The 143,139-nt window shown below is 45.8% G+C and overlaps 4 protein-coding genes across 5 annotated transcripts in view; all 4 read left to right on the top strand.

Moving 5' to 3' along the window:
• Nucleotides 1-22,742: 22,742 nt before the first annotated feature.
• MMP13 (matrix metallopeptidase 13) lies at nt 22,743-35,556 on the top strand. The gene is made up of 10 exons (XM_058686531.1): nt 22,743-23,973; nt 24,061-24,302; nt 25,241-25,389; nt 25,550-25,675; nt 27,603-27,764; nt 29,509-29,626; nt 30,616-30,749; nt 31,682-31,841; nt 33,456-33,559; nt 34,224-35,556. Exons 1-10 carry the CDS (start codon nt 23,857-23,859, stop codon nt 34,322-34,324), a joined length of 1,413 nt encoding a protein of 470 aa, XP_058542514.1. The 5' UTR covers nt 22,743-23,856; the 3' UTR covers nt 34,325-35,556.
• An 11,665-nt stretch (nt 35,557-47,221) lies between these two features.
• Nucleotides 47,222-97,406, top strand: MMP12 (matrix metallopeptidase 12). Of its 2 annotated transcripts, none has more exons than XM_058686530.1 (10): nt 47,222-47,318; nt 79,836-80,083; nt 80,690-80,838; nt 80,926-81,051; nt 83,333-83,494; nt 84,009-84,132; nt 94,354-94,487; nt 94,853-95,012; nt 95,754-95,857; nt 96,767-97,406. In XM_058686530.1, exons 2-10 carry the CDS (start codon nt 79,866-79,868, stop codon nt 96,865-96,867), a joined length of 1,278 nt encoding a protein of 425 aa, XP_058542513.1. In that variant the 5' UTR covers nt 47,222-47,318; nt 79,836-79,865; the 3' UTR covers nt 96,868-97,406. The 2 variants fall into 2 exon arrangements, with proteins under 2 accessions (XP_058542513.1, XP_058542512.1); XM_058686529.1 differs by lacking the exon at nt 47,222-47,318 and adding an exon at nt 78,540-78,686.
• Nucleotides 97,407-111,926: 14,520 nt separating this feature from the next.
• On the top strand, nt 111,927-120,995 carry LOC131486618 (stromelysin-1). Its single transcript, XM_058686527.1, has 10 exons — nt 111,927-112,196; nt 112,960-113,204; nt 113,297-113,445; nt 113,570-113,695; nt 115,770-115,934; nt 116,122-116,269; nt 117,205-117,338; nt 117,767-117,926; nt 118,996-119,099; nt 120,602-120,995. The coding sequence occupies exons 1-10, from the start codon at nt 112,092-112,094 to the stop codon at nt 120,700-120,702; spliced, it is 1,437 nt and encodes a 478-aa protein (XP_058542510.1). The 5' UTR covers nt 111,927-112,091; the 3' UTR covers nt 120,703-120,995.
• Nucleotides 120,996-138,787: 17,792 nt separating this feature from the next.
• LOC131486612 (interstitial collagenase-like) overlaps nt 138,788-143,139 on the top strand; it is a 7,168-nt gene continuing 2,816 nt past the window's right edge. Inside the window, exons 1-7 of the mRNA XM_058686515.1 lie at nt 138,788-138,973; nt 139,404-139,648; nt 139,742-139,890; nt 140,119-140,244; nt 140,404-140,559; nt 140,690-140,807; nt 142,835-142,968. Coding sequence (XP_058542498.1) covers nt 138,863-138,973; nt 139,404-139,648; nt 139,742-139,890; nt 140,119-140,244; nt 140,404-140,559; nt 140,690-140,807; nt 142,835-142,968 — 1,039 coding nt within the window. The 5' untranslated portion in view covers nt 138,788-138,862. The remainder of the gene's footprint in view (nt 138,974-139,403; nt 139,649-139,741; nt 139,891-140,118; nt 140,245-140,403; nt 140,560-140,689; nt 140,808-142,834; nt 142,969-143,139) is intronic.

Here is a 143,139-nt window from a genome sequence, read left to right as displayed (position 1 = left end):
TCTCCCGCTTCCGGCACTGGGAAGAACGAACCGTTCTGCACCCCCCCTGAGGTTATGTTTTGTAGACAGAGTTACAAGTAGAGAAAACCTCCAACTTTGGTCTAAAGTATAAGCACTTCCTGTGCCGTAGGAGCCTTAGCCCTGAATGAATTCATTTGAAAAGTTCAACAGGGAATATGCTACGAGCTGTGAGGAAGCGTACGTGTCCACCTGCCCGTGGACTGCTGAGCTCTGCGGGGAGATGGGCATATCTTCAGAGAGCAACACTGCAGCCCAGAGAATGCAAAAAGGAGGTGCGCATAAACAGTCTGTAAGAAGTGGTCCTTAAGCTGGCTGTGGAAGCTCTCGACAGGCAGACGTGGACGGACGGAGCAAAGTCAAGCATAGGGCGTCACAGGAACAAAAGTAGGCCGCAGTGTTGGAGCATGTTGTGTGTTGGGAAGGAGCACTTACTTGTTTAGAAGAAGACCTGGGTGGAGAACTTGCAAGGGTTCGCCTCTGCGAGGCCTCGTGGGCCGTGGCGGAGGGCTTCACGATGTCTCAGAGGTAATGGGGATGTGGGTCGGCCTTCTACGCAAGGCGGTGGCGTGGTGGGGATTTAGCTTCGACAGGGCGGCATCAGTCAGGCTGTGGTCTGGAGCATAGACCTGCGAGACGCTTGGGGGCCTTTGCGGTTGGACAGACTGATGCTGACTTAGGATGACGGGACAAAGCAGAGAGGGGCTCAGGACGCAGTAGGCAGGCCTTGATGGAAGCCCGAGTGTGGAGCTAACGGAACAGTCAAGGTCAGGACCGCTTGGGAGCCAGCATGTGTTGGTGCCTGTCACTAACCCAGGGAACGCCCGTGATTTTCACCGTGAAGGGAGGGGTGAGCCCAGTCCTGAGCCTGCAGACTCTCGCGTGCCTTTGGGTGCTCAGGCGGAGGAGCATCGCCTATTCACTCTCTCACGTCCCTCAGGTCTTTGTGCCAATGTCAGCCTCCCAGGGAAGATTCTCCACGCGCCACTCACCCCGGCAGTGGCCGTCCCCTCCAACCTTCCGTGCTGTTTCCTCCATAATCATCACCACCCTCCCCATACTGGTTATTCCTGCCATTATCCAGGTTCGCTCATCTGCCTTCTTTCCTGAAATGTAAGTTCCTTGAGGGCAAGTTTGGTCTAGTATTCATTCACTGTTATATTTATCCCTGGAAGAATGCCTGAATCACTGTCGGCATTCCACCAGCATTTGAGATTTGAACGGGTGGGGTCACCGCGGGCGGTTGATGTGAGCTGTTCAGGGGAAGCTGAAGAGACACCTGCGGACAGTGGCTTCTGTCCAAGCATCCACGGGGGAGGGGGGGGGCGGGCGGGGGGGTCTGCCACCTTTGATTCCCACGGACACGTGTGCTTCCTTCCCCCCTGTCCTCTCACGATGAGCTTGCCACTTTCCCTCCTGACCGCCAAGTTTCATAATTTTACATCCACTGTGGTTCTGATTCCTGGCAAAATAAAAACCTCTGGGAACCAAACCTATAGTTTTCTAAGTGTACAAACAGACAGCCTGGCCAACGCAGTTACTCTTTCACAGCTGGGTCAGATTGGAGTTAAATCAACACAAAAGGAGGTTGTTTGCTTGGAATCTGAGCAGTTGGTCTGAATACTTTCCATCACAACCTCTGAAAAAGAGCCTGTTGAGTCAAAACGTGAAAAGGACCTTTTAAGTCATGCACATCTGAAAGGTGACATGACGTGGGGTTATCGTTTGGTTTCATTTCCCCAGCCCACTGCGCGATCCTCTCGATCCCTGCCTGGCCCGTCGCGATTGCTTTCTGTGCAGAGTCCTTGCCTCTGGTCCCCGTTCCGACCAAGGGCTCTCCCTGTCACCAGAGGGCTATTTCTGACACGTGCCTGATGTGTCACCCTACGCCTCCACGCACGTGCACGTAAATCACTGCTGTACGTGTGGATCCTGATGAGAATACGAATGCTTGGGAGGCTGGCCAGTGACTAGTATGGCACTTGCCATATAATAACTGTTCAAAACTCCTCTCTTGCTTCCTGTTTTCTATGGAACAAACTATAAACTCGCTTAAAGGTTATTCCGGGCGGTCAGAGACATTTTGACCAATCCACTTTCAAAATGGCCACATCATAACATCCATCATTGTTTTTTCATCATCCAGTCACCTGGACAACAGATTCTCCCATCCCTAGTTCTGGTTCCCACGTCCCTAATTGAGTCTCCCCCAGCCTCGAACCTAACCCTGTCCTGTGTCATGAGAAGTCCATTTGCCCATTGCTCAACAATTTAAAAAGTTGAAAGAAGTTTGCTTTTTAGGTCAAGCCCGTAACGGTCCAGATGAAATTGGCCTCCTGAAATGACCCCGTCCATTCCTCTGGATACTTGTGTCTTTAGCTCTCCAGGAGCGTTCACATGTGAACCTTGAGTCACCTTGCTCTCTGTGCCTTGCAGTCTGCCCCTCCCCCCACCATTGCTGTCCTGGTCAAACCTGTCCCAACCCCACTCATCTTTTCCATGCAGTTAGACAGCCCCCTCCTCTGCACACAGTACTGCTCCCCCCGTCAGCATGGATTCCTTTCCTTTCTGTGTCTCCAAAGGGCATTGCTTATACCACTTGTAGAACAGAAATCATAGTCAGACCGGAGGTACAGAGTTGTGTGTATGTCTTCGTGGGGGTGAAGGTTTCTTTTCCACTCCTCGTTTCCACCAAGAAGGATTTTTCCCTTAACATTCCTGGCTCCTTGCTGCTCCCCGACTTTCTTCCTCACGGAGGAAGTCCTGCTCACTGGGTGCCAGTTTTGGTCCATGTATCTTAGCTGGACGGAGTGCACCTACCAGTGGTCCTGAGGGTGCCTGTTTGGTCTCTTGTCTCGTTTCCTGTCCACTTGGACCAGTGGGAGGTAAGACTTGAAGTGTGTGTGACTACTTTGCAGGCTCAAGCTTCCCCTCTGTTGGGCTGTTCCAAGGTCTAGACTACAGGAGAAAGGAATGGCAGAACGCAGTGAGAAAAAAAAAAAAGCTGCACCCAGTTTGGTTCTCAACCCAGTCTTTGTTGTTGATACAGCTGACACATTACCTACCTACTTTTTATTGTTGATGCTATTTCTCAGTTTGTTCTGAAGCTTCGCAGAGGAGACGTGCCACTTACTGGGCTTCCTTCATTCCTGTCTTCTCAACATTATTTGTTAACTTTCAGAGCTGAGACTGTGTCAGAGTCATCTTGTCTCTACTGCATCTGGCTCAGGGATTAACATGGTAGGTGGTCGATGTATGTTCTCTGGATGGAATGAAGCAAATGTGACCTTTAAGCTGTGCTGGAGCACTGGGCACCTGGGGGGGCTCAGTCGGTTGAGCGTCCGACTTCAGCTCAGGTCACGATGTCACAGTTCGTGGGTTCGAGCCCCACGTCGGACTCTGTGCCGACAGCTCAACTGACTGAGCCACCCAGGCGCCCTCAAAACTTTTATACCATTAAGCTTATTTGTCTTTTTCCATCATAATTTCTTCTTTTCCCTCTAGGCTGAGAGATTCATCCTTTTGAAGAGGTCTGACTGAATGTTCAATTCTATATTTTTTCCAGATTTTTTATGAATTGATTCATCAGGAATTTATTTTTAATGGCTAAAGATTTGTTATAAGGTTTCTTGTGGGCAAATGAGAAGTTATAATTCCTGGTTTCTCAAAATGAGGAATATGCAGACTATTTTTAAAGGGAAAAATATTTGGGCTCTCTAATGATGTTTTAAATTATTTTTATTGTGTGATTTCCTGTTATAGATAAATTGTGACCCTCCCCCCCCCAATCCATTTGGTGAAGTCCTGATGCTGGTACTTCTGAGTGTGGCCTTATTTGGAAATAGCATCGTGGAGGATGTAATTAGTTAAGATGAGGTCATGCTCAAAGGAGCAGGGTGTGTCCCTACTCCAGTGTGACTGGGCATCCTTCTAGAAAGGGGGAATTTGGGGGCAGACGTGCACACAGGGAGAGCCTCATGTGAAGACCGGAGTTACGCTATCATAAGCCAAGGAACTACGAGATTCAGGAGGCAGAGCTGGAACAGATCCTTCCCCGACGCCTTCAGGGCCGATTCAGGGCCAACGCGTTGGTTTGGACTTCTAACCCCCTGAACTGTGAGATGCGATGTTCTGTAGCCAGAGCTGCTGACCCCGAGCCACTTCGTTAGAGCCGCTCTAGCAAACGAGTACATTTATGGCTGCACAGACTGGTACTGGTCACACACTCCATGTGCTTACGGCCCTTTCATACCCATCAAAGCAACACAAATGTATAACATGCATGCACTTAACGTTATAAGTCCAACCAGTTCTAAATAATCTACATTAAATTAGTGTGACAATTGGTATAATTTTGCCGCAACTATGTCATGACGCCCCCTCTATGTTTCTGACTTTCCTCAGTGTACGGGGCGGGGATGCATTTCTGTCACCTTTCTGCTCCCCTCGAAACTTCCTCCATAATGCTCCTGACACTGTTTGGCCCTATTCAATTCTCCCTGTTCTTTTTTTCAACGATTCTCAGTCATTTGTAAGGACAGCTTCAAACATGGGCCCCGAAATCCTGCCTAGTTCTTGGTTACGGGGCGGTCAGTCATCCAGATCATCCAGGATATACTTATGCTGATTACTTTTAGGTGCCCATTAAAATGAACACACACACAAAATCTCTCAGGGACCTTGCAGACCCCTAAGAACAAACCAGCGAGCATGCAGTGAACTCAGTTTGACAACAGTGTGGTCCCGAAGGTTTGCATTGGGGGTGACTCTCTCTCTTCCTGACTTTTCAGTTCATGAACGAGATCATTGGGATAGAGATACCTGGTGTCATCACTCTGCTGTGCTCGTCTGTGTTATGTTGACCTCTTCTTGTCCTACTCCCTGCTCAGAGAATCCTCAAGATGGTGTGATTTCTCCTGCAAACGCAGCTTTCTTGCTGCCAATGGTCCTAAAAACGTGAACCACGAGTGGGGTTTAATGCAATGTTCTCGTAACCTAGTGAAAGGGTTTTTTTCTTTAATCACTTCAGTTCAGCCAAGAATGTGAGTTGCAAACTAGTCAAAAGCCAACAGGAAAGGATGGATTTGTACAGAATTTACTGAAAAAAACAACAACAAAAAACCTCCCAAAAATGTAAATCTAGACTCTGTGGTCTCACTTCCCAAAATGCACAGAGCAGGAACCGGAAGCCAAGGAAACCACTTCTCACGCTCTGTAATTTGGAAGACAGAAACTAGATTTCACAGTGTTTGGACACCTTTGCTCAACTATATCCTAAGCACATTTTTTCCCCTTCAAGTTTCTGGGAAAACTAGCATTCTTCTGAAGTAAATGCAAGATTTTGCCCAAATCTGGGCCTTCCCCAAAAAGCGATCTAAAGAACTTATTCCCAGGTTCTTGTAGAAATAAGCATTCAGTCATAGAAACATTGCAAACTAGTTTTAGCAGTGTTTGCGAGTGGACCAAGCACACAGGGAACATGCTGACGTATCCCCCTGTGTGATGCCACATCCTGGGAAAAGATGGGGGAAGAGAGGTCTACAAGCTTGGGAGCTCTCGGCCAGGTATCTTCTCAAGATGCCTCTGAAGTCGAGAGGATTCCGTAGTCTGAACCAAATAGACCCTGCTCTCGGCTCCATATGGGGAACCAAGAGGGAGTATGTGACCCGGGGCTGGAACTTGGAATGTGAGAGATAGACAAGTTACTGTGTTTTCCCAGCTCTTGTTTTCACACGTGTACCTTAGAGAAACTGACCGGCCTGATGGGATGTTGTGAAAAGTCACTGAAGTAAAGGATGCACAGGGCTTCCACCTCACACACACGTACACGTGCAAACACACACATTATATAATCCGTACACAGGCTCACCCACCACCGGCACTGACCCTTTTTTACCTAGGAAACATGGCAATTTTGTATGTTTTGACCTAATATGTGTAGAAATAATGATGGGCAGTAGTGAGAAGGTAAGAAGGACTGCCTCTTTGGGCTAAAGAACTCACACATCTACAGTTGAGGACGTGGCGGAGGGTGTCTGACCCAATGTGACACACACACACACACACACACACACACACACACACACACCGTAGTGTGCGAAGAGAAGACACAAAGGCGGAGCAGTAGACTCCTGTCTGTCCCTAGTACACGTTTAACAAAGGGGACAAGAGAACGGAACCAGGAACTAGGGCCATTTTGCTGTATAGACGTTGTGTTCATGTCAACTCTTCAAAAAAGAAAGTAATTCGTAAGATGAGAATGAGAATACGCCCAACCTGCCAAGGCAAATTGAAAATACACTATGACATTGCCTGAGTACTTGTTTTTTATTTCCTTAATTAACCCTGAGGTGTTGTCTAATGTTGATGCCAGGATGTGAGTCATAACCCTTTGCTCTGTAACCTTTCTTTGCTATCTCAATGGAATGGGCCAACCCCGAGACAGGCCCCATTAGACTGTTTTTTAGGTCTTCAGACTTGCAATGAGCAATGTCCTATCAGTTGGCCACCCCCGTGTTCAGCCTCCTGAAAGTGACTTGCCACCCCCAGGTTTTGTCTCCTGATTGATGGTTCAGATCCTGACTTTTCCCCCGGGGGACTTTCCTACCCAGTGGCTGAATGGATCTCTTGTGGCTTTGTCCAGTGAGAAGACAGGTGACCTCTAATAGGAACTGGGTCAACATGGTGAAGATTCGGGTCAGGAATGTTTTGTTTTTCGCAGTTAGCAGGGCTAGGGCTAGAATGAGGTCAGGAGATCAGTTTAGTGTCGGTATTGAATTCTTACCCTCTGGGCTTAAAAAAAGAAAAGCCCAAGGAATGTGGCCTCCCAAGGGCTGGGACAAGAGGTGAACCGTCAACAGGGAGAGCTGCTGGGTGGTTTACACCCCAATTTCCATTAGCTTCATCAGTTGTCTGGAATCAGGAGTTCAGAGAGACCCTCCAATGGTTTAGCAAACACAGAAATTTTGTCAGGTTTCTTCCCAGACAAACAGAGACCCATTGCATTGCTCAATGTCTGTATGGTGACAATTATATGCTGTAGTGTATGGGAAAGAGGAAAAGCCATAAGTGGGGGGCATCTCATCCCGCAGTACAGTGATGCCAGGTTTTCGTGGCACAGTGGCTTCCAGGAACCTAAAGAAAAATATTATGTTAAACTGTTTCCCTAATGTGACACTTTCTTCAAAACAGAAGCAGTGAAATGTTTGACTCAGTAACAATATTCTAGACCTTGTAATGGGACCTTGATGAATCTTTCATGCTTTTTGCTTGTCGTCAGTCTCGTGTTTTTCTCCTGGTCGGTTTGTTGCTGGTGATTTTACAGAGAATGGGACCTGGGCGACAAGCCCTCTTTATTTTGACTTGGAATTTTTTTCTGCCCGGAGTTGGAAGAGCTCTTACCTGGTGATTATTTGGGGCAGGTTTCCCCAAAGGCTGACAGGTAGTGTTGTGTGTCATTGCCACGGGGGATGTTAATTTTGATGTGGACACATTTGGCTTCCTACAAGACAAAATCTGATGTAGGGAAGACACGATCAAGCTCAGAATTATGCAGCACACTTAGGTGTGCATTATGTCTTCAAGACAGCTACTTGTGATCATGGTAAAATGCGTTAGTGTATACCCGTGGGTGCGGGGTACTGGGGTAACACCTATTAGGGAATCGTGAATCTGGGACACATTTCATTTTTTCGCAGCTTGGCCGTCGATGCGGGCTGTTGTTTGCTGCCTCAGGACTCTCAAAGCAAACGGGTAAGCGAGTCACCCGTATACATTGTGGATCATGAGCACAAAGCGACTGGACTGGTGTTTACCCCCGACCAGATCGATGGCGCTGACCAAGTGTTGTGGAGAGATCTTTTGAATCTCCCAGTCTTGAGTGTTTATCTCTTCGTATTCCCCCCCTTCGATCTCTAGTCTCAGGTTTCTTCTGTGAGATATGCTCCCCCCCGCCCCCGCCATATTCTTCCTTTCAGCTTCGAAACACCGTAAGATACCGATTAAGCCCGTGGGCTTCGGTGCCAGAGAGAGCGAGGCTCAAATCCTACACCTGCACTTGTTAGCTTTGACACGTGTGACTGACCTCTCTGAATTCCAGTGTTACTATCCATGAGAAAGGAACAAAAGTAATAACAAAGTGCAGTTATATGTTGTCACATAAATAGAATGAGATTCTCTGGCCTAGTGACTAAATAAGCATCAGCGGCTATTGTCATCACCCTTATTTAATTTCTATGAGTGTGTCTAACGCAGCACCACTGTGGGGACACATTAGACAATGAGAAAATTCCTCAGCACAAACGAGCCTGGTGTAAGGGCTGTCTCTCTAGGAATTGTTAACCTGACCCTCCCTCTTTGGTCATCTTACCCCATCTTCTGTATTCTAACAGGAAGACCAGCCAGCCCCAGTGAAGACTGAGAAGCCGCAGAATCTTAGGGGAGTTCATGACTATGCCCAAGAGCGGCCTGCCCAAGACTGATGCCCAACAGAGTCATTGCCACACCTTATGTCGACCGCCATAACAGCATCTGGGCCGCCTGCTTTAGCAGGACCCTGAGCCAAAGGGAGCCATTTATAAGCTTGTGGAAAACTTCATGCAGGAGGAGCGATTCTATGTTGGAGACTATCTAAAAGAACCAATCGGATTCTCTCAGAGTATATCAGGGAGGGACAGAGAGCTCGAGGGGGAGGGAGAGAGAGAAGGAGGGAAGGGAGAGAGAGAGAAAGAAGGAAGGAGAGGGAGAGGGAGAGGGGAAAGACAGAGAGAGACCGTCAGTCTCTGGGTAGTGCTGGCCCTCAGGTGACCACATTCTGTAATTTCCTTACTTCCTTTCTTTGGCCAGCAGACTGCCATCGCCTGTGGGCCTCCGTGTTCAAGCATCTGGCAGGTACACCTAGCTGACCCCGACCTTTAGTCACCTCCCGGATTGGCCTTGGCTGAAACCCCCGTGCACCGTGAGCTCAAGGTACAGACTGGGAGGAGAAAGGTCAAGGGGGAGACTCCTGTGACTGCCTTAAAACAAGAAAGCATGTGATTTATCAACCGGAAGACATCTCGTTTATCTCCGTACATGGCCACGTGTGCCGTTTTGTCCACCTAAAATGCTCTTGGCCCTTTTGTCCGGCGGTCCAAACCCCCCTCCAGATCCCCGCAGAACGTGATGGGAATTCACAGCCTCCAGCCGGCAGGCCTGCCCCTGCGTGTGCCAGCTCTTGGTTATTCCTGCCGTCCCGTATCAAGGAATGTGGTAAGAGAAATCCTGCTTTGCAAAGAGGATTCTGTCCACCCGTGTTTTCCCTTGTTTTGTGTCTGAGAAGCTCCATCTTCTCTTTCGCGCGTGGCTTCTGAAACCTCAAGTCCCGTGCTTCGTGCATGATTGACGCCCCACGTGCAGTGACCAGTGTTCGCTGTAACGGATAGCAGCAGTAAGTGACACCAACGACGTAACGTGGGGACCCTGCCCTGTGTCAGATATGCTGCTTGGCTCTACTTACCTCGTCTCTGTTCCTCATGTTGATCTGAAAGAAGGGTATTTTTCATTCCTAGTTTGCAGATGGGGAAAATGAAAGTCAGAAAGGTTCCGTGATTTTGCCAAAGTGGCACAGCTTTCGAGTGCCCCGATCGAGAGTAAACTCGGTGCCTGCTTCTCTTGCACACTGATGGCTCACGTTTTCTGTGCTCTTCTGAGGGGACTCTGTGTCTCAGGTGCTGCTGTGACTTGGAGACTGAAATGTGAGCTAAACAACCTTATACGTTGTTTTGAAACTATTCTGCCTTTCTGAGCTAAGATGTCTCTTCCTTCAATGGCTTTGAAGGAAACAGAAAATCATTGATTTGTTATCTAGAGGTCTCTTCCTATTTTGCAGTTCTGGAAAGTCCAGTGGTGATTCAGACACATAAAACCAACCTCAAAGTTTCTACTAAAGGTGTGCAGCTCTGTGCTGCCTACCCCAAGGGCGCGGCCCGCAGAGTGTTCATACCTGCCTTCAGTGCAAACCACAAATACTGTCTGGAGCCGAAGTCACACAACGTGACTCATATTGTGCGGTGACTCTGGGTGCCTTGAATCTTATCAACGTACAAGACATTATAGACAGCTTTTTCAAACCGTACGTGTTCGTGTCAATAGTGCAAAACCAGTATTTAGGTCACGAACACTCTCATCAAGAGGGTTACTTACAATTGGCTTACTTCTGGATTGATCATTTTGACTTGAGTCTGTTGACGCACAGGGTCACAACCGTTTCGGGCGTATGACATAGTGGTTCGCACGTGTGCAGGCTATGCCGTACTCACCACCCGTGTGCCACACCTGTCACCGTGCAACATGCTTCCAGTACCACGGACTGTGCTCTCCGTGCTGTGCCTTCCGTGCCCCTGACTTCATGCCGTGACTGGAAGGCTGGGCCTGGCACTGCCCTCCACCCATGCTGGGCAACCCCCACCTCCTTCCCTCTGGCAACCCTCAGGTTGTTCTCTGTATTTATAGGTCTGAGTCTGCTTTTTGTTTGTCTATTCATGGTTTTTTTTAGATTCTACTTTACCAGTGAAATCACATGGTATTTGCCTCTCTCTTGGTCTGAGTTGTATCACTTAGCCTAACACCCTGTAGCTCCATCCATGTCGCAGCCCATGGCGCAATCGCATCCTTCTTGGTAAGGATGCATATCTGTGTGTGTGTGTGTGTGTGTGTGTGTGTGTGTGCGCGCGCATGTACGTACATTATCCACTCCTCTGTTGATGGACACTTCGGTTGCTTCCATATCCTGGCCATTGTAAATAAGGCACACAGAGGGGTGCATGTATCTTTTTGAATTAGCGTTTTTGTTTTCTTTGGGTAAATACCCAGTAGTGGAACTAATGGATAGTATGGTAATTTTACTTTTAATTTTTTGAGGAACCTCCATACTGTTTTCCAGAGCGGCTGCACCAGTTTGCCTTCCCACCAAGTGTGCAAGAGGGCTCCCCTTTCTCCGCATCCTCACCAACACCTGTTGTTTCCTGAGTTGTTCATGTTAGCCACTCTGACAGGTGTGAGGTGACATGTCATCATGGTTTTGATATCTCTTTCCCAGATGATCAGTGATGTTGAGCATGTTTTCATGTGTCAGTTGGCCATCTGGGTGTCTTCTTTGGAAAAATGCCTATCCAGGTCCTCTGCCCGTGTTTTAATCGGATTGGGTTATTTTCTGTTGAGTTGTATAAGTGCCCTATATATTTTGGATATTACGTTAATTACAGCTTAAATGGAAATTGGGCCTAGGTGATTTTTACGTTTAATCCATCTATCGACCAAGTCCTTCTTGAGCACCGACTTCATAATTCAAGACTTAAAAAAATAATTACAAACAGTATACAGCCCATGGGAAGACGATTATGAATCATCAGGAGGTTCACAGAGGACTCTCTTCAGACAGCAACAATCAGTCTCTCAGACTCCTGCTGATTACTCGTGTCTTGACCAGGGAGCTGTGTCACAGTCCGCTGTCGGTTTTCCTGAAGCTCACGTGTATGTGCACCACACGGGCGGTCACACTTCTGTGGCAGGGCACGTAAATACGCTTCTGCACAGGGAACGTAGGTCAGGCTGGTCTAGACGGGACCTCAACATCTTCTTGTGTCTCCTCTGCTCTAACATCCCTTACCCTGAAAATCATCTTCACATCATAGCAGCGCAACGTGGACCCGAAATATTCACCAGCAGCTGACAGGTCAGCACCTCAGTGTTCATATGGACCGAGGAATGCAATTGCTAGGGACAAATACGACTAATGGAAAATTCTATCCAGTAATCTGCATGTTCTTTTCCACTGACAGATACATATGTGAGAAATAGAACCAAGAGTAGGGTTTTTATAGCTTATCTGAAGGCAGAGGAAAGGGCCCTGCATGACCTTATGGGATGCCTCCTTCAGACCTGATCTTCTCCCTGACAGACTAGGTACCTGGGCCGAAGACCGCAGCTAATGCTGCAGGCAAATTTGCCTATATATAAACCTTCCTCTTTAAAAATGATATAGAAGGAATAAGATTTGTAAAGCCCAATGGAACCCAAGAGATTAGGAGGATCCATTAGCACGTGAGAGGTTTCAATAAATTTCTAAAATGAACAAAATGAGAATACTTGGTTTGTAAAATTCTGTTTAATACTCATATTTTTAAAAATGTGTTCAGAATTCATAACATTTAAAAATCATTGAAATTAAATAGTTAATGCATTTTACTTTAAATTTAAAAAAAATTTTTTTAACGTTTATTCATTTTTGAGAGACAGAGATAGAGTGCGAGTGGAGGAGGGCAGAGAGAGTTTAAATTTTTTTTTTTTACATTTATTTATTTTCAAGAGACAGAGGGAGACAGAGCACAAGTGGGGGAGGGACAGAGAGAGAGGGAGACACAGAAGCCGAAGCAGGCTCCAGGCTCTGAGTAGCTGTCAGCACAGAGCCCGATGCAGGGCTTGAACTCACGAACTTCAAGATCATGACCTAAGCCAAAGTCAGACACTTAACCGACGGAGCCACCCAGGCACCCCAATGTATTTTACTTTAAAAATGTATGAACATTATAGAACATAAAATGTATTAACACTGAAATATGTGCTATCTTTCCAAAATAAATTATCAAAATAAATAGTTTAAAAGGGCATTATTAAAATAAAAGACCAAATTATTTGCATAGCCTTTCATTTCACCATTTATAGATCAAGTTTTCCCACATTGATTTTCAATATTCTCATCTTCATATCCTACATTTTGGGGGAAATCTTCCACTTTGATGTTGGTTATAATTCAATACGTTGTCTCCATTAATTATGTGAGGTCAGTCATGGGGAATAATAATAATGAAGTGCTGACATTATAATAAAATGACTGACATTTTAAAATTTGTTGTGTCATTTTCTGGGTTATCATTTATGATAATGTTACTGTCACTGCAACGGAGAGAAAGAGGCAGTGCCTTGTACAGTTCGAGGAAATGTGCATCTGACCGTCTGCCGTCCCTTGGGACGGCAGAAAATAGGTTGAGAATGGATGAGTGAACCCAGCTCTCACCAGCAAGCCATGTGTGACCACCACTGGTTTCTGGGAACCGCTTCCTGATTTCATGCCTCACTTTGGAGGAGAGGGTCATCTTAATTTGGGGGCTTGTGACCTGCCTCCATCCCTATCAACTGACGTGGTTCTGTAATAAGATCCTGGTTAATGATGGGGCACACGGGTTCAGATCGTGTATTTAATCCGGATATGGAAAAATACCCTGGGAGCAAATGAAATAAATAGGACGAATATTTCCATTCTTACAAGTTATGCAACATATTTGACCCTTCGAGCTGAAAGCACTCACAAGGTAGCTGGAAGCCAGCGGGTGTAGAACTTTCCAAAATGTGTAAGTGTGTATATCATTGGAAGAAGAATAGATCAAATTCAGTATTTAACTTCTTTCTTGATCAATCTCATCAGCTGGACATTTTCACTTAATCATTTGTGTTTGTCAGTGTTTTGGAAATTCTGGAAAGAATTTTGGTTTTGGAAAAACTTGACACATAGCCTTAACGATGCTTTACCGGGCAAATGGCTCATTTCCTACATCTGGATGAAGTTATCCCATTGAGGGCTGGGCCCATGGTGAAGATGGTCCTCGCAACAAGGTGATTAGATGGGGTCCATGTTGAGCCACACTACCAGTGACACTTGCTGGGACAGTTCCTCGAGCCCTGCAGTCCTGTCTAGTTCCTATCCTCACCCGGGTGCTGGGACGGCCCCACTCAGGTTCTTGGCCACTCTCCAGTGAGTAAGAGGGAAGACAGAAGGACAGTGTTTGGCCCTTGGCTGTTTTGGAATAAATGCCATTTCTTTTCTCCCCTCCCTTCCTTCTCCCTTCCCTTCCTCCCTCCCTTCCTCCCTCCCTTCCTCCATCACAGAGCAAATAACAAGCTCCCTGTTGCATAACCAATTTGACAGATAAAATCCTCCAGGAAAAAAAAAAAAGCAGAGCTATGTTCTACAATTTAAGGTCATGAAACAGGGACTGAAGCCTCTGTATTTATTGATAAGCTTCTCCTTTGGATAAAAACAAATGTGCTAGACTTGCCCCGTCCTTGAACAGAAAGTAATGCAAACAAAATCTGGACAAGAAACAAATCATATGCTAAGTTTTGACCCTGTAAAAGCGGCTCAGGGAGGCGGCTGTTCAAGTTCTCTCCCCTCAAACCCACACCCCCAGACAAAGGTGTCTGCAGGGTGTGGGACAGCTACGTGCCACAGCCCCTCTGTGCTGGGTTCCTTCTCAAGCGAGCTAAATCACACCTCAAGGGAAGCAAACAGTTAGGACTGAGATAATTCAGCAAGAAAGCTGTAGATAATCACCCTGAACCTGTCTTTTATCTGTGTCCACTCATTTTTCTTTTCATCTGTTCATCCATCGACACATCTTAATTGAGCTTCTAACGTGTGAGAAGCATGAGCCAAATCCTTAAGGATGTAAAGATCGGTAAGAAACTTTGTGTTCAGTTTCAAATGCATCTGAAAGATATTTCTCTACTGGTGAATGCCTTTTAAAGTAAACCTGCATCGACTTAAAGGCTGATAACATAGTTAAATACATACATTTAAATCCATACATAGTTAAACACATAACATGGTTACATACATTTACACACATAGTGTGTGTAAATCTCAGTCAGCAAAATGTTGGAGAAAGAAACACGTCAGTGTCTTTATGTGCTAACGTTTCGTCGTACTTGAAAGGGAAAGTGAGTGAGCGTTCAGGAGCTGATTCTTTCTAAGAATCTATAAATGGAAAGATTTTCAGCTTTTTAAAACAGTATTTCTTTGAGATGGTGACTCAGAACTCTAGGACCACCTGTTCAGTCTTCTAATGTATCACTTACTGGTCGTGGGGTAGGTTGAAGACTAATTTATTAGTTGTTCTCAGTTATCTCTGGCCTGACACCTTGATGAAATTAAAACAAAATTCACATGTTTTATCATAACTGGAATTTTCCCATTCTTATTTAACATCATTAATGTCTCACAGTGGTTATATCTTGGATGATGACAGTACAGTTTGGATTTCTTTTTAACCAAGAATACTTGTAAACACATCAAACTTGAGGCCATCTTTACTATACCGTGGTATATCTTAGATTTTTGATTCCATAAGGAAATAAAAAAGAATCATCAAAAGGATAGATGCTCAAAGCGCAACTGTCTTTAAAAGGTGACACTCGGGGGCTTCCTGAAACGCCTCTGTGTGCTCGTGTGTTTGTCAGAATAGCGAGTGGCATTCCAGGTCTTTGCCGTCCAAGCATCGAGGTTGTGGAGATGAGACCCAAGCCAATTGCTCTAGAGTTTTCCGGGACACTGCCAGCATCAACACCTTCTTTGGAGACAGAGAGTAATGGTGAACGGATTGTCTTTATTGAAGACTTCCCAATTTTCTAACGCACTCTCCTCGAAGAGATAGGTTATGTTCTTGTTTTGACAATTCTCCCAGCTGCTTTCTGAGTTGTGTTCCTGTTACAACATGGAGCTTCCTGTCCCATTTGGCGGGTCCTTTGGACAGCCGGCTCCCACCTTTCCTCCAGGTGCCCCCCTGGGAGACAGGGTTCACTGGGATGACAGTGAACTCCAGACAAGTGATTCCTCAGGTAACAGTGAACGTTCTTCGGTTAAGACTGTGTGATCCCGGTCACTGGGCTTGGGTAGTCACCGAACATGGAGAATGGTCAAAGTTACAGATTCTCCCCCTTGGGAGAAAATTGCTTTGCTCGTTTCATGTACATAAGGGGTCAAAACATTGTGTTTTCCCTCTCCTGTCCCCAAACAGCAATAAAACAGAATCAACCCACATGCTCTCTGGGGTCTTGGAGGGTCGAGCTGACACCAGGAGGTGTGTGGTCACACTCGAAAGTTCAACCTGACCCGGTTTCCCCCTGTGGTTGAAAACAGTGTAACAGAGTTTACCAATTGTTGGTCATTTAAACTTCATGCGGTGAAAATTATTTATAGCGATTTGCTAATAGAACATGTCATTCAGACATAAAACGAGGATATTTATTGCATGTTTCGCTGCTATCACTTTCCTTCCCTTCATCAAATATTGACTAAATATTATATTATTGAGAGTTAGGCAATAGAGGCATTAAATGTCTCCCTGCGACCTCTCTACTTGTTTGTTAGAAACAGAACGTGTCATTGTGGCCCCAGCTGGCACAGAAGACACATCCCACATAGTAACCTAGCCAGCTTCAGGAAACCGGGTATAAAAATTTCCCTAACTTGGGCAAGTGTGGAATTAGGAAGGTGTGTGTGTTTTTATCCACCGCGTACTAATATTTATATTTGCCAAGTGCTTTCTGCCAGAAGGCTTTCCTGAATCAACAGAAATTCTTGCAATTGGCATGTGTATCATTTTTATGCAAATGTTAATGTTGCTTTAAAACATAGCACCAAAAAACCGAACTTTGGAGAAACTCCGTAGTCACTCAGTTCGGATTTTAATCTCTGCGGACAGTTTACACTGAGCATTTACTAACTGCCAGGTGCTTTGGGTATTAATAATATAGGTAGCAACAAAAGCTAATTGAAGTCTTATAATGTGCCGTGTGCTTGACAACTAAATCCCGTCACTAATCCTATAAGGCTGATTTTATTATCCCCCCTGCACAAATGAGGAAATGCACTCTGGCCTCCCTGGCTAAAGGGCCCATACCTGTTACCAGCACAGGGTTGGCTGCTTCTTTTACATACTTCAAACGAATTCAGTTTGTTTAAATATAATTTAAAGCTTGTGGTGCCCATGTGGTCCACTTTTTCGCTGGAAGTAAAGCGGCCATGACCGTTCTCTCGTTCACTACTGCCTAACGACTGAGCCGTCCGGACACACACCTCAGCGATGCAGTCTCAGCGGCTCCAACCTGCACCCCTTGGACACTATGCCGGGTCAGGGTCACTCCCGCAGGCCACCGAGGGGGGTGTCCTTACAGGTTTTGCCTTTTGTCCCCCTTCCCTAAATGTGCAATATGGGAGGGCCGTAATTAAGGCCTGGAAAAGACGTCTGAAAGTATCTTTTAGAAGAGCTGGTTTTGGGTGGCTTTTGTGTAGATCATCCACGGTGTGTCTGTGGACTTATACCTGTTGGCTGTTGCTGTGCTTGGATTTGGCCACGCCGTGGGCTCCCGTCACTGCAGGGACCACAAGGCTCAGAGGTACCGCTCGGTGCACACGCACCCTGGCAAGAGAAGGATCTTCTCGGGGTTGATGTCAAAGGCCTCTAGCTCTCTGTGGTTTGCTACCGTTTGACTGTTCCCATTCTTGAAGATTCATTTCCCTTGCGAATCCCCTAAAACAGCTTCCTCCGGTCTGTGTGCCGCCGGGCCCCAGTGCTGCGAGAAGCTACCTGGAAAGCGTGTTCCAAGCTCTCGCGCCCTCCTAGATTTGCACGCCGTGTTGAAAGCATGTTCCAAGCTCTAGCCTTCTCCTAAATTTTCATGGCATGTTGAAAGCATGTTCTAAGCTCTAGGCCCCTCCTAGATTTGCATGCCGTGTTGAAAGCATGTTCCAAGCTCTAGCCTTCTCCTAAATTTTTATGGCATGTTGAAAGCATGTTCTAAGCTCTAGGCCCCTCCTAGATTTGCATGCCGTGTTGAAAGCATGTTCCAAGCTCTAGCCTTCTCCTAAATTTTTATGGCATGTTGAAAGCATGTTCTAAGCTCCAGGCCCCTCCTAGATTTGCATGCCGTGTTGAAGCCCTGAGGAGTCCTCTAGGAAAAAACTGCTCATGGTTGTGTGACTGAATACCTCCTAAACTTGCTCGACCATAGAAATTCCCCTCTTCCTTTCCTCCTACTATCAATATTAGCAGAACACCTCTGACATCGCATGGAACTGGGGTTCAAAGCACCCCTGTGGGAAATGCAGTCCTAAGACATACACCAGTGAGGAGTCTTTCTCCCTGACTTTGGGACATCTGGATCTGAGGGAATCAGGCTTAGCAGCTTGGCCTCCATTTATTTTTCCTCCCAATTTTTAACTAGTCTCAAAGAACTTATTTTGTACTCATTAAATGATCTTTATACATCTGGTCTAAGTCTCTCCGAGTCTTTTTCCCATCTCAGGAATGCATGGCTGACTTAATGTGCAATGTTTTTACTGAGGAACACGGCCTCGGTCTTTGGCCAGACCAGGATGAGATGTTCCTTGCTCGTATGCTTTGGGGATAAGGTAGAACAGAATTATATTTGAATTCAAAATAAAACCTTTATTTCATATTGTTTTCTCACTCTCTGAAATTTAAGAACAGGGAGCTATTATTATCCTTATTCATATCTGAAAATAAATCTATAATTCCTACATGAAGATGTACGTTACATTATACAAGAAGACACAGTAAGTCAGTGCTGATTGGGACTGAAAACGTACCTCTGTTTCCCATTTTATTCCTCATTTTGTCACCTGTATCAGTCGGGATCCAATCAGGACCAGAAGCCACTCTAGGCATTAAACAGAGGACTGAGTTTCACAGGTGACGGAAGAGCTAAGAAGATAAACAGGAAAGAGTGAATCAACCTAGAAATTAGAAACGTCAAAAGCCCCAGCAGCCCCTGGGGCCTCGGGGACCTGGGAGCAGGTGACATGACCAAGTCCAAGGCTGAGCGATCTGCAGGTGGGGGGCATGGGGGGTGGGGTGGTGGTGCTGGACCTACGGATGTTCAGGGGAGGGGTGGGGGGGGGCGGACCTGTGGATCTGTAGGTGCGGGTGTTGTTCCAGGCTTGGTTGTAAACATACCTCCTTGAACTATCTCCCCGCAGACACTGGTGATGATGTGGCCCCTGTGCTGAGCCCAGGTTTTGCTGGGTGCTCTGTGGTTACTTAACGCAAATTAGTTAAATGTATCAAGCGCTTACTATGTGCCAGGCACGGTAGCAAACGGTCTTCAGTCCATACGTCCTTCAATGATCATGTAACCTGTAAGATAGGTCCTGTGATGATCCCATTTGTAAAGTGAAGAAAATACCTTTCCTCCCCACTCTGCTCCAGCCACACTGGACTTCCTGACGCTTTCCTCAAGTATGCCAGCCGCATTCTCACCTCAGGGCCTTTGCACTTGTCTCCTTTCTGCTGAGAACATTCTTGCCCCAGATCACTCAATAACCTTCATCTCCCTCAGATTCTTACTCACAAGTCCCTTTCTCAGTGAGCCCCTTTGCCACCTTATATAAATTGCAACACTCCCCCTCGACCCCCGACTTGCGCTCTCTCTCTTTCCTGCTCTGTTTTTCTCTCTAATTACCTCTCTCCCCCTAGTAGAGTGTTAGCCACTTAAGGACCGGGATTCCGACGTGTTTTGTTCACTGCTGTATCAGTGACAGCCAACAAGTGGCACGTGTGACAGGGCTAATGCATGGCAGGGTTGGGTTTGGGGAGGGTGTAACGGTCGTCAAGGCCCCTCTGCATGGTCTCTGCAGACTTAGCGAAGAGCGGAACCGACGGAGAGGGAAAAGAAACAAACACCCATCCTGCAGTCCATGGCTCAAAAGGGTTCCTTTTCCATTTAGATGTCAGCTTATAATGTTCCTTGCCTGAGACGTGTTTTAATTGCTTGGTCATAACCTTCCCGCCAAGTTTAAGGCCTTTCTTTGACTCATTGTCATTAACAGGGAAAAAGTTGGGGGCCCTCACATCGCGCTGATGGACGCCCCAAGGAAATGAGTGAAGTTAGTGCACACCCGAGGCCCGGACGCTGGCCCCGATCCTAAGGCCGGGATGACTGCCTTCTTCCTTCGCATGGAGGTGTGAAACCAGCCTGGTAGCGGGACTCACGGGGAGTCACCGTTGACAGTGTATACTTCCTGCCTACGGTTTTCCGGAATTATCCAACTGGAGCTTATGAAAACTTTTCAGGTATTAACCTCTTTAACACATAGTATTGTTAAGATACATCGTGTGCAGTTTTGAGCTCCTTCTCAGTTTTGTGACAGGTTCAGGGAAGGGCGAACCAGGGAGCACGTACCTGATTCATTCCCATCGCCTTCCTGGAATTGAAAATAAAGGCAGATTCAACAAAGCAACAACATGGCAAGTTTTTCTATTCCAGAAACTACTGGTTTTTTTTTTAAAAAAAAATCTTTAAGATTGACTATTGTCTAAATAAATCAACTTTCAGAATATATATGTAGGGGATTATCTAAAAAATCTCGAGGTATTACGGTAATATTCCCTTCTAGGTTTCTCCTTAGTTTCCAGCCACCATGCGGTAAGTTTATTTACTTTTTTTGTGTATTATTTTTTAAATCAGAAATTCTGTTTTTAAAGGCATGGAACCCATGCCGTGGGGCTGCAGGGGGGTCAGAAACTAGGCAACCATCGGATGTGTTTCCACCAACCATTGCTTCCTGCTTCTGCACACTCAAATCCTTAACTTGCAGAAGAATAAACACACCAAGCGTCACCACCAACATTGTTGATTTACCACGCTCTAAACTGAAACCAGACTTTTTGTCTTAAAGATTGTTTGACTTCTAGAATTTTCAGAATTGTAATCCAACGCAGCTGACCCTTTGTTCCCGGTTTTCCTGTTCTGGAATCTTCCTGTGCTTTACTCAGGGGTTGGTCATGGACATCTCTGGTTCTGTCCTGGGTGATGTCTTGAGCTTAGATGATGATGTAGGTCTCAAAAAGTCCCATATTGCTTCTGTCTGAATCAGCAGTAGATACACATTTCTCACTGGGTTCACTGTTGTTTGCTCATTCTACAGCTTTTCCAATTTCCAGTGTCCAGCAGGCTCGTTAGAACCACTTGTGAATACCAGCTCAGCTAATTGTGTTAAAGGTGTCATTTGACACCAATAACCACTTCACCGGTGGTTAGGACTGGCTTTCATTCCAACGCTTAACAGCCAGAGATAAGGACTCGTGTTGACAAGCAATTTGCCCACACATTTCCCTGTGATGACACATCCTAATCACCGGCCAAGTGCACTCCTCTGTGAACAGTAGCCCACGGATAAGCAGTCTGATTGTTTTCTTAAGGAATCAATTTCTATTTTAACCTTCTGAGCAATTTTTATTTACCTTACCAAGAACACTACAGAAAGTGAACAGTGTGTTCTCATCAACCTGTTTCTTATTTTGTGCTGTTTATATTCTTAAGTGGAATGAGACCAATAAAATACTAATGTGTTTGTAATTAGCATTATTTGTGAAGTTGAAATACCATGACATTTACTTATTGTCATTTCTCATTAAAAAATGTGTCTTTGCAGGGAGGTGATATTTTAATTAACCCAAGAAAAAGGCTCTTATCTTCATTCTACCTTCGCAGGGACTAGCACGGTATCCCGCAGAGTTGATGCCCAATCAGTAGTCGCTGGTTTAATAACTAAAGTGGCTTTTTAAGACATTCTGGTTTATTTGTTTGTTTGTTTGTTTGTTTGTTTCTTTTTTTAAAAGTATAATTTATTGTCAAATTGGCTAACATACAGTGTATACAGTGTGCTCTTTGTTTTGAGGGTAGATTCCCATGATTCATTGCTTATAGACTAAAACACTCTACATTTTTACTTTTAACGTTTATTCATTTCTGAGACACAGACAGATCATGAGCAGGAGAGGGCAGAGAGAGAGGAAGACACAGAATCCGAAGCAGGCTCCAGGCTCCGAGCTGTCAGCACAGAGCCCGACGCGGGACTCGAACCCATGAGATCATGACCCCAGCCGAAGTCGGCCACTTAACCGACCGACCCGGACACCCCTACATACTAAAACATTCTAGCTTAACGTGGTAACATGTCTACAGATATACGAGAACCTGGAAGTACTTAACCTATGTGATGTGTCTCTCCCCCTTCCACATGTTACATAAAATGTCATTTGTTTCCAGAGGTCTTTCGGGCTTCTTTTTAAATATCTGAAACTTGAAAAGCCTTATTTTATTGGTAAAAATAAATGGTACCTAATGAACTGATTTCCTAGATGCTTAGTAGATGAATCAAAGTTTTGGATAATTATCACTTAATCTAAAATAAGCTGTTGTAAAGAGACTGAAGTTATTGTTTTGCATTGCTGGTTGAGCCCAAACCTAATCTTGGACTCATTAGAAATATTTATTGTAAGGATCTATTTGGCTCTGTTTTGGGAAAAGCATAAATTTCCCTCAAGTGGAGCAGCTGGGTGGTTCAGTCAGTTAAGCATCTGACTCTTGATTTTGGCTCCGGTCATCATCCCAGGGTCATTAGATCGAGCCCCACATGGGGCTCTGTGCTGAGTGTGGAACCCGCCTAAGACTGTCTGTCTCTGTCTCTGTCTCTGTCTCTGTCTCTGTCCCTCTCTCTCTCTCTGCTCTTCCCCCACTTGCATGCACTTTCTCTCTCTCTCTCAAAAAAGAAAACAAATTCCTCAACTGATCGCCCACATTTCACAGGCTTTCTGCTCACCCTGAGGTACCGGCCAGTGGAGGTGATGGCGTTTTTACTCACACGCGGGTGCCCCTTCCTGACCCACCCGAATCTGTATTCACGCTCCTTCTTTTTCTCTTCCTGTTCCAGACCTGAGCCCTGACTCTTGGTCACTTAAATTAACGTGCATCAATTTCTGTCGTTCGATCTGAAGATCATGACTCATATTCTTCCATCCATTTACGTCGCCGGGGGACCAAAGGCAGCGTTCTGATTTCATGGAACTCACTGTGTGAGGTTCTGAAGGGGATAATAGAGGTTCTGAAGGGGATAATAGAAATAGACCTCGTGGACGGCTTTCCTGAGTGTTGGACCTAACGCACTTCTACTGTGCAAACTTAAAAATAAAAATTGAGAAACTTGACAATGGCCATGAGCTTCCCTAGCCCCCCCAGTTTTCCTGGATACTCCCAGACGTGTGGGAACAAAGCAGTTCGGTTTCTGAGAATTAATGGGGTAGAGGCCGGGCTGGATGGTGGTGAAGAACACGAAGTCTTGAGTCTAGTGGCTTGGATTGGAATGCCGAGAGCACCGTCTATTAACTCTGTGACCCAAAGCAAGCATTTAACTTGTCTGTGTCTCAGATTATTCATCTGTACAGCGGAAACAAGCCTTCCAGCGGTCCCTACTTCACGCGGCTGTCATACGGATTAAATGAGATCACGCCTTTTAAGCCTTGCAGGTAGTGATCCCTCAATATGTGGTAGCCATTACGCTGTCTTCCAGTATCTTCTCCTCCCTCGTCCTGGACCTGCCGGGCATTTGAGTGGGACTCCACGTCTGTTAGGGGTCACACCAGAGCCTTTAGATTTCAACCGTCGCATCAATGCCGTGGATGTCCCCTGGTGCCTCCAGGGCTCCGAGCGTGGGTCTGGTCCAGTCTGCGGCCTCAGGTAGACAGCGTTGCCCTCTGTAATTGCTTTGGAGACAGTGATGTTTGCAGGTCACAGGGGTACAGATGCTGTAGAAGCAGGACTCAGTGTGCCTGTAAGGAAGGAGTGCAGCGTCTTGATTTTCTTCTCCGAAAAAAGTAAAAGTGGCTGCTTTCCTAGGAGGGAACAACCTTTTTCCCAGTGGAGTGAACAACTCACTAGTCTGTTTCTTCCCACAGCATCCCTAAATGTGCTGAGGCCGTTTGTTTGGCCAGATGGTTTTTGGGCCCCTGGTGAAATGAGAGATGGCCTCGTTTCCTATTTCCCTCAAATTCTCCCACAAACCACACTTCTTGGGAGGAAAGCAAAAGTCGCCCTGTAAGCATGTTTACTTTCAGCTCCCTAGGAAGCGGAGCGTGTCCTCAGACGATGAGTCACCCCTGCAGGTCTATAAAATAAAGGTGCGCGTCTGCGGGCGACCAGCAACCTCCGGGCACAACCGTCAGGATGCACCGGGCCTTCCTCGCTGCCCTCCTCCTCTGGAGCTGGGCTCGCTGTCGGTCCCTGCCCCTTCCCAGCGATGGTGACGACGACCTGTCCGAGGAAGACTTCCAGTTGGCAGAGGTACAGTATCCGGCCGGTCCCAGCGCCGCGCCCCGTCTCCCCGACGCCCTTCCCTTTTCCAGCAGGTGCTTTTGTTCTCTCTTCCAGCGCTACCTGAAATCCTACTACTACCCGATGAATCCCGCTGGAATCCTGAAGAAAGCGGCCACGAGCTCCGTGGCCGACAGGCTCCGAGAAATGCAAGCCTTTTTTGGCTTAGAGGTCACCGGCAAGCTCGATGACAACACCTTAGACGTCATGAAGAAACCGAGATGTGGGGTCCCCGATGTGGGCGAGTACAACGTTTTCCCCCGAACGCTCAAGTGGTCCAAGACGAACCTAACCTACAGGTACGTCAGAGGTTATCTTTCTTTAAGATTTGCTACTTTAGAAAACAGCATGAAATGCCTAATTTTCAGCACAGGTTGTAGAGGACAGAACATGTTTGGTCCTGTTTTTTAAAGATAGGCTTTAAATATTTAACTAGAAGTTAAAGAATTCCACTGATGACGTTAATACTATTGGTGAGAACGTCCCCTAACATCTATTATTGTTTCGTTAACCCAGCATTACTGTATGTTAAAAACCTCAAAGTATTTTTTTTTTAGAAAAGAGATCAAATTAGAAGTAAAAGTAGGTTTAATAAATTATGCAAATGTACTACATCAGGCATATTTACTAATAGTGCTTAAAAGTGGAGAGTCCTGCTGTCTCTAGGAACTTCACAGAGCTATTGCATTTTTGGGGTATAGCGATACAATTGCAAACTTGTATCATTCAGTATAAGTTTTATTAAGTATATGAATACTTTGAGATGCCTGGGGGGCTCAATCAGTTGAGCATTCAACTTCAACTCAGGTTATGATCTCACAGTTCGTGAGCTCGAGTCTTGCCTCGGGCTCTGTGCTGACAGCTGGGAGCCTGGAGCCTGCTGAGATTCTGTGTCTCCCTCTCTCTCTGCCCCTCCCCTGCTCATGCTCTGTCTCTCTCTCTCTCTCTCTCTTAAAAATAAATAAACATTAAAAAAATTTTTTAATTAAATATGTGAATACTTTAAATGTAAGATTCCAAGTGGTCAGATATTTGGAGATAGTCAAATGTCTGACTGAATTCATTTTGTTACCTTTGTACGGCCTCATAATTGCTAAGTTCTTTGAAATGATGGGCCTCTACCAGAACTTTCAGAGAAGGCATGGCATTTGAGTCAAAAAGCAGTATTCCAAGAAAATACGTTATCAAATACCCTTTGCCTTCCAGAAATGTAATTGAAACTTTCTCTGTTAAATAGGATTGTGAATTATACCCCTGATCTGACTCATTCTGAAGTCGAAAAGGCATTCAAAAAAGCCCTCAAAGTTTGGTCTGATGTGACACCACTGAACTTCACCAGACTCCATGACGGCACTGCCGACATCATGATCTCTTTTGGAACTAAAGGTGATGACATTGTGGAGACATTTTTACATGCTGCTCCTTACTTGTCTCCATTCTTTTTTCCCTCCTTTCGGTCATTCATCTCTTTTTACAGAATCCACCCAGCATTGTGCCGGGCACTAGTGGGTATAATTAGATTCTGAACTCTTGCTTTTGTGTGTAGAACATGGCGACTTCTACCCATTTGATGGACCCTCTGGTCTGCTGGCTCATGCTTTTCCTCCTGGGCCAAATTATGGAGGCGACGCCCATTTTGATGATGACGAAACATGGACAAGTACTTCCAAAGGTAATATTTCTGATGAAGATATGTCACGATTACTAGATTAGATGAGACAGTGATCCCATTGACAAGAAATTACGGAGCATACCGTAAATTATATTTGATAGTTGCTTCTATTTTTCAAAACCATTACAAATGTGTCTTATGTTTATTAGTCTCTATAAGTGACATTTCTACAAACCTGTGTGAAATATTAGAAGTGAGCAGTTCGGTTTAGTGGCCTGAGGGATACTAGCTAACTTTAAATTAGGACCAACATGTCTTTCTGTCAGCCAAGGTGGTGTTACTACAGATTACCTTTTGGCATGTTAAGGAAGTACAGTTTGTTACAAACACGTACCTAAAAACTATTAGGGCTGGATAGGCAAGTCATAGATGAGTTGGATGTGAGTCGAAATAGTTTTTTTTTCCTTGACAGAAATAGCACAAGTGCAGTCAATTTTCTGTTTTCTGTTATATGCGTTACTTGTTTGAGACATGTGTATGTCACTGATTTTACAAACACCCTTACAACAGATCAAGATATGTCTTACTCAAAACGGCGTGAAACAGATACATATACAGAGCATATAAGAGCAAAATGAAACCCATTGTTGAATGAATTCAGTCGGTAGTTGAATCTTCAAAACTGAAAAGAATTCAAAATATTAATTTAGGAAGAAAAGCCAGATTGTTCCAACTAGGACTTAAGTATGGAGCTATATTGACTGTTGGTTGTGATAATTAGAGGTAGTCCTCATAGAGGCTAAGGTTCTTCACTTAAATCAGATGGATTGTTTTTCCAAAGAGTAAAACTGGGCCTTGCCTGACCAATGCCTGAGCTCCAATGCCTCCAAGCTATCTTTGGAAGGAAAGGTGAGACTTTGCATATTTGTGTTCTGAATTATTACACAGGTAAGAATGATTTTAGGCAGAAAGAATAACATCTAGTGCTGTTAAGATAGAACCACACTGAACCTGAGTTTTGGGTTCCTGCATAAATCCTGGGTTTGAAATATTTAGCTGAAATGAAGGAAAATATTCACACACAAACCACGATTACTGTTTCATGGGAAGGCCAGGAATGGCTCTACCGCTGGTCGTTTCAGTGAAGAATTTCTTGTCACTCAGATCACGTGAGCTTTCATTGCTCCTACGGTCTGCACGTGTTACTAAGTTGGTTGTACCTTTTCTTTGAGTACAGGCTCTGATGGCAAGTGGTGTTTCAGGTCAAACTGAAACCACCGACTCCAGCTTCCATGTGTTTTTTCCAACCTTTTATATATATATATTTTTTTCCAGTTTAAAATACTAGTACGAAGAGGCTCAGATATTGGCAGAAAGAATGACTAGAGGAAGTCATGTAGAAACCGTGACACAGTGGTCTGCTAAAATAGGGGACAGCGGACCGATCATCTCCAGGGCCTGTATTTCTTAAATTGTAGCGTCTACAGACATTCTGGAAAGGATCGTTTGGTTAGGATTTGTTCCCAAGTAGATTCCCAGAGACGCTATTTAGTGCATCCGCCATACTTGGCCGTCATCCCTTGTCATGGTGCCTCTTGTTCTGATGATGTTCTAGAAACACCCTTGATCTGTACCGCCCTATGTGACTTCCCGTGACTCCTCCTTTAAGGCCACCACTGTCCCCTTTCCTCACCTGGCCTGAGAGAACAATGATTTTTAGTGTCTTCGCAGTAAATCCTCACTGATGACTACTTATTCGAGAGCAGTCTGTTGATACTCTAATTATGTAGGCAGCGATAATCAAAGAAAACACTCAATTCTTTATAAGGATTAAATCCATATTTTGAATCTTCCTTCAATCAACTGAATATTAATGTTAAAAAAACGGTAAAATTACCAAGAAAGAGAAATACGTGAAGAAAATAGCATTCTGTCCACTGGTCATCAGACGACCTGGTTTTCTCATCGTTTCCTTGTTTCCTTACAGGTTACAACTTGTTTCTTGTTGCTGCCCACGAGTTTGGCCACTCCTTAGGTCTCGACCACTCCAAGGACCCAGGAGCACTCATGTTTCCCATCTACACCTACACTGGCCAAAGCCACTTCATGCTTCCTGATGACGACGTACAAGGGATCCAGTCTCTCTATGGTAACTCTTAATTTATCAGTTTAGAAACAGAATAGGTACAGGCACTTATTTTCAAAATCATTAGTGAATTTCTCATGACCAATATTACTGTCCTGGTTCTGTTTTGTTTTTTTTTTAACGTTTATTCATTTTTGAGAGAGAAAGGGGGTGCAAAGTACGAGCAGGGGAGGGACAGAGAGAGAGGGAGACACAGAATCTGAAGCAGGCTCCGAGCTCTGAGTATCAGCACGGAGCCAGAACCCACAAACCGTGAGATGATGACCTGAACCAGAGTGAGATGCTTAACTGACTGAGCTACCCAGGCACCTCCTGGTTGTTATTACAACCTGGAAAAACATACCCTTTTTTTCTTTTTTTTCTGAATCAGACTACCTGCTCAAGTAGAAAATGTTCTATTCTCCAAAGATTTTGCAGATTCTTATTTGTATTTTGTATTTTGATACCCTTAAGACACCTCTGACATAAGGAAGGAAAATATTTAATTAATTCCCCATTTGGCCAATGAAACAACTAAGCCCCGGAGCTTAAATAGAGAATCTGCAGGACAGGGGCCAGGGTGACAGTGAGGTCTTGACCGACTTCCGTAAATCTTGGGCGTTCCTTCAACCCCTTCAGTTTGCCACCATAGAAACCATTCAAGTGGCCTGTGGTGACTTAACCAACATCTACAGTGACTGTCGTAAGAATCTCCTCTTTCTCCCTTCCAAATTTTCAGCCACGTTTACAAAGTAATTAAACCTCTCCTGAAACAAGCACACTTCCCTGCTGTAAAGAGGGCTAAAACGGGGCACCTGGGTGACTCAGTCATTTAAACGTCCGACTTCGGCTCAGGTCATGATCTCGCGGTCCATGAGTTCAAGCCCCGCGTCAGGCTCTGGGCTGATGGCTCAGAGCCTGGAGCCTGTTTCAGATTCTGCGTCTCCCTCTCTCTCTGCCCCTCCCCTGTTCATGCTCTGTCCCTCTCTGTCTCAAAAATAAATAAACGTTAAAAAAAAATTAAAAAAAAAATAAATAGAGCTAAAGCCGCAGTGGAGGGTCGTCGGTGTAAACGCTTCTGAGCACGGAGCTCGGGACACTTCCTGTTCCCCCTGTGTGCTCAAGTCTGCGGGGGTAGCCAGTGTGGGCGTGGGCCAGCCTTTCTCCTTACTTCTCCAGGGTTGGGAGTGAGGCGCTTGATGGGGCAAAGGATGAACTCAGTGGGGAGAAGGCAGCTCAGAGTTGTCACTGTGCCCGGCATGCACGTGAGCCGGGGGATGCGGGGGCCCCACGCTCGTGGCACGCGAGTGTGGCCGGGGGGCCTGGCTGGGCATGCAGAGCGGTGCTGGGGTGGACTGGGGAGGCAGCCAGCGCGGACGGGACGCTGCCAGCAGGTGACAGCTGGGGCGAGGCTCCCTCGGGGATGACGAGCCACCAGGAGTGGCTTGAATGTGTCTCTCGGCAGCAGCCCGTCTGCAGCTGGGGCAAAGCCCACGGGGGGTGCCCTCCCGCAGCCCACCCATCCCTAACACCAGCCTCAAACCTGAACTTGTACTTGAGAAGGGTGTCCAGGGGTCTGGAAGGACGAGAGCAGGAGGAGCCGCAAGAGTGGGGGCAGGGAGCAGGGTCACATCGTGTGTGCATCATGACTCAGAGGCTGAGAACCTGTCGCCCTCCCTGGAGGGGACCCGCCTGCTGTGTGTTAGCGGGGTTGGGTCATCCGAGAGGCCATCCTCGTCACCTTCTGCCCTTTGTGTCACGACTGCAGGCCCGGGAGATGAGGACCCCAACCCGAAACATCCCAAAACGCCGGACAAATGTGACCCGTCCCTGACCCTCGACGCCATCACCAGTCTCCGAGGAGAGACCATGATCTTTAAAGACAGGTGCTTGCGGGTCACAGACGTTCATCAGCTAGACCCGTGCATTGCCGCACATCCAGGCAGATTTCCACACGTGAAGTTAACAGCGAAAATAAGACATCTTTGGGCAGTTTGGTTTTTTTCTTTTTCGGTTTTTGGTGTTTTTTTTACGTGTTTCGGATGAAATGAATGACTGATAGATATACACCTTACTTTTCAATGGGGATTCTTGGCCTAACGCAGCCTCTCTTTATGACTTTGGTTACATTCGTTCCTGCAAAGGTAACCAAGTAAATGTAGAAAACCAGGTTGTTTATTTTAAAAACACACATTTTGAAATCAATCCCTATATTAGTAAGTGGTTACAGTGTCCACGTGAATTCCTTTTGGTTTGGGAAGACTTTTTTTCTGGTAACGTATGTGGGAATTTGGGAGAGCGAGTTATTTAAAACCTAGACCTCCCTGTGGGGAGCGAACAATGAATTTTTAACTTCACCTTAGAACATTGTTCTCATATGCTGATTTGTTAACTTGTTCATTTATTCATCCATCAATTAACCGATCCCTTATCTGTGGTCCAATAGCCTTCCTACCTCCCCTAGTAGAGCTCTGGTTACACTGTAGCCCAGGCATTTTCTCAGGCATCTGTGTCTAGGCCACAAAATCTTGGAAGACATAGTTTTTGTAACCCCGGGTTTCTTTCTGGAGCCTAACACAGCGCCTGGCGCATTCGCTCACCACTTGCACCATTTGCAAAACCGAACAAAGCGTGGCCGTAACTCAGGAAGGCCGCGGGGCCTTCCAGGGTCTGTGAGATTTCAAACCTTCCTACTTTAGACAGCAGCTTTTCCAGCTGGCACGGAAGGGAAACGTCTACAAGTGAGCGGGATGATCGCCCCGACTTCCCTGTGTGGATGTGGAGACGGGGGCGGGGCGGACGCGGCTAGCAGGACCAGAAATATCTACACTTCAAGACTGTGACAGCAAACTGTGTGCTTCTTCTTTTCCGTTAGATTCTTCTGGCGCCTGCACCCCCAGCAGGTGGACGCAGAGCTGTTTTTAACAAAATCCTTTTGGCCGGAACTTCCCAACCGCATCGACGCCGCCTACGAGCACGCCTCCCGTGACCTTATCTTCATCTTTAGAGGTAAGCCTTTCCCCAGGGAGGCAGGGAGGAGCCTGATGCTGCGAGAGCCGTAGCAAAATGACCCTCCTCCAAAGTACCCCAAAGAAGAACCCACGGTAACAAAATAGGAAGCCGAACGTACCTGGAACCTTTCTACCAAGCGTCCCCAAATGCGACAAGTGAAAAGTCTGCGGTATTACTTATCGTTACAAATCTGTTTGTTTTATAGCAATCATGCCAGTTTTTTCTTATTTCCTCTTAGAAATTATTTGCTGAGCAAACCTGATCAGAAAAATGGGAAAAAATATTATCCATAATTCCCACTTCTGAAAAGTCGATTTATTTCATTTCCTTACTTGTTTTAGTAGTTCTTCGCCATAGGTAGTGTATATTTTTGAATATTTATTGTCATAGCGTATGTACATTTTAATATTTTACTTGTTCCCTTGACATAAAATCACAGTTTTTCAAACTACTACTCTGTCTTCTTGATCATAATCTGTAAAGGCTACAAGCATTCTACTAACATTGTTTCTGTTGTTTGACCATTATAATTAGCATTCTAATAAAGTCACTTTTAAGAGAAGGAAGTAACAACTTTCTATCTGGTATAATATTTGAGCTTTCAATCTAATGTACTGTTCCCACCATTATTCACGAAGAAATCTCAATGTTCTTTTCACCCAACTCCAGATTAACATTCAAAGGTAATAAATAACCAAAAATGATGGGGTTTCATTGCTAATTATACTCATAATTAGGAAATTAGTATCTTAGATCCTGTCTTTGTTTGGCAAATGCTCTTATTTCTATGCTTCATAAACATGGTGACCACAAATGCTAATTTATTTGTAAATGTATAAAATGAGTCTTTCTTTGTTAACATACGTATCTACATAATGTGTCCTAATAGATTCCCTTGCATAATAAAACCATTCTTTCACTTATTCTAGGCAGAAAATTTTGGGCTCTTAATGGTTATGACATTCTGGAAGGTTACCCCAAAAAAATATCCGAACTGGGATTTCCAAAAGATGTTAAAAAGATAAGTGCTGCTGTCCATTTTGAGGACACAGGGAAGACGCTCTTCTTCTCGGGAAACCAGGTCTGGAGGTATGGCCGCCATGTTTACTGATTTGCCTGGGGGCAAATCCTTTGGCAGGGATTTAATCGTCTCAGTGCTCTTGAAAACACACATCTATACACACAGTGCCCACCTCCTCGGAGCCGTTCTTTTCTCTCTTGGCCACTTGTTGTACCTCAGCCCTGCTGAAGCCATCTTTTACTTGGACATCTTCGTTCTCACTGGTCTTTCTCCTGGCTCCTCTTTCTTGTCAGCTTGTAATTCACAGGCAGCTCCACCTTCTGTGGCCGGAGAAGACACAAGAGCAGGTGGAGGAGAAGACTGAGAGAGAGAAGGCCGCCCCTTCCTCGTGTCTGCTCACCCAGACACAAGGGGAGGTTGGCCAGGAAGCTGCTAGGCCTACGATTCTTGAAGTCAGCCCCTTTTTGAAGGACAGGTGGAGTTAGAATATTTAGAACATACGTAGATATTAAGGCAGCTTTGATACTGGCAACATTGAAGATTCTAGAGCCAGATAGACAGATATATAGATATAGATATAGATATAGATATAGATATAGATATAGATAGATGAAAATATATATATTTCATATATATATATGATTTCAGGATGTCTTTAGTTGGCTAGGGCATGCCTATATATATATATGCATGCCTATATATATATATATATATAGAGAGAGAGAGAGAGAGAGAGAGAATATTCATATCTCACAGGGATCCCATACTTAAAATGTTTAAATCAGTAGCTCTACTTTATCTGGACTCACATGTGCATGCGCGTGCACACACACAAACACACACACACGCATTCCCTGTATATGTCCTCTTTGCCGTTTGACTTCTGTATTTCTGACAGTGACATTCACTACTCTCTAAAGTTCTCCTAGTGCTGCCATGCCAGTCCCCATGCCCGACACAAGGTCTGTGGTTCATTGAGGGCGTATCACTCACCAGATCACAAACGCACCGTGCTCTCATCCCCCCCTTTTGGCTGGAGGGTCTTTCCCTGCATCTCTCCCTTTTGAAACTCTACCCACTGTTTCGAATTAACCGGAAATACCATTTAACCTCAAAGTCTTTCTGGAACCCTTGAGGCTCTCTCCCTCCTCATGTACTCTCATGGCACTTTCTGCATCCTTGTCACAATGCCTAGCTTCTGTTGCTTAGTGTTGCGGTGTGCCCAGGTCCTAGCCGTCTCCATAGGTCAGTGGCTCTGGTCTCTCACCAATCAGAACGTCCCTCAAGGACAAGAGACTCATCAGCAACAGTAACAGTAGTACATGATGGACGGCTGCTCTAGGTTGACTTCAGGATGTGTGTGGTTGGCGGGGGTGCCCATGCGGGGGTGGTGAGTTTGGCAGATGGAGACGAGCTGGTAACTGTCTTTACAAAGATGGCCTTTGCCAAGTCAGCAAATACTCAGGAAACACCCATCGCGCACTCAGTATCGTAATTACTCATTTGACGCGCACTCAGTATCGTAATTACTCATTTGAAAAGGCTCCCGGATATTTTAAACGCGCCTAAAATGTTAATACTTTTGTCAGTTTTGAAAGGCGTCCTGATATCCTTTGAGTCATTTTTAAGAGAATTTCTAAGCAATGCGACCTACTGAAGAGTTCCTTTTCCTCGCCACCTAGCTATGATGACAGCAACCACGCCATGGATCAAGACTCCCCCAGGCTGATCGAAGAGGACTTTCCAGGGATTGGTGATAAAGTGGACGCCGTCTACGAGAAAAACGGTAACGAGTTCCATCACACGGACCTTAACGGGGGGCTTCTGTACCCCTCCTAATCATTTCTCCTACGCAGAAGTTTTATCCAGGACTTAGATGTGCTAGTAAATGTGTGGCAGGTAAGGAATTACTGTGACTACTCACACAGGCAGCAAACAAAACATAACACGCTTAGTTAGAATAAATGAAAATGGTGCTTAAATGACTGTGAATTCTCCAAATAAAGGGTGCCGAACTTGAAACATTATCTTGAATTGTGCTTAACCGTGCCAAGAGGCAAAGATTATTGTCATAATTTAAATCAGGGGCAGAGTGGGGTGTCGTTTATAAGGAAAATGACCCCAATCACTATATTGTTGTTTTTGCTTTAATCTTGAAAAGCGGTATTTTTCCCCACTTAAATAACTAATATCGACACGTGAAGCATCCACACTGGAGCTCATGGCAAGGTGACGATTTCAAGGTGACCACTCAGGAGACCCGGGAAACCTTGTACATTTTTTCCTCCCTGAAACTATAAGCAATGTAGTAAAGCATTAGAAGGGTTTAAACATAAATGTTGCCATGTTAAAAAAAATGGGACCCAACAGGTTGCACTTTTAACGTGAGCTGGCATAAACCCTTATTGTTTCCACACGGTGAAATTTTCTTTTTGGTCTTTTTCTTACAGGTTACATCTATTTTTTCAACGGGCCCATCCAGTTCGAATACAGCATCTGGAGTAACCGTATTGTTCGCGTCCTGCCAGCAAATTCCCTGTTGTGGTGTTAATTGTCGTTTAAATACTGTTGTTATTTAAATCCTGGAGAGCATTTGAGATAACACTTCCAGTGATACTGGGTGTGGGGGACGACGGGGTGTCAGGGGAAAGCTTCGTTCTGTGAACAAGCGTCAGTAACTTATCTTTGAATGGGTGGGATGTGTATAGCTAGACGTGGCTGGAACCACAGTGAATCTTAAAGTGATGGAACGGATCCTCTGTAAGGATCGCCTCATTGTTGCACACTGCAGAAGTCGTACTCAACAGTGCTTCCCGCAGCAGAAATGGGACATATGGGGTGTCAGAGTCAGTTAGCATCATTTTTAAAAATATATTTATAAGGAAACTTTGCAAAGGTATAGAAGTAAATCATAGTTACGTAATTAATGAATCATCTTTATGAAAAAGCATCAAAGAGTATGAAAGTGGAATTTGCCGGGAGCGTAAGGCACCAAGAAAAGACAAAAACCAGAGGGAACTATCTGTCATAAAGATGCTGTAGACAACTTTCCAAAGAAGCCATTTTGGGTTTGCACTGACAACATCTGAATGTGCATGGCCCCGTTCATAACACTAGGATGTATCAAAGTCACTAAAGAGGAGAGACAGAGGCCAAGGCTAAGGATAATACATGTGCCTGTGGGTTCTGTGTAATTTTCCCTTTGACCGTGATTCCAGAGCTACTGTCAAAGAAGACGTTTTTTGCCTGTTATAGAAGAGAGACAGTTTCTTTTTGTATCCAAACATTTCAGGTCTCTCAAAAATATCAGAGCATTAAAATTCTTATCACGATGATCTAAGGCCATGGTATCACTCTTTCATAACTCATCTGATTAAGACTAAAAGTCGTATTTTAGCCCTATTTCGCCCAGATCATTGTTTTAATCGTCCAGTTTACCTTGGATACACAGGCTATGTTCCGAAGATAGAGACTCGAACATATCTTATAAACTGGAAGTATGCTAAAACGGACACATCCAAAATAAAAGCATTCTGCATTCAACACGACAGCAGTCTTCTTGAGGGTGTGAACTAGCTTTCTCTCTCCTTCGTTCCCATTCCTGTGATCCCTCAGCACGTTTCCCTGCCCGGCACAGAGTTCACACTGAATATAGGAATGACCACCGAGGGAGGAACATCTTGTTCACAGAAGTTCAGGCAAAGAAAATAAAGTGTATTATATTTGCAGAATGTGTTAGGAAGCGTCTATGTTGTTTCTAATAAAAAACATGTTTTGAACAGAGAGCAGTGTATTTTGCCTTTCGGTGTAATTTTAGACTTTACTCACACAAAGAGGGTCCTTTTAAATCATTCCTGTTTCTTGCCCATTTCTCGGTGAATGTAGTTCGCTCACTGTTTTTGTTTTGTGTGTTTGTAGGGAGACTCAATCCAGAATTTAGAATGAACTGTCCCAGGCTGTGTTAACAAGATCCCTGGCGGGGTTGGTGGGCGGGCAGCTCCCTGCGTGGAGCACAGGATCCTCAGACTCTCCCTGCTGAGAGCACTGTTGGGAATGAAGTGTGAGGGTCCCTGGATCTGGAGCGAGGAAGACAGAGTTCTGCCACTTACTCTGCCATGACCCCTGGCGGGGGACCCTAAACAAGTCCTTGAACCTCTTGGGGCCTGACTGTCGTGATGTCTACCACGAGACCGGTGCCACTTGGTGAGGTTGTGGGAATACGGGGGGCAGGGGCCTCTCAGGAGGAGGGCAAACACTGCCGTCCCCAAACATTCGGTAAGGGTCCACTATAGGTCAGGCAGCCGAGACGTTGAGACTGACAAGAAAAACTTGCTCCCTACCCCCTGAAGAACTTACATCCTACTGTGGAGGCAAAATGATCAAAACTCGTAAGTTAAATGATTTTAGGAGAGCATGACCGGTGGCTGCGGGTGCAGAAGCAATGCTGGCTATTTCCTCCCAGGGCGCCCCTCAGAGTAGGACTTCATGCATTTTGTCTTCCTTGACTGCGCCATAGGGTTCCTGATTTCTAAGCCTTGCTATCGGAGTAGAACATGCCCGTTCATCCATCTGTTCGTCCACCTGTGTATCCATCTGTCCATCCATCCATCCATCCATCCAACTGTCCATGTGTCCATCCATCCATCCATCCATCCATCCATCCATCCATCCATCCGTCTATCTGTCCATCCATCCATCTGTCCATCCATCCATCCATCCATCCATCCATCCATCTGTCCATCCATCTGTCCATCCATCTGTCCATCCTCCCTTCTCTCCTTCCCTCCCTCTCCCTTTCCCTCCCTCCATCCACCCAGTAAATCTCACTTGAGCACCTCTGCTGTGTCAGGAACTTCAGTAGATGCTGTGGATACGATGCAGAGTAGAACCTTATTATTTTCTTGGGGCTCACAGTCTGGTTGCTGAGATGAGCATTAATCAAATAAGCATGAAATACAACTATGATACACGCTGTAAAGAAAAGACACACAGTCCTCAGAGACCCTCCAGGAAGAGGGATTTTACCTACTGTATGGATGGGGCAAGGGGCACAGGAGGGAAGCTCGGGGAAGTCCTCCCCGTGGAAGAGACGCCCAAGAGCATCCAGCACGAGCATCTCTGGGGTGGCGAAGAGACTCAGGGAAAGGGCTCCAGGTCAGCCCTCCAGACTAAAAAGGACTTGTTGGAGCCCAGTAGAGAGTCACGGGGGTGTTTATGATGAGTTGCGCAGCCCGCAATGGGTAAACTACACCAAGGAGCCCCTGGATTCCACCCTGTTCCTCCTACTTTTCCCGAAGCTACAGAGGAATCTGCACGTTTCTCTGTGACAAACATACAAGCAAGCAAACTGAAAGTTTATGGAGTGCTAAGGCCTGTTAGTTGAAAAAACAATACAGGGAGGTCATTCTAAGGATCAGCATATGACTGTCTACTTCTTAGTAATTTAGCCAGTTGATGGAAATCCTGACTTGTTGAGCACATGGGTGCATTTTCAACATTATTCTGGAAGAAGGTGGGCACCTGTCTCTGTAAGAAGCTTCGAGGTCTCTCCTGGTGGCCTCTCTCTAGTCCTGGGCCAGTGGATTGCCCTGGTGTGGTTCAAGGCCACTCACTGCCCCCGGACTCGGTCTTCAGCAGATGACTCCGCGCTGGGGGACACTCCAGCTCCTCTCTGAATATGAAAGGCTGCTTTAGAGAGTTCTTCTCTGATGTGTTCCTCAGGCCAGCAGATCATCATCACCTGGGAACTTGCTAGAAAAGCACATTCTGCACCACCCTAGACCTGCCGCACGAGGGACCCTGCCTGGGATTCGGAAATCTATGTGTGAGCAAGTCCTGGGGTTCCAAGGGCCCTCAGGAAGTACTTAAAGAAGCGCTCTGAGCAGCGCTTCTGAGAGATTGCATGACTGTTGCTGGGGCTCCCAGCTTCCTGGAAAGATCTTGAGATCAGTGTTCTACCCCTCTTCCAGAAGATTCATGGTGCGCGCTGGCGTATGAAAGGCTATAAGTGGTCTGTGGAGAATAAACTGTTTAAGTTTGTGGAACAAGATTTCCCAAACATATCTGAACATGGAAGGTCATTTTCTTTCTTTCCCTTTCATTTTTAAAGAGAATCTTTAACTTGATTTCAGAAAAAAACTTCCTCATTTGCTTGTATGTTTTCTCTTCTCTAGATTAGAGAGCTAGATGATAGATAGATAGATAGATAGATAGATAGACGGATGGATAGACAGATGACAGATAGATGGATAGATACATAGACATAAATAGATACAGACCTACTATCAGGATTATTTCCCAACTCCTGTCTCTGCTCCAGTCTCAGTTCCAAATTCCCAATTTGATTGGTGTTACTTGGATCAGTGTCCTTCTGTTGTGGCCAGATCATCAAATCCAAATACCAAATGTCTATTTGGAGCTTACCGATGGGGGTAAGCGTGGTATTTAAGAGAAGCTCGTTATGGTTTGGGCAGTTGGTCCTTGTAGGATCTGCTGTAGAATATGTTAGCTAAAGCACAGATAGCCGGCTTGTTCACACAGATATCCGTGAATGCCGTGAGGAACCAAAGCGACTTTTTCTTGAGAAGCAATATCACGTCCACAAACGTTGGAGGCCGAGTAAGAGCTACCGTCCAACATCACTCAAGTGGACTTGCGGCTAGTAAGACTCTGTGTAGCACATAATCGGGGGACAAGTCTGCAGAACCTCTTGACGTGAATCCGTAGGCCAGACGGTTTTGAAACCGGAAAACAACCTGATTTTAGGGACTCATCACGAGGCGGTGGGATTTACAATAGTTCCACTAGGTGGCACTGACAGTACTCTTTCAAAGACTGTAATTGGATTAAGTCACCAAAATAGTGCTGTGTTGTTTAGTGTGGGGATGAGAAGCACGGCCAAATCACGGATGGTTTAATTCCTGACACAATGCCATCGATTTTGGATAAGGTTTGTGCCCCTGTCACGGACCCCCTCAGCTACAAGGCTTCCTTCAAGGAGACGGGAGTCAGAGTGGGGTGTCCTGCCAAGCCACTGAGACTGTGGCCAACGCTTGGAGCCGGGACTTGTGAGTCACAGGCCTTGGAGGGTAGACTGGAAGGCGAACCACAAAAATATACAACGTTCGCAGAACCTGGAGCTGCCCGCTAAAGAGGAAACAAAGCAGCTGGCAGCAAAGAGGAAGAAGTCCCCAAACCGCTGGGCCGACCACCTGGGACAATCACTTCTCGGAGGAAGAGAATGCTTGAGGTTTCCAAAGTTTCCTTCTCCCACGTGACTTAGTTTTTCTCATTTTTTTGGACTTTTCATACCTGATGTTCCGGAGTGTGCCAAATGCTGATCTAGAATTCCTCACTGCTCATAGAGCACTTTGATTCCACCTGATGGGCAGAATTATGCCCTAAGACTACATACTCAGAGAAGGAAAATGTCCATATGTTTAAAATTCATTATAACCCACTCTGGAACCAATCTTTTCCTGATGTCACCACACGTCAACGGAACAAGAAACATCATTAAAGTACGCGGTATCCAGCCAGTTGCTGAGCGTCTGAAGTCTTGGTTGTAACGGAGCTGGGTTCACATGGATCCGCCTGCTAAATGTTAATAGTTGTTCAGGAATGAAGATATTACGGTTCCTGTTTGTTGAGCTCCACATTGAGTTCAAGACATCATCCAAGCTTCCCTAGCTATGTCCCTACCTCCTATGCCAAAAAGACTTAAAAAATCAGTAATGAAAGTGTGTTTTCATTTATTTGTTTTTTAATTATTATTATTATTTTTAAAATATTTATTTAGGGGAAAGCACAGTGAGGAGGGGCAGAGACGGGGACCGAGGATCCAAAGCCGGCTCTGTACTGACAGCAGAGGGTCCAATGTGGGGCTCAAACTCATGAACCACGAGATCATGACCTGAGCCAAAACCAAGAGTCGGATGCTTCACCGACCGAGCCACCCAGGCACCCCTGTGACCCTTCCAGTTCTATCTGAAAAGGACTTACTTTCTGTGGTTAAAGGCATGGACCTTCCGGGTCGTATGATTTAGCCCGCCTGTGCCTCAGCTGGCTGGGTCCCCAGTGGCTTGTGCTGGCAAAGCAATGAGAGGGAAAAAGGATTCTGAGAGCTCTAAGTACCTCTGAGCACATGGGGTACTGTGTGTATGCTTATGTTGGCTCTGTTTCTGGAAAGTCCTGGCCTGGACCATTTCAAGCTGAGCTGCGGGCCTGGACACCGAATAGAATCTTCGCCTCTAGCCACACTCACTTTTCGGAGTCCACTCATCAGGCTTTATCCCTTAATAAGTAAGATCCCTGCTAAGTAGCTTGTTCCCAGTTTCATAGGGAACTCATAAACTGATGTGTGGCTTGAGTAACAGCAAGATAAAATGAAGGCCAAGGAAGCAGGGCCACGCGGAAGTGAAATGCTGGGCCATATTTTACAGCAGCAGCAATGGAAGCAGGCTATTTGGGCGACACACGGACTCAGGACTTTCTGTAGGATTAGCTGGAGAAGGAACTCGTAAGTCAGCTATTTTACTAGAATTGTGTTGTGCACTGTGCACACGTGTTTTGTTTCTGTTTGATGTTTTACAGTTAAGTTTAAAACATTTCCTGAAATCTTCCAATGCGGCCAATTTGGGGGTGTGGGGATATGACAATATTGTGTGTCCTTTGTTTACTGAAGATGAAAAAATTTAGAGGAACCGGCTAGATCATCTGATTCAAGTCTGTCATTTTACAAATGAGAAACTGAGGCCCGGAGGGAAAGAATGGTCTCTCCAAGATCATACAGTTGTCTTGGAGACTTTCCATAGAAATCATCACCGCCCTATCTCCGTTCGGCTTGTCAATTCCCCCGCCTTCCGTGGGCCACATACTATGTGTGGACACACCCACGACTCGTCAAAGCTCACAAAACACACTTCTTTCTTCCGAGAGGAGACCAGTAATGCGATGTTTCAAGGGGAGCTGTATCTATATGACTTTGGGTAATTGTCGGGCCAGATTCTCAGCCTTTGTGGCTCATCATCTCCCCATATCCGAGGTCATTTGACCTTGACTGACCTTGGTCAGGAGCCACTGAGGGAGAGCCAGTTCAGCCTCCTGGGACCCAGCAAAATATTTTCTCTGCCAGGACAACTTTGGCTTTGCATCCAATTTTGACAGCTCGGTTTTTGTGTTCTTCTTGAGTTGGGGTCCCTACTTTGGCTGCAAACTGTACCCCTCTTCACTCCCCATACCATAGTCCCCACTTTTCAATACTCTGTGCCCAGCGCATTCTGTTTGTGATTTGGCAGACTTGGGTAACTCAAGTTCTGGTCCTTGCCTCCACCCTGAGGTTGGGTCCCCCAATTTATCAATGAGGGGTTGGCCTTTTCCTTCGGTGAAGACATAAATGCTGAGACAAATACATACACCTGTCTCAGCTTTGTTTGGTCCGTCCTGAACGTCTTAAATTTTTCGTCTCCCTCTTGCTCTCTGAGGTCAACTCAGCTTCTTCACAAAGAAAATAGCTGTCAGCTGCAAAGACCTGCCCCTGCTCGATGCTCGGGCACGCAACCTGGAGCCTTACTCTGGACAGCGTCAGCACAAAGCCGATCACAACCTTTGCTCCTCCCAGCTATCAGTGTCGGCTCCTAGAACTATCCAGAACTATCCAGGTTCTCTGATGCCCTCACGACCACCTTAAGCCTATACCTGTCTCTGACATCTGTGAGAGCCTCTCTTTCTAGCAGATTCTTTTCTCTCCCTCTCTGTGACTTTGTTTGGCACTCCAGGAAATCTCAACCCATAGGTATGGACGCCCAATCCTATGGACCACCCCACCCACTGTATGCAGCAGCCCCTGGGCCAGCACTCGGGACAAACACATCATTGAGGGGCCCATCCTGGTTGAACAGGCCAGTGCAGGAGCCCATCCAGGCCATGGCAGCAGGGAATTCAGGGGACCCATGATCTAGAGCAATTCTGTGCAACAAGAAATAAAACACAATTCACATACATAATTTTAAATTTTGTAGTAGCCATATTAAACAAATTAAAAACACACAGATAAAATGAGATTTCTCGATACATTTTATTTAATTCAATATATCCAAAATATCAGTATTTCAAATACAGTTCAAATTTTTAAAAATTAATGATGAGATATTTTACATTGTGTTTTTCGTATGAAGGCTTCGGAATCCAGTGTGTATTTTTACACTTACAGCACATCTCAGTCCTGATTAACCGCATGTCCAGTGCTCAGTAGCCTAGTGGCTGTGAAGGAGACACGGCAGGAAGCGTGTGGACGCAGGAAGGCCACGTGGCCGGCACCGTGGAAGACTGTGGCCTCTCACTGTCCGTCCTTTCAGTTTCTCTCCTCTATTAGCTGCCTGCTGTCTTCCAAGTTAGATTTGTGATTCCACATCTAATCCCAACTGATGAGAGCCCTCAGCTCCTTTGTCCAGTTTGTCACCCCAGCCTACCAACCCTTTGCTCTTCCCGAGGTCCCGAAGGGGCTGTTGGAGGGACCTGCACAACCATGGGAGTATGAAGTCCCCACCTCTGGAGGATGAGTGGGTGATGGGAACACTGTACCGGGGAGGCCAGAGCTGGTGCTGTAACGGGTACAGGTACCATCTATGAAACTGTGTGCACCCAGGCAGCGCCTAACCCACCCGGGGTCCTGGTGCACAGCCCGCAGGGAGACTCGGCCTCTCGGGTCTCAGCTATAGAGCACATCCCGTCGTAAAGGAGGTTGTACTCACAGTACTGGACGTTGATACTTTTCCAGGTGCCACAGCTGTTGAAGTGTTTCACGTGTGTTCGTTTACTTACTGTCACAGAAGTTCCGTTTCCCTTCCTACTTTAGAAGTGAGCAACCAAGCACAGAGAGGTTAAGGGCCTTGTTCTTAGTCATACAGCTGTTGGGGGAGGCTTGGGACTTAAATCCCGGATATTCAGACTGAAATAATGCCTGGTCTGGCCCTCCGTGGACCCCCAGGCACGTAGCAAGGACAAGCACCAGGCTGCTACTTGAACACCAGGGAAGACGGGGTGGCGGTGGGGGTGGGCCGTGGGCGGCGGAGTCACGGCTCCCGCTAAACGAGAGACGCGGACGTGGAGCTCATGGTCAGAGCAGGAACTGAAGTCACGCTTTCGGATTTGCAGCCGCGATTTGTAAGCACTTCCTGTTCCCACAACGTACAGGCCACTTCTCTTCGGTCTGGTTGAATGAGTGTTTGTGTATCTTCTCTGCTTCTTGAGGATCTGAAATTCTATTTTAAAACTGCCAAGAAGGAGCACTATGGAATTAACAATAAAAACATCCATCATCCACTTCTCTACAGTCAGAAGTCCTGCCTCCCTTTGGTTCTGGGCAAAGTGAGGGTTGTTCCTACGGTGGTGGAGACCGACTGGTGAACAATCGTGCAGTCTATACCGAGAGCATATGTCTGCACAGAAATGCACTATGCAGACAAAAGGAAAGAGTATCCAATAAGGATTTATTATTATTTGGCCATTATTTGTCTGTGAAATATGTCTTAAGGCTTATTGGAGGAAATAGGTTTGTTTTTTTTTTTTTGTTTTTTTTTTTTGTTTTTTTTTTTAACTAGATGTGTTATTTAGGCTAGTTTCAAATCTGATCTGTTATTTCCTAGATCTATCCTAGGGGAAAGACCCAGTGGCTTCTAACTGCACAGAGATGAGCCGGCCATGAAGGATTTCTCCCAAGGTGGGGTAAGGACTCGATGGGGTGACGGAGACGCTGACTCTGGGGTATGGCCCACCTGAGACTCAAACCCTGTTGAGCCCTCAGGACGGGCACACACGGGGGCTGTTAGCATCTGGTCCTTTACTAAACCCGTATCTTCCTGCACCCACACAGCTCAGCCATGCCCCGTGACCCGTCCGCAGAAGCACAAGGCGGTCACGTTTTCCAACCACGTGCCTGTCTTTATTCGCGCACCGGGAACTCAATCAACTGAGCATTCATGCCATAGCCCAAAACACCAAATCCGGAGTCTAATCCCATTGTCATAAAACCATGTGGAGTAGATGTAGTCATTCCATAAACTGCACATTCACACGGCCTCGCCCTCAGTTACGGCACGGGGAGCCTGTCTAGCGCTGCCGGGGAGATGTGCTGGCCCATCTCTGTGCCCATCTCCAGCCTTCGATTCCTTAATCCCACCTCCCTGGGAAGAGAAAGAAGAAGGTGTTTCCCTTGGCGGTACAATCACAGATGAGTCTTTACGTGCTGAAGAAGAGCTAAGGCTTTGGTGCCAGGGGCAGAAACACACCCAGCAGGAGCCTGGGTTTTACACCCGCTGAATGCCTGTTAGTGAACACGAAATCACAGTAATCAGAGTTGAGTCACGCTCGGCAAGGCCCTCGCTAGATGCCCTCCAGACTACCTGTCACCCACATTTCTTAGAGTAAAACTCAACGTCGTTCCTCTTCTGCGGTAACTCTGTGTACATAGCCGACTTCTGCTTTACTGAGGCTGTTGGTATATTTCTCAGACAGGAGCTGCAATTAGGTTTGGATGTAAAACTGAGCCAAGCCACCCAAGCAAGGAGTTCAAGTAAAAAGTGACAGAAACATAGTCAATCATGTGAATTGATGTGCAGGTTGGAGTCACAAAATATAGGTTTTTTTTAAAAAGAGGGTTTGGACAGCCATGCACAGTAGGTGAATAAAGCCCCTGACCACAGGGAACACAGTTGGTGCTCAAGGGGTGAGGAGGGTGGAAAGTAATGTGTCCCTGGAATTGATTGGGCCAGTGAGTCTTTACCCAGCTGCTCCCTGGGGCCCTGGAGCTGTCATGTAATGTCCAGGCAGTCACCAAATTCAGACTAGACACAGGTGCTTATGGTTTTATGTGGCACTGAGCAGTTTCAGTCCTTATCTGCAGCAGAGGACAGCAACTTCAATGTGTCTTCCCATGGGCGGTGGTCCCCATGGCTGCTGGTCCCCATGGCTGCCGGTCCCCATGGGTGGTGGTCCCCATGGCTGCTGGTCCCCATGGGTGGTGGTCCCCATGGGTGGTTGTCTCCATGGGTGGTGATCCCTATGGGTGGTGGTCCCCATGGCTGCTGGTCCCATGGCTACTGGTCCCCATGTCTGCTGGTCCCCATGGGTGGTGTCCCCATATCTGCTGGTCCCCATGTCTGCTGGTCCCCATGGGTGGTGGTCCATATGGGTGGTGGTCCCCAAGGGCAGTGGTCCCCATGGGCGGTGGTCCCCATGGCTGCTGGTCCCCATGGTCACTGGTCCCCATGTCTGCTGGTCCCCATGGGTGGTGGTCCCCATGGGCGGTGGTCCCCATGGGTGGTGGTCTCCATGGGCGGTGGTCCCCATGGCTGCTGGTCGCCATGGTCACTGGTCCCCATGTCTGCTGGTCCCCATGGGTGGTGGTCTCCATGGGCGGTGGTCCCCATGGCTGCTGGTCCCCATGGTCACTGGTCTCCATGTCTGCTGATCCCCATGGGTGCTGGTCCCCATGGGTGTTGGTCCCCATGGGTGGTGATCCCTATGGGTGGTGGTCCCCATGGCTGCTGGTCCCCATGGTCACTGGTCCCCATGTCTGCTGGTCCCCATGGGTGGTGGTCTCCATGGGTGGTGGTCCCCATGGGCGGTGGTCCCCATGGCTGCTGGTCCCCATGGTCACTGGTCCCCATGTCTGCTGGTCCCCATGGGTGGTGGTCTCCATGGGTGGTGGTCCCCATGGGCGGTGGTCCCATGGCTGCTGGTCCCCATGGTCACTGGTCCCCATGGGTGCTGGTCCTCATGGCTGCTGGTCCCCATGGACACCATCCTAAGGACGATGGTGAGTTGAGGACTGGACAACATCAATTTCAGGCCAGGGCTAGTCGAATCCGGCAGTCATTCTACTTGTGCGAGAATCAGACTGACTGCAAAGCCTCCCAGGCTCCTGGCTCAAACTCGGAAAGACCTTCGTATATGTTGTGTGTATATATAGGCTCAGTGGCCTGGAGGAGGGGCTCGCTCCCAGGACCCAGGGGGTCCTAGGGGTGGAGGGCATGAGGGTCCTGGAGACTAGAAGGCCTCTGTTCTTTGCAGCTCTTTATCCTGCTGGAGACAGCTGTGCCCAAATGACACCTGGGAAATGCATCTGCCCAAAGTGGGACAGATTCAACGGCACAGAAGTGGAGAGTGTTGTCGGGGGCGTGTTGTGTGTGTGCACTTTGCAGGGGAGGTGCTAGGAGCGTCTAGACCACAGAGTGGGCCACAGGAGGGGTGCGTACATCCTACATCCTCCGCAAGCTAAGCGCTTGGCTCCATGCACAGGGGAGGTCAGCGTTCATCCCGGGAAGTTAATGTTACACTATCTCACTCTGATGAGTTAGCTTCTTCCTCCCACAGTTAACCCAAGTTTTCCTCAGGAATCAGACCCTGACCGATTGGAAGCAAGAGAAACACAGCGAGCCCACCCACTGCATTTAGGGCTCATTTACTTTACAGAAGAGCACCTGGTGTATTGCCCACAGTGAGAAATATTCTGCCCTTTCTGTCTCCAGTCCTGCAAAACCTATTTCTGGAAAGCCCGCTGACTCTCGAGTGGGCATTTTGTGGTAACAATGAATTAGGGCAAGTTTTGTTACTGCATGATGGCTGAGCCAAGACAAACTGGACCGAGATGATACAGCCCTGGAACAGGCTGAAGCTTGTACCTCATTTGTAGTGTTAAAAGTGACTAATTTGGTAAAAAAGAAAACCAATGTACAGCATAAGCCAATTTTATTACAGAGATATGCTTTAAAGCAAATGCCTCACGAATAACCCAGACACTCGTGCTCCATGCTGCGTCTCTTGTGGCAGTCCACATACCTGACCTACCAGCCCGGAGCACGCGTTTTACCATCAAGGTCCCCTTCCAGGAGGGTGTAATATCATCCAGGAGATTCGGAATGACCAGGAGGGTCTTGGACAATGTGGGGGTTAGGGGTACCCTAATCAAAATCTGCATCTCACTTTTGACTCCCCCTCCCCAAAACTTAACTACTGATACCCTACCGTTGCTCGGAAGCCTTAGGATAGATCACATATGCAGTCAGTTAACAATCACGCAATGCAGTCAATTAACAATAACAACACGGTGCAGTCAATTGACCGTAGCAACGCATTGCAGTCAATTAACGATAACGCATTTTGTATGTTATATGTACTATATACTGTATGCTCCTAACGAAGTCCGCTAGAGAAGAGGAAACGTGGTTAAGACAACCCTAAAGAAGGAAAATACGTTTACAGTCCCGCGGGTGTATTTACTGGAAGGCGGTACAGCCGGGCTGGGCGGGGCTGGGCCAGACACTGCGCATGAGCAGAGGCGCCCACACGGCCAGTCCACAGGTGTAGTGGTCGCCTGGCGGCGGCAGCCCCGGAGACACCCAGTCAGGGAGGACCCGGCCTCCCTGTGCTGCCCTGTGCCCCAGCGTCTCCAGGCCTGAGCTCCCCTGGGAACCGGCCCCTGCAGCCCAGGCCCCTCCTCCCCGGTGCGAAGGGTCAGCGCACAGGACCCCCGCGCTCTCGGACTGGTAAGGTCTTGTGCGGACGGAGTGGGGAGGGGGCGCGGTTGGGAACTAAGGCCTTGTGGCTTCTGCCGTCAGCACTTACAGAAAGAAAAGCGTAGAAGTGGACCCGTGCCGTTCAAACCCAGTCCTTCCAGGACCGCCTGTGTACCCCTGTCTGGCGACCCTCCGGGACACCCCTCTTGTTCCAGGGGCCAGCACTCCTGGAGGAGCGCGCCGGGGCATTCAGCAGTCTTGCTGGCACACCGGCCTTCACGCAGCAGGACGGTGCCTGACCCTCCAGTCTGCTCCTCGTACCCCACGCACCTCGTAGTATTTATCCCTCATTTGTCCTCTGCCCTTCTGCTCTTGGCACAAAGCATGCTCGTGTCTGCCTCAGGGTCCTTGCACCTGCCGTTGCTCCGTGGAGCCCAGTCCCCTGGTTCTTCGCACTGCGGGCGGGTCCCGGACGGGCCACCCTGTCCCTTGCCCACCTGGTCTGTCACATCACAGCCCCAGCACCCGTGCAGGGCCGTGCGCCCTAACGGTCCACCAGTGGGTTGTGCGTTAGGGAACCTGGGCCACCGTCCTGCTGATCAGCTGTGAGCCCTGAGAAAACGCACTTTGCCTGTTAGGGCAGCAGTCTTACCTGGGAGGGATGGAGGGTGATTCCCCCACCACTCTGGGCACCATCCGGGAGGCCCCCTAAGGCACGTGTGGAGGGCGGGGCGTTGGTAAGAGGGACCCTCCCACCCAGCGCCACCTCGGCAAGGCCCACACAGTCCTGAGAGACGCAGGAGGGAGGGGGCCGGCGTTTGTCGGGCGGCAAAGGGACGATTCCACCCACTGCTTCCAGCCTCCGTTGCCCCACCAGGGAGTCACAGGCCAGGAAGAGTCCAGTTCTCCTGGCCTGAACCCCTCCGCCACCCCGGGCCCGAACTGACGCTCAGTTCCACAGCTGGGTGATCCCGGGGAGCAGGGAGCAGAGGTGCTCTGTACGAAGGAAGGCTGCGTTTTGCTTCTGGAAGGGGAAGGATGTTTGCAGGCAAACACAGAACATCGAACCGGAGCGCCGTCCTCTGCCCGCGACTGCTGGCAGGGGTGTCTTCGCGTCTGCCCCACGGAGACGGGTAGCACGCACCCCCCCCCCCCAGGGCAGGGTCCATTCACCAAGTCTGTTTGACCTTTCGACCTTCACAAGATTCCTGTTTCTGGAGAACACTTAGCACACAGCAAGCTGCGAACCAGCCGAGGGTCCGTCCTACGTCCCGCGTGTCGTCTGACTTTGGCGGTAGTTGTGTTACTAAGCCCCCTTACCCTGGAGAAAACCGCAGCTGACACAGGTTATAGGTGCGCTGGCCAAGATGTGAGGGAGGACAGGCTACCGACGGCGGCAAGGAAGCAAACGGTCGCGGAAAGGAAGTCTGAAAAGCAAAATGACCCTCAGGTGAATCCCCTCGGTGGCTGGTCCGGTGGACCCCATGTCTGTGGACTAAGGGACGTCCCAGGTTGTGAAAAACACCTGGGCTGTGCGTGGGGCCCTTCTGTAGACAGCAAGTCTCCGTGCACAGAGAAGACTGGGTTATTTTGACTCTCGGACATAGAACAGACGGAAATGTTAAGTAACAGCAACACGCTTTAGACGGATCTGGGGTTCACATGAAGATAAGGCCCTCGGGGGCTGTGTGTCCCTTTGCGGGTCGAAGGTGGTAGAGTCCCGGTCCCAGCCTCGACGCCACCTGGCTGGGCTGGAGGGACTCGGAACCTGCCTCTCGCCACGAGACTGTGACTCCTTCCCGGGGGGTGACACTGCCGGGCTGGACATGCCCACCTCAGGGACACCTCGCGTGTCACTCTTGTTCCTAGAAGGCGGGCCTGGGGAGGGGCCAGAGGCATCCGGGTAGAACCAGTCGGAAACGGACAGAATCCAGGTCGTTTGGGAATCCAGGCGACCCTGCCCTGTGCTCTGGCCTTCACAACTAACAGCCGTGGTCTCGCTCCTGGCTGCATCCCCGCGGGGGACAAACCTTCTAAAAATGTCACAGAGAATGGAACAGAGCGTTATTCGAGCCACGGTAGGGACAGGTGCCAGGGTTACACGGTTTTCACAAAGAGGAGAGGCTCCCGGGAGGGGACATTTGGCACAGGGTTATGTATGGCTCTTACATAAAGACTTACAAACCATCCTCACGAGGGACATTCCAGAAAGTTACACACTTTATGTTACGTTTTCAATACGTGCAAGTATGTTCAAGTGTCATCTTAGGGGAGCCAGGGAGGTTTTGGTTTTTCTCACCTTTGTGTTTAGAATGCTGCTTTTTGGTTATTTATTTTTTTTAACTAATAATAATAATAATATTTTTTAAATAATAAAAAAGCAGATCTGCAATGTGTGCTCGGGGCAAAAACAGAGCCCGTGCTGTGAGGTTTCACGGAATCATTTTGACCTTGGTAAATGTTAAATGTTAACGTAAAAAATTGGAAAATGTCAAATGTTAACGTAGGGCTTCCGTGGGAGCCCAGGAGCAGGGCCACAGACATCAAAAGTAGAAAATTTCCCGGGGCGCCTGGGTGGCTCAGTCACTTAACCGTCCAACTTCGGCTCAGATCACGATCTCACGGTTTGTGAGTTCGAGCCCCGCATCGGGCTCTGTGCTTGGAGCCTGCTTCGGATTCTGTGTCTCCTTCTCTCTGTGCCCCTCCCCAACTTGTGCTCTGTCTCTCTATGTCTCTCAACTAAATGTACAAAAAAAATTTTTTTTTTAAAAAGTAGAAAATTTCCTTGATCAGGGTTTCCTTCGTGACAGGTTGACCCACATCTAAAACAGGGGACGATCCGAGGGAAGGGAGAGGTTCCATGGAAGACTGTGGGTTCCTCCACAGTCTGACTCATCCCTCTCTCGTCCCGACCTGACCCCGCGCTCCGCTTTAACCATGGGAAAATGAAATCTTCACTCCTTCCTTTTTGTTTCCTGTAACACTTGCTAGTGGCTTTCGAAAGGCAGCGTGTGTCTTACATGGGGTCCTTACCGGGAATACAGATTGTAGGTGACACCCCAGGAGCTCGCGTCCGGTGGACGCCCATGGGCCTCACAGCAAGAGGCAACAACTCCTGCGGTGTGAGATGGGGCTTCCTGCCCGGAGGGTGCTTTCCTGGCCGGGCTTCCTTCCTCTGCCCTTCTTTCCTCCGATGACATCGTAATCTCCGATGTCAGGACATGCTTAGAGTCCTGAAGGTAGACCTCACATGTGCACACGTATGCCGGAAGGGTCCCAATCGGCCACAAGTCGGTAGAATCTGTTCCTTTGTGCTCGTCACGTGAATGTCAGGGCTGGGTGTGAATGAGACGGAAGTACCTTCTAGGTTGAAAGAACCTTTCAGAAAAACGGAGAAGGTTTTCCAAGTTTATATAGATTATTCAGAACACACTGGGAAACCCCCCCCCCATAAAACGGAATTTTAAAACCTTTTGTTTTCTCAGACATAGTTTTGCTCAGTTAATTCTACTTAGAACATGATCTAAAGAGGTGAAACTATTGCTTCCTTCTACTTTAAAATGAGGGCCTATCCATTGCTTTCTTTTATTAATAATTCACAGAAAAGCAAAATTTCAAATCAGCTCCAAGTTAGTCAGGAGTGCAAACACCAGAGGCCAAAGTCAGGCACTAGTCATAGCTTTTGTTCAGGGAGGAGAGGGGAGGGTCCGGGCACTTCCTCCTTCTTGAATGATGTGTCACTCCTTTGCTTAAAACCCACCGATGGTTCAAGTCAGCTGTCGGGACTAGACGCACACTCGCCCGTGTGGCTTACAAACGGGGTCTGACCCCGTGCACCTGCCGCCGTCTCTGGCTCCGTGCGCTCCATCCCCTAACGTCCCTCCCCCTTCCCAGCGCCCTCCATGCTTCTCTGATTCTTGCTTGAGTTTCCTGAAGACTCCACACATGTCCCCTACTTGCCATTCTTTCTGTCCCAGCTAACTCCCTCTTCAACCTTCAGATCTCACTTTATTCTTTTTTTTGTTAAAAGTTTTTAAATGTTTATTTCTGAGAGAAAGAGAGCAAGTGAGCAAGCATGAGCAGGGGAGGGGCAGAGAGAGAGGGAGACACAGAATCCGAAGCAGGTTCCAGGCTCCGAGGTGTCAGCACAGAGCCTGACGCGGGGCTGGAACCCATGAACCATGAGATCATGACCTGAGCCGAAGTCGGACACTCAACCGACTGAGCCCCCCAGGTGCCCCCGGATCTCACTTTCAATGTCACTTAATCTGGGAAGCCTCGCCTGACCTTAGGTCTGGGCTAAGGGTGTGACTCCCTTTTTCATTATAATTGCCTGTTTTCTGATGGGTTTTTTTGCATTTTTTTAAATTTAATTTTTTAAATTTACATCCAAATTAGTTAGCATATAGTGCAACCATGATTTCAGGAGTAGATTCCTTAATGCCCCTTCCCCATTTAGCCCATCCCCCCTCCCACACCCACTCCAGTAAGCCTCTGTTCTCCATATTTATGAGTCTCTTAGGCTTTGTCCCCCTCCCTGTTTTTATATTATTTTTGTTTCCCTTCCCTTATGTTCTTCTGTTCTGTGTCTCAAAGTCCTCATATGAGTGAAGTCATATGATATTTGTCTTTCTCTGACTAATTTCACTGAGCATAACACCCTCCAGTTCCATCCACGTAGTTGCAAATGGCAAGATTTCATTCTTTTTGATTGCTGGGTAATACTCCATTGTTTATATACCACACCTTCTTTATCCAGTCATCCATCGATGGACATTTGGGCTCTTTCTGTACTTTGGCTATTGTCGATAGTGCTGCTATAAACATGGGGGTGCATGTGTCCCTTTGAAACAGCAGACCTGTATCCCTTGGATAAATGCCTAGTAGTGCAATTGCTGGGGCGTAGGTAGTTCTGTTTTAAGATGTTTGAGGAACCTCCATACTGTTTTCCAGAGTGGCCGCGCCAGCTTGCATTCCCATATAATTGCCTGTTTTCTATTCTGTATTCTCGGCTAAGATCGTAAACTTGGATTATGGCAGGGAGGTGAGAGCCGTGTATATGCTCACACACACACGTGTGCACACATGTGCACAAATTGAACAGGAAAGAGGTAAACTGATTTGTGTCACTTCTCATGATCCGGTGCCCTGTCCTTAGGTCCCTCCGAGTGCTGGGTGCAGGAAAACCTGGGGTACCCCAGAGAGGGAGTTAGTTCATGGGGAGGTTGCTGTGGGCTGGAGGAGACGGGCACACAGCCAGTGCCACCGTCTGGGCCCCAAACTGGGCCCCATGCTGTCGGGAGTCTTGAATATGGAAACACTGAAATAGAGAAGCTTTCTTTCTACATGAGATCCCTAGAAGGTGTTTCGAAAGTCTCTTACCCCCTGAGTGAGCCGCATCTTGAAGAGGAACGCTCACATGGACGCGGCCCCCGCGTTGGGAGAGGCACGGCTGGGGTGTGGCTGTGTGTGTGAGTGTGGTGGCGAGACCCCTCGTCTCTGACGCGTGCATCTCTGCAGATGGCCCCCAGATACCTTCTCTCCTTTGCTCCTCTGTTGGTGTCACATAGTCTGGAAATCTTGAGTCAGGAAAGTGAGGCACTGGGGGGGTGGGGCCCGAAGTGCTCGGCCACATGAGCCCCCATCGCAGGTCTGGACAGGGCCCGCGGCTCCCAGGGTCCTGGCCAGAGCCCAGCTTCCATCCTGCCCCAGCAGACGTGTGCCGCATTCGTGCCAACAGACCGCTGGCACCTGTGGGGCCACGGCCCGTGAGCCCACCTCTGCCACGGGCTGTCGGGTGGGGATCAGAGCGGATTTATAACCTCTAAATGTTTAGACGAGGAGTAGGTGGGCGTCTACTGGATCCTCCCTGGTGCTCCCCCCTCAGGATTTCACTTCATAGCCCAGGACTCTGTGCTAGTTGGCTCCTTGGAGGCCACTGGGCATCATTACTCCGTGTCACCTGCTGTTCAGGGAGTCACTCGCCTTTGGACATGTGCTTCTGTAGATTCCACTCCCGCCTGAGCTGCTCACGTCTAAGGTCCCTCCAAGGGGATCCTGCCGGTTGGCCGGGCACCCCGCGTCTGGAGCCCCGCTGGGGCAGACCTCCAGTGCCTGTGTCTCCAGACCATCTGCCAGCCCGCGAGCGTCGTGGCACCTCTGTGGCCACAAGGGCAAGTCAGTTGTCCACAGCAGCATGGCGGCCTTGGCTGAGAAAACCATGCTGGGCGCTGGCTGCACAGGGGCTGTGAGCTGGGCATTCAGAGCACCCAGCCCGTACCTGCGGCCTCCCTTCGCCCGCTGAAGTCTCACTTGCTTTAAGTCATGTATGCAGTTATTCTCATCCCCACCTAAACCATGCCAGCTAAGCAAAGGTGTAAGAGTCTAAATTAGATCATTCGGAGTCTTCTGCAAAAGAGGAAGGAAAAATAAGAACTCTTCAAACTTCAGTACCCGCTGTAGAGTGTTTCAGATTATTTAGGAAGATGTGGTCAGCTTTTTCACTGTAAATTCACTCTGTTATCAGCAATGGCTCATGTGTCTGGGAATGGCTTCACTTCCTCTCCAATGGTCACCATAAAATTAAGACGGGGGATAAAAGCCATGTCTATATATAGACAACAGATTAATTCCTTTTGACACAATAGTTTGGGGCACTTGTAGTGACTATTTTTGTAGAATTCATACATAATGTGAGTTAGAGCTTCTATAATCCGCTCATTATGCTGCCCACAAACTCGTCTGCCCAGTTTTCAGCCCAGCAGTTTGGTCACAAAGACCTAACCATCCTTCGTAAAGCCGTGGGGCTCGTATCACTGTGAGTCCTGTGCCGTGCGTAAGAGTAAGCCAGTAAGTTGACCTCGGTCTTTCTTCGTGCTTGTCACTGGCTCCTGACTGCCCCCCACCTCCATGGGGGCAGCGGGATCGGGTCATGGGCCCCCCAGGACCCTCCAGGGTCGTGGTTCCCGGCTCCCTGCAGCCACTTCCACGGAGTGTGGATGTGGATGTCACCTGCCTCTCCACGGGCTACCTGTCCCCAAGTCTTTGCCTTATCTTGGGAAAAGAGGCAGAAACAGCTGAGAAGAGATGAAGCTTGGGTCTCCTGTCACTAGAGAATTCAAGTTCTCAGATCCGAGAATTTCAACATGGGATTCTCAACTCTGGTTATTCCCTGGGGCCAACCGCTGTGTTTTAGATGCCCACACTCTAGCACAAACCTGGAGGTTCTGAGGCCAAAGTCAGGGACGAGGACGGGCGAGTGCTCGTGTTCTCAGATTCTAGGGTTCGTGTTCCGGCTCAGGTGGGGTTGAAGCCAGTGATTCGGATGAGACGCTTATATTTGTTCTTGCTCTCCAGCCAGGAGTGCAAACCGTGTTTCCCTAGGTCGCAGGTGCACACATTGCTGCCATTCACGTCTTGTGGGGGAAGGATCTGGGCTCGGAGAGGACCGGACTCAGTCCACCGGAGACAGGCAAGGAAGAGTGTCTGGAGTCAGCAGACAGACTCATTCAGCAAAGTCTGCCTGACTTCAGATACGAGTTCCCTCCGAACCCGCTTGTGGCTCAGGACGGCTTCTGCTGCCCAGGTGTCGCGTTTGCTTTGGGGGACATCAGTTATCAGTATGTCTTTTGTGCACCAGTACTGCGATGTGAGGGCACTGAGCCAGAGGCGGGCGGAGTGATGAGCGTCCCAACCGCACCCTTCCTTCTCAGGGGCCCCCACACCTGTGCCCCTTCCTGCCAGTGCTTGGAGTGGAGCCAGACAAAGACCAGCTCCTTGGCGGCCCCCTGAACAGTGTCTAGTCTTTTTCTCCCAAGGGAGGCGCTGGGAGCTGGCACTTTTCTGCTTACCCGCCGTGCCAATCCGGGGAGGGGGGTCCTCTGGGGAGTACCTGCCAATTTTGCCCTCATTGGGATCCAGGAGCCACTCAGCTGCCTTCCGGATTTCTCACGAACAGACCTGGCCCGGGAGGTGGTGTTGGATCTGTGTCTGTGGGTTGGGGAGGGCGAGTGTGGGGGTGCCCCCGCTGCCGTCTGGCTGATATTGCCGCACACGCGGTTTACGTCCTCGTTGTGGTTCTGCTTTGTGTCCATTTCCCAAAATTCACCAAAATACACATGTTACTGTATGAAAATTATACATCAGTAAATGAGACGAAAATAAGTTTGTAAAAATTTAATGTCACAAAAAATTTGTAAACCAGCAGTATGTTGTAAACTGCTCCTAGAAACCGTCCTTCAGCACCAAACAATTTATATATCTGTCATTCAATTCCACTTAGAAAATAGCCTTACATAGACAAAATTTTCTGATATATAGGCTATACTTGCTTTTACTGTTCTTTTTTTTTTTCCTCTTTATTCTCAAAATTGATTCCAGTCACACTCTCTTTTTCAGGACGGTGAGGAAGTCACGTAGGGATCACCATTTCTAAATAAAAAGTGGGTTGAATCCTACATGTACCACTGCTCAGTGCCTAAACAAACGTCTGATACGTAGTGGACATTCGTTAACATTTCTTTGAATGAACGGATGTAGTTTTCTTCTTTGATAATCCACTGTCAAAAGAGTGAAGAAAACCAGACCTTAGAGTCAGATCCTTGATTTTGCCAGTTAGGGGCGGTGCAGTCTCAGACGGTCTCAGCCTCGTCTACCCCCCCGTGTCACCAGGGATGATAATAATCCAGCAACTCGTAAAGTGAGCTTTGAAAGAGCTAAAGAAAAAAGACAGCTTTCCATCGTCTGAGTGTTGTCACCTGGACAAGAATTCCCATTGGTTCTTCTCACCCGACAATCTTATCTGGCTGATTACTGAGCATTTGTGTCGATTCCAATCCACATTCGGGATGCTTGAAATGCCGACTAGACTGGTGTTTTCGACACTTTGTCCTTCTCCCCCCAACCTAATTGCATCACTCATTTCTACTGTCCATGGTTTGCTACAGCCTGGCAGTGCCTAACATGAACTAGATACAAACAGGAACCTTCAATAAATCTCCTGTAATCAGGAGTTTATGGCCCTTGCTTTCCATGTTTGCCAAGCTCTCTCCCTGGCCAACCGGGTGCCCGTGCGGCACATGAGAGCGGAGCCCTGGTGGAGGTGTGTCCTGCCACCTGTTTGTATCGTACTTTGCTTGTGGCTTAGTTTCCTCATGCTTCACCAGTGCTTGTACCTCTGGGCGGTGGCTTCTGGTTCCAGCCTCCGCTCTGCAGTCTCGACTTCCTCCTCGTGGGTCTCCGTCCCACCACCATCCACTGTCCAGTCATGGACCTCGCCTCTGCCACCCGTGATCCACTGTCACAAAAGGCAAGCTCCAGTTCATATCCTGCAAACCCAGGCAGTGGGCGTGTTGTTAGATACTCTGAGTTGGTGGTATTTGCCTCACGCTCTTGTTTTCTTTATTTTTCTAAAAACTAATCTATTATATATTTATATATGATATGTATTATGATGTGTATATTTAATGTATATTGTAATAATTTGTTGCATTCGTTATTTCTATAATTTTATGTCTACCCTAGTTAGTCTATTTATGGTAGAAAGAAAATATTACAGATATCACTGAAGCTCCCCACGTCCCAGGGATCCAGAGTTTTCTGTTTGAACTAGAAGTTGACTCACTGCTCTAGGGTAATGGCGTGCCTGACTGAAAATTACTTGGTAACATTTAAGCTCCCGAAGAGTATGGTTTGGAGATCAGCCTAGGATGCTCCTGTTCTCTCTTCCTTTGAGGCTGGCCTAGCAGAAGGCTCGCTCTCTGTCTCCTCAATCCTGGGAGGGCTGATACAGCTCAGATTTTGCATGACACCCAGCTCCAAGACGCGTTTGGCCGCTCTCAGCAGACCTGGAGACCGACACCATCACATTAGAAAGGCTGGCACATGACTCAGGGCCAGCGGACCCTAAACTTTTGTGACAAGACTGATTTCCTTCTTCATCCTTCCCTCTTTGGAAAGAAAGATTGTGTATGTTTTCTAGCATAATACTGTGTCAGTTCTGCCTCGAGAAAAAGTCAAAATTTGCCTGGGAGCATTGGACGTGGCTTGTCACATTTCCACAGGCTCCGTGACGTTGCCTCTGGCTTCATATTTTCAGTTCTCCTTCCAAAGCTCTGCCTTCCTGCACGGTTTCAGACTGGAGACTGGACTGAATTTTCCAGACCTTCGTGATGCCCCTTCTTATAGCCATGCCAGGTGGAGAGGAGCACTCGTCCCACGATGCTGCAAGGGGTAGTTAACGGGCCGTCTCTCCTTGGGAATGCATGAGCAACAGGTGACTCATCCTGTCCCTCTGTTATAGACCCAGTTACTTACATGAGACCTGCCACATGGCAAATGCCGTGTCACTGAAAATACATCTCAGACTTCTCCCTGTCCTCTCTGCTCTTTGTCACTGCTTTGTTTTTCTTCCTGGTATGTAAACGTCAAATACACTATACACTGTATTTTTTAAATTTGAAAAATTCTATTTATTATTCAGCCGTAAGGCATGTTTAGCTTTAATAGATATTACCAATTTTGTTCCCAGAATGGTTGTACCTGTTGACGCAGCTCCCAGGCAAGTAGGAGATTCTGACTATTCCAAACCATATCCAACCTTTGGAGCTATGAGGTTATTTTCTTTGTCTTCTTTTGAAAATTTTTTTAAAGTGTACTCTTTAATTCCCATACCCTATTTTCCCCATACGCCTCCCCTCCCACTACCCCTGGTAGTGTGTTCTCTCTCTCTTTTTAAATGTTTATTTATTTGAGAAAGAGCGAGAGCAGTGGAGGGGCAGAGAGAGAGCGAGAGAGAACCCCAAGCAAGCTCCACGCGTCAGTGCAGAGCCCAATGCAGGACTCAGTCCCACAAACCATGAGCTCATGACCTGAGCCGAAAGCAAGAGTTGAACGCTTAGCCAACTGAGGCACCAGGCACCCCACCATCAGTGTGTTCTCTATAGTTAAGAGTCTATTTTTTGGTTTCTCGCTCTCTTTTTTTTCCCCCTTTGCTCATTTGTTTTGTTCCTTAAATTCCACATATGAATGAAATCATATGGTATTTGTCTTTATCTGACTGATTTATTTACTTAGCATTATAGTCTCTAGCTCCTTTCATGTTGTTGCAAATGGCAAGATTACATTCTTTTTGATGGCTGAGTAATATTCCAGTGTGTGTGTGTGTGTGTGTGTGTGTGTGTGTGTGTGTGTGGTGTGTGTGTATACATACATACCACATCTCCTTTATCCATTCATCAGTCAGTGGACACTGGGCTATTTGCATAACTTGGCTGTTGTTGACAACACTACTATAAACATTGGACTGCATGGAGCCCTTTGAATCTATATTTTTGTATCCTTTGGGTAAATACCTAGTAGTGCAATTGCTAGGTCGCAGGGTAGTTCTCTTTTTAACTTTTTGAGGAACCTCCATCCTGTTTTCCATAGCGACTGCACCAGTTCACGTTCCCACCAACAGTGCAAAAGGGTTCCTCTTTCTCCATATCCTCGTCAACGTCTGTTGTTGCCTGAGTTGTTAATGTGAGCCATTCTGACAGGGGTGAGGTGGTATCTCATCGTGGTTTTGATGTGTATTTTCCTGATGATGAGTGATGTGGAGCATCTTTTCATGTGTCTGTTAGGCATCTGGATGTCTTCTTTGGAAAAGTGTCTTCTCATGTCGTCTGCCCATTGTTGTAATTGGATTACTTGTTTTTTGGGTATTGAGTTGTATCAGTTCTTTATATATTTTGATACTGACCCTTCATCAGCTATGTCATTTGCAAATATCTTCTCATAGTCCATAGGTTGTCTTTTAGTTTTATTGATTGTTTCCTTCGCTGTGCAGAAGCTTTTTATCTTGATGAGGTCTCAATAGTTCATGTTTGCTTTTGTTTCCCTTGCCTCCGGAGACTTATATAGTTGTTGCTACAGCTGATGTTAGAGAAATTACTGCCTGTGTTCTCTTTTAAGATTTTTATGGCCTCAGGTCTCACTTTTAGGTCTTTAATCCATTTTCAGTTTATTTTGGAGTATGGTATAAGAAAGGGGTCCAGTTTCATTCTTCTGCACGTTGCTGTCCAGTTTTCCCAGCACCATTTGTTGAAGAGACTGTCTTTTTCTCATTGGTTATTCTTTCTTATTCATCAAAGATTAATTGACCATACAGTTATGGGTCCATTTCTGCATTTCTTTTCCATTCCATTGATCTATGTGTCTGTTTTGTTTTTTTTTTTGTCAGTACTGTACTGTTTTAATCAATACCACTGCATAATATAACTTGAAATCTGGAACTGTGATGCCTCCAGTTTTCCTTTTTCAGGATTGCTTTGGCTATTTGAGGACTTTTATGATTGCATACAAATTTCATTGTTCTACCTCTGTGAACAGTGCTGGTGGTGCTTTGATGGGGGGTGCTCCAAATCTCTAGCTGGCTTTGGGCAGTGTGTTGAGACATTTTCATCTTAACCATCCTGGTAGCTTGGGTACTCGTCTTTCACTGTGATCTTAATTTGCATTTCCCGACTGCTAGGTTTTCATATGCTTATTGACCACTTAGATAGTCTCTGTTTTATGAAGTGTCCTAGGTTTTTGCCTATTTTTTAAAAAACTGAATTGTCTTACCAATTTCTTATTGATCGGTAGGAGTTTTTTATGTACTTTGTATATGAATTCTTTGTCATTTATGTAACACATGTATACATTTATTATATATACAAACATACAGATAGATTTATAAGCAACACAGGAAATCTAAAAGCCAAAAGAGAAAAGGTGGACAGATACCATCATACATCCCCCCAAAATTTTTGGTGTTCAGGATGATAAAAGACACCAAGACATCATATTATAGATGATACTATATAGATAGTATGTATAATTGACTATATATAACTGACTGTATATATCAATATACCGTATGTATAATTGAACCAGCCCAATCCATTCCTGAGTTCAGAGAAATGAGATGAGTTATATGATCACCCATACACATTTAGAAGAATGTCCATACCACCTTTATTCCCCATATCCCCAAACTGGACATAATGACATATCTAGAATAGATTAAAAAACTGATGACATGTTCATAAAATGGGATACCACACAACATAATAAATTTCAGCTCTGCGCGACAACATGAGTAAAAGAAGTCAGACACAAGATAGTACATATTATGATTCTATTGATATTGAGGCAAAACAAATATTTACTGATACCAATCAGGTAGTAGTTACATTGCGGGGGGTCTTTCCCGTGGAGGGAGGGAGAACAGGAAGCCTGGGAGGCTGGGACCATTCTCTCTTGCTATGGGAGGTGGTTACAGAGGTATATGCATATGTGAATGTTAAGCGAGCCGTGTGCTTGACCGTATATGGTATGAGGTAAGGATTTGTGTGTGTTTTGTTTACTGCTATATCCTCAGTGCCTGGGAAGCACCTGTTGCACAGCCCGTGCTCGGTGCGGAACCAACATTGCGCAGTGAACGTGCATTCACCCAGTGTCCACATTGAAACAGCACCCCTGGTAACCACAAAGCAGATGTTGATGTTTTATCTACTTTTCCTTCAAACATGTTGCTCGTTAGCTGAGTCATGTTTAGAAAGGGTTAACCTGTAGAAAGAGCCCACGTAGAGATGTATGTGGAACCGAGAACCACAGCGGTGTTATTCGGCCGGACAGCTGTATGGTCCCAGAGCTTCGGGGAAACCAGGCTTGTTTCCAGTGGACATGTCTAGACAGCTGTGAGTAGTGAATCATATGCACACTTACAGGAACCTGAAGAAACTCTGGCCTGTGTCCAAAATGGGGATTTTACAAGGGTTTAGGAATTAACCTATAACAAGATGAACGTTAAGAAGAGGCAAGCGTACAAGGGAACTTGGTGTAGGACAAAGGTGGCATTTTAATTCTATTGGGGACTTGATGGTTAATTTGAAAAGCAATCCTGGAACAATTGGCTGTGAGAAGAAAAACGTTAGGTTCCTTTTCATGCTACATATAGAATTAAATTCAGCTTTGGTTAAAGATCCGTATGTAAGAGCTGTATACAAGCAAATATAAAAGATGTTAGAAGAAAGTTTACGAGAATATGCCGGTCACTTTAAGAGTGGAGAAGACGCACTTAAACAATGTAGGAAAACTAAAAGCCAAAAGAGAAAAGATGGGCAGGTATTATCACATAAAAAACCTTCTCCACTGTTTGGAATGCTGTAAGATATTGTAAATAGACTCAAAATGATAACCAGGAGAAAATATTGGCTGTGAATATAAATAAAGAGTCATTTCCTTTATAATTATAAAAGAGCTTTTACAGATTTGTAAGATGAAAGAAATTAACTCAGTAAAAAAAAAAAGAAAGAAAGAAAGGAAGAAAGAAATGTGAAAACTAACGACCTGAGCAGGAAATGCAAAGGAAAGCATGAGTGTAAAAATGTTGAACCTCTCCAGTAGCCCTCAAATCAAGCCAGGAATAAGATGCCATTATTTTACTGCTAAGATGGGCGAACACGGGTTCACTTTCTCATTTCTTTGGTTCTTTGGGTGTGTTTTGGACGTTGCCTTCTTAAGTGCTTTTCAAAGTATAATGTGAAATTTATTATTTCCTTTGGAAGGTGGGGGCTACTGGGTGAGAAGGTCAAATGCATAGTGTAGGTTGGACACCTGACCGAGAAGGGGACAGCTGCTTAGACACGGGAAGGCAGTGCCAGAGCTGCACCCCACACCCAGCTCCCAGGGACAGCCGGCTCTCCTGGCTCCTACTTTTCAACACTTTGCCTCCCACACAGGCCCAAGAACCCATAGGCATTCTCACCTCTTGACATTTTTGGGAACAAAGCCTTTGTTTTAAAAAATGACAAAACTTATAACCTGGGCAGAAGACAGCATGTCCTTTTAGTGTCCTATCAGGGCATCATGTGACGGGTCCGCCCATGGGTTATTTAATCAGGTAGGAGAATGCAATTTTATTGAACTGTTATTCACTATTGATTAAAATCTAGGCTTAGAGAAGCAACGTGTTAATTTATAATCTTTGCCTCTCAGCACTATCAGTGGTTTCTGTCCAGTAGGAAAGATAACCCCGATGGTGGTGGTTTTATTGTCCTGTAGGACAATAAACCACGTCATCATTGTCCTCTGGCTAGGACAAAAGAGGACTAAAGCAGAAAAAAAGCATCTATTGAATCACTAAAAAGGAATCTAAGATTGTTTCAAATTGAAGTAAAAATAACTGATAAAAGCTTTGGTTCACATTGAGGAATGAGCCTTTAAGAGAGAGTATAATTTGTGAGCTAATAGGGAGATCCTCTGGTAAGTATTTAGGGGTTCACCTAGATGGAAAGGAAGCTTTCCCCCCACCCCCAGGAAATCACCCAGTACCGCCACACCCACCACTGGGGACACTCCCATCTCGGGTATTTCATACCCTTCCTGGGTCATGTGGGAGAAGTCCGCAAAAGAAGGGAGGGGCCAGATCAGAGAGATGTCTTTGTCATACTTTGAATGACCAAGAAATTTGACCTTGGAAAACTGGGCTACAACTCCGCCTTTCTCTCATGCACTCTCTACGCAGCCACCAGAAAGACATTTCTGATGAAAATTCAACCCTTTCCTGTTTCTGCTTAAATTCTTCATTTCCTCCTAGTGCCCTTAGGATTGAATTGGAGCCATTGCATCATCGACGCTCCTGATTTCCTCTGCAGTCCCATCCCTAGAGATACCTTCCCTCCCCAACACACATGCATGCACGCATACACCCACACACATGCACACGCACACACATGCACGCATGCATGCACACACTTAACATGCAAGCATGCATACACATGCTTGCACATACATAAGCACACACTCCCCTCAGCTCCAGCCATTCTCTCTGGCTTTGCACACTCTCTTCCCAGTTCACTTGCCTCAGCCCCTGCTTTCCGTCTATATGCTCGCCTGGTTTAAGACTCCCCTTACACTTCCTCTGGGAAGCCCTTCCTGCCCCTCCTGTGTGTTTCCCAGACTCCACGACAACATACTCACTGCTTGATCCCCATAGGGCCCCCAGGGCATTACCCCAGGACAGCCTCCCTCATTACACCGTGAGCCCCTTGGGAGCAAGACTGTGTCCCCAGAACCTAACACCATGCCTAGCATACACTCAGCAAATATTTATGGAATTAGTGGTTGAAAGAATATTACCTTTTTAAAAAAAACAATATGGGGCACCTGGGTGGCTCAGTCATTTAAGCGTCCGACTTCGGCTCAGGTTGTGATCTCGCAGTTTGTGAGTTCAAGCCCCATCTCAGGCTCTGTGCTGACAGCTCAGGGCCTGGAGCCTGCTTCGGATTCTGTGTGTGTGTGTCTCTCTCTCTGCCCCTCCCCTGCTCATGCTCTGTCTCTCTCTGTCTCAAAAATAAATAAAACATTTTTTAAAAATTAAAAAATATATACTTTGGAATTTTGAAATAAAACTTGTATTCTAGAAAATTTGGAAAGCACAACAATGCCCAAGGCAAGAAGTTCAAATCAGCTGTAATCCCCCCTACTCCGAGATAGCCCCTTTTAGTTGATGCATTAATCTTGAGAAAGAGGACACCACGTAAAAAGGAGACTGTGGGAACTTTCGGGCAACACCGTGTCTCACACAGAGAATGGGATTCAAAGACCAGTTAGAAGAGGGTCCAGACTCCAGGTATAAAATGACAAGCATGTGGACCAGATGGGATGAAGGGAGGCCTGAGATGCATGTGGTTACCAGGATGTTTGGTGGCCGGGCCTGGAAATTGATTCGGGGTGGTGGTGAGCCAGTGGGAGGACCGTCTGCTGACCTGAGGTTAATACGCAGCTAAATACATGGAAGATTTTGAGATTGGGTGAACGGAGGTGTCCTGCCCTCATCTCCTCCCTCATCAAATATTTATCAGGCATGTCTTCTGCGCCCGGCGCTGGTCTGCTCGCTGGGAAAGCAGAAGAACTGCCACCACACGGCCACACAGCTTTGTTTGCCCTTCGCCTTCACCCCTGCACTGGCCACGGTGACCAGGTTTTAAGCAACTTCTTGAGAAGTTGATGAGAGAACAGATACGCTGATTGTGGACTGGCGGTTGTGGGCTTTCTGGAGGAGCAGCCAGGAGTCATCACCGTGTAACACAGAACAGCTCAGTCCGTTGGCCCTGGTAGGAAATGGTTTTCCTCCAGGTCATGTAGCTGTGTCTTCCTTTTCCTCACACGTCCCCTTGCTTCCACCCTGCATGTGGGGGCACTGCTTGGGTTTCGATCTGGACCTGTGTCCCCCGAACCGCAGCCCCTCATCCTCAGGGTAACAGGTGCATCAGTGAACACATCAGCAAAGCCCCCAGCCTTGTCCAGAGTCAGCTCTGGTGGTGGGAATGTGGTGCCTCTGGGAGAGCTCTCAGATTTAGGCCTGGAGAGCCATCGAGGAACGCTAAAATGTCCTTGAAAGGGGTGCCATGGTGGCTCAGTAGGTGAGGCCTCAGACTCTTGGTTTTGGCTCAGGTCATCATCTCGTGATTTCATGAGTTCAAGCCCCATGTGGGGAGGGCTCTGCGCTGACAGTGTGGAGCCTGTTGGGCATTTTCTCTGTCCCTCTCTCTCTGTCCCCTCCCTGCGGATACTCTCTCTGTCTCTCTCGAAGGAATAAACTGAAAAAAAAAAGTCCATGAAAGAATGTTCAAAGCACAGACATATTCCTTCAATCCCCCCGAGCATATGCAGTGATGATGGGAGGAATGTGTGTTCAGGGCTGTGACACAAGTGGTGAGATGGCATCTTCCTGGCCAGAGACAAAGGAGACACTTGTTTGACACAGAGGCATAAAAACCCCTGATTGTGCAATGGCTACTTTTTCGTTGGTGCCAGATGTGAATGGGCCAGATTTCTTTGTGAGGAAAATTGGGAATCCATCTCACTAATAAAAAAGTCCCTTAATAGTCAATAGCTAGGAAATTTAAGAAACTTCAGAAGAAAAAAGCACTAAATAAATTAAATGGCCCCATTAGGGTTACATGAGTGGTACTTTGAGATCAATCATTTGAGATTTAGGATTTGGATACTTTTCTCTGTACATATATTACATAGCAATACAAATTTTATCTAAAAGCAAAATTGCTCTGGATACAGCATCTTCTAAAAAAAAAATGACAAGAACACAACAAACTGGGAGAATCCGTCTCTGTTTCTCTGATGAGGAGAACGGTTGCAGACTTAGGACAGAACCTTCGAGGCAGCTTTCCAGGCTTCAGACTCTGGGCTCGGTCATTGGGGACACACCACATCCTAATTCCACTTCACTGGCTGGTTGACCGCTGCACATTATTAAAACTCTCCGAGCTTCGTGGAACCCATCCGCAAAATGGGAATCATATCACTCTCTTGGGGTCATTACGGCTTGAACAGGATGACGTGTTTACAGTGTCCAGTCAAGGTTTTGCCGCACAGAACCCCCTCATGAATGTTGGGTCCTCACTCGCTCCAACAATGTCCCTCTTTCCCACCTTTATGGGCTTTCCTCTGTCTGAGCTCCCGGGGAAGCCAAAGGGAGATGCTAAGGGGCAAATATGCCAAGGACTGGGAGGCAGGAGAGGCCCCGGGAGGAGCCGAGGTCAGCCGGGTGCTGGCACTCGTGAATAAGAAGGAAAATGTGAAGGGATCCCTGTCACTGTCGAAACCCGGCCAGATGCTGCCGCCCGGGTGCCAACGATAACAAGAGAAGCTGAAATTAGAGTATTTGCTCACCGCGCAGATTTTCCCCACAGAAAACTAGGAGGAGTAGGTCAAAAAACGGCAATATGATCTATCAAAATAGTGGATTTTCCCAGGGTATGAGTATAGCAGGGAATCTGGTGTTACTTTTCGGTACCAGTCTTACAGGAACGTTTGGTTGACTCATTAAAATCCACTCAGTGGCAACTTTCGTGTGTGCCGTCTTCTGACATGGGGTTTTGAGGAATTGGGATATCCTGTCATTAGCAGCCTGTGACATGAACTTGCTTTTCTTAAAATGGTTTCCCCTGAGTTGTCCACTCTCCCTCGCATGGTGCCTAAGGTAACTCAATCAAGGTTCATCTAGCAAAAGAATCTGCACGGTCATTAGCTCTAAAACTTCCCCAGGTTCCTCCCTCCGTTTCTTCCCTGGGGACCCTCCTGGCCTTTGTCGTGTCTCCTCTTCTGTGCCTTCTTCACGTCAGATTTACCCCGGCCGTAGGCTGCAGATTGGTGTGCTTGAATGGTGGGTGACCTGAGGGATCCCTTCCTCGTCACACATCACCAGTTCGGTGGTCCCCCACTGATACCTCATCTCCTTGGGGTGAGGAGGTCGCTGTTTTCTTGAATACTGTGCCACCTTAGACCCCAGTAGGTGGCATTTTTCTCTTTGTGTATTTCTTATGTGGGGGCCAAGGGCAGGCTGCCCCAAAATGTGCCACTTTGGCATATCAGTTATTTGAAATAAGTTACTTAAGAGATAGCCTGTGCAGGAAGGACACCGAGACCCTCCTCTGCCGCCCTGGACACAGGAATACATCTCCAAGTGAAAGTTGCTGTCCTTGTACCAGGACGTAAAGACACATCCTCATCACCAGAGATGGGACGTTTAGAGCCAAGCAGCCTGTGTAAACAACCCTTGTCACTTTTTACTGATGTGCTCCCCCAGTCCAAAGTCTGTTGAGGATTCCTTACTAATTAAAAATCCCACAGTTCAGTTTTCCTTTCTCAGTCAGTGCCTCACAGATTTATGGTTTCTTTGTCTCGAAACTATGACAGGTGTCTGCATCAGTCACTTCTCTGGGTCTCAATTTCATTATTGGGCCTCCATGTACACGTTATACAACTGGTTTTTTCTATTGTTAATTTGTCTCATGTAAATTTAATTCTTAGTCCAGCTGGAAGACCTTGAAGGTCAGAGGCAGAAATTTTCCTTCCCTTCACTTCATTGTAAAGTAATGATCGATCCCACCAAACTGTGACTTAAACAGAGGACACTTGCTATTGAAAATTACATAGTGCTTAAATGCAAAAGATACTCCAAAGGTGATACCACATGTGGATACCAGGGTTCCATCCGTGGCTCAGTAGAACATCGGACCTGGTCTGTCCCTGATGCCCTTTGGCCTTGGGCCAGCCTCTACCTTTGAAGAGACACCTGAGGAAGGAGAAACATACAGAAGAGGTGACACATGGAGTCTAGTACTTTGACCTTAGCATCTCCAGTCCACTTGTTGATTGTTACTACAGAAACAGGGGCTGGTGCTCAGGAAGGCTCTTGGTCTCTCACCCATCAGTCTGTGATACAAGTGCTCCTCCTGTCCTATGGAGATGGGAACGGGGGGGTGAAGGTAGCTCTTGGCTGGAGTTTGGGATTACGTTTTGCCATTAGAACTCCAGCCAACAGGCAAGCATCAAAGGTGTGGGGAATTCAGATTGTGTGCATCTGTGGGGGAGAAAAATTTTACTTTGCCATTTAAGATTCTTCTAACTGGACTAAGAATCAGATTGACAGGAGACAGATTCACAGGAGAAAATAAAATTTAATTTCGTTTGTGTGGGGAACCCACACAGACATGAGATTCTAAAGGCAGTCAGGCACAGTGAGCTATAAATGTCATCCTGGAAAAGCAGAAGGCAGTAGAGGTAGGGGCCTTCAAAGGGGAGGAATGAATTCACAGGAGGATGAAAAAAAGGACATGTTTAGTAACAGAATTTTCTGGGTGATCAGAAAGAGTGGGATGCAGAGAAGGCTTTGAACAAACAGGCCTCGCCGGGTTCCTCCCTGTCCACTGTCACTCGTTCATATCATAACACGGTTATGTGTGGTGACCGTTCTCTTCCTGGAACAGGTCCTCTCTATTCTTTTAGGCAGTGAGGAGGAAGGTCAAAGTTTCTTCCTGATCATTTCAGCTCAAAATAATCTGCATGTCAAAGTGACCAGTGTCGGAGGGACCTGTCCTTGTCCCCTACACATCATTGAATGATCTGGGTTTAAGGAGTCATTATGCCCATTGTCGCTATCAGAATGAGAACTGAAGCAACGTCAACAGTGACAGGTGGCATGACAGTCTGTGAGAATAAAGGGACCCGCAAGTGATAAGAGCTTAATAATCAGGTTGCATGGAAGGCAGCAATCGCCTGCTAGAAGCCTCTAAGTTTACACATGTCAGGATGTGCAGGAACATTTGTCCAATGGCCTGTGAGGTCCCTTGCTCCTTCTACAGAGAAGGGGGTGGGCATCGCCTTCTCAGCTGCCTGCTTGTTCTGTGCTACGAGCCCATCATCTGCTACAGGCCACCATCACAAGGAAGAGGTCTGGAGATTTAGGGGATGATTAGGACCATGGCAGAATCATCTTTGCTGTGCATGATTTTTCTCATTTTCAAGAATTCTTCACCAGGGACCAAGGCCACTAAAATTATAAGTAATTTTAAAAAGGTGAGTACATTTTCCTAAGAGGTTTTATCACTTTGCTGAGGTTTTTTTTTTTTTTTAGTGATTGAATTTTATTTTATTTTATTTTATTTTATTTATTTATTTTTTAATATGATTTATTGTCAAATTGGTTTCCATACAACACCCATTGCTCATCCCAACAGGTGCCCTCCTCCATGCCCATCACCCACTTTCCCCTCCATCCCACCCTCCATCAACCCTCAGCTTATTCTCAGTGTCCAAGAGTGTCTTATGGTTTGCCTCCCTCCCTCTCTGTAACTTTTTTCCCCCTTCCCCTCCCCCATGGTCTTCTGTTAAGTTTCTCAAGATCCACATATGGGTGAAAACATATGATATCTGTCTTTCTCTGCCTTAGTTCACTTAGCCTAATACCCTCCAGTTCTATCCATGTTGCTAGAAATGGCCCGATTTCATTCTTTCTCATTGCCAAGTAGTATTCCATTGTGTATACAAACCACATCAGAGGTTTTGAAGACACTCATAATCTCCAAGTGTTCTGAGCTACTGTTCCACAAAAGTCACTAGACAGCCATATGGAGAAAACAGAAATTACTTCCCAAATCTGTGACCCAGAGGGAAGCCAAGTGCTCCGGTACTGTGGATTTAGGATCCCCTTCCCTTCTGCGGAGGGAAGAGCTGGAAACAGAGCACACATGTGCCAGTGAGCAAAGCCTTGAAGAGTGCAGTGCACCTAAACTTTGGAGTATAGTAATGGGATGTTTTAAGGGCGGTCTGAATCTATCCTGGAGGCCTTGGAGGTGTTTCTATGTGGCAGTCATTAGTGAGAAAAGCAAGAATCAGAGAAATGTATGTAATATAATTCCATTTCATAGAACAAATCATGACAAACTTCCTTCTCCCTTAGATGTGTGCGTGTTCTGTTAAAAGGCAAACCACAGGCCCACAGTGGCAATGGCATTGCTTACACTAACACCTCACTCAGTAAACTCAGACTTAATACCTAACTTAACTACAGTTTGAAGTGTGCCCGGAGTGTGACCTTAACCAGCCAGCCTGGAATGTCCTGGTCAACACAAGGAGGTAATCTGCCCCTCGACCCCTAGGAAGGCAACCTCGCCTAAAACAACACATCCTTTGCTAATACTTTCCTTTTTCCTACTCCTGGAAACACTTTCCTTTTCTGTAGCTCAACAGAGTTCTTCTGTAGAGCTCCCCTCTACATGCTGGATGGGATGCTGCCTGATTCATGAATGGCTTTTTAATGATACAATATGATCAAGAAGGAAAAATACAGAATATATATAGAAGGAAAAATATAGAAGTCTGTATCTGGATTGTTAATGAAGAGGAACCAGAGAGCAGGAAGAGGTGAGTTATTCAGTGGAGAGAGAAGAAACGAGGGGCACACGTGTGAAACACACTAAAAAACAAGTCCCCTGCCCTGAAAAAAGAAAGTGTCCGTAATATAAGTTGCATGCACAGTATGAAGTCTTCTGAATGGACTTAGCTGCATGTGCATTTACGCACGGAGACATGCAAAGCACAGCGACTACAGTAGCAGTGATCTCACGCATGGAATGTTGACTGATGTTCTATTCCTCATGTTTCACAAAGTTGAGCCCCATTCTTTTCCTTATATCTTTTGTAGTTCAAATATTTTATGACTCGCATGCATTATTATATAATCAGAGAAAAACATTTAAATTTCATTGTGATAAAATGAAAAATATTGGTTTATTTTTATTTCAGGTGGCAGTTCTCATTCTCGGTGTATAATTACAGTAGCCATTAAATTAATTATGTTCAGGGGGTGCCCGACTCTTGATTTCGGCTCAGGTCGTGATCTCACAGTCCGTGGGATCGAGTCCCGTGTCAGGCTCTGCCCTGTCAGCACAGAAATTCTCTACTTGGGATTCTCTCTGTCTCTCTCTCTGCCCCTGCCCCGTGCTTTCTCTCTCTCGAGATAAATAACTTTAAAAAAGTATTATGTAAAGAACTTGGACATAGAAAGCACATAAATCCTGATCTCTGTGTCATGTAACTTGTTTGGGCAGATTCAACAAGGATATGGCATGTCGTTGGCACCAACGGACTAGATTAAAAGTTGAGATGAAACCCACTAAGTCCACATTAGTGGTGTAGGGGAGGCAGAACTTCACCTCTATTCGCCTTAGGCGTTCAGCTGGAGCTCTTGAACAGTAAGAGAGACTTCCCAAGAGAAAAGCAGCAGCTGTGGACTGCACACAGCAAAAACCTAGAAGAGAAGTAACTCGGAACGCTGGCTTAGAATTCCAGCGTACGTCCATGTTCAACAAAGAACAGTATGTTTGCAGAGAAATGACAAGACAGAGAAAAACGGTTTTAGTGTTCCCAGGGTGGCAGGCTATGGGAAGGTAAATGTGGAGGGAAGTTAATGGAGTGAGGTTTGTGTGTGCGGGCTCCTGACTCCAGTAAAAGGAGGATTTGGATCTTGCCCTTAGGCAGAAAAGGGGGAACTTTTTCTGCCTTTGCCATTGCTTAATCGTCTTCAGCCCAAAACAGTTTTCATGCCAAAGAGACATATTTGGGGGTGACATAATCTGGTTTCCTCCAGTGGAATTAGGCTCCAGGAAAGAAGTCAGAAGGAGGACCATCTGCTCGGTCCCAAATGTGGAAGCGAGAAACAGAACGTGCTAGAGGCTTGAGCAGGGCTTGAAGCAAAGGAGTGGGCTTCGCGGGCAGTGTGTGACCAGAACATACCTGTGGACAGGCACCAGAAGGCCAGCTTCCCTGGGGCTGATGAACAGCAGGATTGGTCTTTCCAGAAGCAGACAAGAATGTGATTAGATGCATAAGGGACCTTCTTGAACTTCCTTGACGGATGCCTAAATCATGGTTGTTTAGACATTATTGTCACTCACTGTGAGATATTTTCCATTTGTAAAATGAATTCTCAGCATGATTCATGCTTCTTTGCAGGACTTATTAATCATCTGATCGAGTTGGTGGTGGAAAGGAGGAAGTTCCTTGCTGTCTCCACAGAGTAGATCTTTTTAGGGCGACCTTGGGTTGGAAATCCCAAGAGCTTTGTTATTCATAGTGAAACTAAGATATGAAACCTGACTTCATGAATTTCCTTGGTACTAAGGAAGAGCCTGTCTTTCTCTGTGTTTGTCTAAGTTACGTTAGGTAGCCGTCATGCACAGAAAGTGTTCCACACGGAATTTTGTAAAGCCATGCCCAGGTGGCTTCATTCGGTTCCTCCTTGTGTGTGTGTGTGTGTGTGTGTGTGTGTCCCCGTCCTTCTTTTTGCCTTCCCTTCCCTAGGTGCCCCCCTTCCCTTCCTCTGTGTGGGCCCATGTCATTGTCCAGCAGGATCCCATACAGTGCACTTTTGGTCACGACCCTGGCATATCCCAACTTTGGATAATAAGAGGGCTTCCAATGGAAGAGTCCTCACTCAGAAACCGTCTCCCTCATAGGCTAGCTGTGCTGATTCCGAATCTTCCGGTAGAGACTGGTTATGACTGCACATTTTTCCAGCGGAGAGTCTTAGGTCAATATTTTGAAGTTCTTTATGTCTTTTAGAGTGCTTTATGGCAATGAAAAGGTCCATTATACTGTAGCTCTTTCAGGGGACCTCGAACAATATCTGGTAGAAAAGTTTGTTGAAAGGCAGCTGAGAGCAAGAGAGGCTTCCGAGGGCTCTAACTTGTTTGGATGGAAACGGCTCAGGAATTGAGGTGGGCAGGCATCTCAATATTTCATTAAGTTTGCCTGGGATCATCCCTGATTTAAGGACATGCATAGACGAGAGACTCCTGCTGCGGAAATGTGAGCCCGTTCCTCCTCTAGGTCCGGGCTAGAGGACCCAGAGGACCTGGGCTATGGTGACGCCTCCATGTTTCTATTTGAATTCCTCCTCTAAACTCCGATGCCTAGGTATTGACTGTTTAGTAACACTATCCTTTTGTGTTCTTTGAGGGCTAAGACAGGGTCTACAACAATCGCTAGTTTATAAAATATATACACTTTCTGGAGAAGATAGACAAAACGTTCAAAAAATTATGCTGAAAGTATGCTGATAGCAGCAACAATGATGATGGTGATGATAGGCCACGCCCACTCTGCAGAAAGGATCGTGTTAAGTAGCTGGTGCATGTAGCCTGCATGAACCTCAGTCCAGCTGTGCCAGGTACGATGCGTTTTTAAATTTTTAACTTCAAGTCTGAGCTTCCACATCACTGGACTGGCAGGAAATTCAGTCAGTCATGCTGGCTTTCCGTGCCCTCCATATCGATTCGCCCAGCCCGCGTGCTCTTGACTTCTGCTGCCTGTGGCTCCTGTGGCCACAGGACCCGGACCCCTGAGGGGAGCCAGAGCCTCAGGCCCAGGGTTTCACTTCGTTGCTGCACCTTGCGATGATAGCTTCTGTGGTCCCACCTCATCCCACTGAGCAGGGCCCAGTTCATCATGGTGCCCGGAACCCATAGGCTCCCCAACCACCTCCGGCATTGGCTCGGTGAAGAAAACATCCCTCTCTTCCCAAACGGTAACCATTTCGGGGGATTTCGATTCTTGGGAAAAAGTCAGAATGAGCATAATATGTTCAACGTCACAAAGGTTGAGGCAAAAACCACAGAGTTGGCTAGCGGCTTGAGTGGAGCTTGAACGAAAGGAGAGAAACATAGGAGAACATCACGTAGTTTAAAAATTACCTTGTCCCACTCTCGAAGGGAACTGTGCGGATTGTCTCTAATCTCTTCCCCTCTCTCTCTCCACTGGTTGGTTTTCCCTCTGCGTTGATCTGGCCCACAAATACAGCCAATCCGTCTTTTCTGCAGATGCAGATACTTTTCAGTGATGCTTCAACAGCTTTGCCCTCTGTGGTCTAAAGAGTCTCTCTGAGATCCAGGCCTCTGGGCTTGATGTGCTCCTCCAGAGACTGCCTAGATCAGACGTGAGGTGTCGTGTCAGGCCGGGCAGAAGTGGTATCACAGGTCTGGTACCAACCCAGGAGTGTGGAGTATGTTGCATGTAGGACATACATTCTCAGCGGAGCAATGCACTCCTCAGTGGGTGAAATTGGTCCCTGGGGCAAAAAAATCTTATTTTTTATGTATAAAGGACAGACATCCATGTGGCATATGAACAGATACAGTTTTAAATTTTTTTTTAACATATATTTATTTTTGAGGGACAGAGAGTGAGTGGGGGAAGGGCAGAGAGAAAGAGGGAGACACAGAATCCGAAGCAGGCTCCAGGCTCCGAGCTGTCAGCACAGAACCTGACACGGGACTCGAGCCCACAAACCACGAGATCATGACCTGAGCCGAAGTCAGACGCTCAACCGACTGAGCCACCCAGGCGCCCCTGAACAGATACAGTTTATCTCTGGTGTGAACATTTCATGGGGAAAGGTCTCAACTGTCTGTTTATGGGGGGCCCTGCGTGGGTGGCACAAGAGGTTACGGACAGACCGTTCAGGTGCCGGGAGCAGTGCCCGGCGGTTCCATGCATCCTCTTATTTCATCCTCCCAACAGTCGTTTATGGATCTGGGAGCTGCATGTTAATGACTTGCCCAAAGCCACGCAGTGTGTAGGTCGCGTAGCCGAGGTCTGAGGCCAAGTCTCTTTCCCAAGCTTTGAACCTCCTGTGAAGCCAGGCCTTACAACTGAAGCCAGTGGGGAGATATCTGCGTCCTTATCTCCACCCCTGGGTATTTACCGTGTTGTTGGAGAGCAAGAACAGGAAAATAGACAGCTAACAGCACGCGTGTTTATGTTCTCACACTGTGTCTACTCTGTGATGTGCGCGTCAGACATTGGCTTCCTGCTGCAGTTTGTGCCTTGGCTTATGGTCGCTTGAGGGGGAGCCACTTGCAGGGGGAAAGAAAGGGACCGCGGAAAGAAACCATGGCGACCTTCACCTTCTGTGTTTCCTCCCTCCTCGCCCCTTCTGTGGGCTGCACCCCGTGGGGCCGGCCCCCCTCCCGAACCCAACACACTCTGGGTTTCTCACCAACATGCCACAACCTTCCGCTTGGGGTTGGTGAACTCGGGTACGATGCAGGGCTGAGCAGCCATTTGAAGGCAGCAGATTTCTGACCAGTCACTCTGACATTCTCTGCCTTAGGGCTTAGTAGCAGCTCCAGGTCGGGTCAAGTTCCGGGTCATTCTGGAAGAAGGTGGAGGGGACTCTTCAAGCTGTCCCCCCCACCAACATCCGCTCTTCTCCAGGCTGTTTTCGATTCAGTGCCGGATGTACATGGATAGTCTTGTGGGTGAAAATTGGTCTTTAGGTGAAAGGTTAGCGGGTCTAACCCAACCCTAACATGACCAACATTCAGGGACAAGAGGTAAAGGGTAAAGGCGAAGAATGAACATTTTTGAGGTGCTGTCATAGGAAGATAAATGCTTTTCACGAATTATGTCATTTGTTCTTCACACAACCTTAATATCGTCCCCACTTTACCCATGAAGGAAACGAAGCAGGGACACGGAGAAGTTAGGTTTAAGTGCACACAACTGGTTGACTCTTCATGTCGCGCTTCTCGGGGGTGCTCTGGGCCAGTTCTTGGGGGGCTCTGGCAGCTAGCCACCTTGGCAGTGACCACGGCCCAGGCCAGGGCAGGGGGGAGGGGCGCAGAGGTGATTCTCCAGGGATGGACGGGGCCTGCCACCTTGCTGGGCATCCAGATCCCCTACAGTGTCTCAGGCTGTCTGCTTCCTCCGGGCCCCACAGCAGCAAAGGGGAGAGCGTGGCTTCAACGGAAAGGACTGAGGGCATCACAGGGACACGCATAGTGGTTTGTGGTAGTAAGATAACCCTGGGAAGACAGAAATCTGCAGAAAAACCCGTGAGGTGTGACAGAACCATGGCTGTTGTGACAACAAGTCAGGACAGTCAGGAGACCTCCCTGAGGCAATCCTCAGGCAATTCACTTCCTTTCTCTGGACTCCCAGTTTTTCATCCATAAAAGGAGAGGATTAACTAGCTGAAGTTTTCTCCCCGCAACTGGTGAAAGGGTAAGCTGGGGGATTTTTTTCTATATTTGGGGAACGTGTCTCCTCCCTGGTCCTCCCCGATGACCACACTGCCCTTAGCCTCTAGATCCTTAGGGACGACGCCCCGAATAGTTGAAGGTGATTATATCGGGGACATGCCTCAGAATGTCCTGGTATCTGGCTCAGGAGGGAAACAGCGTAAGAGGGAAGCTTTGTGCTATTGGATCTGCTTTTCAATAAGAAGGTCTTTCCAGCAAGTTGTCCCCGTTATGAGGGTCTCCGACCTGGGGTACTTTCTGTACTTGTGTAGACGTTCTTTACAGGGAGCGTTGCCCTTGATTCTGACCCCCCTCAGTGCATCCCCTGGAAGCCATGTGCCTGCTGGGACCCTCAGCTCCCAGGCTGGGCCTGGATCACAATCTTTTTGTGACCCTAACGTGGGAGGGAGGTCTGGACATGCACGTGATTTCCCTTCTCATCCCCAATACCACCCTCTTTTCAGTGTCTCGCCTAAGCGTGCAGTAAAGGAAGCACGACTTCCTGAAGTCTCACTGAAACCATAAGGTGTGTCAGGCATTAGACTAAGTACTTTTCCCTGTAATTTAAGGTAATCCTGGCAACAACTCTGCAGGTAGCTGCTATTTTTATTCCAGTTTCACAAACGAAGACATTAAGTCCTAAAGAGATCAGTGATTGTGAAAGATCGTAACATGAGCTCAGATTCTCAAGCTTGTTGACTTGACCCCAGAACCTAAGGTCACACCCCCTGTAACATTCAATGGCTGCCCAAATGGCCCTTATTGCTCATACTTAACCCATTTGGGGCATTTGATAAGCCAAGACCAGAAACTATTACAATTTGAGTATAGGGTTTTGTGGGGTTTTTTTAATGTTTGTTTATTTTTGAGAGAGACAGATTGGGAGCAAGCAGGGGAGGGGCAGAAAGAGAGGGAGGGAGGGAGGGAGGGAGAGAGAGAGAGAGAGAGAGAGAGAGAGAGAGAGAGAGAGAGAGAATATCCCAAGCAGGCTCCACGCTGTCAGCGCAGAGCCTGATGTGGCTCTCAAAACTGCAAACCGTGAGATTATGACCTGAGCTAAAGTCGGACACTTAACCCACTGAGCCACCAGCTACCCCAGTTTTTTTTTTTTGTTTTTTGTTTTTAAAGACAGCTTCCAGTGAGGACATTTTTCACTTCCTTTGTAGTTGGGCGGCTTTTACCTTGTATTTTACATCCTACGCTTTCTAGACTTCCTGAAAGTCTTCCCCACACCCAACCCCTTCCTGCTTAGGAATACAATGGGTTCTCGTGTGCTTTCAGTGAGGTTTAGGGGCACACCTGCTGTGTAACAACAGCTCCCACAAAGACGGTTCAGTACTGTTGTTCTACCGGCCCTATTCTCCAACAAGATTGCTCCATACCTATTTCTTGAGCACCTACTAACCTCAAGGTGGTTTTAGGCACCAGAAATACAGGGCTGAACAATGCAACCAGACCCTGCCCTCGTGGGGCAATGCTCTGTGGCCAGAGAACCAGCCCCTCCCATGTTTTCTCTAAATCCCATGTTCTGCTGCTTCCTAGCCAGACCATCATGCTTCTCCAATGATTCTTAAGTTCAGTATCTGACAGAACTGCCTTCCAATACTTCTGCTTGATCCTCGTTTTCGTGGGGCATACAGCCTCACCTGGGTGCACCCTAAAGGTGCATGATGCTCTCCTTTTGGGCCGAGAGAAAGGACCTGAATATTCGTCTATACCACTATAGACGGATAATACGACTATGCGCTGGTATTTATGATACACCGTCTTGTGTAATCATCACAAAAGCATAAGGAGGTGAAGGTTATCAGCCTCATTTCAGACGAAACAGCTGAAGATCCTAGAGGTCAAATCAGAGAGCCTGAAAGGGCAGAGTTGGAGGTGGGATGCTGGCTGTAGGGCAGACAGATCCCTTGTTTTTCCGGAGCATCAGCCTCAGGGAAGTGCTGGGGACCCACTGGGAGGTGGGTGACAGCAATGGCTGAACCCTAACCCAGTGTCATGCGACCCCTCAACCACCAGACCGTTCACACAGAATCGGGGGACAGCCCCACCGCTCACGCTTCCACCATCGTGGTTTATTCCTGGATTCTTAGACAGAATCTAATGCTCGTCTTCGAGCATTCCCTACTGACTGAGAGGCAGATGCTGTGCGAACAGAGCAACCACATCAAGGGAAAAGGGGGGAGCTGAGCGGAGAGGGAGATCGATTCCGGGAGCAAACGTTTCCCCCTACACAGTTGACCTTAAGCTGCTGACTCCAGCCAGTTAGGGAGGCACGGGATCCGCCTCTGGGATCTGTCTCCACAGCCTGCACACAGAACAAAACATCAAAGCATCGTGATGTTACGGACTTTTCCTTGTTCAACACAATGTCTCCATACATTGCAGTTCTCTAGGGAGCTAGACTCAACTTGGAGAGGATTCTTCCAAGTTAGAAAAAAGGCCTTTATGCATCCAACTTTTTACATGTTTTTTAAAAAGCTTATTTTGCCTATAATAAATATAAGGAAATTATTGTAGCAAAAATTCAGACACTGAGCTTTCTAGACATAAGTTTCTAAGTTACTGTAACATTGTAGTGCTTAGTGGTCCTCATATAATGCCTTATTTCATAGGGCCTCTTTATTTTGAGGAAATATACTCTGAATTGCCTGAGTCATGAGTTCGGTGCTAATTGACCCATTGTTGGTCCTAGAAAAATATCTGTGCTTGTGTTTGCGGGTTTTTGAGATAAGTCAAGGGATGATATCAACTGTGAGTCACTCAGGATTTCATATTCACAGAACAGGGCCTAAGGGCTATATAAGCAGGGACATTTGAGGAACTTTGCACGGAGGAGGAACAGGGTTAGTTGGGGAGAACCCTCCAGAAGTGGAGAATGAAGTTTCCTCTATTGATGCTGGTCCTACAGGCCACTGCCTCTGGAGCCGTTCCTCTGACTAACTCCACAGGCTCTGAGGAGAATGATGTGCTCTTCGCTGAAGTAAGTACTGACCCCACAGCATTTACGCAGCCTGACTTTTGTCTTCAAAATTGATCGCATTGACCAGTTTCCTCTTGACACGGACTAGTTGCAAACTGGTTTAGGCGGCTCTTTGCTTTGAACACTGTATTTTTCTTTGCCAAAGACGAATGTAGGAGAAGTACTGGTTTTGAAAGTTTTATAAAATTGGGGGATGACTTTGTTTCTTTTGCTAAAAAGCTGTGGCCAAAGAGTTTTAGTTAAAAAATAATTGGAGTCGTACATCTGGTCTATGTTTTACAATCGTCGTTTAATGTCATTTAACAATCTGAGGTTTAAACAGTGGCTTCATTATTTAACCGCTTCCGCCCGCCATGATCTTTCAAGACGACTTGTTACCTTCAGTCATCCCAGCTGTTTCTTCATGAGCTTTTTTTTTAAAACAGGATTTTTTGGGGCGCCTGGGTGGCTCAGTCAGTTAAGCAGCCGACTTCGGCTCAGGTCATGATTTCGCGGTCCGTGAGTTCGAGCCCCGCGTCGGGCTGTGTGCTGATGGCTCAGAGCCTGGAGCCTGTTTCAGATTCTGTGTCTCCCTCTCTCTGACCCTCTCCCATTCATGCTCTGTCTCTCTCTGTCTCAAAAATAAATAAACGTTAAAAAAATTTAAAAATAAAAAACAGGATTTTTTTTTTCCATTTGTCTCTTTCCTCTGAGTTTGGATGCTCTCCCCGTTTTCCAAGACTCTTTTCACTTTGAATTTGTCGTCATTGTCCATTGTGTTGAGCTTTGGATTTGTAAGCAGGAAAATTTTATCCCAACTTAAACTAATAATTTGTGCATCCTGACAATGAAGGTCTTGCTCTTTACTTGATGCTGTGATGTGCTAGATGCTGAAATATATTTTAAAAAAATAGAAGCCCGTTCAGAGAGGTAGGGAGACATCAAGGTGTTTTCAGTGGGCTGCCAGCAATCAAAATCGCTAATGGTTTATGACTCACCTTGACGGCACAGAAAATAAAGATTTTTTTCTCATTATAATTAATTGCCTGATACCTGGTTCAGAAGCATCAGTGTACCGTTGAGTCATATATACAGAGGTGCCTCAGAAACCTTTCTGTGTAGTAGAACGTCTAACTAAAGTAGAGCGTCTAACGAAGTACATCTTTCCAGAGGTACCTGGAAACCTTTTACGGTTTTGTCATGGATGGAGTTCCAGTGACAAAAATGAAAGTCAGTCCGAACTTGATGAAGAATAAACTTCAGGAAATGCAGCAGTTCTTGGGGCTGAAAGTGACTGGGAGACTGGACGCCTCTACTCTGGACATGATGCACATGCCCCGATGTGGGGTGCCTGATGTCCACGAGTTCAGGACACTGGCAGGGAGGCCAGTGTGGAGGAAACGCTTTCTCACCTACAGGTAACGTCGTGGCGGTTTTCTCCTTTCCCTGAGGTCTGACTTCCAGAAGCCTGAACCATTTAGATACAGCCCCAAGTCTGAGAGTAGGTGAGAAGCCTCTCTCGATTGTCAACGCCATCCCTGTGTTAAAATTCGTTCTTTCTGGAAGGGGGGATTGTTCACTCAAAGAGGGACTGTTTGGCTTGTCCACCCAGAGCAGAGTAGAAAGCCTTCAAATAAAAGGAGAATTAAGCTATATCTATGATAAACAAGAGACAGGAGAGCATTTTATAGGATAGTCAAGATGGATAAATCCAGACGTCTGGGAGTGGGGACAAAAGGCATAGGCTTCTATGAATGTAAGTCCTTCGCAGAGAAAACCCATAAATCATAAATGAGAAGAAATCCAGTTAGATTCTGTTTCAGGAGGAAGCTGTCCAAGGATACACGTTTTAGTAGTTAATGATGTGGGGTTTGGTTATCCAGAGTATCGATTTACGAGAAGATTCTTTCTCCAGCGATGCAGACAGAAGTGAGGTGTCACAATAAGAACTAACACATGGTTCCCATATATTTCTCCCTCTCCCTCTCCCTCTCCCTCTCCCTCTCCCTCTCCCTCTCATACAGAATCAACAGTTACACTCCTGACATGAAGCCTGCAGATGTTGACTATGCCATCCAAAAAGCTTTTCAAGTATGGAGTGATGTGACTCCCCTGAAATTCAGGAAAATTCACTCAGGAGAGGCTGACATTATGATCGGATTTGCATCTGGAGGTAAAGGAGGTGGACTTCTTTCATCTGTGTCATTGGCACGACCTGTTGTCTATAAAGAAGGACTAATTGTCTTTACTCTTTCAAAAGCTCATGGAGACTTCAATCCTTTCGATGGCAGAGGGGGAATCATAGCCCATGCTTTCGGACCCGGACCCGGTATTGGGGGAGACACACATTTTGACGAGGCTGAAACCTGGACTGCGAACTACAGAGGTAGGCAAAAATAAAAGCTCACCCGGAGTGTGAACTCAGGAAGCTGAGAAGCCATAGTTTGGAAAGGTAAAAGCATTTAGGCGGTCAGTTCTTGACGGCACAGTCCGTGAAGTCCAGCAAAAGCAGATGCCAACCCTGGGCATACAGCAGTCCTCACGTACGTGGTCATCCACACATGTCATCATATGCTGACGTTTCCTTAGGTTTCTAGTGGCGCAGAAAGATGAAGTTCTATAATAGAAAGTTTAGAAATGCCTGTCGCAAAACACAAGGTTATATGGTCACATAGTCTCCTGAGCTTCCGGGATAGAAATTTCAGGATGCCCAGCTGACCCTTGAACAAAGCGATACCTTGTGTGTATTTACGGAGGAGGCTGTAACTCACCATCCCTCTCAGGCAGTTGGGGAAGAGGAACAACTACTCTCCCCTGTTTGAAGGAATCACTACCCATTGGAAAATTCAAACCATCCTATCACAAGCCTTCCTAATCTCTCTGTGGGAAATTCTATGCTGTATGACTGACTCACGAGGGAAGTCATTGGAGAGAAGGTCTTCAAGAATGAGCTCCTCTCAGCATCCCCCTCTCTCTGGCCGATACTACATGCATCGGATGGCAATGTTTTTACAGACCAAAAAGGCTGTTTGTTTTAGTCTGATGCATGCCCCAAGGCTTATTAAGTTCTTTATCGAGAAGAGGAGTTTTGCACTGAGACAAAAAGCACACAATGGGGTGGGAAACAGAGGACAGACAGACACCCGGGATTTTGAGATAAGGACTGGTGGTGGTCTTGTGTGCAACACATTACAGGGATGGAGACTAGGATAAATTTAGGATTTAGGTCAAAGTGTAATAGGTTTTGTTTACTTTTCCCGCTTTTAGGCAGAATGCAGAGAATGACAGTCTTTGGTTCTTTCTCGTTATTGGAGAGAAGTGAGTTAGTTGCTCAGCCCAGTGTTAGAGGGAATGCTTAGGGGGTCTGTGTTCCTGAAGACCCCCCCAGAGATGCTCACTCTTGGGTACTGGCCACACCCTGCAGCTAAATGGCGTGTGACTCTGGGAAACTCTATTTTTCTGAGCTTCAGTTGTGCCGTAGAAAAAGAAAGACAAAAATGAAGGCATGGGAGTAGAACAGAGATTTAAAAAAAAATCCTAACAGTCCAGGGCTAGTGAAATCTTCTGAAAACTGAGAAATGTGAGAGAAAGGACACGCCCCTTCTCTCTTCCCTACAAATGTGCATCTCTCTAGAACATACAGAAAAAATGAACAGGTGAGACTGTAACTTGGTGACGTCACTGTGTCTACATTGTAAGCATAGACTTTGCCTTCATTTTGAGTCATGTATAGCAAAAAAAGGAGCTTTTGAGCCAAGACATTTAGATTGGATTCTTGGTTCAAGCCCTTAATTTGGTCCATTAATCTTGCTGATACTGTGTCCTCGTCCGTAAATAGACTGAGGGCTGGCTTCCTTTCAAGTTTCGCAAGGAACAGACAGGGTATGATACATTCCTTGGTGGCTCAGAGGACCTGGAACTTAATTTGGCCTTTTATTTGGGTTTAGTAAAGGATGGTTAGTAAAGACATTTCCATATCCACTGAAGTCTGATCAAGCGTACCTGCGGAATGGAAAGGGAATGTTGTAGAAGTGGTGAGAACCAGTAAACACAGCTACAAGACAACATTCTAGAAGTGTTCACAACAGAACACGTCATGTGAGCTGCTGCTGTGATCCTTTTTGCCCCCAACGGGAAATTTGATGTTGTGGAGAGACATTTTTGGTTGTCAGGGTGGAGGGAGTGTGCTACTTGAATTTAAGTGGCAAACCCGAGGGCGCCTGGGTGGCTCAGTCGGTTAAGCGTCCGACTTTGGCTCGGGTCATGATCTCGCAGTTTGTGGGTTCGAGCTCTGCAAGGGGCTCTCTGCTGTCAGCACAGAACCTGCTTCAGATATTCTGTCCCCCTCTCTCTGCCCCTCCCTTGCTCACGCTCTCTATCTCTCTCTCAAAAATGAATAAATGTTAAAAAACAAGAAAGAATTTTAAGTGGCAAACCCAGAGATTTCTAGACATCTGTGATACACAGGACAGCCCTAACAACAAGGGATTATTTGGCCTATAAAGTCAATAGTGCTGACATCAAAAACCTTATGTAAGAGAGAAAGGAAATAAGTAAAGTATTCGCAAATGCGTCCCCTTTCATTGTGTCAGATTTCAGTTGTGTCATTGTCCTCTGGATGCAAATATATTTCACTGCTCTTTTCCCCCCCTCTGATTTCCTCTTAGGCACAAACTTGTTCCTAGTTGCTGTTCATGAGCTTGGCCATTCCTTGGGTCTTGGCCATTCCAGTGATCCAAAAGCCATAATGTTCCCTACTTACAGTTACGTTGACCCCAACACCTTTCGCCTCTCTTCTGATGACGTACGTGGCATTCAGTCTCTCTATGGTGAGTTGAATTTCTTTACCATTTTGCTTCACAAAGATACTCACTCTCATGAATAGTCTCATAACATCTGCATCTGAAAAAACTTTAACATGGATCTTTTCTCTTGAGCCCCCTGAAAACCCTGTGAGGTAGGTCACCCAGATATTATCTTCATTTTACAGCAAAGCACAGAGACCCGGTGTGCTAATGCCAGTGACAGGGGCAGATTCTGAGTCTTCTGGCCTCAAGCGTGTTCTTTCTGTCCAACATACCATTGTCTTTGATGAAGGCACACAGAGAAATAACTGACCGGAACAGGAAAACTGGAGTGGTCAGATTTTTCTCCTCCCATGATGTTGCAACCACATGGGAGAAAGATCTTTATTGTATGCTTCCTATGAATATTATAGGAATCCTAAGTTGCTTTTTATGCATTTCTCATCCCGAAAAGTGAATGTTGTAAAAGAATGATTCTTCCCTTTAGCAGCTAAAATGCAATTTTTTCCCCTAATGCTTCTTGAAATGTATTTTACAGGAGGTCCAGAAAGGCACCAACCCCCATCACATCCTGACAGTACAGAATCGGCCACCTGCAACCCCAGTCTGAGTCTTGACGCTGCCACTACTGTGGGAAATAAAATCATTTTCTTTAAAGACAGGTAGAATCCTCCTTATATCTAGCCAATGTGGGAGGCTCTGTCCTTGGATTTATAATTTTTTTTTTGGTCAGAGAATCGTGGAAAATGATGGAGAATGATGTAGATGAAAATGAAGAGGGACTTGGACTGAATTCTGTAGGAAGTAGACAGCCTGAAGGTTTTGAAGGAAGAGAATGGTGTGATTGCATTTGTGTTTAATGATAAGATTAGTAAGTAAAAAAAAAAAAAAAAAAAGGATTTACAGTACGAATCTGGGGTGAGGAAAGACAAGACAGGAAGAAGTGGAACAAGGCTATTTTAATCACAGGTAAAAATGGTTAAGTCTGGGACTACAGGTGTGACAGTACCTATTAAAAGTCTTGATTCTTGATTACAGAGAAAGTAATTCCAGGATAACTTAATGGTTTCTGCCTTAGAGCATAGATGGAAGCAGGTATTGGAGGTATGAGGAGTGGAGAAAATTAGTATTTGATGGACGGGACAAATATTCTCCATTTTTTAAATGGAAGAGTAATTGACATACAACACCGTATTAGTTTCACGTGCTCAACACAGTAATTTGATATTTATGTATATTACCAAACGTCACCAGAATAAGGCTAGTTACCATCTGTCACCACTTAAAGTTCTTACAACATTATTGACTGTATTCCTTATGCTGTACATTACCTGTCTGTGTCTTACTTATTTCATCACCGAAGTTTGTGCCTCTGAATCCCCTCCAGCTATTTTGTCTACCCCTGACTGACTCCCCTTGGCAACCATCAGTTTGTATCTGTGAGTCTGCTTCTCTTCTGTTGTGTTTGTTCATTTGTTTTTGTTGTTTTGTAGACCCCACATCTAAGTGAAATCACATGATGTTTCTTTCTCTGCCTGACTCCCTTTGCTTAGCCTGATATGCTCTAGGCCCCCCGTGTTGTCGCTAATGGCAAGATTTCATTCTTTTTTTGTGGCCGGTATCCCATTGTATACATACCACATCTTCTTTATCCATTCATCTATCAGTGGACATTTAAGTCGCTTCTGTATCTTGGCTATTGTGAATCATGCCGCAATGACCGTAAGGGTACGTATGTCTTTTCTAATGAGCGTTTTGTGTGCTTTGCATAAATACTTAGAAGTGGAGCTGGTAGGTCATATGGCATTTTTTTATAACTAATTTTGTAAAGAGGCTCCAGACTATTTTCCAGAGTAGCTGCACCAATTTGCATTCCCACCAACGGTGCTTGAGGGCTTCCTTTTCTCCACACCTTCACCACCACGTGTTATTTCTTGTCTTTTTGATGACAGTCATTTTGACAGGAGTAAGGTCATAGCTCGTTGTGGTTTTATGTGCATTTCCTGATAGTTAGTGGTGTTGAGCATCTATTCATGTCTCTGTTGGCTATCTGTAGGTCTTCTCTGGAAAAATATCTGTGCCAGGCCTCTATTTTTTTTTTTTATCAGATTGATTTTTTTTTTTTTAAATATCAAGTTGTATGAGTTCTTTATATATTTTGGATGTTAACATTTTATTGGATATATCTCCGGCAAGAGTCTCCCATTAAATAGTTTGCCTTTTCCTTTTGTTGATGGTTTCCTTCACTGTACAAAAGGTTTTTAGTTTGATGCAGTCCCACTTGTCCATTTGTGCTTTTGTTGTCCTTGTGTGAGGGGACAGATTAAAAAAAAAAGAAATCTCTAAAGCTAGTGTCAAAGAGCTCACTGCCTATGTTTTCTTCTAGAAGTGTTATGGTTTCAGGTTCTACAGAAAAATCCATTTTGAGTTTTTTTCTGTATGTGGTGTGAGAAAGTGGTCTGGCTTCATTCTTCTGCATGTAGCTGTCCAGTTTTCCTGACACCATTTGTTGAAGAGACTGTCCTTTCCCTGTTGTATGTTCTCAGCTCCTTTGTCATAAATTAATTGACCATATAAGTGTGGGTTTATTTCTGCGCCCTATACTCTGTTTATTGATCTCTGTGACTGTTGTTGTCTAACACCATACTGGTTTGATTAATTTTTCTGTGTAGTATAGAAATCTGGAGCATTTTACCTCCAGCTTTGTTCTTTCTCAAGTTTGCTTTGGCTACTTAGGATCTTTTGTGGTTCCATACAGATTTTAAGAGTCTTTGTTCTAGTTCTGTGAAAAGTGATGTAACTATTTTGATAGAGATCTCACTGAATCTGTAAATTGCTTTGGATAGTATGGATATTTTAGTAATATTTCCTCTTGCAATCCATGAGCATGGAATAGATTTCCATTTATTTGTGTCATCATCAATTCTTTCATTAGTATCTTAAAAGTTTTCAGAGTACAGGTCTTTCACTTCCTTGGCAAAATTTATTCTGAAGTGCTTTATTTTTTTGATACAATTATAAATTGGAATGCACTATTAATTTCTTCTGATAGTTTATTATTAATGTACAGAAATACAACAGATTTCTGTGTATTGGTTTTTTATCCTGAATCTTTACTATGTTCACTTATTAGTTGTACCGGTTTTTTGGTGGTGTCTGTAGGATTTTGTATAGGTAGTATTATGTCATCTGTAAATAGTGACAGTTTTACTTCTTCCTTTCCAATTTGGATGTCCCCCTTTTTTTTCTTGCCTAATTTCTGTGACTAGGACTTCCAATAAGAGTGAACTTCATGGTCTTGTTCCTGATGGTAAAGGAAAAGCTTTCTGTTTTCACCATTTAGTATAATGCTAGCTCTGGGTTTGCCATGCATGGCCTTTATTATGTTGACATATATTTCCTCTATAACCATTTTGTTGAGAGTTTTTCTCGTGAATCACTGTTAAATTTTGTCCAGTTATTTTTCTGCAGCTATTGAAACGATCATATGCTTTTTAGCCTTCGTTTTGTTCATGTGATGTATTGCAATGATTTGTGGATATTGAACCATCCCTGCATCCTTGGAATACATTCCACTTGATGGTGGTGTATGATCCTTTTGATGTATTGTTGAATTTGGCTTACTAATATTTTGTTGAGAATTTTTGTATCTATGTTCATCAGGATTATTGTCCTGTAATTTTCTTTTTTTGTAGTGCATTTGTTTGATTTTGGTATCAGAGTAATGCTGGCCTTGTAGAATGAGTTTGGGAGCATTCCTTCCCCTTCATTTTTTTTTTTTTTTTTGGAATAATTTGAGAAGGGTAGGTATTAAGTCTTCTTTCATTGTTTGGCAGGATTCACCTTTGAAACTGCCTGATCCTGGATTTTTGTTTCTTGAGAGCTTTTGATTACTCAATTTCATTTCTGGTAGCGTCTGTTCAAATTTTCTATTTCTTTCTGATTCAGTCTTGGAAGATTGTATGTTTCTGAGAAATTATATCCATTTCTTTTGGTTGTCCAGTTTGTTCACACATAATTGTTAATAGTAGTCTTTTGTGATTGTATTTCTTTGGAATCCATTGTAACTTCCCTTTCATTTCTGAATGTATTTATGTGAGCCCTCTTTTTTTTTTTTTTTCTGGTGAATCTGGATAAAGGCTTATCAATTTTGTTTATCTTTTGAAAGGCCAAAATCTTACTTTCATTGATCTGGTAAATTTTTTCTCAGTCTTTATTTCATGTATTTCCACTCTGATCTTTATTATTTCCTTCTTTTAACTAGCTTTGGGCTCTCTTTGTTCTTTTTCTAGTTCCTTTATTTTTTTTTTTATTTTTTTTTTTTTATTATTTTTTTTTATTTTTTAATATATGAAATTTACTGTCAAATTGGTTTCCATACAACACCCAGTGCTCATCCCAAAAGGTGCCCTCCTCAATACCCATCACCCACCCTGCCCTCCCTCCCACCCCCCATCAACCCTCAGTTTGTTCTCAGTTTTTAACAGTCTCTTATGCTTTGGCTCTCTCCCACTCTAACCTCTTTTTTTTTTTTTTTCCCTTCCCCTCCCCCATGGGTTTCTGTTACGTTTCTCAGGATCCACATAAGAGTGAAACCATATGGTATCTGTCTTTCTCTGTATGGCTTATTTCACTTAGCATCACACTCTCCAGTTCCATCCACGTTGCTACAAAAGGCCATATTTCATTCTTTCTCATTGCCACGTAGTATTCCATTGTGTATATAAACCACAATTTCTTTATCCATTCATCAGTTGATGGACATTTAGGCTCTTTCCATAATTTGGCGATTGTTGAGAGTGCTGCTATAAACATTGGGGTACAAGTGCCCCTATGCATCAGTACTCCTGTATCCCTTGGATAAATTCCTAGCAGTGCTATTGCTGGGTCATAGGGTAGGTCTATTTTTAATTTTTTGAGGAACCTCCACACTGCTTTCCAGAGCGGCTGCACCAATTTGCATTCCCACCAACAGTGCAAGAGGGTTCCCGTCTCTCCACATCCTCTCCAGCATCTATAGTCTCTTGATTTCTTCATTTTGGCCACTCTGACTGGCGTGAGGTGGTATCTGAGTGTGGTTTTGATTTGTATTTCCCTGATGAGGAGCGACGTTGAACATCTTTTCATGTGGCTGTTGGCCATCCGGATGTCTTCTTTAGAGAAGTGTCTATTCATGTTTTCTGCCCATTTCTTCACTGGGTTATTTGTTTTTCGGGTGTGGAGTTTGATGAGCTCTTTATAGATTTTGGATACTAGCCCTTTGTCCGATGTGTCATTTGCAAATATCTTTTCCCATTCCGTTGGTTGCCTTTTAGTTTTGTTGGTTGTTTCCTTTGCTGTGCAGAAGCTTTTTATCTTCATAAGGTCCCAGTAATTCACTTTTGCTTTTAATTCCCTTGCCTTTGGGGATGTGCCGAGTAAGAGATTGCTACGGCTGAGGTCAGAGAGGTCTTTTCCTGCTTTCTCCTCTAAGGTTTTGATGGTTTCCTGTCTCACATTCAGGTCCTTTATCCATTTTGAGTTTATTTTTGTGAATGGTGTGAGAAAGTGGTCTAGTTTCAACCTTCTGCATGTTGCTGTCCAGTTCTCCCAGCACCATTTGTTAAAGAGACTGTCTTTTTTCCATTGGATGTTCTTTCCTGCTTTGTCAAAAATGAGTTGGCCATACGTTTGTGGGTCTAGTTCTGGGGTTTCTATTCGATTCCATTGGTCTATGTGTCTGTTTTTATGCCAATACCATGCTGTCTTGATGATGACAGCTTTGTAGTAGAGGCTAAAGTCTGGGATTGTGATGCCTCCTGCTTTGGTCTTCTTCTTCAAAATTACTTTGGCTATTCGGGGCCTTTTGTGGTTCCATATGAATTTTAGGATTGCTTGTTCTAGTTTCGAGAAGAATGCTGGTGCAATTTTGATTGGGATTGCATTGAATGTATAGATAGCTTTGGGTAGTATTGACATTTTGACAATATTTATTCTTCCAATCCATGAGCAGGGAATGTCTTTCCATTTCTTTATATCTTCTTCAATTACCTGCATAAGCTTTCTATAGTTTTCAGCATACAGATCTTTTACATCTTTGGTTAGATTTATTCCTAGGTATTTTATGCTTCTTGGTGCAATTGTGAATGGGATCAGTTTCTTTATTTGTCTTTCTGTTGCTTCATTGTTAGTGTATAAGAATGCAACTGATTTCTGTACATTGATTTTGTATCCGGCAACTTTGCTGAATTCATGTATCAGTTCTAGCAGACTTTTGGTGGAGTCTATCGGATTTTCCATGTATAATATCATGTCATCTGCAAAAAGCGAAAGCTTGACTTCATCTTTGCCAATTTGGATGCCTTTGATTTCCTTTTGTTGTCTGATTGCTGATGCTAGAACTTCCAGCACTATATTAAACAGCAGCGGTGAGAGTGGGCATCCCTGTCGTGTTCCTGATCTCAGGGAAAAAGCTCTCAGTTTTTCCCCATTGAGGATGATGTTAGCTGTGGGCTTTTCATAAATGGCTTTTATGATCTTTAAGTATGTTCCTTTTATCCCGACTTTCTCAAGGGTTTTTATTAAGAAAGGGTGCTGGATTTTGTCAAAGGCCTTTTCTGCATCGATTGACAGGATCATATGGTTCTTTTCTTTTTTTTTGTTAATGTGATGTATCACGTTGATCGATTTGCGAATGTTGAACCAGCCCTGCATCCCAGGAATGAATCCCACTTGATCATGGTGAATAATTCTTTTTATATGCTGTTGAATTCGATTTGCTAGTATCTTATTGAGAATTTTTGCATCCATATTCATCAGGGATATTGGCCTGTAGTTCTCTTTTTTTACTGGGTCTCTGTCTGGTTTAGGAATCAAAGTAATACTGGCTTCATAGAATGAGTCTGGAAGTTTTCCTTCCCTCTCTATTTCTTGGAATAGCTTGAGAAGGATAGGTATTATCTCTGCTTTAAACGTCTGGTAGAACTCCCCTGGGAAGCCATCTGGTCCTGGACTCTTATTTGTTGGGAGATTTTTGATAACCGATTCAATTTCTTCGCTGGTTATGGGTCTGTTCAAGCTTTCTATTTCCTCCTGATTGAGTTTTGGAAGAGTGTGGGTGTTTAGGAATTTGTCCATTTCTTCCAGGTTGTCCAATTTGTTGGCATATAATTTTTCATAGTATTCCCTGATAATTGTTTGTATCTCTGAGGGATTGGTTGTAATAATTCCATTTTCATTCATGATTTTATCTATTTGGGTCATCTCCCTTTTCTTTTTGAGAAGCCTGGCTAGAGGTTTGTCAATTTTGTTTATTTTTTCAAAAAACCAACTCTTGGTTTCGTTGATCTGCTCTACAGTTTTTTTAGATTCTATATTGTTTATTTCTGCTCTGATCTTTATGATTTCTCTTCTTCTGCTGGGTTTAGGCTGCCTTTGCTGTTCTGCCTCTATTTCCTTTAGGTGTGCTGTTAGATTTTGTATTTGGGATTTTTCTTGTTTCTTGAGATAGGCCTGGATTGCAATGTATTTTCCTCTCAGGACTGCCTTCGCTGCGTCCCAAAGCGTTTGGATTGTTGTATTTTCATTTTCGTTTGTTTCCATATATTTTTTAATTTCTTCTCTAATTGCCTGGTTGACCCACTCATTCGTTAGTAGGGTGTTCTTTAACCTCCATGCTTTTGGAGGTTTTCCAGACTTTTTCCTGTGGTTGATTTCAAGCTTCATAGCATTGTGGTCTGAAAGTATGCATGGTATAATTTCAATTCTTGTAAACTTATGAAGGGCTGTTTTGTGACCCAGTATATGATCTATCTTGGAGAATGTTCCATGTGCACTCGAGAAGAAAGTATATTCTGTTGCTTTGGGATGCAGAGTTCTAAATATATCTGTCAAGTCCATCTGATCCAATGTATCATTCAGGGCCCTTGTTTCTTTATTGACTGTGTGTCTAGATGATCTATCCATTTCTGTAAGTGGTGTGTTAAAGTCCCCTGCAATGACCACATTCTTATCAATAAGGCTGCTTATGTTTATGAGTAACTGTTTTATATATCTGGGGGCTCCGGTATTTGGCGCATAGACATTTATAATTGTTAGCTCTTCCTGATGGATAGACCCTGTAATTATTATATAATGCCCTTCTTCATCTCTTGTTACAGCCTTTAATTTAAAGTCTAGTTTGTCTGATATAAGTATGGCTACTCCAGCTTTCTTTTGGCTTCCAGTAGCATGATAAATAGTTCTCCATCCCCTCACTCTCAATCTAAAGGTGTCCTCAGACCTAAAATGAGTCTCTTGTAGACAGCAAATAGATGGGTCTTGTTTTTTTATCCATTCTGATACCCTATGTCTTTTGGTTGGCGCATTTAATCCATTTACATTCAGTGTTATTATAGAAAGATACGGGTTTAGAGTCATTGTGATGTCTGTATGTTTTATGCTTGTAGTGATGTCTCTGGTACTTTGTCTCACAGGATCCCCCTTAGGATCTCTTGTAGGGCTGGTTTCGTGGTGACAAATTCCTTCAGTTTTTGTTTGTTTGGGAAGACCTTTATCTCTCCTTCTATTCTAAATGACAGACTTGCTGGATAAAGGATTCTCGGCTGCATATTTTTTCTGTTTAGCACACTGAAGATATCGTGCCAAGCCTTTCTGGCCTGCCAAGTTTCAAAGGAGAGATCAGTCACGAGTCTTATAGGTCTCCCTTTATATGTGAGGGCATGTTTATCCCTTGCTGCTTTCAGAATTTTCTCTTTATCCTTGTATTTTGCCAGTTTCACTATGATATGTCGTGCAGAAGATCGATTCAAGTTACGTCTGAAGGGAGTTCTCTGTGCCTCTTGGATTTCAATGCCTTTTTCCTTCCCCAGTTCAGGGAAGTTCTCAGCTATAATTTCTTCAAGTACCCCTTCAGCACCTTTCCCTCTCTCTTCCTCCTCTGGAATACCAATTATGTGTATATTATTTCTTTTTAGTGTATCACTTAGTTCTCTAATTTTCCCCTCATACTCCTGGATTTTTTTATCTCTCTTTCTTTCAGCTTCCTCTTTCTCCATAACTTTATCTTCTAGTTCACCTATTCTCTCCTCTGCCTCTTCAATCCGAGCCGTCGTGGTTTCCATTTTGTTTTGCATTTCATTTAAAGCGTTTTTCAGCTCCTCGTGACTGTTCCTTAGTCCCTTGATCTCTGTGGCAAGAGATTCTCTGCTGTCCTGTATACTGTTTTCAAGCCCAGCGATTAATTTTATGACTATTATTCTAAATTCACTTTCTGTTATATTATTTAAATCCTTTTTGATCAGTTCATTAGCTGTTGTTATTTCCTGGAGATTCTTCTGAGGGGAATTCTTCCGTTTGGTCATTTTGGACAGTCCCTGGAGTGGTGAGGACCCGAAGGGCACTTCCCCCGTGCTGTGGTGTATAACTGGAGTTGGTGGGCGGGGCCGCAGTCCGACCTGATGTCTGCCCCCAGCCCCCCGCTGGGGCCACAGTCAGACTGGTGTGTGCCTTCTCTTCCCCTCTCCTAGGGGCGGGATTCACTGTGGGGTGGTGTGGCCCGTCTGGTCTACTTGCACACTGCCAGGCTTGTGGTGCTGGGGAGCTGGCGTATTAGCTGGGGTGGGTAGGCAAGGTGCACGGGGGCGGGAGGGGCAGGCTTAGCTCGCTTCTCCTTAGGTGATCCACTTCAGGAGGGGCCCTGTGGCAGCGGGAGGGAGTCAGATCCGCTGCCGGAGGTTTGGCTCCGCAGAAGCACAGAGTTGGGTGTTTGCGCGGAGCGAGCAAGTTCCCTGGCAGGAACTGGTTCTCTTTGGGATTTTGGCTGGGGGATGGGCGGGGGAGATGGCGCTGGCGAGCGCCTTTGTTCCCCGCCAAGCTGAGCTCTGCCGTCCGGGGGCTCAGCAGCTCTCCCTCCCTTTGTCCTCCAGCCTTCCCGCTTTCTGAGCAGAGCTGTTAACTTCTGACCTCCCAGACGCTAAGTCGCGCTTGCTGTCGGAACACAGTCCGTCCGGCCCCTCCGCTTTTGCCTGCCAGACTCGGGGGCTCTGCTTGGCCGGCGAGCCGCCCCTCCGCCCCGGCTCCCTCCCACCAGTCCGTGGAGCGCGCACCGCCTCGCCGCCCTTCCTACCCTCTTCCGTGGGCCTCTCGTCTGCGCTTGGCTCCAGAGACTCCGTTCTGCTAATCCTCTGGCGGTTTTCTGGGTTCTTTAGGCAGGTGTAGGTGGAATCTAAGTGATCAGCAGGATGCGCGGTGAGCCCAGCGTCCTCCTACGCCGCCATCTTCCGGAACTCCCTTTCTAGTTCCTTTAGATGTCAAGTTAGATTGTTTATTTGGGGTTTCTCTTGTTTTTTTGAGGTACACCTATAACGCCATAAACTTCCCTCTTAGAACTGCTTTTGCTGCTTCCCTAAGAGTTTAGACTGTTATGTTTTCATTTTCATTTGTCTCAAGGCAATTTTTAAGTCCTTTTTTTATTTCTTCATTCTTCATTTGTTGTTCAGTAGCATCTTACTCAGGCTCCACATATTTGTGGGTTTTTTTTTTCCAATTTTCTTCTTGTAAATGATTTCCAGTTTCGTTATTCTCCATTTTTGAGATCCAAAAACTGGACATTTAGGTTGAATAACTTCATTTAGATTACAAAACTGGTGAATGAATTGTGGGTGCAGATGAAAACCTAGATCCCTTGAAGTATCAAAGCTTCCATATGGTGATTTGCCCATTCAGATCATTGTTATTATGAAAGACTTGATTAAGGTCCTTTCCTCATGCTCCTAGAGAGATATTCATGGAACAGAATGTAAGAATATTGAAAAACAGAGTTGCTTTAGGTCATTCCCACTGAACATTTCATGGCTCTTGAGTCTACAGTGATTTTTTAACATGTTTTAAATGTTTTTCATCAGATACTTTGGGTGGAGGAATCCTGAGAGTCCAAAGAGCAATATTAGTTTAATTTCTTCTTTCTGGCCAAACTTACCATCTGGCATTCAAGCTGCTTATGAAATTGGAGACAGAAATCAAGTCTTTCTTTTTAAAGGTAACTCTCATGTTTAGTTTGCTATTGAGTATACTTCAAGGAAGAGAATACATGAAGGAAATACTACTAATTTTTATAAACATAGAAAAAAGTACCCCAGATCTAATTAATGGTGAGTCTTAACTATGAGCCAAAAATAGCTTAAATACCTAGGTAATGTGTAAAAATTTCAGGAAAAGTTTGTCAAATATCGATCATAATATTTGTGAAAAATATACAGAACCACTGGAGACAGATCATGTCCAAGAACAAAGAGCAGTATGTTTTAGAACTATGGATAAAGAATGACATTGTTTGTAGTGAGTCAGTGTTTCTGTGACTCTTTTTATATGACTCCAGTGTATTCTTTTTCTTTATCTTCACAGATGATAAGTATTGGGTAATTAGCAACTTAAGACCACAACAACTCTATCCCAAGAATGTACGTTCTTTGGGCTTTCCTAACTTTGTGAAAAAAATTGATGCAGCTGTTTTTAATCCACTTCTCTATAAGACCTACTTCTTTGTAGGTAATCAATATTGGAGGTGAGCTTTAATGATTGGTTATTTGACTCCTAAAATTTGTGGAATGGGCAGGGAGTGGGGTTTTCCAGTAGGTAGTTTTTCTATTTAAATTCCTAAGGATCCTTGACCTTCCTAGAAGAGAGATCAAGAGAACATACGTCTGGAATAGTTAATTTTCATCCTGGGTCAGTTCTCGGGACTTCTGGATTCTGATTTGTAAGATGGCACACGATGTGTTTTTTTTTTTTTTAAAGGAACACTTTAAATAAAATGTTCCATTATTAATCATAGTGCAGACACATTGGGAAATAGTGGTATAATGTACGAGACCCAGAATTTACACAGTCTCTTTAGGGAGTGTGGGTATTTTCAGATTCCTTTTTATAACCTTGGCCCCGGGAAGACAAAATGAGGAGACCATCTTCTGAGTGACAGCAAATCCTGCAAGGTCTTCCCTAACAGGAAATTAGACAGTCTGGCTCTGTAACGCAAGACCAGGTCCTGGTGCAAGCCTTGCGCAGGAGCGAGGGAAGTTCCTGACCAGAAATTGGGACTCCTAGGGTCCGAGTCCTGTGGGGACTAGGAATAAATCAGTGAACTGCTTAGGTCTTTGATCTTCTTATCAGCGCAGTTTAAGCCTGTTCAGAAAAAGCCTTTCAAGAGAGAATAGGTGGGTTTTGTGGTTCATGTCATAAAATATCAAGGTCTACATCATGAAATCCATTTTTCAATGGAGGTCCTACTGATTGTTTTTTTGCTCAGGTACGATGAGAGGAGACAACTCATGGACCCCGGTTATCCCAAATTCATTACCAAAGCCTTTCCGGGCATTGGGCCTAAAATCGATGCAGTCTACTATAATAACAGTAAGTAGATTATGGGAATCCCTTTTTAAAACACTGAAGATTATAAAGGCTCCAAGGTCAGAGGATGTGGAATCAAATCAGAAAAGAACAGAACCCTGAATCTCTCCACAGGGCCACAGACAGAAAATTCATAGTCTGCTTAGTTGAGAATCGGTAGGCTTGAAGAATGAGGGAGCTAGAACCAACAGTTTATTTCTAGGGTGGTCTAGCAGGTGGGAGCATATGGTTGTTGCCGCATCTATGTGTCTGAGTCTCTGGAGTTGCTGTTCCCATCAAGCTTTGCAGTTGTGCAAGTGAGCACATGGCAAGACTCGGGCAAGCTGGACTCACACACTTATTTGTGCCTTGCATTTTTTTCCCTTCCTGGCAGCCCCCTCCACCCTTTGTGGGTTTTCATGGAGCAGGGCTAAGGGTGGGATAAAAAAAAAAAAAACGCTGAGCTTGTTTGCGTTTGTGTTGAGGAATATCCTCAGGCAAGGTCAGCCTAAGCAAATTGTTGGCTGGGCCAAGGCATTTGGCTTCTATGCCAATGCCCCTGTCTGTCTTACTTCTCCATCGAGGCCTCCGTGTGCCCTGCCTGGCCCCAGTGTTTTCCCTCTCACTCTGAGTTCTCCACCTGGAGTGTGACTTTTCAAAAACTCACCTCTTAATAGTCAGTTTCTAAGACCAAGCAATCTTCTCAATAAAATTGCTGAAGATACTTAATAGTGAAATGATGATAAACACATACCCAGGGACAGGATACCCAGTGCCAGGACCCAACATTTATATTCTCAAATGTCTAATATACACCATCTATAAAGTCTGGTCTAATATAGATATTCTGTAAAAACACAGATGTGTGTTACCTTCTTTTTTTTAAAAAATGCAAGTGGGGATTTAAGCTGTTCAATGTGTTTTCGTTTTCAGGACACTACTATTTCTTCCAAGGATCTGATGTATCGGAATATGATGTCCTATCCCATCGTGTCACCAAAAGGCTGAAACACGATATCAAGTTAGGTTGTTAGGAAGGGTGTAATTAGTAATGTTGGTCAATTCACTTCAGTTAAATAAGAATTTATTGCTTACTTGCTCTGTGGCCAGCGTACCAGTGCATGCTGGTGCATTTCATAAAATAAGGTAAAGTCTATAGGCCAGAGATAAATGATCATACACGTAAATGGTCATATAAATTGCGTAAGATTTTTCAATTTTGAAAACCCTCACTGTCAATTTTTACTTGATTCAACTATTCAGCTTCAAAACAGACACCTTCAAGGGGCCATAGACTATCTTGGTCCCTGACCATCCCACAACTGAGACATTATCATGATTTCTTTGCCTTAACTAATATTAAGAAATAATTTGTTTCTGTGGCCATTAAAGGTTTGAACAAGTACATTTTTTTAATTCTTTTGGAGTAAAAATAGAATATACCAGGAAATGACAATTAATGTAAGTAATATATAAATAAATTATATAATTATGGTGATAATGTTATTTTATTCTGTTAGTGTTGACTTTTCTAAATCGTATATGAAGTATACATATATATTTTTTTTTTTCTTTTGCTCAAATAAAAACTTTGAAAGAAAGTATTTGGTTTCTGGGAATTTTTTCATGAAAAACTGTATTTTGAAAATAGTTTTGGACCTACTCCTAAATAAAGAGTCTCTACATGACTGAGGTGTGAATGGGAATATGGCAAATGGGAGAGGTCATATTTGCCTTGGCCACTTATCTAAGGCTACCTAAATCCCTGGTCTCAAGGCAGGAAAGCATTCTCTGGACTGCGTGTGACCCCGAGGGGCACGCCCAGTGTACGACCATGCGCCTGGAGAGAAAAGATGTAATGGGAACTTCCTGGTCTCCTGTGATTCCCACTGTGGCTCAAGTCTCCCCGTGTGGGCCTTGTAATTACTGTGTCACCTTGACAAGGCATTAAATCTAAGCTTCCCCAAATTTAGTAAAAAGTATTAGAAAGTGTTACCTTCTTTCAAGGTTTTTATTCATTGAGAAAACAAGATACACGATGAGCACGTCACGCTGGTAGCTTGTTCTGCCTAGTGTCGATTTTGTTCGCTGCCTTGACCCACACTTTCCCTATTTCTGGATTGCATATACGCATGTTAAAGTTCCAATTCGTATGATACGGGTTTGTGGAATGCTTGTAGCTTTCCATTTATTTGCACACCATCACTGCTGATGGCAAGATCCAAGCAATAGTGAATCCCATTTAAGCTCAGATGATCCCTTTTGATTAGTGGGAGGAACTGAGGTCAGAAAATATGAGATGCAGATCGATTCTAGATGGGGATGGAGTTCTCTGTCCTTCGGGGCTTAGATCCATTCTCTAGTAAGTGCTTTTTCAGTATAATAATCCTGGCATTGTCTTTGCAAGGCACAGGGTCAAGCCATTCTGAGAAGGAATGTTATTTCCCCACAGCAAACTACACGCTGGACATCCTTCAAAAGAAGAAACTTCCCCACGGGATTAACATCAAAAGAAAACAGCGGTATCTGGGTTGGATTGTCTTTGGCCTTAGGTAATTCAGGGGCAGCCATTTCCCTTAACAGATGAGTGTGTTGGAGTAAAAGCCAAGAGCGTGCCCTTCTCAGTCTCAGCGGCACTCGTGACAAATGCCTCCACAGATTTACAGGTGGACCCTTCCTCCCTCTACCTCTGTTTGTGCTGCATCTTTAAATTTTGTTTAACAAATCCTTAGAATGGGAACCATGTGCCAGGCACTGTTCTAAGTGATGCATGCGCGTGCATGCACGCGCACACACACACACACACACACACACACACCTCACTGCTTTCATCCCAAGCTCCAGGCAAATGCTGTCTTTCTCTTTTGTTTCAATGAAAAGGCCAAGGCACCGAGAGGTAAACCCAACTCGCCTGAGGCTACACAGTCTTGGAGCTGAAATTCAAAGCCAGCCAGTTTGACTCCAGAATCTGTGTTATTAACCACCACAAACCCTGCCTTTTAAAATCATTACGTGGAGAAAAATCAAAGTACCCACTCTGTACCACTTTGTACCTCCACTTGACCTCTCAGTTACAAGGTCTTTAATACATCATAAGGATTCTTTGTCCAGTCCACGGAGTATCATTTTGCTTTGGGAAATGTAGTAGTGTTATCTTGCTAATGACAGAGAGCAAATACCCAAGACTTGGAAATGACAATTGTCTTTACGATACAGTGATTCACATCGTCTAGTAGATCCTCTGGAGGACAGCTGATTTTACGAGGGTGAGCACCTCTGACTTGGCACCGACCAGGCTATCCATAAATCTGTAAAGATAGAAATAGTATAAAAATGGCAATAATGCAAATTGTTCCTTTCTGTAGCAATGCAAATAAATGTTACCTCTTAGAAATTTAATTGAGGGGCTCCTGGGTGGTTCAGTCAGTTGAGCTTCTGACTCTTGATTTCAGCTCAGGTCATGATCCTGGGGTTGTTGGATCGAGCCCCATGTCAGGAATTCATTCTCTCTCTCTCTCTCTCTCTCTCTCTCTCCTTCTGCCCCTTCCCTGCTCGTACTCTCTCTCACTTTCTAAAATAAAAAAATAAATATAATTGATTTCTGCCTTGTAGAAGAGACAACCCCAAACATTACATTTCATAGCCCTATAAGATAAATTCATTATAGGGTCGTCTGGGGGGCTTAGTCGGTTAAGTGTCTGACTCTTGACTTCGGCTCAAGTCATCATCTCATTGTTAGTGGGTTTGAGCCCTGTGTCAGATTATGCTGACAGCATGGAGCCTGCTTGGGATTCTCTCTCTCCCTCTGTCTCTGCCCCTCCCCTGCTCTCTCTCTCTCTCTCTCTCTCTCTCTCTCAAAAGTAAACTTTAAGAAAAGAAAATTCATTTCAGCATATCTTACTGCATACGTATTTTTCAAATCCTTCTTAAAACCAATTCCCTCGCTAGTTAGTGAGTTGGATAATATCTCCAACGTGTTCATCTTTTATGTACACAAAAGACACTTTTAACTTTTTTGAAAATCACGCTTCGGCGCTAGTTAGCCAACAGGAAGGAGCAGAGGCTGCCCACCATTGGGGCCACCAGGTAGAGAAGCCCCCATGCCAGTAAACCAAATCCTCAACCCAGACAGAACCAGAAGCTAGTCTTCCTGATCCTGTCTCCCTCCTGCCCTCTAATGTAGCGAAGGACGTCACCACTGCCTAAGAGAAGGGAAAAGCGTGCCACTTGTGGGTGGCAGTCAGTTTGCCGGTTCACTTGTGTTGCCTTCGTTCATTCACTGAAGAATATTTATCATCTGCTGGATTCTCGACCCCGTGATGGGTATGAGGAGCCCAGAGAGAACTAGGAGAGTCTCTGCCCCCAAAGGCACAAAAGATGACAGACCAGATTGCCATGTTGTCAAGTGGGTAGAGTAACTGAAGTTTAAGCACAAGATGGAAAACTCAGTCAGTCTCTGCCCAGAAATTCAGGGACACAGAATGCCTGCTGTGGAAAACAGTATCAGAGCTGTGCTTTGAAATATGAGAGAACGTTGTCACGCAGCAGAGTGTTCGGCTGAGGGGACTGAGAGCAGCGGCAGAAGCCTCTTCAGAGGCCCCCGATGCACAAAGAGTAGCTTTTACAAAATTGGAGCGTGAAATATGAAGGAAGGAATGACAAGAGTTGAGACAGCAGATCATGAAGGACCTTTCCTGCCATGAGTTTGACCTTTGTCTCGTAAATGACATGGCCTTATTGGAGGGGTTTAAAATGGAAATGAGCAAATTGCATACAGAAGATTTTTTTATACATTTTTTTAATGTTTTTTTATTTTTATTTTTGAGACAAAGAGAGACAGAGCATGAGCAGGGGAGGGGCAGAGAGAGAGGGAGACACAGAATCGGAAGCAGGCTCCAGGCTCTGAGCCGTCAGCCCAGAGCCCGACGCAGGGCTCGAACTCACGGACTGTGAGATCATGACTGAGCTGAAGTCGGACGCTTAACCGACTGAGCCACCCACGCGCCCCTAGAAGATCTTTTGTGATGGAAGTTTCAAAAGTAGATCCGAAGGAATTAGGGCTAGATGCAAAGGAGAACAACTTCTCTGCTATCACCACTAGACCATGCGAGAGAAGTGAAGTCATGGGGAGGGTGGAAGTGACGTTCAAGAGGGGATATTATAACAGCTACAAGAGAGAATTACTAGAGTCTGGTGACTGCTTTGCATGTGGGTTATGGCTGAAAAGGACTAATAGAGGATGACCTTTAAGGATCTGGTTTAAGAAATTATCTTGAATAGGAAAGAGACCAGGAAAAGCGGGTCGTGGAGAGGGTAGAGATGTGGTTGGTGCAGTGGAGATCATTGGATCTGTTGAGTCTGGGAGCCTCAGGACATTCAGAAGAGGATGTCCGATAGACAATGGTATGGCATCCAGGCCCAGTAAAAAGGTCTGGATATTATGTGTACATAAATATGACTTCCAAGGAGCATTTTTGTTTCTGGCCATATTGGAGTAATTCTTTTTTTTTTCTTCTTAAGAATAGTGGTTATTGCGTCTATTAGGAAGCAAGAGGATTTTTCTGGGGTCTCTTTCTAGGATTTATGGCTGGGGCTTTTAGATGCAGAATCTCTACCTTGCAAATTGCTCAGGATTTAGTACCCTCAAGGTCCTTCTGACATAAGCATTTGACCGTGGAGAATTTCCCTTTTCCCCCATTTGTTCTGGCTAGCTGCTCACTTGTGTTTTCATCCTTAATTTAGCTTCAGCTCACTGTGTGCGTGCATGTGCGTGTGTGTAGCAGGGCTGGGGGAGCCCTAGAGATTTCCGATATTTCTTCAAGCCCAAGAAAGCCTAGAAAAGTAAGCTTTAATAAGTGTGAGGTTGTCTTACAGTGAAAGGACCCTTTGGAGTACATCATCTGCTAGGTTGCAGGAAGTAAAAGTGTGGCTTTTCTCTTGACCAGCTGCGAAAATCTTGGAAAGTAGAGATGTCAGCAGTGAATTGTTGTATAAAGTCCTTAATATTGATAAGTTAGGAAGTTTGCACTGTGATTCACTGTCTGATCTGAAACAAAGGTAATTGACCTCTTTGAGTCTCCAGGAAAACCGTAGATGTCTCGTAGGTCTGTTCTGAGGGATACTGTAGGCGAAGTTCCTGACACTCCGTAGTTCCTCACCTGAAGCTTGTTTCCTCCCATCTCAACTGCCCCGACCCAGAATCTCCCAGACTTGCTGCTCCCCTCCCCCATAGGCATGTTCACACCCAAGAACCTCTGTTTCAGGAAAGGCAGGGAGCTCACCGGGCCCCTAGTCCATTTTCTCCATGTTTCCTTCATCCCCAATTACTAAAGACCATTCAAAGTTAGAGCCACCTAATTTTGTTGTTATCACTCTAGATCTCCATTTTTTCATGAATAATAATGTTTATTATATGCCTAGAAGTTTATATGTATCTTCTGTCACATATCAAGCTCACAGGACAGATTTTTATTGCCATTTCTAGAATGAAAATGAAAAGGCATAGAGAAGACAGCAGTCTCTTTGGTGTCACAGAGCTAGTAGGTGCCAGACTAAGACTGGAACGGAGGGCCGTTCAGCCCCAAACTCATGCTCTTTTTAGTTCGGCACTCTCCTTCTCTTGGCTGATAATCTTTCAACTAACAAGGAGCATGATCTGATATTGTTTGGTCCCATTACTAACGGCAAGATAAAATAGTCAATAAGTTATCATCCAAACCAAAAATTCTAGTCTTCTTTTGTGCTTTTTTGGAGCAGCCAAGTTAGCAATAAAGTATCTTAAGGGAGATGTGAAAATAAGGTTCGAAGAGAAGTTTTTCCACTTAAGCTATGAATTCATGACTTAGAACAGCATGTTCCCCTCTCGTCGCTGAATAACATACAATTTTGAAAAGAAACAAGGATTGTGAAATGTGTTTTGGGACACAAAGGTATCACGCTGGGTGTTTATGCTCAGAACGTTAGAGTTGGATTTTTTGACAAGCACTCAGGAATTCATGGCCAGCAGGATTTTGCTAACTTTTTCAGGAATTGGAACGTTGACTAACCTTGGTGAATAAGGAGGCTTTGTGGATTTCTGAATCTTAGTGATGCATAGTGACTGCTCACAGATATGTGTCCTAACTGGGTCACATCTGGGCAGCATGAGTGAAGGAAACGAACAGGAAAGTCTGGACTTGAGAAGGGAAGACAGAAGTCAGGGGTCTAAAATCGATGAGAGCTAGCTGCCCCCCAAACTGAAGCCCCCCAAACTGAAGCCTGATTATCAGACAGACACCAGGTTAAGAGACACATAGAGGATTCAGTTTTCAAGAATGTGAAAGCTCGAGAGATAACATTTGTGGGACAGTTAAGTCCAGGCTCAGAAGGGTTTACTAACAGACGAGAGGCAGACACTGCAAACTCGTGTTCCTGTTTGTTTGGGTTTTGATTCGACGACATTTGCATTATCTCTGCCACTTAGTTTGCCTATGGACTTGAGCAAGTGTTTTAACTTTCCTGAGCGTCAAGGTTTTCACCTGTGAAATGAGGGTACTGATCTTGACCTGCAGTGCATGTGTAATGCCAAGACATACTCCGTGTAACACATGGGATGCATAGTAGATGATCGATATGCAGTTTCTTCCTTCCTTAAAGAATGGTTCTGAATAGACATCTGTTTGTATTACACGTGCTGGAAGACCCAAAGACATTTATTACCTAAAACTATATAAAATAATGGAAGTTCAGGGCCCTTGATTCCATCTTTGTCGCGGTATAGTTTTAATGGAGAATAAACTGGAACAGCCACCAGTGAGGCTGTGAGTCTGCCATGCCTTGGTAGCTATCCAACCTTCCTTCTAGCTATGACTACAATACAAAACTTCATTTTGTCATTCTTACATAATGTGACCCCTCCAAAGAAGTGTCAACATTAACAACTCATGACTCAGAAGAAAGTGAGGCATCTCGGAGCTGTGGCGAAGCAATGCCTGGGACCGCAGGTCCACAGATTTGTCAGGGCAGTGGGCATTACTGGTTTCAGGTATTTGAGAAAAATGTGAAGAGACCTACTCCCCAGAGTAAAGCACTTATGAATTCTAGGGTTCAAGCAAAGATATGTGGATAGCAAAAGAAGAGGCCATTCAGCCAAGGATGCATTCCCAAGACTTTGATCTCTTACAGAGCCACATAAGCCATAGGTTGGAAACAACTCTTCCACTGAGAGTCTGAATATAATATTACATGGACAATGGCCAGATCCTATATAAAAATAGAACTTTGGCCCACAATCCACAGCAACCTGCCAAGGAAACCCATTCTCTTATCTACAATAAACAACTCAGAAGCCAGCCCACTCATCAAATTTGCAGGAAGCCCAATTGTTATCTCTAGTAATAATCCAAGAATCTAAACAGTCACTTCTGTGACAATCAGTCCACAATGGCCGGGACTTAACTGACAACTGATAGCTTCTCTAATTCATTCCCTGTTTCCAAGTCCAGACTAGTCAGAAAAAGCCAAATACGCGCTCCAAACAAACAGCATGGGAGCCCGGCTTCTAGTTAGCTCACCTCCAGCCTCCTCATGCCAACAGCTCTGATCAAGGTGTATGTGAAGCCTTTTCTCTTTCTACAATAACATTTCCTGCTCTTCTGTCTGCCGTTGCATGTCTGCCAAAACACAAGTGATGGTGGCTGACTCCCTTGTTACCGCCAGCTCTGAACAAATAACCATTTCTTATTCTCATTTGGTTGGTCTTCATTTATTTCCACACCAGGCAAAAGTGTGCCAAGTCCCAAAGAGAGAACTCACCCTTAACCGCAGACCAGCTGGATTCCATATTTCTCAATTGACAAGATTCAATGCCATGTCCTGCCTTTTCCCTCCTGCCTGTCCTTTCTCTATGTACCATCCCTTTCCTTTCTCAGTTCTTTTCACTTGTGTCTGTGGTCCTTCAGGTGCTCCTTCTAGTTTGCTGGGATGATTGTAATGGCCCGTAACCCCATCGACCTCACTTTCCTCACATTCTGATCTACCTCAACCACTGCTACCAGATAAATCTTCTAGAACGTAGTTCTGGTGCTGTCACATACCTAGCCAGGAACTCTAACTGGGGAAGTGCTCAGTCTGGGAAGACGAGTGATCTGGATCAAAATCCCAGCAAGTTATTGTATAGACATTAACAATTGCATTCTAAAGTCTATATGGAGAGGAAAAAGACCCAGAATACCCAGCACAATATTTAAGGAGAAAAACAAAGTTGGAGCTGATACTACCTGATTTCAAGACTTACTTGAAAGTAAGTCAGTGTGGTATAAGAGAAAGAGAAGATACGCAGATCAATGGAACAGAACAGAAAGCCCAGAATAGACCCACATAAACATGGTCAACTGGTCTCTGGGAAAGGAGGGAAGGCAGTGCAATGGGGCAAAGATAACACTTTGAGCAAGTGGCAATGGAACAATGAAGGTCCACACGCAAAAAAAGTGAATCTAGGCACAGGTCTTACACCCTTCACAAAAATGAATGGATCACAGACCTAAGTGGGAAACATAAAGTACAAAACTCCCGAAAGAAATCACAGGAGGACACCCAGATGACCTTGGGTGTAGAATGACATTTTAGATACAACAGAGGCACAATCCATGAAAGAAAGAATTGTTAGGTTCGATTTCGTTGAAACTAAACATTTCTGCTGAGTGTGAGACAGTGTCAAGAGAGCAGGAAGACAAGCCACGGACTGGGAGAGAATATGTGCAAAAGACACACCCGATTAAAGGACTATTATCCAAAAGATATAAAGAACTCTTCAAACTCAACAATAAGAAAACAATCCCAATGTAAAAAGCCTTTAAAAAGCCAAAGGCCTTAACAGACATCTTATCAAAGGGAATACAGAGATGACAAGCATATGAGAAGATGTCCCACGTCACGTGACATCAGGGAGATGCAGATTAAAAATGACGAGACTCCACCACCCACCTATTGGAATTGGCCAAAATCCAGAACACTGCCAACACCAAATGCTGACAATGATGTGGAGCGATAGCAACTCTCATTCATTGCTGGTGGGAATGCAAAAGGGTATCATTTGGAAAACACGTAGTTTCTAACAAAACTACACATACTCTTACCATATGATCCAGCAATCATGATCCTCGATACTTACCCAGAGGTGTTGAAAACTTACGTCCCCACAAAAACCTCCACGTGGATGTTTCTAGCAGCTTTATTCATAACTTTCAAAACTTGGAGGCAACCCAGATGTCTTTCCATAGGCGATGGAACTGTGGTCCATCCAGACAGTGGGTATTATTAAGCACTAAAAAGGAATGAGCTGTCAAAACGTCACAAGACAGAGACTCGCATGCATATTTCTAAGTGAAAGAAGCCAATCTGAAGGCTATATACTCTATGTTCTCAACCACATGACATTCTGGAAAAGGCAAAACTATGGGAACAGTAAAAGGATCAGGTTGCCAAGGGGGTGGAAGTGAGGGGAGGAATGAATACAGCACAGAGGACTTTTAGGGCGGTGGAAATGCTCTCTGTATGATACCATAATGACAGATGCATGTTATACATTTGTCCAAACAGCAAGAGGAACCACATGTAAACTGTGGACTTCAGGCGACCACGACGTGTCAGGGCAGGTTTATCGGTGATGACCAGTGTACCTCTCTGGTGGGAGATGTTTACAACTCGGGAGACTGTGCATGTTTGGAGGCAGGGAGTATGTGGAGAATGTCTGTTCCTTCCCTCAATTTTGCTATGAAACCAAAACTTCTCTGAAATAATAAAGTCCTTTTTAAAAAGTTAGTGTGAGTGGGTCCCTGGGGGCTCAGTCGGTTGAGCATCCGACTTCTGCTCAGGTCATGATCTCACGGTTCGTGGGTTCAAGCCCTGTGTCAGGCTCTGTGCTGACAGCTCAGAGCCTGGAGCCTGCCTCGGATTCTGTGTCTTCCTCTCCCTCTGCCCCTCCCCTGCTCATGCTCTGTCTCTCTCTGTCTTAAAAATAAATAAAACATTAAAAAAAATTTTTTTTAATAAAAAAAAAGTTAATGTGAGAAAATGAAGTGGTCCTTCTCCTAAAACCCTAATATTCCATGGATAGGATCTATTGAAGAGAAGCAGCCCATATAGATGTTAATTTACTCTCCAAGATAGAAAGAAATTTGAAACTTACTTGTCTCTATATTTATATCTATCCTTACAAGAAGCATTTCTTAAAAAAAAAAAAAAAAAAAAAAAGGTGACCCTGGCTAGGAGTCACTGAAGGAACCCTTCCCAGACTTGCACACAAAATGAAAAAAAACAAAAGCTGTGACATTGAAAACAAAGTTGCCTCTTTAAATGAATTGTTCAGCTGCTTCTAGAGGCTGTGAAGTTATGTTGGAATAAAGGCCCATCTTTGTCTTTGGAAACCTCGGGAACTCTGGTAATTGGAAGGAACTAGAAAGGTATTTTTTGTTCCTCACATGTGCACTCGGGCACAGGACACTTACTTCTATCACTGTCTTCTCACTAGACAACATGAAGCTATGTCTCTATTGGATGAGTGTTGACTTGGAAAGAGAGAAAAAATTGTGTCCCATTTCATAACCATCCCAGGCACCTCCTGTAGGAGAGCTTAATGAAAAAGGGGCTCAGACGTGGTGGAATCAGCAAATTTCACTCTTGAACCACCCTTGGGAAAAAAATTACATACAGGCATAAATTGGGGCCAGTTGGCTCAAAAGGAACATTTCCAGAATGTATAGGTCTAGGAAGTGTAACAGAGCTTTCTTTCCACAGTTAGTTTGGCAAAGCCCGTTTTCTTGTCTTCTTTTTTTTAATGTTTATTTATTTTTGAGAGACAGCACCAGCAGAGGAATGTCAGAGAGAGAGGGAGACACAGAATCCGAAGCAGGCTCCAGGCTGTGAGCTGTCAGCACAGAGCCCGACATGGGGCTCAAACCCACAAACTGTGACATCATGACCTGAGCCGAATTCGGACGGATGCTTAACCAGCTGAGCCACCCAGGCGCCCCAGCAAGTCTGTTTTCTAACAGAAAGATGGCCGTGCCCCCACCGTGCTGTCGCCCCTGTGACCATCACATCAGAAAACGTGCTTCTCAGGCGTCTTTTCCATCGGTCGGAATATGCTGCCTGTCGGAGTACCACTCAAAACTTCAGTTCATGTTATTCTGTTTGCATAACTGGAATATTTATGCCAAGAACATTACAAAACACTCTCCTTCTTTCCATAATATCAGAGTTGCCCGGAGCCACATAAAGGCCATTGCCACCACCCAGGAATGTCAGTGATGGATTTCAACATTTTTACCACTCACATTGGGTGATCTGAGTCATTATGCTCTCAGAAATGAAGAAAGACTGAGCCATCCACGTGCCCATGTTATCTGTTCCTAATTCCGTTTTCTGTTCTGGCTCATCTTCCAACTAAAATGTTTGGAAGTTTCTGGGGCAAATACTTGTGAAAATTAGCATATGTGGTCAGATTTCAACTATGAAAAACATACATTAAAAAAAAAAACCTGTAAGCAACATGCTTTATCCTATAATTCAAAGGAGATATATTGCCTTATAAGTACTCCTTTCTGGCTGGTGAGATTCACAATTGTGGAAAAAAGTGGATACAATTTTCTAAATTCCCCCTGATCATCATGATGTAAAAAATTAAAACTTAGAAGGAAGTACAGTAAAGCGTTCATTGTGTTTTTCTCTTTGTGGCATGACTATTTATGATTTCTTTTCTACTTTTAACTTTTTGTATATTCTGTATTTTCCTATAACAAAAATATGAAAGTTTATTGAAAGACATGAAACTTTATTTTAAACACTTTGTAGAAACATGGCTTCCCATCACCAGCAGAATAAACTGACATCTCAGCTGGAGACTAACGGGTTTCCAAGAATGAGCTCCAACCTGCCTGCCCACAACTTCGTTTTTCACTTTTCATTACTACCCTTCACACACTTTTTATTTCAGTAAAAATTAATTCTGTCTTTTCCCAAACAGACGTTCAAATTTCTTGACTCTGCACAGTTGTTTCTTCTGTTTCCAGACTTTCCTCCGTGTCTGCTCCTCCGTGGCTTTCTTTCAGTGGGCTTTTCCTGGAGGAAACATCGTCCCTTATGCATAATTCCCACACACCTCCTCTCTTTATTCCGTGCAGAGCTAATTATGCAGGAATCACCTCAGCTAGATGGCACCCTTCCTGTCTTTCTTTCTTCATTCCTTCATTTCATCTCCCCCTTCCTTGTTTCCTCTTTTTAAATAGATAATTCGGTCACGTTTTCTCTGAATTTCTCTTTTGCTTATTACCTCCAAATGTACACTCTTAGTTTGGGAGTCCTGAAACATTCAAGACGGAGACTCGGACACATGATAAATGAGTTTGGAGCCGAAGGGATGATTGTATCAGCTGGCCGCAGCAAGCCTCATGTATTATCTTGTCTCATTAGTCATGGAGAAGCGTGGTGAGTGGGAGGACAGAAGGGAGAAGTTATCGGGAGGAATGAGGCTTGCACTGGCTGCCAGCTTTTGAACCCAAGTTTGGATCAGATCGAATTTAAGTTTCCTGCCAGGCCCGATCCCTTCAGGCTAACTTTCCGCAACCTGCTGCCGTGTGACCCTTGTACATGTTCAGCCCTGTGATAAATGGTCATCCGGCGAATGGCCGTTCTCACTGCGGTGCTGGAAAAGCCAGTGTTTTTCTCCTAGTGTTCACAGATTCCCCTCTACCTTTGTGGTATTTATTCTCTGTCTCTTCCTTCTTTCTTCCACCCAGTTGCCTCATAACCTACCTATCTTCCTCATTAACACATTGCCTTTTAAAATTTAATCTCCAAAATGCAAATTGACTCTTACCCATTGTCAGAAAATCCCTTGACGCTGCTATCTTGAGTATTTTACAGACAAAGGAACGAGGGATATGAGTACACAAGCCTTCGATTTATTCTTTACTAGAGAGACTCAAGATGATTGCCTGATTCTTTTCCGAAGACAGTGAAGCAAAAGAATTCAGTTAATAGGGTATTCAGTAAATATGACATGTAGGTTCTGGGGATTTAGAAACATCTGCATGATTTGTGACTTGTTTTTTTTTTTAACTTTTCATTCACCTCTTTGCTTTTTCCTGTGAGCCCTTCATTCATAACTAATATATTAATGAATTCTGTCAGCAGTTCTGGGGTACCTGCTTTACACCAGACACTATGCTCACCACTAGGAGCTCAGAGATGAACGAGGAGCCCCGGCGATGGAGGAGAGGCAGACAGGTCAACAGTCCAGCAGGAAAAGTCCGCAAGAGACGTGGGTGCAAGGCACCAGTAAGAAGCCAAAAACGAACTCTTCTGGAGGCTCGAGACTTCCCGAGACCTCTCAGTCGCCGTTTTATAAGAAGACAAACTCTGCACGAGCAGACTCTTGCGTTTATTTCAGGAACAACAGCGCGGCCCGTTGTGCCAATCCTGTTTGAGCCTCTGGGAAAATAAACATGATGTCTGTAAGGTTTCCCCGTAACCTTGAAATGTGTTTTCTGAGTTATGACACCAGAGAAAATTTAGAAAAAACCCTTGATCCGGAAGGAATTGAGACCTGTGCTTCACGTCCCCCCCCCCCACCTCCCCTGCCCACCCACCCGCTTCCCCAGACCCAGCCCCCTCAGCTATGCTGACGTCAGTGAGGACCAGCGTTCCCCCTGATTTCGGTCAAGACGAGGTCCAAATTCTCTCCTCTGAAGGAATGAGGTGTCTTTCGATAGAATTGAGTCCGAACGCCATGTTCACACTCGATGCCCAGCCCCTGCCCGGTGGCCATCGGTCACCTGGGCACCTCCAGTTCCAGGGTCTTACCACATCTCTGATGCACGTTGGATGAGATACCCCTGGTGTTTATTCAGAAACAGACAAAAGGTAAAGCCAGTAAGGCATCGAGAGCAGCACTTGCCCTTACTGGATGTTCTGGACACGGACAGCACGTGGGTCATTTCACAGGTTCACACTGGCCGGCTGTTTGTCTGTCGCGTGGCCAGCGGATAGGCAAGCAGACAAAGGAAAACCAAAGTGTGGTGACGGATAAAATGTGCCCTCAGCCAACGTTTAGCAACTGTGAATTTCGCCCTCTAGGGTTTGCACTCCCTTTCAATAAGGGAGGTGGGTGGGTCGGGGAGAGGGGGCCAGAGGTCTCCCCCTGGGGATGTGTCCTGTCTTCCAGAGGAGCACCTGTTACACAGCCCACGTGAGCAGCCCTCCGCAGGTCACAGAAGAGGAGTGAGAGGAAGGCAGGGGAGGGGAAGGGAGAGAAAGGGAAGAAGAGAGAAAAAAAACGGGTGAGCACCCTGGGGAGACCATTCAGGGTGGCTTTTGTTTTTTAAGTTCAAACTATATACGAATTTGAATGGAAGGTGGAGGGAAAGGGATTGGAAGAGAGTAAGAAATGTGTAGGAGATACTGACAGAGAATTCCAGTCCTGCGCAAAGTAAATCATTCGATGCTGTCACTGTTTTTACAGAGCCCCTGTTCCAGGAAGGCCACCTGTCAATAAACCGGGCACAGACTCTCACAGACCAGAAGAGAAGAATACACTCCCTTCTTCGTGATCGTTGTTCTCTCCTCCCCTTGAGCTTTCTCTCCTCAAAAACTAAGGAACCCAAGGAGATACCAATAGCACGTATTTCAAATCAAAGACTCAAAAACTGAACTCTCCCTTCCAGCTTTATTCTAGATCTTGCTTCTTCCGTTTTGACAGAAACGAATACGACTCTTTGCATTTACTCACATCTCATTACATTTGATTTTAAGTACGTTTTTCTTAAAATAAGACCGCATCTAGAAGTCCTACTCAATTCTGACTTTTTACCGAGTCAGCCTATTTCTCCTCTCAAACACCGCAAACAGAAATTGTCTAGTAAATTCCAGTCACTTTTTCTTTCCAGAATAAAAAAAAAAAAAAAAAAAAAAAAAAAAAGCCCTAGTTTTCATCTTACGAAGACAGGAAGCATTTCCTGGAGCTTAATCACTGTTTTGATTTGCAAAATTGGAAAGGTTGAGAGAAATTAGTAAAGTAGGTTGTATCATCCTACTTTGGATTTGGAATTTTTGGACAGGGTCCTGCTGCCATTCGGATGAAAGCAGTCATGAGTCAAGCTGTGGGTGACCTAAACCAACACTGTCGCCCTATAAAAGTCAGGGCTCCATTCAGCGGACCCAGGAGAAGGTAGGCAGAGAAGAAAGCACTAAGACGACAAAGAGCCAAGGAGAGCCAGTGGAAATGCAGAATCTTCCGGCTCTACTGCTGCTCTGTGTGGCCGTGTGCTCAGCCTATCCAGTGGACAGAGCCGCAGAGGACAAGGACAGCAACATGGACCTCCTTCAGGTAATTGATGGACGCATCTCCCACAGGCATTGGCAGGGCCGAGTGGGAACACCACCACTGCTTTCCATTCATAAACACACGGGATGCTTCGGGCTCACTGTGGAGGAGAAGTTCAGGGACAGGAGGTTAGGAAGTGTGGGATGTGGAGGGGTCTCCCCAGCCTACTGTGTCTCCTTTCATGCAGGAGCAAACAGAGGCCAGAAACCTTAGGTGTTTGCCTAAGATCCTGACCCCCTGGGAGCAGCAGCACTGGGGCTCGAGGGGCAGGAGTACAAGAGGAGGGTGTAATTAAATGCATCTTGCAATGGAACTTCTTTAGGTATTTTAATCCAGGGGAAGTTAAGCTAAGTATTTACATGGCTAGTATTGTGTTCGGACCCAGAGATCTGTCCAACTTTCTCTCGTAAGTCAGGTCCCCGGGAGAAGCACAAAGTAGAAAGTTGAAGGGCTTGAATAAGTGTAACTGAAACACAAATATGCCCAAAGAAGCCTTTTGGCTTTGTGTTTCTGCCTTAAGTTCATTAGATATTGGTCTCAGCTTCCACGCCATTGTCATTGCTTGGGGAGTAGACTAAGCTCCAGACGTTAGTTGGTTACAGAGACAAAACAGACACAAGGAAGAATCTGTAATTGAAGAATGGAATGGAATATGTCACTTATTTTGATTTTAGCCAGCTGGAGGAATACCAGAACTAGATGAGGTCTGCAGCTGCAATTTAGTACGAAAGGCTAAAAATCATGACTATACTTACTACCCCACTAGCAATACCTGGAGAACTACTACGACCTCGCAAAGGATGTGACACAGTTTGTCAGAAGAAGGCACAGCGGACCTGTCGTTAAAAAAGTCCGAGAAATGCAGAAGTTCCTCGGGTTGGAGGTGACGGGGAAGCTGGACCCTGACACTCTGGCGATGATACGCAAGCCCAGGTGCGGCGTTCCCGACGTGGGCCAGTTCACCACCTTTCCTGGCCTGCCGAAGTGGAGGAAAACTCACCTCACCTACAGGTAATGGGTCCAAAGGTAACAATCACGTCACACTGCGATTTTACCAAGTACCATCACAGGGGAAAATAATGTCTTCAATTTTTTTCTTAAAGGATTGTGAATTACACACTGGATTTGCCGAGAGAGGCTGTTGACTCTGCCTTTGAGAAGGCTCTGAAAGCCTGGGAGGAGGTGACACCACTTACTTTCTCCAAGATTTACGAAGGAGAGGCTGACATAATGATCTTTTTTGCAGTTAGAGGTAAAAACCAAAAACAATATGAAATGCATCCATATATTTAGTGCTGTTGTGGGGGGTGGGGGTAGGAAGACTCCAAAGGTATTTTAATTACCTATCTTTCAAATAAAAACACTTTCTCCGTCAGATCATGGAGACTTTATCCCTTTTGATGGACCTGGAAATGTTTTGGGTCATGCCTACGCGCCGGGGCCCGGCATTAATGGAGATGCTCACTTTGACGATGATGAGCAGTGGACAAAGGATACATCAGGTGAGTCGCACATCTCTCAGAATGATTTGGGTGGGTTATTTTTGTTGTTTTTTTTAGATTTAGAAAATTCTGAGAGGCTACAAATCTTCGAGAAGTGGTGTGTTCTAGATTTCCCAAATGGCTCAAGAAGTAGAATGTATTTTTGTTTTGATCATTATTGAAAACACTTTCAGATGTCTAAAAAGTTTATTCTCTGTCTTGGTAAGCACGCTTTGGAGGCATCGTTAAAGTACTTCTTTGAGGACGATGGTTCTAGTATGATCTTAGGACCATCCTTAAGAGTATTTTCTAGGGGCGCCTGGGTGGCGCAGTCGGTTAAGCGTCCGACTTCAGCCAGGTCACGATCTCGCGGTCCGTGAGTTCGAGCCCCGCGTCAGGCTCTGGGCTGATGGCTCGGAGCCTGGAGCCTGTTTCCAATTCTGTGTCTCCCTCTCTCTCTGCCCCTCCCCCGTTCATGCTCTGTCTCTCTCTGTCCCAAAAATAAATAAAAAACGTTGAAAAAAAAATTTAAAAAAAAAAAAAAAAAAAAAAAGAGTATTTTCTCATTGTGTTGAATTGCAGATATCCAAGGGACCACGTGTTGCCTTGCCTCTGTGCTAAAATGGGCCCTTGATAGTGCTTATATCCAAATTGGGGGAAATGTCTTCTATACTCTTCAAAATGGAGATGGGAGTTAAATTCCAGAAACTGAGGTCCCAGTTTAGGTTTTTCTGGTAAATCAGCCTTTTACTCTCTCTAGGTTAAGAGGAGTTTTTAGGGACTTGTTCTAAAGGGAGACACTAGCCCCCAAATACAGTGGCCAATTTTTTTAGGTAGGACGGTATTTCTCAGTTCATAGCTGTATACTTTGAGGACTGACTTCCAACGTTTTCAAACAACTGGCTAAAACAAATAATACTAACCTCTGAAATTTTCTGGGATTTATAATCAAAATGCAAACAGAATATCTATAGGGAGTACAAATGTGAGGTTAGTGCCGGATAAATTTCTTTGGTTTGATCGAATTAACAACTTCTTCCTGCAAAGTCACAAATGAGGACTTTAGTAGGATCACAAGTTACACAGATAATGCTCGCAAAAGTAAACTTCGCATGTCAAACGTAATTACCCAACGATTTCCAATGTCAGCATCCTGGGTTTTTTTTTTTTTTTTTTTTTTTTTTTTTAATTTTTTTTTCAACATTTTTTATTTATTTTTGGGACAGAGAGAGACAGAGCATGAACGGGGGAGGGGCAGAGAGAGAGGGAGACACAGAATCGGAAACAGGCTCCAGGCTCCGAGCCATCAGCCCAGAGCCTGACGCGGGGCTCGAACTCACGGACCGCGAGATCGTGACCTGGCTGAAGTCGGACGCTTAACCGACTGCGCCACCCAGGCGCCCCCTGGGTTTTTTTTTTTTTAATAATACGCGGAAAAAAATATATGAATGCAGCTAGTGTTCGTGTGGTCAAAGTCTCTTTTGTGACAAATGCTGGGCATGATTAGGCATGCTATGTTTTAGACCAATCTTAACAAGCCCTATGACAATTATCATTACTAATATTTCCAGACCCAATGTGTACTTAATAATGATCCTGGGGTTGAAAAATTATGCAGGCAACAGTCTGCATACAAAAGTATGATTGTTTAGGGTTTCAGATTTGAGTTGAATAAACTGTGATTCCTTTAACTGAGACTATAAGTGGCAAACATTAATACGTTGAGACAGTGTTTAGCTTTTCATTGACAAATGAAGAGAAATATTTATGAATGTGCTAAACAAGTGGGTTGGTTCCCCTCCGGAGTACAAGAAGGAGGACCTTGTTTTCATGAAGTAAATAGGCTTCTGAGGTGGGAGAGGGCAGTAGGTGGACACACTGGATATTTTGTCTCGAAGACTGATTTCAAGAATGAGAAGCATTAAAAAACGCTAGGCTTTCCGTTAAGTGTGTTATCAATCGATCAGTCAACCAAAAAACAAGGCAAAGAAGGCCCTCTGTGCTTCCAGTAAGTAAGCCAATAAAATACAGCTGACTTGTGTGATGTACATGTACTTAAGGGATTAGGAACTATTATTTATGATTTCTTAAATAGGGACCAACTTATTCCTCGTTGCTGCTCATGAACTCGGCCATTCCCTGGGTCTCTATCACTCGGCGGACCCCACAGCTTTGATGTATCCCGTCTACAACCCACGCACAGACCTGACCCGCTTCCACCTTGCCCAAGATGATGTGAACGGCATCCAGTCCCTGTATGGTGAGTGATGCTGGAAAAAGGAGGCATTGGAGCTTTGCAATCATGGTCTTCGGGGAAAGCTTTAAAGTGCTGCATAAAGCATTTGCAATTCGTCTCAACGCACTCAGAGAGTTTTTGGAAAGCATAGAAATCGACGGAAGCGTCCCATTTCGCCTCATGTTTGATCCCCCACATCTGTTTCCTTTAGGACCTCCCCCTATGTCATCCCCTGATGGCCCCGCGGTGCCCACGGAATCTGTGCCTCCAGAACCTGGGACACCAGCCACGTGCGATCCTGCTTTGTCCTTCGATGCCGTCAGCTCTCTGAGGGGAGAAATCCTGTTCTTTAAAGACAGGTCAGACCAGAAGATTCTATTTCCCTATCTATTCTTTTGACATACATTCTTGTCCTCTCCTTGCTGTTCCTATAAGTCACGCTTGCTTTTCAAAAGTCCAACTTCAGAATCGCAACTTTATCTTTACCTCCTTTAAAAATGGAGTCAGGAGAGTGTTACATTGAATCAATAATTTCCTGTCTGCAGGATACACATGCACTTAAGAGAACATTTCAAGCTGCACAAACAGGCAGAAAGTAGAAAGCCCGTCTCCCTCACCACACTAATCTGGGTTCCCTAGGGTATCCCCGTACTCAAGGACCCCTGTACATCCTTCCAGGAGGTTTCCATGCATATACCAAAAAATACTTACAGACACAGATACACACATGCACACACCGGTCTGTCTTTTCAGAAATGTAGGCCGCGGGGCGCCTGGATGGCTCAGTTGGTTAAGTGTCTGGCTTTGGTTCAGGTCATGATCTCACGGTTCGTGGGTTCGAGCCCCAAGTCAGGCTCTGTGCTGACAGCTCAGAGCCTGGAGCCTGCTTCAGATTCTGTGTCTCTCTCTCTGCCCCTCCCCTGCTCGTGCTGTCTCTCTCTCTCCCTCTCTCTCTCTCTCTCTCTCTCTCAAAAATACATAAACATTAAAAAAAAAGAAAATGTAAGCCATGTTGTCGCACACACAGCAGTGTGCATGAATTGTAGGTATTTAGAGGTTACACTTGGCTAATTAATTTCGCCACAGGATCACTTTTCTTTGCCAGGAGGTCTGGTGCAGGCTTCCCAGGAGAAAGAAAACATATTTTCCCATTGGAAGTACACCTAATTTCTGCCTGTCATCCAGCCAGAGGATGAGAGAATGCGGGAAGATGGGTGAGGCAGGTCAATGAGAAAAATGTGCTACAGGCGAAGGTCTGGGTTTCAGTTTTCATTTCTTTTTATTCATATTGCAGACATTTTTGGCGCAAATCCCTCAGGACGCCTGAACCTGGGTTTTATTTGATCTCCTCGTTTTGGCCATCTCTACCTTCGGGCTTGGATGCCGCATATGAAGAGACTAGCAAGGATATCGTTTTCACTTTCAAAGGTAATTATTATACGATAATTTCTCTAACTTGTTGAAATAAAACCCTTTCACAGGAAAATTGAATAGGACTTTGATTTTCTCTACTATCACAAATTGTGTCTACATTGTTGCTCTCAGGCAATGAAGAACTAACTGGAAGGGATGTTATTTTCTTTATGTTTTACAAATGATAGAAATGAACATAGCAACATACATGGCTGAGAGTTGTAAATTCCCTTCTTTGATTTGTGTCCATTCATTCAACCCACACATTGTTGTTCAATGCCCACTTTGAGCCGGGGATTACATTTTTACTATGAAACCAAAGGCGCTAACAAGTATTTCTAAAACTCAAAGGCTTAACTTTTACAAATTAAATGCGTTTATAAGTAATTAGGTAAATAATGTAGAAATAATGAAATAATTCCGTGAGTTATTTTTCTTAACAGGAAATCAGTTCTGGGCCATCAGAGGAACCGAGGTACAAGCAGGTTATCCGAAAGGCATCCACACCCTGGGTTTTCCTCCGAGTGTCAGGAAAATAGATGCCGCTCTTTTTGATAAGGAAAAGGAGAAAACGTACTTCTTTGTAGAGGACAAATACTGGCGGTAAGACGCGGTTGGAATGACTCTGTATGGAGCCTGATTAGGGACGTTAGGTTCTTTCCCTGAGGGACCCCCACCTCACTCTCAGCCCTGCTTCCGTCTCACTGAGGAGGACGGATACACGCCTACTTTCCAACGCAGCAGCGCCTGGTAATCGGCATTTCTTAAGCGCTCCTGCCTTGAGCCCTTGTGCCACAGGCTGGACCTTCCCTCTGCTGTTGCCCCACCTGCCTGGACGGCCTCTTCTCTCCTTCGCCCCTCCCCCAGCCCACTCACCCTAAAGTCCTGGCTCGAGTCCCCGCCCCCCCTACGGACCTTCCCTGCCGGACTCCAAACCCAGATGGATTTGAAAGAAGCCTCAAGAATCCAGGCCACAGTTTAGCATTCCTTTCCCGTGGACTCACTGCCTCCCTGAGTGTTTGTCTCATCTTCCCAAATTTGCTCTATGATTGTGAAGGGCTTCCCTTAAGCCCCGCCCCTCATTAGTGCTGCCTGTTTAAGTTTTATGGATAGAACCCAGGGCTCACACAGAGGCTGATTCCTGGGCTGACCGCCCACACAACTGGGCAGACCAACCAAGGTCCAGCCCCTGAGTCCAAAACACATTCACTGTGATTTCCTTCTCGCCACTCTGCCTTTTCCTAACAGGCTGCCCTAGGAAATGCAGATGTGCAGGGTGGGGAGGACGTATAGGAGTCAGGCATGGCAGAGAACTGGAGATGTGTATTTGAGATAAATGAGCCAATTCGCTTCATGTACCTGTTCATGCATACCTTCGTGTCTTTGTGGTTGAAAGACGATTAAGGTTCTTTCTGTCCAGGCTTAAGAAATATGGTAACAAGCATCTTCCAGATCGGGCTGTTGACTCTGGTCCTGGTGGAGATACAGCTCTAAGAACTAAGTGTGCAGTTCCATTCAAGTCCCATATTTCTGTAGTGCTAAACACGTTTGACATTTATTTGCAGTACTTAGAAAGTTTACTAGAATTCCACATGAAACCAAACATGACTTAAGAATGTGGGTAACGTGGCCTCCGTGCAATGCTGAGCTGTGTTTCTTTGACTGGCTGCAGATTTGATGAGAAGATACAGTCCATGGAGCCAGACTTCCCCAAGAAAATAGCAGACGACTTTCCAGGGGTTGACTCGAAGGTTGATGCTGCTTTTGAAGCATTTGGTAAGAGGGTACTTGCTCTGTTGGCAACGGGCCACTTGGTGTCAGAGGGAACAGGGCAACTGGATTGATTTGTGATGACGGGTTTCCTTTAACCAATTTCCACCTCCCTCCCCTAGATTTCAATTACCAGGTCTGTACCACTTCTATGACGACTTTATATAGTACGTTGATTTGAATCAGAACAATAATCAACACAAATCCCTATATTTTGTCCGTGTGGATAAAACCAAAGTGCTTGAGAGTCACTTCCTCACCTCTAGAGCTGTTGTCTTTCAGATTCCCATGTCGTTATAAAACCCCTCGGGGGTGTGGCCAAGTTTCTTAACTGGCTGGCTTTCTCCTCCCCTCCATCCTGTTGGGAGATTTTCCTGAGTAGTCAGCCATTGCCCACAGGGCTTACTTGCAAATACAGCAAAACCTTGGATTGTGAGTAACTTGTTCTGCGCGTATTCCGCAAGACAAGCAAACATTTCTAATACATTTTAACCTGATACACGAGTGATGTCTTGCAATATGAGTAGTACATGATGCCGAATGTCATATGATCGCAACTGAGCCAATGGTCCTTGCAGTTCGGTTTGATGTACGACTGCTTTGGATTACAAGCATGATTCTGGACCAAATTATGCTCACAAACCAAGGCATTACTGTCATTGCTTTTGCGTGTGCACAGAGTTTTTAAAAACTTTTTTTTCCGGGGAGCCTGGGTGGCGCAGTCGGTTAAGCGTCCGACTTCAGCCAGGTCACGATCTCGCGGTCTGTGAGTTCGAGCCCCGCGTCGGGCTCTGGGCTGATGGCTCGGAGCCTGGAGCCTGTTTCCGATTCTGTGTCTCCCTCTCTCTCTGCCCCTCCCCCGTTCATGCTCTGTCTCTCTCTGTCCCAAAAAAAAAAAAACAAAAAAAAAAAACAAAAAAAAAAACAAAACTTTTTTTTCCCCTAATCAAAGAGAGATGGCTGGTGGCTGGTGATCCTTCTCGAAAGGTGACCCAAGCACCATGATAGAAGAGCCGTAAAGGGTCCTGTGGTGTTTGGAAAGAGTTTCTGTGCTTCTCTGGGGCCACACGTGACCCTCAGGCTATGAAGCGAGGAAAGGGGAGGAGGGCTGTCAGGAAAAACAAAAGTAAAGAGATCACAGTTTCCGCAGAAGCAGAGAGTTTTGTCTGATCAGAGCAGAATAACCTGATGACCTGAACCTGGCTTTACTGCCAGACTGCGCTGGAATGGAGTGCCGTCTCCAACCTGCCCAGGGGTGACCTCGGGCAAGCAGATTTTGAGCCTTCACCTGCTCATCTATAGAATGGATTTAGATATACTTCCCTCATAGGATCGTTGCAGAAATCAATGAAAAAGCAATCATCTAAAACGCTTATCATCGTCCCTGACACATATTGAAACTCCATAAACGCTTTGTAATTTTCATCATCTACTATTCTGAGTCCTGCATGTTGCCAACTTCTTTCTTTGAACAGATATCCCCTTATTTCCCTTGTGCGTATTTCCAGGGTTTTACTATTTCTTCAGTGGATCTTCGCAGTTGGAGTTTGACCCCAACGCAAAGAAAGTGACACACGTGTTGAAGACCAACAGCTGGTTGAACTGTTGACGTGTCTAGAAGCACCACGTGGGCATTTGAAGCGAAGCCGATGATTCTTCACCTGAGTCTTTGTGAACCGAAACGGTTCGCTTCCTGCTGCACATGCGCTGACAGAGCACGAGTATGAGCTGCGTGTCCGGCCGGTCAGCCTCACCTATGACGGGCCCTTCGAGCAGGCTGCTTGGCGTGCACTTGGGTCACATGGAGCAGCTTCCCCGGGCGAAGGGAGAGCACTATTGTGCGAGACAACTGACTGTATATAGACTGTTTGCTTGTTATTTAATAAAGACGATCAGCCAGTTGCTTTATTGTTTCGTTTGCTTCGAGAACGAGTCGTCCTCACAACCTTGGGTGGGGTAGGAGCGAAACAGAAGGCAGCTGAGATCCTTGGCCAGTGGTGTCAGTACTAGGGTCTCCATGCGGCAGCCTCACCCTGAGCCCGTCCCGAACTGAAGACAACGTGCCCCTTGTCCTCCCCTGGTGTCCGACGAAGAGGTGTCCCTATGTCCACCCCCCAGACGTCGTATGTGGTCCTGCTATACCCCAGGAGAAGGATCTAGGGAAGTGATCTTGCAGGGAAGGCTCTAGAGAAAATTGTGAAGCGGGATCCTACGGTTAGCACAAGTCACCTCGTTCATGCACTTTGTTTTTCAGGTGGAGAAAATCCAACACACCCGCTCTTCATCTTTTCCTTTTACGTATCTGTTCCCTCCGTGGAGCCCCTTTGCCTGACCTCGTGGTCTGCTCATGTCCGCCCACACATGAAAGTATCGTCTTGTACTCATTTTGTGGCTGTCTGTGCGAGAAGTCCACGGGCAAATGCTTATCCTGAGGTAGATTTGCTGCCCCTAAGTGGCATGTCTGGGCAACCACACAGTAAGAGCGTACTCACACTTTAACTTGCTCATTGGGGAATAATTTGTCGATCATATTCCGTGTGCCAGGCACTGTGCTGGGTTGTAGGCATCGGAATCTCAGAAAATGGACACAGCCCTGCCCTCATCAAGATTATAATCCAGCAAGAAAAAATATATGCAGATAGCCACAAACATGTACATGCAATCATCAATGTAATAAGAGTCACAAAGGAAAATCATCGGTGTCTTTGACAGAATAATAGGGAGATCTACTCTGCTTTGGGCTGCTTTGAACGTTTGAGGGAATGGCACTGGGGAGGTTTTGAGGGAGGTGTGAAACCAGTTGAGGGGATCGTGGCTGGGACTGAAGCAGTCACACTGCAGAGTCAGACAAGAATACAGAAGAGAGCAGGACTTCACGATGGGACTGAGAAGAGAAGTAATTCCCAGATGGCCTCCTAGAGCCTAAGGACAAATGTCACAGATGGTGGCAGCTTTGCTGAGGTGGGGGACGACTTGGAGATGCACAGCTTTGTGAGGAAAAGGTAAGAATTGGGAAGAGTTGCCTAGGTTTTCTAAGTTTTGAAATGTCTGTGGGATATCCAGGTAGGCCATGACATAAGGAGTCTACATTGGAAAAAGGAGGCACAGTGACTGTGGGAGGTGATGGGTGTGCACCACACCCACGGTGGTGACCATTTTGTAACATGGACAAGTATGGAGTCTTCACCTCACGCACCTAAAATGAGTACAATGTTGTATGTCGATTGTATCTCAAATGAAAAATAAATCTACCCTATGACCCAGCAATAACACTGCTAGGAATTGACCCAAGGGATACAGGAGTGCTGATGCACAGGGCCTTTGTACCCCGGTGTTTATAGCAGCACTTTCAGCAATGGCCAAATTATGGAAAGAGCCTAAATGTCCATCAACCGAAGAATGGATAAAGAAGATGTGGTTTATATATACAATGGAATACTACTTGGCAACGCGAAAGAATGAAATCTATCCATTTGTAGCAACGTGGATGGAACTGGAGAGTGTTATGCTAAGTGAAATAAGTCATACAGAGAAAGATACCATATGTTTTCACTCTTCTGTGGATCCTGAGAAACTTGACGGAAGGCCATGGGGGAGGGGAAGGGGGAGAAAAAGTTACAGAGAGGGAAGGAGGCAAACTGTAAGAGACTCATAAAAGCTGAGAATAAACCGAGGGTTGATGGGGGGTGGGGGAGAGGGGAAAGTGGGTGATGGGCACTGAGGAGGGCACCTGTTGGTATGAGCACTGGGTGTCGTATGGAAACCAATGTGACAATAATTTCATGTTAAAAAAAAAAGGGGGAGGTATAAATATACGGATTGTCAGCATTTAGATCCTCCTTAAAACCATGAATACAAAAGAGACTACATGTGAGATTGCATTTTGCTAGGAATTGAGCATTTCTTTATCTCAAAATCACCTGAATTTATTCAGTTTTCTTTTCTTTTCCTTTTTTTTTTTTTTTTTTTTGCAGGGTCCTATGTGGTCACAGCACAATTCCAAAAGGTAAAAAACTGCAAAGTTAACCTTCCTCACACCCGTCACCCACAGCTAGTGCATTTTCTCAGAGGCCACCTTGGAGAGCTATTGTGACCCGGCCCCTGCCCTCATCGAGATTATAGTCCAGCAAGAAAGAGTGCATGCAAATAACCACAGGCACGTACACGCAGCTTTCAGAGCTGTTTTGTAGAGACGCAAACATCAACACTGTCTCTCGAAACCAAAATGGTGGCATGCAAATTCGCACTGCTGTTTGCTATTTTCACTTAACGCATCTTGGCAACCATTCCACACAAGTACATGCTTCATCCTCTCGTTGGCCGCCGTCTATGACATAAACATGTAATTTGTGTATTCAGTCCCCTCTCGGTGACTAAATCAATACTTCAATAAATGCATATATCGAAGAAATGAAATTTAAAAATACAACGTCATCAAAAGTAAAGAAAATAAATATAGCTGACAGAAATAAAAATATTCTATAAGGAAAATAATTTAATGATATATAAAATATACATTTGAAAAATATATTTGAATATAATTTGTTTGAAATCAAAAATAGAAAATGCATCAAATAAAATTATGTGGACTCGTAGATTATTTTCGGCTGGCGACATATCAGTAGGTTATTTTCAATATTTTACTGTCTTTCCCATACACGTACTTGTGCATCTGGTGAAAAAGTCAGCCTCCAAAGCCTGCGCAGAGAGGGAGGAGCAGGGGGCCTGGTGGGGGGGGGGAGTCTCCACCCTGCAGGTCGCTGCACCCCATCTACTCCAGCAGTGCGGGTGCAGCGATGAAGCTGAATGCTGGCTGAAAGGGCACAAACATTGGCAGGTTGGGATGCTTTGGGTTATAGGCAGCAGTAACTGCCGACTGGCTTAAAAATAAGACAGTTTATCACTTTTCTTTTCAAAAGAAAAGTGTTGGTGAGGGTGTGAAGAAAGGGAATCTGTTGTGCAGCGTTGGTGGGGGTGCAAACGGGTGCAGCCGCTACGGAAAACAGTGTGGAGGCTCCTCAAGAAGTTCACAACAGAACTACCCTACCATCTGTACGATGCTACCACACTACAGTCCAGCAAATCCACTTCTGGGTGTGTATCCTGAGGAATGAAATCAATATTTCAAAGAGGCATCTGAATTCCAACCGTCGTTGAAGCACGAGTCACGATAGCCAGCACAGAAATAGTCTAGGTGTCCTCTGATGGATGATTGGATAAAGAAAATGTCGTATGTATACACAATGGGATATTATTTTTTTTTAGTTTCTATTTTGTTTGAGAGAAAGAGAGAGAGCATGTGCAGAAGTCAGGGAGAAGGGCAGAGGGAGAGGGAAAGAGGGCAGGCTCAGCATGGAGCCCGATGCAAGGCTCAATCTCACAACCCTGGGATCATGACCTGAGCTGAAATCAGAGTCAAAATGCAAAAATCAACGGACTGAGTTGCTGCCTAACTGACTGAGCCACCCAGGCACCCCCACAATGGGATATTATTAAGCCCTAAAAAAAAAAAAAAAGGAGACTCTGCCATTTATGACAACACGGATGAAACTCAAGGACAGTATGCTAAGTGAAATCCGCCGGACAGAAAAACACAAACACCGCATAATCTTACTTAGATGTGAAATCAGAAAAAAAAATAATTGTCAACCTCATAAAAGCAGAGAGAAGAATGGTGGTTGCCAGGGACACGGGAGTGGAGGAAATAGGGAGATTTTGGTGATGGGATAGAAAATTTCGAGACGAAAATGTGAGACGAATAGGTTCTGGAGAGATGAGGTACCACGTGGTGACCACGGCTACTAACTCTGTATTGTAGACTTGAAATTTGCTGAAGGTAGATCTTCACTGTTCTCACCACACGAACCCACAGTAAAAGGTGACTCTGTGAGGTGGTGGATGTGTTAATTAGCTTGACCGTAGTGATCATTTCACGACGTGTACAAATATGCAAACACCGTGCTGTATATATACCTTAAATATACATCGTTTTTATTTGTCAGTCATACCTCAGTACAACTCGGGAAAAATGTTAAGAAGTAAAACAATGAAAGTAAAAATAAAAGAGCTTGAGGATTCACACTACTTAAAAGCACAGCGGTCGTGGAGATGGTAGGTTCGCTGCGATTGTGGCCCCAGCTCCCTCCCCGCACTCTGGTCCCCCTGCTGGCCTGCGTTTGAGCCGCACCTTCACCCTGGTGCTCCTCAGGGTGGGGGGTGACGCCTGTGGTAGCTCCCCGGGCGTCAGACCTCCCGCCATTAAGCAAGCGCTGACCACAAACCACACTGCTGAGCCGCCCCTGGTTTGGATCTTTTGTAATGGTGGGGTCATCCTGGAACGGTCACCGCGGTGAAGAAGAGCCATCTCACCCGGCCACGGTGCCGCAGCAGTGGGGTCGGGGGAGACACTGAGGCAGAAATCTGTGTGTCCATCCACCACAAAGAGGCTTGCACAGGTGAGAAAGTGGGAGCACTACGTACAGATAATGCTTCGAAGTTGGGCTGGGAGGGAGGGAAACAATATACATGTTCCTTGTCCTACCAGACCCGATTCACATCCTTCTGCGTGTCTTTGCTGGTTTGGGGAACTGGAACCAAGCAACTGTTCATTTGCTGAACGCCTGGATTTTCCAGGCACTGCCCAGGGCTTGATGTGAAGCATCCATTTAGTCTTTGTAAGGACCGTTGGGTCGGGGCCATGTTTCCATCGTGCAGAAACTCAAGTTGAGAGCGGCTCAGGGACTCTGCCACAGTCACAGAGCAAGTAGCAGAGTCAGGACCTGATTTCCTTTCTTCCTGGTCCAAAGATCATGTTCTTATTTTGTCTAGAGTAACCGACAATAACCCAGCCCAGATGGCCACATCTCATTGAGTTTAGACTCCGCTCTGAACTAGACGTTGTGCTCTATCATACTGCACGACCACAGAGAGGAAGCTGATTCTTCCTCAGTCCTACAATTTAAAACTCCCATGGCCCGAAGGCCAAGGTTCCTGCATCTACATCTGACATCTGGCCTTTGTAAATTCCCCTGTGCTGTCCGACATTATAACGGACAACGGGGGACCTCACACCTGCTATTGCCCCCCTCTGTAATTTCCCCAAGCAATCTTGTTCCAGAAAGACTGGAGTGTGCTTGTGTGCCCACAAGCCATTCGCTCGTGTTTTTTAACACCAAGCGGAGGCCAAGCACTGGGGGGCAGACTTGTAGCCCATGTTAAGACAAGCCCAGCCCTAAAGGTGACGTGATGCTGAATCCCAGGATGATGTTCAAGAACTGGCTTGATTTCTCTTGCCTTGGAAATTCAGAGTACATTTGCATTACAGGAAGTGAGTCTAGTTTGGGGGATGGGGGAAGGAAAGCAGGACCGGGGAACCAGATTGGAACTTGGCGATAAACCCACAGAATGGTGGATTGAACACCAGTGAGAAAACAAAAGATAAAGAAGTCACAGAATCTCAGCACCTGGTGTACAGATGGTTACTATCCCAGAAGCCCATTGTTAAGGCTAGAGCCACCTTGAGACTGGTCGTGAGCCCAGCACCCCTGTGAAGAGACTCAGGCGAAAAAGCCCGCTGAATGTTCTCCAGTGCTGCAGGACTCATCTGTGAAAGCAAGAGAGCATTTAGCTTTCCAACCTGGGTTTTGGGTAGAATTAATTCAATTCTTTCCTTTATTATATTAGCAAGAGTTACTTAAATGCTTACAAATACTCTGCTTGTTTGATTTTCTTCTGCACAAAAAGATTTGGATTATTAGAAAGAACCAGCTATTTTAAAATCATAATTGTAATTTGAAGTGTTGATGAAAATATTTATGAGTGCAAATAGTATTAAACGTTTAAGGATACTTTAAAATTTTAACCATATGAATCAACATCAAACACCCAATGAAAGTGATCATAATTATCTTTATGCACATTTCCTAGATTGATAGAGTAACAAGATTAGAAAGTTGAATTTCAAGTCTTAAGAAACCTTAAGATGTAAGTTTTTAATAAATTGAATAGTAATTATAAGACAAGTAAAACTGTAGTAATGGGCATGCAAAAAATGCTGCCCTCAGACATTAAGGAATCCAGCTGAAAGGCTGACATATATTACTTAATCCTATTTTAATGCAGAAAGGACACAAATACCTTACATATATTATCTCATTTAATTCTCATTTACGAGGTAGGTATTGTTAAACCAATTTTACCCATAGAAGGATTGCTGTCACTCACAGAGGTTAAGCCGCATCCCCAAGGTCGTGCACATGACAAATGGCATAGCCGGGGGTCCAATCCATCTTGTCTGACCCCAGGCTTATGTTCGATCCTCTCTGCCACCTCTCTTCTCTGAGTGTTGACATGAACAGATTTACCAACGTGATTAACAGCAAGGAGAGAGCGGAGCCGAGACTGACAGAGTTAATAGGGCAAGAGTTGGAAAAGAGAGACAAAGGGGCTGGCACTTTATAGCAGGTCAATTCAACAGGGGATGGTCGGACTGATCCACGAGTGGGTATATGATGCAGACATTGAAACGTTTCAAAAGTCAAGGGCTCATAACTTGAGAAGTTCCTGTAAGTTCTGATAAGTGCTGCTATTTTCTATTTAGATGAGGAATGTTAAGCCATGTAATGGAGTATTTCGTGGAGTACATCTAAGTGAGTAGGAATATGGTCTGTTATTAATAAATAAAGCAACTGTTTCATAATTCAAGAGTGTCTGCTCATTTGTCAGTGGATTAATTCATTAAGAAATCACTGCAAAACCTGACCCACAGGAAGAGATGTGGTGACTCATAAATCCCCAGCGTGGAGGAACCCCACACTCCTGAAACCACAAGTAGATTTCTGAAGCCAGAGAATATTTCACAGACCAGGCACAGGACCTCACATCAATACCCCTGAGTTCTGTGTCTGAAAATGACAAGTTAATTCTTGTATTTTTTCTGTATGTTAACTGGTTTTGAATTTCTTTTCCCACAAAGCCCTAATTTGTCACCATTTGACTCTGAAGCAGATGAGTGTTTGTCTCAATGTTCTCAGCCCACATCAGTCCTGTGATGAATCAGGCTCAGATTACACCCTTGTGCGGATGAATGTAAGACAGGAGCCACCGTCACAAGACTGCAGGGTGCGGGCCACCAGGTCAGAATTCTGCTCTGCTAGGCACAGACAGAAATGTTCGCTGCCCTTTTGGGGCTCCCGGTGTGGGGACGGTCAGGCCGATGTGGGGACAAACATAAAGGGCAGACCCTGACGGGAGCTACTCATTTGTTTCTCTGTTCACACTGCGGGCGATAGCAGGGTGCGGGCATTCTGCAAAGACCTTGCGTCCGTCAGGGAACAAAACAGACGAAGACGTTTGGCTTCTTAAGACCGACCCTCGGGGGGAAGGCGGACAAGAACCAGAATGATGGGCCGTAAACACACTGTATCAGACCTTAGGAGAAGTGCGCTCGGGGGGAGAAGAAAAACCACGCAGGGAAGGGAATTGCAAACACAGAGCGCTGCAGGCGGTAGGACTGTAGGACTGGCAACATAATGAGCGTGGCCAACGCGAGCTGTTCCCCTCCCACCCCGAAGTAGAAAGACGAGACCCGGCTTTCAGGACACAGGGAGTCACCGTAGGCCCCCAGCCGCTGTCCGTGACCTGTGCTGCCCTGCTCCCCCTCCCTGCCCCCGGCACACTGCTTATGGAAGCTTCTGGGAGCTTTGGGGACGCAGGAAAGCAAACCCTCGGCCACGAATGCAAAAACGAGCCGTCTCTATGTGGCCAGGAGGTAGCCCAGCCACAGCAGAGACCCGTGCTAAAACTCGCAGAGCTGTCCCAGAAGTGAAGACTGCCCTCACATGCGTTCTCAAGTGGCTTTTGCAGGTTGGAAACCAGGCCCCACTGGGTTCATGAGATGGAGACCATCACCAGAGGGACTGCCCCTGCCGCTCCCGCTTTGTCGCGGGAACGTTAACCTCATGTTTCTGAGGCGAAAACCAGGGAGGGCTGCAGGGGCCAGGACCGCACGTGCTGGGCTGACCACAGCGTGTCGCACGGTGACCTCCTGGCTCTGCTGTTGGTGCCTGTGCCCGAGGAGGAAGCTCATTCACACACGGTGCGTGTCCAGGCTCGTGTCCTACGTGCGTGTGCACGACCAGCCCACCTGTACATGCACCGCAAACCCCTCTCCGCATACGCCCCTAACCCTGAGCGACAGAGGCCCCCGTGCCCTTGCTCGGAGAGTCACATCCGGAGACTCATTCCGCACCGTCTCCTTGTTTGCTGAGAATAAATGGTCCTTTGTGTGACAAGGGCACCTGCTGTTTGAACCCGTGACTCACCCAGGAGAGAACCGAGGATGGAGGATCTTTGGGTTACAGAACCACTTCCAGCCGGGACTGGAGGGGGGACTAGAAGACACGGTCAGAGGTAAGGCCAGGGCTGGAGCACCTCACGAGGGGGCCAGGGGGTAAAACTGGCTCTAACTCTGAGTGAACCGGCAGGGCATGGGGTGGGGGGGGCAGCGGGTCAGAAGAGTGTCCTCAGGCTGTGCTGGATGTGATTGGAGGGGACCAAGGGCAGGGGACCACAGCCCGGTGGGGGGGGGCTCCCGCCTGGGCAGCGTGGAAGTGAAGGCACGTATTTGGCTTTACATGAACAGAGAGCCGACAGGATTAGTGACGGACAGGCTGTGAACCGTGAGAATCAGAGAAGGGTCAGGACGACTAAGCAGTTGGAGGAGAGGCCACCAAGTTGGCACCACCTGGGACACTGGGGGGGCCGAGGGCAGAGCAGGCTGTGGGGGAACGCCGCGGGCTCACTTTCCGGCATGTGTTACGCTTGCAATGTGTGTGTTCATCCAAGGACAGACCTGAAGCATCACAGTCGTCAATAAAATACAGCAGGTGTATCATAATCTACAATGACAGGCTGCCTCCTCCTGCTACTTGTGAGAGCCCGGGGTTACTGTCTGTACATAAGTGTGTCTGACCTGGAGAGGGGGCAGTTTGGGGCCGGAGCGTGTAAACTCTGAAGGAGCATCCAACGATGAGCAGGTGATGGGAGAAAGAGTGTCTCAGCGGGTCTAGGAGAAAACTGGGCAAACGTGAGTGAAGAAGGGAATGGATTAAGGTGACAACAGACAGAATTACGTGAAGAAAGGAGGCTCAATCGGTATTGTAGGAAGTGGGTCAGGAACACAGAGGAGAGAGGTGTCTGCAGAGGACTTTGGTCCAGGGTCCCAGAGCTGAGCCTGGAGACCTGCGGGAGGGTGTGCGTTCCCCACGGACCGGGGGTCAAGAACTCTCTGGCCGGTCCACCGAGGAAGTGAAGCCAGACTTGGCCCTCAGGCCAGAAAAGGGGTACAACCCTGACTTGACTTCTCTCTGTGTCGTTCGTTCAGTGATTTATTCGTTCCTCAAGCAGATATTTACTGAATGTCTAAGATGGCCAGGCCCTGGGTGAGGGAGGAATATGCATTCAGACAAGGTTCCTGCTTATCCTCCAGCAGAAGAGACAGAAAAGTGAACGGGCGCTAGAATACCGAGTGGGCGGTGAACAGGGCCCAGAGCATGCACGCAGAGCTGGGGAGACACACAGCAACTGACCGTGCTTGGGGAGGTCAGGGAAGACTTTCAGAGGAGGTGCTTCTAAGCTGAAGCTCACACGGTAAATACTTCCTGAGCAAAGAGGAAGAGGGTTCCCGTCCAGGTGCAAGGTACATACCCCGTGTGCAAAGGTGTGAAGGGGATGCAGCTCGGCTTTCTATCCGCATCAGCCCCTTAGTATGGCATCCAGGAACTTCAGAACTTCAGGTCTTCTGCCATCTCACCATGCCCCGCCCTCAGCGCTAACCCCAGACAAACCCAACCGCTTGGAGTTATCTATGTGAGCCGGTTCCCTCTGGCTCCTCCAGCCCTCCTGTCCCCACATTGGGCCCAGGGTCTACAAGGTCATCTCGGGGTGAACCAGGATTAGGACCATGGTAGCTCAAAGTCCCACACAGGCTGATTCATAGGGGAGCAACATCCTTGGAGCAAAGCTGGTCTATGGAAAAAGGAGAAGCAGCAAACATTCAGGCTCAGGCTAAGAACGAGAGGGAGAGACAGAGACAGAGAGGCTGAACCCTCCCATTCCTCAGGAAGGCTGTCCCGAGATTGTATTCCATGAGAGTCCCCAAGCCTCTTATTGTAGATCGACTCGAATTAACCTCCCAACAAAACGATTCTTAGCTTAGACATAAGTGGGAGTGGGCACAAACCACCGACCCTCGGAGAAGATGTGGAATTGGTGGTGGGGACCCAGCAAGACAGAGGAAAATGTCTGGTCAAGGTGAAGCCAACAGCCCTTGAGGGGAGAAGAAGCAGCTGGTTCCACTACTGAAACTCCAGCTGTGGGCTCTCTGAGGGCAAAGTTTTAGGGTCTTGGGATGGAAAGTAAAGGTGTCGGAAGTTGTTGGTTACTTCTTGTCATCTAAAGTCTACCAGGAAAGGCATATTTTACGATCCATGTTTCCTTACTGGAAATAAGGGAAAAACAGTAAATAACTCTGTTGCCAGAAGCCCTTCCAGCCTGTGATTCACATTCAAACTATGAAAATATCTAAACGGAGCAACCACAGCACTTTGATGCTCTGCCCTCCTGGGTGTCAGCAGGAGTGGGATGTTCTCAGGACGATAACAGGACAGGGGACATGGAGAACTTGAGGGCTGGGAGGGATCTACCTGCTCAACTACCCCTTCAAATCTCTTCTCATTATTGCATTTCACAAGATCCCTCAGGTTCTTTAAAATAAACTTCCTCTTAATTAAGTCAGTCATTCTTTCCAATGAAATGGTTCCCCATGAAAACAAAGATGCCATATTCCCAGCTGACTTGCTCCTGAAGATCCAGCTCAGGGATTGCCTTCTCCTGAACACATTCTTTGACCTGCCCACCTTGCCTTCTGGCTGTGTTCAGTCTTCCTCTTATGCGTACCCAGTAATCCACAGTGTGCAGTAACTATCCTCACACATGTCCTACGTTGGACTGTCCTCAGTGCCCAGCACCATGCCTGCCTCTTAACAATTGCTTATTAAGCTTTTATTGAATGAATGAATGAATGAATGAATGGAGTTCAGGAAGGAAGCAATGCTTGATCCTAGATGTTCTTCAGCCAATCGGAGTCTAGCAGGCCAAGCATGGAGGATAAGGGAACAGCATATGCGGTGGTGTAAAGATATGGGAAATGACATACCTTTATCCATTTGGGGCAATCACAAAGAATTGGTTGGACTGTAGCGAAGAAAACATTTTTTTCCCTGAGTCATATTGTAAAGGGAAGAGTATTAAGAATTCAACTTGCTATTACATAGCTGAAAACATGGCATTTCAACTAATAAGGGTGACAACAGAGAAAACACTCCTCAAAACATATTAATTAATTCTGTCAGTGAATAATTCAGCAGTAAATTCATTTGAGAAGTCATCAGGCTATGAACAATTCATTGAATTATTAACTTCAGCAAGCATCACCTCCTGCACACAGTATATTTCCTAAGCCTTTCTGAAGTAGATTAAAACAGGGGCATAGAATCGGGTGATAAATACTGGGCCTTCCAGACTCACCAGAGAGCTGCTTCAAGATCCACACCCATCATTCGCTCCATATTGGTCAGTAGAAAAAAAGCTGCTTTGGGGGAAATCCCGCCCTGGGATACGGTCCTGAAAAGTGTCAGGTCACAGAACAACAGCTGATTCGTAACATAACTGCATTTATTAATAAAAACTCCTTAGCATGATTAAGAGGAAACTGTTTCACTTTCCCAAGATATAACTAAAGGTGAGTATGTAATGACACATGGCTTCCTGGCCATGATTTATGCAACTAACGAATTTGCCGCCTTGCCATTTACTATTCGAATCACATCTAGCCGGTGTCAGTGAAGGCGACGATGACATTACACCTTAGAGTATGGCTGCTTCTCGGGCGAGCTTCCAAAATTAGTAAAGGAGGTAACTCACTGCGTTAGTTTATGTGCAGGTAGCCAAAAATTATGTTGACGTTGATTTGCTGTACATCACTGCATAATAGCAATTTCTTCAAGAATCATAATTAATTTATAGATAGTTTTTTACTATCAATATTTGGCATATCGACATGTTCTCATCAGGACTCATCATTGCAATAGTTCTGCTTCCAAGAATTAAAACAAAAACGTAGGGGCTCGATTTCCTCGTGTCCGATGTAAAATGGCCAACGTAGATGATTTTAGGTGTCTTCTCCCTCTCGGAGCAACGAACGCTCAATGGGCAGCTATTACACAGTAGGCATGATGTATATTTGCATTTGGGGATTCACGTATCCCTAAAACCGTCACGGAAAATCATAATGTTGTTGTTTGCATTTTATATGCGAGACAATGAGGTATCAGAAAGGTTAATATGCCTAAGGCCTAAAAAGCTACGAAATTGAGTTTTGAATTCAAATCTGCCTTATGTGGAGATTAGATTTCCTTCACATCACAATGCTGCCGCCGGGTCGGTGTTCTGTGTCTGTGTACATCTATTATAAGTCTACGTTTGCGATCAAGCCGCCTGGAATATCAGTCAGTGGGAGTAAATCGAGTTTGTAATGCACGCATACATTTTGGTTAATATTCTAAAGGCAAATTTATCTTCGTATTTCAAGAAAATACTAACTGCAGACCCAGAAAATGGGTTTCGGGTCTGTGAACCCTGGTTAACTTGTATCACTAGGTAGTACCTGTTGGTGCAGATACTCTCAAAGGTCAGGAGGTAATGATAATTACCATATGCAGTCATTCAATTTACAAAGTACCTGCCTGTTCAATCACATTGTAAAAAAAAAAAAAAAAGGGCTAGGCATTATAATTTCTTTTTGCAGATGATAACATCCAAGATTGCTCAACTGTGATTCAAACCCATGTCGTTTGAGTCAAAACGCTGTGCTTTTTCTACCACACCTTTTGGAGGGGACCTGAAAGAAAATTCTCTTATCCATACCCTCCCCAAATACAAGGTGACCGTCCACGCTTCCTACAGTAGGAAGCCACTGTTGTGTGAGCAAACGCCGGTGTCGAAATGCACTTTGATCTTGGAAACGGAGAGCCACATACTGGTGCCTCGGAGGAGGTGATGTGTGTTTCCATCTCCAAAGTGTGCAAACATCCAGCCTCCCTGTGGCCACCCACCCCCACCCCAGCAGCTTCCAGGGTGCCGGAAGCCAAGCGTGGGTCTTTACGCCTGGTGGAACTGACTAAACATTCCCTTTTCCCGTTTAAGGAAACTGCTGTTCTGTCTCATGCTTCCCTCAAAACTGGTTCCTTTCCCCTCTTCGCCAAAGATGCTGTCATAACCTCCCCCAAATGTTCTCAGGTTTTTCCACAGTTGGAAAGAGATATTGCCTTTGATCAAGTCGCTTTTGATTGCAGTCCTGAAGACACCTGTGAACTAGGGCATACAGAGCTCTTGGCAAGGTCAGGGCAAACTATGAGACGAAAAAATGCAATTTTACATCCCAATATATTATCCTATGACATCTATTGTCCGTAGAATTGTATGTATATATTCTTTTGCAGGCACTGTGCTAAGTATATCTGTGTATATAAAGTTACACAGGTTTGCATATTTATAGATACCGAGTCACGAAGATCAATATATATCTACACATATATATAAAATATGCAAAACACACTGGTCCCCTTTTATACGGAGACTGTGCTAACCCCGTGGTATAAATGACGATGTAGGCTTGCTTTTGCAACCTTGGCAGAGGGCAGAGGACTCCGGGGGATTTGAGGGGCTCTGTGATCTCGGGCTGATCTCCAAGGACAGGGAAGAAAACACCCCAATGCTCTGTTGCGTAGCTTGTAGGATAGAGGCTTCTAAGGGCTTCTGGCTCTTCTCTTTGGAAAATATTTCTCTAAACACCTTTATGCCCTAGTCACCATATCTGTACACATTCTCCCCTTTTGAAAGCTGTATGGCCTGGGAACATCCCTAGTTTCCTTTCCCCAAACCATGGAGGGGAACCATAACATCAGCTTCAGCAAAGAGGGATGGTGCCACATCACCGGCTTTTCAACAATAATTTCCTATGAGAACAAAGAAATGCATCCCAGCATCAAGCATATGAAGAGGTCTGCGGGGATCAATTAAGATTCTCTCAGGCCTGAGGGATTGGGTGGTGTCATGGAGACGTTATCATAGACATGACACAAGTCACGGAACCGGCCTGGTGTCTCACAGCATTTCTCCATTAGGGAGGCCAAGTTCCATACCCAGAGCGTGTGTGACCTATCCGGCGACAGAGCACTGTGGAGGTTGGTGGACTGGAGTTGCACAGACTCGTGACAGTAAGTGCCTCCAGGTTGATGCGTCCATCATTTCTACCCGGAAGGAAACCATGACGTCTGAAGGAACCAACAGGTGCAAAGTGTCTGTCAGATGTCTGGCACACACAAAGTGATTGTCCGTGAAGCCACCATATGGCCATGGGGAGGGAGAAGATACGGATCGGGGCAAAGCTTTCCCTCATGTCACTCCCAAAACAAAAATTATTAAAACATTAAGCCTCTGGCTAAAAGATCACTTCAAGACTTGTAGGACCAAAAAAAACTAGAAAAAAAAATGAGACTCAAATTGAATTATAAAATGAAAGAGGCTGAATTTCCAAGCATAAAAAATACGAAGCAAGATGGATATTCCAAGACTCAACTTCATATGCAAAAACACAGACATGCTTGAGTCCTTGCACAGAGCAGCATGAAGTGACCAAGAAAACCTTGGAAATAATTTGCCTATTTGGAAATAGTTGGGAGTCAGCTGACGTGGTCACACTCTCAAAAGCCCTCCTAAGTCTGCTGTTCCCCCCTGGGGGATACACGATGGAGGAATCATTTCCACAAAACTACATCCGAAAGGGGATTATGGGGGGAAAAAAAGCTCCCAGAGGAAAAAAAAAAAACCATTCAGACATAAAAGCAATAAAATTCTAACATGTCTTGAGCTTCTTGGAAACTATACAAAGTTTTGGCATTGCTAGGCTTTGGGTAGGATTTAATCCCCAGCTTTCTGGTCCCAATTTGTATGTTTTTCTCTCCACTTTCAAATCTCTCACACGCCAGCACTAGCCGAGGAGCTCATGTGTTCTGCTGTGAATACCTAACTGGAAATTTCAAGATTCAGGACACCATGAGTCTTTGAAGCTGTCTGCTGAACTGAAACTTAACTTAAAACTCGTTGTTATTTTGGGAAGAGATGTAACAAAAAGCTATTTTAAGTGACCAGTGTCCGATCCCTGTCAGCATTCATGAAGTTGGAGGGAAAAACACGGCTTTTACATCGGGAGCTCTGCACCCATACCAGGAGCAGAAGGTTGAGTCCCAGCTCTACGTGCTTCCTCCGACCAGGTCCTCCCCCCACCCCTGTCCCTTCAGAGTCGTGACAGTGGGCCCGTGGGCAACCTCCCTGCTGCCCAGGGTCTTGTGGGGAAGACCAGAGTGCTGGGCTAGACCTGTGGTTTTTGAACTTCGTTCCACTGGATCCTCCCTGTGGCACAGACGTCGGGGGCTTTGCTAGTGGAGAGGAGACAGGGGACCAGGTGGGAGTGAGGCAGGTGAGGCTCTGTGTCCCTCAGAGCATTGCTGCTGTCATCTGATTTATAAGGTGATTTCCCAAAGGGATTTTGTTTTAAAGGATACTGTCATTTACAAAAGTGGGAAAACCTGTAGACCATTGGGTACGTAAGCTCGCACCACATTGACTATTTCATGAGACTCGTCCTGGGTGATATCTTTGTAATGCCTTGCCCAATCCCAGAAGGTCACATGTTCTTGAGTTAACCTCGTGACCCTTGCTTCTCACTGGCCCGGAGGGTGGGGGGCATCCTCTTCACACTGACCAGATTCCCTAGGAGTCAGGGGGGATGTGCCATCCCTTGACTTTGCGCACACAACCTCTGATATAAAAGCTTCTTCCAGTATTTTCCTTGCCTGTAGTGAAGTCAGTTCAATCGTTGGTGTTCTTTGGTCTCAGCCCCACCCTTCATCTGATGCCCATGAGAAGGAGAGGCTTTGACCTTGGTGAGAACTTCTTCTAATTCCTCTCACGGTCTTGAACTCACATACTAGTCCACTTATGAGGAAGTTGTGGCTAGGTGATTAGGGAGAAAATGAGCCCTTTCACATCAGTCCAAAAGATATTGAAGCGATATTTATACACAAGGTGTTGTTCTTAGTGTGGTGAGGAAAACAGAAGTTGGTATGGTGAGAAAAGTCCAGAGAAAGCTGTCCTGCCAGGGTGGGAAAGGCAGGGGCACCGTCAGGTGCTGGAGGGGAAAAGAGGACACAGGTGTTTCTCAGCTTCGTATCTCGTTAAACACTTTGGAGGAAGGAGGCTGGGGTGTGAGCAGAGGAATCCACAGACTTAGATCAGCTTTTCTCACCAAGGGCCAGAAGGATAGCCCCCAAGACACATATTCCCACATGGACACACAAATGAACATTTTCATGACATAGCCATGTATTTATTTCAATATGCATACAAAACTAATAACCATTAAACGATGATTTTTACAGACACGATAGCCTATAATGAGGCAAACTATAACTTAAGGAAAATTACAAAAGTAATACTCCAGGTGGCACTAAGATTTGGCAAAAACTGTGATAGAGATAGGAGGGTTAGTGAACGGTAGGAAATTTAGGGTTGGACCAGCTCTGTAGTCTCGTGCATCTGGCACTTCCTGGTAAATCTAATCTGAGCAGCGTTGTATGGACTTCTGTTAAAGCCACCTTAAGATATCTCATACGATGTCTGTTTACTAATTAACTCCCTCCCGTGGGAACTGGTGCCCAGAAGATGCTGAATACGATCATGTGGATGAATGAATGCAAAGATATGTGAACGAATGCATACATGAGAGAATAATTGCAGCCCAGCCCTAACGAGCATGTGCTCGCATCAAGGGGAATGAGGATGATTAAAAATAAGACAGCAGAGGGGCCACAGGTGGCTCAGTCCGTTAAGTATCAGACTTCGGCTGAGGGCATGATCTCATGGTTCGTGAGTTCGAGTCTAGCAGGTGATGAGCTTGAGACCCACGCCCCCGACCCATCAGGTGAACCCCACTTCTCTCTCTCTCTCTCTGCCCCAGCAGACTCAAAATAAGACAATAAGACTTGGTCTTTGGCCAGCCCCTGCCTCCTCTGGTACATTGTGACAGGTTTCAGAGAAGGGTCATATTTCTCCCATGATGCCAATGGGCAGTGTCTGCACAGGGTGGGAGTTATCTCACCAGACCTGTGGACGAGGGCTTCTGAGCCAAGGTTCTCAAACCCTGGGCCCACGTAAAGACGGAGACCATGGGCTATGGAAATAGTATACTAGACAGTTTGGCAAAGGCAAAAGGTAGCAAAGCCTACCTTTTCACATGATCACGGAATACTTACTCTACGATTTCTGACAAGGCCCTGTTCAAAAAGGACAGACAGGAGCTGGAGAAAACCAATGTGTCTCCTTCACACACACGAACTGTTTGATATTAATCATAAGGTTGCGACACCGAGTGGATCCAAATAATCTGTGTGGCGTCACCGTTTCTGATAATTGCCTGAGGTATTCATCACTAATCAAAGAGGATGTTACGCAATGTGAGCCAGCCAGCCTCCAGCTTTCTGGAAACACAGACTATATAAGGAGGGAGCTTTTCCTAGTTGAGGTACTTCAACAGCAGGCAGGTGGAGAGCATCAGAGGCCTTCACCAGAGAAGAAAAGCCAAGGTCAGCATGGCCAGCCTTCCTCTGCTGCTGCTGCTGCTGCTGCTCTGGGGCGTGGGGTCCCACGGTTTCCCAGCAGTGACCTCAGACACACAAGAGAAAGATGTGGAGATGGTCCAGGTAAATGCTGAATTTCACATGCCAGAAACGCAAGAGCCTTTATCTGCATTTTCCCATGGCTTTATAGAGAAGCAGTAGTAGCATAAAGGGGCTTAAGAAATGAGCTTTATTTATTAATAAATAAAGGGTGGGTTTCTTACAAAGAGAAACTTGTGGTGGGAAGGGTCCTCTCCCCAGAACAGATTCTTTTCCCTTTTCCAGTTGGAGGGAAGCAAGAACTAAAAGAGCCCATTGTAATTCTGACTTCATGCTAATGAGAGGTCGGGAGATTCCTACTCTGAGATTAGTTTCCACCAATAATAAGGACCCTGAAATCCAAACACAATCTTTAGAAGTGGCTCTCCACTTCTGCGAAAGCTTCGTATTGTCAATCTTCAGAGAAGAGAAAGAGTTCTCATCCGGTGGTTTCAGTACTTTTATCTTTCATCAGAAATACCTGGAAAACTACTATAATCTGAAGGACGACGGGAAGAAAATGGTAAAGCAGAGAAACCATAGCCCAGTGGTTGAGAAGCTGAAGCAAATGCAGAAATTCTTTGGGCTGAAGGTGACTGGGCGGCCAGATGCTGAGACCCTGCACGTGATGCAGCAGGCCAGGTGTGGGGTGCCCGACGTGGCTCCCTATGTCCTCACTGAGGGGAACCCTCGATGGGAGCACACAGACCTGACCTACAGGTAACCAGAACGGGCACCAGAGCGAGGACTCTATTCCCCATCAGAGCCATGACAGAGGAGGTCTGACATGTCTCTGTTTTATTTCACGTGAAGGATTGAAAATTACACACCAGATCTGTCAAGAGCAGAGGTGGACCGTGCCATTGAGAAAGCCTTTCAACTCTGGAGTGATGTCTCACCCCTGACCTTCACCAAGGTCTCTGAGGGTCAAGCGGACATAATGCTATCCTTTGTGTGGGGAGGTAAGCCCTTCTTGTACCAGGAAACTCTTCTCACCTTCCCTTTGCCTTGACCCTAGATCCCTTCAGCTGCTGGAGGACCTTGCTCAAGAGGAGTGTTGCTTTTACAGGCTGAAGGAGGGACTATGCCACACTGGGTGGGAATCTGTTGTCCTCTCAGCAAAGCTGACCCTCCTGGGTTAGCCGGAGTTAGAACCAAGAGGGACACCTGTTGAATTCTGTTTCTGGCAGATCACCGTGACAATTCTCCCTTCGATGGACCTGGAGGGAACCTCGCTCATGCTTTTCAACCAGGCCCAAATCTTGGCGGAGATGTCCATTTCGATGAAGACGAAAGGTGGACCAACGACTTCAGGGGTGAGCCAGCTAATCCTGCCTCTCTTGATCCCCCCACCCCTCCTCAGTTCATTGTAATACTGGTTGGCTTAACTAAAAAGGTGCATTACTAGAAGTATGTATTTTTCCACTACGAACACCCTTCAAAGAATTACAAACAGGGTCTATTGGAACTTTTAGATTTCAACTTGTATCGTGTGGCCGCTCATGAGTTGGGTCATTCCCTCGGACTCTCTCACTCGACTGATATTGGGGCTCTGATGTACCCCAACTACATCTACAGTGGTGACGTCCAGCTGTCTCAGGACGACATCGATGGCATCCAGGCCATATATGGTGAGTGTGCAGAACAACACTGGGGACGAGGGGCCGTTAGAGCAGCCGTCAGTGGGGACCTTTAAGAAGCTGGCTTTGTGGTTCATGCAGCTTTCCAGCAGAACTAACTGCAGATCTCTTTGTCCTTTAGGACCCTCCCAGAATCCCATCCCTCCAACAGGCCCCCAAACCCCACAACCGTGTGACAGCAAGCTAACCTTTGATGCAATCACCACGATTCGGGGAGAAGTGATGTTCTTTAAAGACAGGTAGGACATCAGTTCCTCTTTGTGTTTTGTGTCTGTAACCACAACAACGCTCATGACTAGGGGAACCCATGCGTTATACTCTGCCCCACATGTTATTTGTCTTATGCTTACATGCATAATTATAATTTTGATTAAGTGCAAGCAATTACACACATTTGCACAATGTGATGAACTTATGACAACTTTTCCCCCCACATGTGTTCTGTTGTTTGGTGCTCATAAAAAAAAAAAAAAAAAACATTGAAGTAGAAAATTCAGGAAATATAGTCCCATTTTGCAGATCAGTAAAGTAAGGCAGAGAGAAGGAATGAGATCCTTTTGGCGCACCGAGTGGTGACAGAGAAGCAACTGAGCTTCTGGCTCGTACTGATGAGCTCTCTTTGTTAATGCTCACTCTCGTGATGAGATTCACGTTAGCACTTCGGTAGGAGAAGCCAGTGGTTTCCACAGCACCGTTATGCTGATGGGGGTTTTGTAGCCACCCTTAAATGTCACCCCTCTATCCTAGTAAAGATGCCCCCAAAGCCTGCGATCCCCAGAGACCTAGGGAAGGACAGGAGCGATTGTGGGGAAAATCCCCAAGAGTTCACGAGAGCCCTCCCTTGAGCACATATGTGGGGTCACGACATGCTTCTCTCCTCACAGGAGGGTCCTGGACCCCCCAGTGCGGTGTGTGGCCTCAAAACATCCAGGGCTCCCTCCCAAGGAATAGGCCCGCTCTCTGTGTCATCCTGATTCCTAAAGGACCATGTAAATTTATAACATAGTCCTTTTTTGAACGATGCAGTCCACAGAAAGAACAGCCCTGAGGAAGGACCAGGGCTTTGGCCCAGAAAGTAGGAGTGCTTTGATGGGCTCACTTCTCAGCCGCTCTTGCTAGAGTCGTGTCCGTGCTCTTTGACTGCTCTGTGGTCACATCCACCCCAGAATGCAGGGTGTTGGTCCCAAATGCTTTCCACCCTCTTCTCCCCTATAGATAAGGCTGCATGCAAACCATATAGGGTGTGGCTGAAAGCTAAGGAAGCAGCTGGCTTTAAAGGAAAGCTCTGAATAGAGCAGGACACCCCTAGCAAAGCAAGTGTTTGAGGGATTTCTTCAAGGAACAGGAGTAAGTCTAGCATTTGCAGGAATTCATATACCTGTGTCCTTTGTCATTTAAGTGGCACCAAAGCAGGAAGCTGTGGGAGGCTGGATATGATAGGGGATTGGCCCAGGGCCTCACCGCCAGGCAGAGGTGGGGCCGGACCACCACTTGGGCTCCTGACTGCCGGGCCCATAGTTCCCCGTGGCCTGCAGTCCGGAACCTTCTTCTGCGGCCGCGTTACAGTCTATGCTCTTCCATCACCCAGTCCCCGTGGACTGTAGGACCGACTGTGTGAGCCACCAGCCTAAGAGGACAACGGGACCGGCGGCCAGCTCTGAGTTTAAACTTGACCTTTGCCTTAGACACCTCCCTTCCCCTCCCTGACCCCTGTCTCTCCTCTGTGAGGTGCGAGCAGCACACTCTCGTAGGGTCTTGTGAGGAAAGGCGTGACGGGGGAAAGGGCCTGGGCTGGCAGGGGCACGGATGTGGCTATGTTCTGCCACAGGCTCCTTGCGGCTCCGACGCCAGCGGTCAGACGGAATTGGTGCAAGCTGGTTGTCAATCACAGCTGTTATTTGAGTAACTTAAATCATATTAATACCAAAGCCACTAAAGATAAGTGACACAGATGGTTGTGTAGTCACTGTGCTGCAGTTGACTGTCCAGGCTCCTGAGGTTGTTTGTGCCAGACGTGCGTGGACGGCAGCAATGCTCTGGACTTACCAGTGCGTTCCTGGGAAGCCCCAGGACTCTGCCGTGGTGCTGTCACCGTGCAAGGGAGTGGACACCACGGGCCAGGCTTCCCCACCACGGCCCGGGCCCCAGCCCGGACGACGGACGTTCAACATTCACCAGGACCCGCTTGGCCAGCAGTAAACTCCCTTAGATGTCAGCCCACGCTTGCTCCCCATTAGCTCAAATCTCTTTACTTTTTAATCATCAGGTTCTACATGCGCATAAGCCACTACTCCCCGGACGTTGAGCAGAATTTCATTTCTATTTTCTGGCCAAACGTGCCAAATGGACTTGAGGCAGCTTATGAAGCTGCAGAGAGAGACGAAATCCGGTTTTTCAAAGGTAATGTTTCTGCGATGGTTCCGTTCCGTGGATTAATGTTTCATCCGCTTTGGGGCTGAGATAGAAGACAGTTGTAGCTACTTTCTCTCCATGCACTTCGGGAAATCTGACGATCTCGCTTCTCACACGGGTGGGAGCTCATCACCATAACTAAGAATGATACAGTGCAGC

Source organism: Neofelis nebulosa, chromosome 10, assembly GCF_028018385.1.
Source record: "Neofelis nebulosa isolate mNeoNeb1 chromosome 10, mNeoNeb1.pri, whole genome shotgun sequence".
In the NCBI taxonomy this organism is placed as follows: Eukaryota; Metazoa; Chordata; class Mammalia; order Carnivora; family Felidae; genus Neofelis; species Neofelis nebulosa.
This window is presented reverse-complemented; position numbering and strand designations above follow the sequence as displayed.

What these genes read in the sequence shown, in the direction of transcription:
- LOC131486618 (XM_058686527.1), top strand. Translation starts at nt 112,092, where the DNA reads ATGCAGAATCTTCCGGCTCTACTGCTGCTCTGTGTGGCCGTGTGCTCA. An exon ending in GTGGACAAAGGATACATCAG is followed by an intron (nt 113,696 to 115,769) that starts GTGAGTCGCACA and finishes TTTCTTAAATAG; the next exon opens with GGACCAACTTATTCCTCGTT. An exon ending in ATCCTGTTCTTTAAAGACAG is followed by an intron (nt 116,270 to 117,204) that starts GTCAGACCAGAA and finishes TTCATATTGCAG; the next exon opens with ACATTTTTGGCGCAAATCCC.
- MMP13 (XM_058686531.1), top strand. Translation starts at nt 23,857, where the DNA reads ATGCACCGGGCCTTCCTCGCTGCCCTCCTCCTCTGGAGCTGGGCTCGC. An exon ending in AAGACTTCCAGTTGGCAGAG is followed by an intron (nt 23,974 to 24,060) that starts GTACAGTATCCG and finishes TCTCTCTTCCAG; the next exon opens with CGCTACCTGAAATCCTACTA. An exon ending in AAGACGAACCTAACCTACAG is followed by an intron (nt 24,303 to 25,240) that starts GTACGTCAGAGG and finishes TCTGTTAAATAG; the next exon opens with GATTGTGAATTATACCCCTG.
- MMP12 (XM_058686529.1), top strand. Translation starts at nt 78,582, where the DNA reads ATGAAGTTTCCTCTATTGATGCTGGTCCTACAGGCCACTGCCTCTGGA. An exon ending in AAACGCTTTCTCACCTACAG is followed by an intron (nt 80,084 to 80,689) that starts GTAACGTCGTGG and finishes CCTCTCATACAG; the next exon opens with AATCAACAGTTACACTCCTG. An exon ending in TGGCATTCAGTCTCTCTATG is followed by an intron (nt 83,495 to 84,008) that starts GTGAGTTGAATT and finishes TGTATTTTACAG; the next exon opens with GAGGTCCAGAAAGGCACCAA.